We start from the raw sequence: 144,179 nt of genomic DNA, 5'->3' as shown, positions 1-144,179 counted from the left end.
TCCTGTGATCACCCTTATGGCCTCTCATTTTGTACACCCACATAACGCGTGTATTCCTATCAAAATTACATTGACCTCCCTGAGGTTTATATCACATTTAACTTCCCTCTTGTTAGTGTAAGGCAGGTTGGTGTAATTTCAAAATCCAGAGGGTGCGTATAATATAGAAAAATCTTAAGAAGGTCAGTGTAATTACTCTAAGAAATATTCGACCACCTGACAAGCCAAAGCCTTAAACTGCCACCTAAATACACAGCAATGTAATAGAAGTTCAAGCTCTTAACATGCAATTGTAAAGTTCTTCCAACCGATGGGTGAGGTAACATTAATTTTGAGAAGGAGGACATCCACCCAAAAAATAAATATTGAAATTACAAATGGACTTATATTCAATATGTTTGATATATTATTAACAGAAAACTATGGAAAACTCAACTATCATTCTATCAATTGGTTTTCTAATAAGCTCAATCAGAGATGTGCAAATTAACTGACATTCATGAATGGGAATGCATGTGTCTTCCCAGTAGCATAAAATTACAATGCAAAAACTGTTTCCTATATAATTTAAATTGCACGAGTTATGCTAGTATCAGCTCTAGAATATCACCTCAGTCATTCAGTTGCTAGATTAAATATTTCATAAAAACTAAAGAGATAATATTAATAACTGTAGGCTCTTAAGCAGATGAAAATTTTGCCCTTTGTATGGGATTCAAGTAACAGATATAAAAATATGAAGCTCATGAATCAAAATATATCAAGTGAACTCACAACGAAAATGAACTCACCTGAACATTCCTTGCTTGGAAAGGGCACCCAGCAGGAACAAATACAGCTTCCCCAAAATTCTGTTCAAATGACCATGGCTCCACTCCTATTTAGGAAGATATTAATCACATTAAAAAGGAAGAAGATAAATAAAATCAAGTATTTTCAGAAATTTCTGGGCTACCCACAATTTAGCATATTAGTACTAAGTTTTCCATTATAAACAGTACCCACGTGAACATCACTCACAGATCACTTCAATTAGGGCTCATACAAGTGCTCTCTATCGTTTTTCTTTTTTCCAGCAAATTTATTTCCATTACTCACCTCCCCTTTATAAATTCTTAAAACTCCCAAACAAGGGGAATTATTCTGTTCCCTTTCCATCTCTCTCATAACCAGTCATCAAGAAGACACTCAAAGGGAGCCACCAAAGGCAAGGCCTTATAGAGTTCCACCTTTATCAACCAAACCCACCACTTTTCTATCTAGGTCTTAACGATGCATAAAAAGAAAACATAGAATCTCACCAAATTCTTCCTTCAACTTTCTTTTATGGTGTCTGTCAAGAAAAATATCTCCATCATAAAGAGGCCATGTTACCTTGAATCCAGAGAGTACCATCAGCAACAAAAAATCAAAACAAGTCAATTAACCGAAAAAAAAAGGGGAACAAATGTAAGTTTATTTTCAGTTTTTATTTTTCTTTAAAAATAAAACTTACAAATTCATTTACTATGTCTTGCTTCCCAAATTCCTTCCGATGCATTTTCAAATATTCAGTCACCTTGGGAACATCCTGCCGACGAAAGACATCCCAAAGAACTCCAGGACGTGTTTTCTCAGAGGCATCTCCATTTTGTCTGAATGGAAGGTCGCCATCGACCCTATTCCCTTCAGCGCTAGAATAAATTTCAAATCCTTGATCCATAATTGGCTTATTCTGGTTTGAATCCAAGTTCAGTCCATTATTTTTTGTTTTAAGCAAGGAATCAGGTGAACTCCCCCTCAAACATATTTGTGGATCCCCACACGATTCTTTCGCCTCAGATTCCTTATAAGCTTTTTGTAGCATTTCAATTTTAGTTTTCTGCCAGTCCTTCAACTTCACTTCACTAGTATGGACCAAAAGGTAGACCTGTTGAAACTCAGTAAATTTATTATTTGTTACTTTATTCATAGCCCACTTTTTTTCTTTTCTTTCTTCAAATAAATCAATATTTCATTATTTCACTCTTGACAAGATGACAAGAAAAAGAGAGACACAGAAACTCAAATTATTAAACACCAATGCACAGTAGTTTGGGTATTTGAATTCAAACAGCACATTATAAATTGTCACTAAGCAATTATTATCGACAACTTGCAAATATTTAGTTACAAATATCAACAACCTCCATGTATTCATATGAGAAGTTAGACCAAGATAAATACATAAGCAAACATAAATTAACAACGAAGCATCCAATTTATATTCTTAAGACACTTGAAATTTCAACCAAAATTATAAAGAAGTTGCAGTCTGTCTAGGAATCCAGATTATCATAAAACTATTGAAAAATAATAACTTGTATCGACTCAAACTCAAAAACTATAAAAGACGAAAATGACCATTTCTCATCTATTGGGTTAAGTTAATGAGGATAAAGTAATATACCATGTCACGCATATTGAAATGGAGATTTGTCACTGAATCACCTCTACCAAGTTCATCACTAATCCCATAAGATATATAAATCTTGGGTCCTACATCATTCTGCAAGGAGTAATGAGGCAATTTAGCCGCAACATTAAGAAGGCCCCACTTGGAGTGAATATACTGAAGTAAAGGCAGTTTGCTGATAAATTCAGGTCTTTGGAACAATAGAAATTCTTCAGATGCACTAGGTGAAGGCCAGTCCTTCAACTTCAATATTTGTGGCCAACCATTTTCATGAAAACGACCCTCAGAGTATCCTTTCATGAACTGACCAAGCTCAATATCAATCTGTCAATATAAAAATAATAAATGCAGTGATAAGGTAGAGTAACTTAACAAAAATGATTAACCAAAAAACACAGTGCAATAAAAAAACCAATACAATCTCAATCACCAAAAAGAGAAGAGCTATAGATATGTGTGTACCTCAGACCAATCAAAACAATCTATGGCCTTAACTATTCTGTTTTCGTCTTTCATTTTCTCATCTGTTGTCTCTTGAATCCCTCTCCATATGACCATTGGATCCCAACATGAAATGGATGACCTATCAAATACTTGCTTGACAATAATGGGCTCACCAGTTTTCCAGTGCTTTCTAAAATTGATAATCCCATCAGTTTTGAGATCCTCAGATGCAGGACAATAAAGATAATTATCATTACTAGCGTCTCTTTGAGAATATTGGCAAAGTCTGATACCATTCAACCCAGTTTCTGGTGGACCATCTCCATTACTAATTCTGCAGCCACTAACCATTTCCTCTACATTTTTCACCAACTTTGCAACCCAATTCATCTTGAAAATCCGGCTTAGATTTAATGATGAACAACCACAGCCACCATACTCCTTTGGGGGGCATGGAATACTTCCATTGTCATTGGATCTCCAATGAGGAAACTTGCTTAATATGTTTTGATCAGAAGATTTTACTTGCTCTGTTTGGGGTTCTTTATTGTGATCTACAGTTGCTTCTCGAAGATCCCGACAACAATTAAGACACAAATCATATGAGCAACTTGGACAGCGTCGATGATAATCAGTAATAGGTATCCTACATAAATTGCTGCAAGAAAACAAATCAAAAAAGAAAATGAGCCTCACACTATCTCTGAATAATGAACACGCACATGATGCTTCTGCACCAGTTAAAACCATCAACTCTGAGAGAAGTGTTATGGATGTACCAGCACATCAAATCATCTGCATTCAATTTTGTCCTGGGAAGATCTATTTCAGCACCTGAGGGAGAAACCATTATTTCAACATTGTCAAGTACTTGTTCACCAGAAAAAGAAAATAAAATATAGTCACATATGATACTACTAGCGGTGCAAGGCTGCAAGCAAACCCAAAGAAACCTTAAAATGCATCTTACCACGCAACTTCTTTTCAAGTTCAACTTCAAAACACTGTTCACGATGGATCTGCTTTACTACAGGAAGCACTGATGACAGCAGCAAGTGGAGATACTGTAACTTATCTAGAACAGGTATCTCACGTATCCGAACCTTAATCTCAACAAAAGCAGAAATTTTACTAACTGGAAAAAGCAATCGCAGATGCTAAACTTTGAAGGCATGCTTCATCAAATGGTAAATATTAAAATACCTTTATTGAATTATCACTACGTAAGCAAATTTTGCAATTACATATGCCACGGCATGCAGGACATATCCTCTGAATTTCATCCAATGAAATGTCCGAGTACCTAGAAGTAAGTAAAGTAAACCATAACAATCAGTCACCATCCAAAAAAGAAATAATTTAACTGAAACAGGGTATCTTCACTAAAATTTCATGCTCACCATGTTGATATACAGCTATCACAGTATCCTCTTCTATCACACCGGAGGCACCAAGTAACTTGGTCTCTGTCATTCCTCTGGCATTGATGGCAAGTTTGCCCACCAGTGTCTTCAGAACAACCGGAGGTTTCATCAGAATATTCCTGTCAATGCAATGTAACCTTTCAATTCAGCATATACAAAAACCTTCCATCAAAATCAGTTTGCATATAAAACTCACATTTGTAGCATTAGCATCGAAGCTCCTCTGCGATATTTTCCTGGAGGAATCGACCCCAGAAGCCGGGGGCGAATCATAGGACACCCAATTACTCTCTTCATACATAGGGACATCCACATCCTCATCCTCATCCTCATCCTCCTCAACCTCATCCTCATCCTCATCTTCATCCTCATCTTCATCTTCATCTTCATCTTCATCCTCATCTGGCGAATCATCATTTGGCTTGGGAGCACGGCGGGCGGAGGAAGCCCTTTTAGTGTCAGGCTCGGGGGTATAACGAAACTGGTTCTTGGAAACCCTACTCAATAACTTCTTCCCAGAGTGGTTGTTGTGGCTGTTGTTGATGGTGGTGGAAAGTGGCACATCGAAATCGTCACTCTTGCTCTCCAAATAAATATCAGACTCTCCCAGTGACAGTGACTTCCTCTTTGCTTTCTTTAGGTTAGCCCTCATTGCAGAATTCGCAGCTCTCTTCTTAGCCTGAATGTAGTGCTTCTCGCACACCGTCTTGTCAGGCATCGACATCGCCGTGCATCTCCATTGTTTCCCATCGGATCTCTTGCACCGCAAATCATCTGGAATCCCTCCATTTTCCTCACCGTTATTCCCTGAGGTCGATCTTGTGTGATCCATTCTCTTTTCCTTCGACCAATCATCTATGTCTTGTGAATTGCGTCCATACCCTATGCCCTATACCCTAACCTAAATACTATCACCATTTACCAAGCACGAAGCTACGAAAAAACCCTATTATAGTACAAGAAGAACACGATGCACGAAAGGAATTTCGAGTTGTTGTGATGAGTTGAATGTACCTGTTAGAGTGTAATCTTTCAGATTTTGATTTGCAATATGCGGCGTCGTTTAGTGTTCCAATCCAGAAACTTGGGTGTGATAATAAAGCTTACAGTGAACGAAGTCCAGAGAGAGAGAGAGAGAGAGAGAGAGAGGATCTTCACTGTTCATGCGCCTGCAATATTAGTGGCTTACAGTGTGTTTGGATTTTGGAATGTTAAGAAATGATAAATGATTTTATTATTATAATATCATGATAAATTTTAAGCGATTAATGTTTCTGTTTTTTTTTTTTTTTGAAAAGCAAAAAAAAAAAAAAAAAAAAAAATGGTTAATATATTGTCTGTTTTTAACAATATAAATCTTAATCGTTAATTTTTGTGAATCAATAATAATTATTTTTATAAATTAAATTTATTAATTAATTATTAATTTACAATAAATGATAATCGTTAAGTAACAAAAATTAACGATTACGATATGATAGTAACATTAGTAATAAAGAATATTTGGTGTAAGACTTATTATTCGTACACAGGTGTGAGATTAAGATAATATTGCCCTTATATATATATATATATATATATATAGGGCTTATCGTTTCTCAAGCTGTTTGAAATAACTTTATCTGCGACTACTAAATCATAACCGTACAAAGATGGATCAATGGTGGTAAAGGAAGAGAGAAAGAAAGAGAATCATAATCATTCTAAGATGAATCAATTAATATAAGAAAATAAATAAACAAAACAACATAGTTTTAGGATGGACGGAGATAAATATATCTCAAGCTGCTTGAGAAATATTTTTCACACACACACATATATATATATATATATATATATATATATATATATTATTTCTCTCAAAATAAAAAAACATTTCAAACATAGCAACTAATTAGTGGGCGCATGCGCATCAACAATCAAAACTTGAATTCTTTTGGAACAGTGACCAAAGTGTCACTGTTTGGCAATTTTTTTTACCCAAATGCCATGCAAACAGTATTTTTTACCAGACTGTCACGCGACGTAATTCGCTATGACTGGTAGCGAACTTTGTCACCAATAATTTTGTGATACGTGGCCACATTGCGTACCAAATTCGTTACCACTAGTAGCGAACTTCGTCCAGTTAGTTTTTTTTTTTTTTTGAAAATGTGTCACGTGTCACAAAATTATTGGCGAACGTAATTCGCTACCAGTCGTATCAAATTACATCGCGTGGTAGTCTAGTAAAAAATACTATTCACGTGACATTTGGTAAAAAATTTGTCAAAGAATGACACTTTAGTCGATGTTCCAATTCTTTTGACAAATGCAAATGATGCTAACCTGAAGGCCATGGTTGGCTGTAAGTTTCACACGCGTAAAATCCTATATGGATTTTTTTTATAATTGAAATCTCATGAGTAAGTATGTGTTATATACAACTCAAAAAGAAAAAGGGGTAGTTCCAAAAAAGTTAATAGTATTTGTTGATTGATGTACACAGAACAAGAGAAAAAGATTTGCAAAAAAAGAGACTTCCGTGATGCGCCTATGGTTACTATTTTACTGAACCTCTAGTCGCGTGTTGCATGTGGTGTAGTAGTATATGTGCTTGATCTTATAGCACAAGGGTAGAAAACAGAACCTCCACTAGGGCTTTACGTCAATGGCTTGCACCATCCCTCCACAGTAAGGACATGCTTCGGGTGCTGGTTGCCTCGCAGACAACTTTTCATCCTCGTCGCACACAAACACCAAACACATCTCTTACTATAGAAAATTAAGAGGATTTGAATATGTTGTTATATTTAATGAAATGGCTGATAGCTAATATATACACAAGTCGGTTATACAGAATCAAGGAGGATCAACTAGAATAAAGTATACTGTTCAACAAACTATACATGGAATAATAACAAACTATTCTTGCTAAAAACTAGGACTTAGTTGCTAAAGGATAAGATCAAAGGTGATCTTCTCCTAACACGCCCCCTCAAGTTGGAGCATGAAGTGACGAAATGTCCAACTTGCTGTGAAGAAAACTGAATTGCTTCATGCCAAGCGGTTTGGTAAATATGTCTGCGAGTTGCTGATCTGTACGAACGTAGGTAGTAGTGATTGTATTGCTGAGAACATGATCGCGTACAAAATGACAATCAATCTCTATATGTTTGGTACGTTCGTGGAAAACTGGATTAGCAGCTATTTGCATGGCAGATTGGTTATCACAGTGCAACTGCATAGGGTGTGAATGTGGAACATCAAGCGAGTCCAGAAACGATTTGATCCATAACAACTCAGCTGTAGCTGCTGCCATTGAACGATACTCAGCTTTAGCGAAGGAGCGAGACACTGTGGGTTGCTTCTTTGTTTTCCAAGAGATAGGAGAAGTACCCAACATGATAAAATAACCAGTAACTGATCGACGGGTGAGTGGACAGCTAGCCCAATCCGAATCAGAATATCCACGAAGAAGGAGATCATTGTCGGATCGAAGGAGTAAACCTTGGCCAGGATCAGTTTTGATGTACCTTAAAACGCGGATGACAGCATCATATTGAGCAATAGTAGGATTTTGCATGAACTGGGAAAGAACATGGACGGAGTAACTTAACTCAGGTCTAGTAATTGTCAAGTAAACCAAACGTCCTATGAGTCTTCTGTAACGTGCGGGATCCGAGAATGGAGGACTTTCTGTAACTGCAAGCTTATGATTTGTTTCGAGAGGGAAGGCACATGGTTTGCACGCAAGGAGACCAGCGTCTTCCAATATGTCGAGAGCGTACTTTCGTTGGCTCAGAAAAAGACCTGATGGACCGTGAGCTATTTCGATGCCAAGAAAATATTTAAGAATCCCCAAATCCTTGATGTGAAAGCATGACTGGAGAAAGACCTTGACATCGGTGCATAAGGCATCATTGTCGCCCGTTAGAATAATGTCATCAACGTAGATGAGAAGAGCAACAAAGTGGCCATCTTTGTGTAAGGTGAATATGGTGTAATCTGCCTTGGATTGGATGAAGCCATATGATTCAATGGAAGACCGCAACTTAGCAAACCAATTGCGAGGGGACTGCCGCAAACCGTAGAGAGATTTACGTAAGCGACATACTTGATGTGGTTTGTGATGATTGAAACCTTGTGGAACGCGCATGTAAACTTCTTCGGTAAGGTCTCCGTGTAGAAAGGCATTCGTAACATCCAACTGGTATAGGTGCCATGATTTGGCAGCAGCTACCGCAAGAAGTGTTTGGACACTCACCATTTTGGCTACAGGAGCATATGTATCGAAGTATTCTTCTCCAGCTATTTGATTGTTACCGGCAATGACCAACCGTGCTTTGAATCTCTCCACTGTACCATTTGAGTTGTACTTAATGCGGTATACCCCCTTGCATGGAATGGCACGTTTTCCTGGTGGCAAAGAAGTGAGTTCCCACGTGTGATTTTGTTCAAGGGCATCTATTTCTTTTCGCATTGCTACACGCCACCTTTCATCAGTTACAGCATCCTTGAATGTTTTTGGTTCAACACCAGAAGAAATGGCAGCAAGGAATTGTTGATGTTTGGGAGAGAATCTAGAACAAGAAACAAAGTTAGCAATAGGATAAGCCATACCTGAGGAAGGACTGGAAGAAGTAGAAGAAGCTAGTGGATTATGTGCGATGACTTTGGAGCATTCGAAATCTTGGAGATATGATGGAGGACGGCGAGAACGGTGACCACGTCCCAAAGGTGCGGATGGATGTGTGACTTCTGGGGGTTGTTCTTGTCGGATAGAAAGCTCATTGGAGACAGTAGGGGCAGATTCGGGCTGAGCCTGTTCAACAGGGAGAGTGTCTTCAATTAAAGGGACAGGGTTGGTAACAACTTGGGAATCAAAGGATGGGCTTTGTGGAGCAAGGGTTGGTTCGGGTGATATGGGGTTATGGGGGTTTGGGTCGTGAGGAATATCAGTGGTAGGAATGACTGTGGTTGGTGCAAAAGGAAAGGTGTTCTCTTCAAATACCACGTCTTTGGATACAAAAACAGTACGTGTTTCAAGGTTATAAAGCCTCCAACCCTTTTTGCCAAAAGGATATCCCAGGAACAGACACCGAGTTGATCGAGCTGCAAACTTGTCCAACGGTTTGGGACGTGGATGAGCATGGCAAAGACATCCGAATATGCGAATATGATCATAGATGGGTGTGCGGTTGAAAAGACATTCATATGGTGTTTTTCCTTGGAGAAGAGGAGTGGGGGTTCTATTGATTAAATGTACCGCAGTTAGAACACATTCACCCCAAAACTCGATAGGAAGACTAGCTTGAAAGCGTAATGCTCTTGCAACATTCAAAATATGTCTATGTTTCCGTTCAACACGACCATTCTGCTGTGGTGTGTCTACACATGATGTTTGATGTATAATTCCCATATCGGAATAAACCTTGCGGAGATTATGAGCACAAAATTCTGATCCATTGTCGGAGCGTATTATTTTGACCATGGTATTAAACTGATTACGTACCATGAGAAGAAATCGAGTTAAGTATTGGAACGTTTCAGACTTGGTGGTCATTAAATAAACCCAGACGTTTCTGCTATAATCATCCACAATTGTTAAAAAATATCTTGCACCGGTTAGAGATGTAGTTTGATATGGACCCCAGATATCGCAGTGAATAAGATCAAAGCATGCAGTAGTTTTATTAATGCTAATAGGGAATACAGTACGAGTTTGTTGTGCGCGTAGGCAAATGTCACAAACTGAAGGAGAATGACCCCTATTTTTATTCACTGTAACAAAAGGAAGAAAACATAAAAACTGAAATGAAGGGTGACCCAATCGACGGTGCCAAACATCTGCATTCTGTTGAGTGTGAGCCGCACATGCAGTAGAGATGGATTTGTTGTTGGATGAGTCATGCACATAAACACCAGCTTGCAATCTACCCAGTCCAGTCTTGATCCTCGTTATGGGGTCCTGCAATTCACAGCCATTGTGAGTAAAAGAAATGATGCAATTTGTATCAGCAAGTAATTGAGCAACTGATATGAGGTTGCATTGTAATTTGGGAACATATAACACATTCTGAAGAGAAATATGAGATGTCAACTTGAGACTGCCACTGTGATTGGAAACAAGATGATCACCATCAGGTAAACCTATTGTAGTGGGTGGAATAGATGTAACATTGGAGATTAAATGGAGGTTCCCTGTCATGTGTTGAGAAGCGCCACTATCCACCAACCAGGTAGAAGGCAGAGTGTGCTTACCAGAAAGGGATGTAGTGTTAGCAGACGGTGTAGTGGAGGAAACAACCATGTTGGCAATTTGCTGTAGAAGCTCAGGACTCAGGTTGGGAATCGAGTTTTGGTTGGACACTATAGGTGTTGCAGCTGCTGTTTGTGATGCAGAAAAATTGAATGGGTTGGGACGCTTGTCATTAGCATTGATATTGACAGCGGAAGAATCTGAATCAGAATCAGCCATTGGGAAAGTGGATCGATACCTTCAAACTGATACCATATAGAAAACTAAGAGGATTTGAATATGTTGTTATATTTAATGAAATGGCTGATAGCCAATATATACACAAGTCGGTTATACAGAATCAAGGAGGATCAACTAGAATAAAGTATACTGTTCAACAAACTATACATGGAATAATAACAAACTATTCTTGCTAAAAACTAGGACTTAGTTGCTAAAGGATAAGATCAAAGGTGATCTTCTCCTAACACTTACAAACACCAGCATCTCATGCTTATTTCTTCCAAGGACTTTTCACAGCACAATATCTTATCAGTCACATTTTTTTTTTGTCCAGCAAGTTGTCTCCGACTTCAGCGTCAAAATTAATTCAAAAAGATTGTTCTTGTATCAGTATACTATATTAATAATATAGAATATAGAAATAATATAAACAATTCACCAATAAAGTACAAAACAATAAACATGGAAGATCAACAAACATGAAGTAGAAAACTATAAACGCACACATAATGAGTAAGATTATGCAGAAGAACAACTTAAGAAGATGAAGAAGATAAACAGACAAGAAAAGATAAAATATGCACACATAAGTTGATTATCAATGAAAAATATGTGCAGTAATATATATTCTATTTATACACGAACTAAGGAGGTTTTTTAAACTCATTTTTTGCATTAAAAATTATTTTTTAATTTTAAGTTTCTAACAAAATAATCTTTGGTTCGTTTGTAGACCCAAAAAATTAATTAATCCTAATAAACATAATAATAAATATTATTAATAGACTTAAAAATTCTCAAATAGTGAGAGAATGGAAGAATACATGCATAGAGCACCAAAGAATGTTGAACTCTTTTTTCACCTATCAAATTTAAAATTTGAATTTGAAAAGTTACTAAAAGAGAAAAACATTGAAAAGTGAGAACAAAAAGTGGATATTGAAAGAAAAGAGACATATCAGCAAACTTTTCAAAGAGTGATTTTACTTTTTATATATTAATGGCTTAGGTGTGTTTGGATTTTGGAATGTTAGGAAATGACAAATGAATTTATTATTATAATTTTATGATAAATTTTAAAGAATTAATGTTTGTCATTTTAAAAAATATATAATTGGGTCATTTTAGTCAAAATTATTTTATTTTACGATGAGAGATATAGTTACACAACAGAAATTTTAGTTGGAGAAAATGAGAGATTTTTTTATATTTAAATATTAAATAAATTAATAATTTTAACTAAAATAATGGTAAATACTTTTTTCAATTTTTAATGATTTTGTATTTGAAAATTTATGACAACTTTATCAGTTAAGTTGGCCAAGGTTGTGTCTTGTTCGGAGTTATTCTTGATGGATCATCTGTAAGCATTTCATAAAAGTTAGTTTAGCTTGTAGGTTTTTCGTAATACCCTAAATCTTTGTTTACTGAAAAAATTAAAATTCTTATTAAATATAGTTGGATTTATTTTATTTTATTTTAAATTGATACATTATTTTTTAAAAGTTCTTTAAAGTAAGGTTATTTTTTTAATGTCAGTAATAAACAAATGTATATTCATCATTAAATGACGATATATTTTAAACTAAATTAATAATATTTATCTTTAAATCAAAATATATTCTAAATTAAACTAATAACAAATATATTCTTACTAACTTACTTAAAAAAATAAGATTGTTTTAAAAGTGTGGCCTTTTTTTAGTAGGCAAAGAGAAGGCTTTGTAATAATGAATTGATTTTATTTTAAATAAATAGACTATTTTACAAATAAAATAAAATAATAAAGTGATTATTTTGAAAATATAGTAAGTAAGGACACACATTCAATGTAAGATTACAGTTTATTCAAATTAAATTGATAATAAATATATTATTACTTACTTTAAAGACAAACTTTATACGAGTCTTATCGGATTATTTTCTACTTTTATTAGTTTTTTTTTTATGTTACCTCTCATTATAATTAATCTAACTTAAAATAAAAGAGATAATATTGTATATTACCTTTCTTACATCATTTACTTTTTAGATAATAAAATAGGAAAAATACACTTCTTTTAAATAGCCCCAAAAAAATCCTCATTCAATTTTTGTCCGAAAGAAGTAGATGTAAGAAATCGACTGCAATAATAACTTCCGAATCATATTATAAGGATATAAATGTAAAATAATAAAAGAAAATCTATTTATCGAGTTTCAAGCCGTTGAACTGTTTATAAAAATCAATTCAAATTATGGGAAAATTGTTTGTCATTTTAAATGACAGAAAGTTATATCATTTTAAGAGAGATATAGACATAAAAAATTTAAATTTTAAATTAAAAAAAATCACCCACTTTCTCTCTCCCATGATTTTCGTTTTTCTGTGTCTATCTCTCGCTTAAAATGACAAACACAAGACCCTTCAAATTATTTACCAAAAAAAAAAAAACAATTAAAATTCTCTTTTTCAATGAGTCCTAAACATTTAAAAAAAAATCAGATTAAATATACAATTGTAAAATTGAAAATGAGTCAAGTCATCTCCAACTTACTCACAAGTCACAACCCAATTCATTAAAAATCTAAAAAGCTTTTTTTTTTCTTTTTTTTTCTTGTTTGTCTAATAACTTACTACGATTTTGAGTTTTTCCAGTATGGTTGTGAAATCCAAACAGTAGGCCTGTGTTTTTTGTTTTTTGAAATATAACGGGTAACCAACAGTCCAACACTAAATTTTTTACAAATAATTTAAAAAGAAATGCACTTTTTTGCAATAGTATAAAAGAAGGGTCTGATGTTTGTCATTTTAAATGACATAAGTTATGTTATTTTAAGAGAGATAAACACAAAGAATGAAATCATGGGAGAGAAAGTGGGTAGGTTTTTTTTAATTTAAATTTTAAATAAAAAAATATTTTTTGTGTCTATCTCTCTCTTAAAATGACATAACATCATTTAAAATGACAAACAATTTTTCCATAAAAGAAATGTACTTAAGGTTCTCCAACTAAAAACTCTAGTTCATAAATCTGGAGAAAAGTATGCAAATACATATTTTAAATAAACCAAAACATTATTTCGTTCTTAAATTTTAATTGAAGTTACAATTTAATTCAAAATAAGATCAACGTTAGTAATTTCTGTTAATAAAATGAATGTCTTAATAAAATAGATGGCATTGAAACAAAGAATTGTTTAAAATAAAATCAAAACGAAAAAATATGTTCAGAATTAAATTGAAACTTTAATCAAACTTTTTTTTGTTAAAAATAAGATTTTAGCCTATTTTTAAAAATATAAGATAACATGATATACAATAATAAGAAAAAGAAACAACATCCTTTCCACGTCTCGGAGTTAAAATAGATGTGATGACGCTGAAATTCTAGTTTCATAAGCAAAATGTAATCTTCTAATGATAAATACTAACTTGAGGTCGTATGCCACATGAAGGAAACAACAATTACAATGCTTCACTATTTTGATGTACAATATTCTGAACTAAATTACAACAAAATTGTGGAGCCTGTTATAAGGCTTTGTAGGAAAAAACAAATCAATCAAATAGCTTTTATCTTTTTGTGTTTATGTCTATCACTGCTACTGCTATTGCTATTGCTTGCACCAGTCTTCTTAACAACTTTGTGCGGTCTTTTTGATCCCTGGCAAAAATGTTATTCAAAAGTCATATATTACAGAATACAGAAATAACATACAAAAAAAGTAACAAACGGCATTATTCACCATTGAATTTAAATTTCGATCTGTGCAAGAATATATTGACATTTTTAACACAAATCCATATAAAATCTAACAGCTCTACACAGAAGGAACTTTTATTTTTTCCATAAACTTTTGTCTATTAAGCATTACCCTTGATTAAAACCGTCAATAAAATTTTAAAAGTAAACCTCCATAAGTCACTGAGAATTTGTTTTTTGAAATTAATATTTCTCGTGTTGTAGAATATAAGATAAATGTGTCATTGATGTTGACACACACAAAAGTATGTGGGACTCATATTTTCTTTTTCTCTCTCTTCTCTTTACATGACCCCACACAAGCCCCATATGGCCACATACTTTTATGTGTGTGTAGGAAATCAACATGAGAAACATTAATATCTTTTTTTTATTCCTTCCTTTCATTTCCTCTCCCCTTCTCTTATCCCCCTACCATTTACGATTCGGAATGGGCATAAATTAGGAAGCAGTTAAAATCCATGGGAAAAGTTAACCATACCGCAGCAGAGATGGCCTTCAGAGGGTCTCCACCTTTTCTAAATTTTCTCTTGGATCCCCTGCGGCGGTTATTATTTCCCATTGCATCTCTTGTAAGCTTGACCATTTCCCTAGCCTCTTTCGTTGTTTTGTCTAATAGGTAGTCAGGCACGTCACGTAGGTGGGAAGGAGGGGCATTCTTGCTCAAAACTTTGTCATGTTTCAACAGGTCTGCTCAAATACAATTTCAATCATTAAAATTAATTTCTTTAAACATAAAAAATGCAAAAATATATGTTAACTGTATACAGAAACAATACAACCAAACAAATTGCATTACCTAGGTCTTTTGGATTAGTTTCAAAGTGGGCCTTCAATCTAAAACAGAAAAACACAGGTGTTCAGGCATGGATTAAAAAGGGAATAAACTTTAAGATCGCAGTTATAATTCTCAAACGTGCCACATGCAATCCCAGACACTCACTTTTGAGAGTTCAAAATTTCATTTCTCAAATCCTGGGCTCGTGATTCTCGGACAGCAATTTTAGTTACACTTTTTGCAACATCCTGCAAGATAATGCCAATCATCATTATTATTTGCAAAAGCAGCTACTTACCCCAAAATATACTTAGGCATGCATTGCAAATCTGCCTAATATCAGAGAAAACAGAGAGGAAGTGCAAAATATCCTCTATAAAATTTTCATTTAAAAGAAAAACAACTGAGAAGACGTGCAAGATGTTTGTCAATATCTCAAGTTTAACTAAGACACAAATGATATGATAATCACAAAAAAGAATGTTATTCATGTTTTGGGTCACAAAGTTGAAAAATATTGATACATGTTAGATGAAATAATGTCATTTTTAAACTAGAGGATTATTGAGCAGAAGTTAATACTGAAGAAAAAGAATATACCAGGTCAGTAAGAAAAGCTTTCTTTGGTTGATGCATTAATGAAATACTATGATAGTTTTTCTTCAAGAGTAAAGGAAATAATAAATCACCTCAGCCCTATACCGTAAAGATTCAACTGCATTCTTGGTGAGAAAGGGAAACTCAGTAATTGTGTTTGAGCCCTTGTTTTCATCATCCCCAACGAAAGATGTTATTTCTTCTAAAGTATCCATCTCATCTGGAGAAACCTATGAAGACACAAAGGAATATCTAAATGACCCAGCGTTATGTAGCTTGGTGCCACCTTGGATCTTGATAGTAAACCCAATGGACCAAGACAAGGGCTAGAGAGCAAAATCTAATAAGTAATAATACATTTCGGCATTTACTTAGCGGAAAAGCAGGGCATTGTTTGTTTGGCAAACTCACCAGAGAGATAGAAGAACCAGAACTGTATGCTCTTCCTGTACGTCCAATTCGATGTATGTATCCTGCAACACTTCGAGGCATTTCAAAGTTTATAACCTGTTCATCAACAAGAGAAAGCATTAACTAAATGATTTCAGTGAACAACAATCTCTCCATAAAACAAGGATATGAATCAGAAGAAGACATTTATTACAGTATACAAGCAGAGCAACAATTTCAAACATTGCACATTAGACAAAAACACATTACAAAGAGATACAAGAGAAGATTTGTGTACCGTGTATACATCCTTAAAGTCAATTCCCCTTACTACTCCAAATTCAGAATCTAATTTTAGCTTAGCCTGTTTTCTAGACTTCCGTGATCCAACATTACTTTCCTTAGGTGCTTCATCTTTCTCTTTTGACTGGCTGACGTCCGATGCAATTAGATAATCAAACAGGCCAGCATTGAATTCCTGATGAAATCAGGTTTATCAAAATCATGTGAGAAAATATGGATCCTCACAAATAATAATAGTAAATTAGTAATTATAATAATAAAATCCATTTTTTGAAGAAAACATAAACTTCTTCTCATGCCTCACTAGCAGGAAAATGTCATAGCACTGGGATAAGCGGCTATTGTACCAAAAGAAAGAAGAAACAAAGAAAGATAGAAGGAATTGGATATTATTGCATACCTCGAGAATATGGAGACGAGAATTCTGTGGCAACTCAGCATTTAAAACAGCGGACTTGATACCAAACTAAAAGGACAGAGAGGAAAAGTGAGAGACGAAGAAATGATGACAACAGAATAATCCCACTGCAAGTATCAATGTTTAGACTAGAAAAAGAGTTGTAGAGGAAATCATTTCAAAATAAAGACACGATCTTCTTCCGGATACTTGCAGGATATTCCAAATTGATTGAAAACTTAATCCAAAACATTTTGAGCATACATATTGAAGGTAAAAAAATTCAGAGTAAATAGAATGGGTTTTTGATTATCCATTAAACTGATAGTGTGAAAATCAATGCAATTTTTTTTTTTAAATAAAATCAGATATGTGCTATCATTGATGTATGATATTATGATGTAAAATTGAAGATCAGGTAGATTTAATTTATTGAATGTATAAAAAGAACTGTGCATAATCTCAAGAACCAACTATCTCAAATGTTAGATGAAATTTCATAAATGGTTTTACATCAAACACCCCCTCATGCAAGAGTCTTTTGGGTTGAAACGTGAACAATGCATAGGCTCACCCTACCTTGTGCTAAAATTCAATTTTTATTTAGAAGAATGGAGGTGGCAAGGACCAAACTCTTGACCACTTGGTATAGAGGCTCTAATGCAATGTGATTGATCAACTATCCCAAAAGTTTAAGCTAGTTAGGTGAAGGTTCATGAATGATTTTATATCTATCTAACACATACCTTCTCCAAGAATAGTTTCAACCTGAAACTCATGTCTATGGTGTTAGTGAATATCAGAACTTTCTTTTGGACCAACTCCAACTTCAACACAGCAAGGATGTAGAGTAACTTATCATTGGCAGTACATGAGATCTGACACAAAATATTCAACGAAAACAGTTTAAGGCTATCAACACCACAGAAATTATGTTAAATCAGAAATCAACAGACATAGATGAAAGAAGTATATAAATTTTTTTTTGAAACAAAACAGTTCTTGTAATCTATTACGCAAAATGATTGCTTTCAAGCATCCTCTGATGGGAAACAAACTAGATCCTTAAACTTATAAAAAGCTTAACATTTTTTTAGGATCACTGAACAAAAGACATTTTTATTTCAAGTGTTAAAACTCTTCTCCCTCTAAATCAAACTTTTCCTTTAAGATATGGTTCATTTCCTCTTAGTATTAATACAAGATGGACCCAAAATATAGAAAAATAAGAAGTTGGTCCCCCTCTCCATGGAAAGAAATGATGTAATATTTTTTCAGATACTATAAAGAATGAAGTTAACCGGAATTAACTTCATAATAGCAAGAAGACAAAGATTAAAAAAAAGCCTTTAGAATGTCTTACCCAGAACTGCTGAACATTTTTAGGGATGATGTCATCCTTATGATTTCCAACTTCAGGCAAAGTCAAAATAAACGGGTTGTGTAAAATCAACTTCTTTAGTTTGTCAACATCAGCACTGCAGAAAATGACATTACATTAAAAACAAATACAATTGCAGAGTGATTAAACAAATGGAAATTAATCTTAAAATAATGTCATGGAACGCACGTGCATGCATATATATATATAAATTTTGAATAATGAGAGATGTAGCATTTCCATTATATGATAAAGCATTTGAGCATGAACATGAAATATATGGTAAGTGGCAGAAACACTATAAATAGCACACCTTGATGTTGCAGACATAAGAAGACACTGGCAACTTCTGGGTATGTGAAGTGTAAAAGCTTTAATATCATTTTCATACCCATATGATAATAGAAGATCTGCCTGAAAGCATCATTTTGAATACCAATCATGTCAACACAAAAAAAATGAAAATGAAAGTTGTTTTAGTCATATGAACAGCTAAGAACAAATATAGAAACTAAACAAACAATATGCAATATCTGATTTCACCTCATCAAGAACTAGAGTTTCAAGCGAACCACTAATCGATGCGGCCTGAAGTATGCCGCCAGACAAGCACTTTGGTATGCAAGCAGGAGTGGAGATCAAAACATCAGGGGGTCCAGCCATTGCAGCTTTCTGCAAACCCAATTTAGAGACAATCAAATCACAGCAATGCATATTCTACTCTACATACAATAATTACGTAACATAATTTCCACATGTGTATAATGTGCAGCAGATATGAAATTGCTCCCTAAAAAATAGTGATAACAACAATAACCAAAATTCTGGAAAGCATAACCAACCAAGTCATTAGCTAGCATATTGCTATTCAACTGCACAACTTTCAGTTGAACCCTGCATAACTCGAGGAGTGATAAGACCTCCGCATACACCTGAAATTATAGATAGCAAGAAAAGGAAATTATTAAACCAAGTGAAACAGGGGAAGAAAATTAAAATATAATAATAATAAATTGAAAAAATAAATAAATGCACCTGTTGACATAGTTCACGAGTTGGTACAAGAATAAAAGCGTTAGGTGCTAGCTTCTTCCTATCAACATTACCGGTAAACAATTTCTGAAGCAACGGAACAAGGTACGCGAACGTCTTCCCAGAACCCGTCTTTGCTCGAGCAACCACATCCTTGCCTTCAAGAATCAGTGGAATCGCGACGCGCTGAATTGGAGTGGGTTTCTCAATTCCCTTCTTGAGTAACGCACGAATGAGGCGAGCGTCCAATCCAAGCTCTTCGAAACTTTGATCATCCGCTTCTTCTTCGTATTCGCGCACAGTTTCTTTCGATGCGTTTTCGTGTGTTTCCGTCATCGCTGCTCGCGGCTGAGATTGATGCTGCGACGGTGGTGGTGAAATCTGAATGCGCCGTCGTTTAGTGTGCTTCGAGCTTCATGCGACTGAAATATATTACGTTAACTATGCCACTGGTAATTAGCTTTTTTTGTTTAGGTCTTCGCCCTTCAGAATAGAGAAACAATTGAATTGAAGGGATACGGGTCCATTTGTGATCCAGCCCAAGATATTGGGCCGTATTATGATTGTTGATTTTCACTATTTTTTTTTTTAAAAAAAATCTAAGATGTTATAATATTTTTCCAATTATATATAGAGTTAAGAGGGTTTGTCATTTTAAATGACACAACTTTGTATTATTTTTAATTAATTTACATCATTTTGATGTATTTTGATATTTTTTTAGGGGAAGGATATACTTACCACCAAAAAAGTTTACAACATTTACAACTAACCTAATCACCGCTGATTTCCAATAAATTATAACCGTTAAATTGACGAAAATCAACGGTGATTAGGTTGGTTGTAAAAGTTGTAAACTTTTTTAGTGATAAGTATATCTTTCTCCATTTTTTTATCAAAATAAAAAGAAAAGAAAAAGTGAAGGAGAGAGAATGCAAAAACACACCAAAATGATATAGTTTCATAAAAAATGGCACAAAATTGTGTCATTTATAATGACAAATATTTTTTTCCATATATCTACTTCAAAAATAACTTAAATTCAATGATTCTTATAGTAATATAAGATTTTGTAATTATTATTTTTTTTGGTAAAAAGATTTTGTAATCTTATCAGCATCTAAATTGAAATAAGATACAAGCAAGAAAAAGATTGCGCATGTTGCTCGAATTAAATCTCTAATCGACTTTTGTTGTGTTGCTTCTTCTTAGAAAGTCTATGGTATTGAGGAAGCATTAGATAAATAATGGACAAAGAAGAGTAGCATTGAACTTTGAAATCTAGTGCTAACAAGATAGTGAAGCATTTTCCGTTGTTACAAAGGAGTGAGCGGGGATTGATTTGTTCATTGTTGCTGTGTTTCTCTTATGTTTCTTTCTTTTTCTCTTTTATAGAAACTTCTAAATATAGGAATATAGATACCTCACAAATTACAATGCTGAAAAGGGATTCAATAGGTAAGAGAAAAAGATAAAAAGAGTTGTTTTCTTTTTGTTTTCTTCTCTGCCTATCCCATCCAAAAGTGGCATAGTATTTCAAGCAAGTTTAAGGGGGGCGTTTAGGGACCAAAGCACGTGGTAATGTATGGTTTAATGTGGCAAGAAAAGTAAGATTTCCAGTTTTCTGCCCAGAGGTGGAATTGCATGGGATACATATAATATCCATCTTTGTATATTAAAACAATTATATACTGTTTGGCATAAATTATTTATATTTTTTAAGCTTAATATCTTTTAAGACAAAACCAATAATACATTCAGACACATAAAAAACATTTATGTCCTCGTTTAAAATAAAAAAAAGAGTTAACTCAAAGATAATTATCAATAAAATTGAATATGGTGATAAATGGCTCACTTTTTCAAAAAATACTAATCTTAAAAAAGTTATTATTAAATAAGTTTTATAGTCATGATGATACTTGATAGCATAATTATCATTGTTAGTATCGCACGATACACGATACGTATTGTACGATATGATACAATTCAAAAGTTATACAATACGTATCGATTTGTTGTATATTGTATCAAACTATATATCGTTGTATCGTACGATACAATATCGAATCATATATTGTACGCTATGAATATCAAACTAAAATTAGCAATTCTCATTTAAAAAATTGAAAAGTATCTATTGATTAGGAAAAGTAAATAAAGATATAATTTGTGGTTCAAATAAAAAAAAACTGAAAAATCATTATTAATAAGGGAAAGAAAACAAATATTTGATATGTGATTAAAATTCAGAAATCAATCGGTAAAATCATAATTAATTATGTCAATGATAGATGTTGATAATGATAGTGATAATATTAGTCTTGGTGATTGATGAGTAAAAGAATATTTGGTTTGAACTTTAGTTATTTATGTATTTTGTTGATTGAATTTTTTTGGAATTTGGATTTATATGATATCATGTGTTTTTATATTATTTTTTATTATGTTTTTATATCTTACTATTCAATGCAATTCACGATATATAATACAAAAAACAGATTAAACAATACATGATACATATTACAATTTAACAACCTTACTTGATAGATTTATAATAAGTTAATAAAAATGTATACATAGTAACAATAAAAAAATAATGTAACTCTCATGTTATATGAAGGGAGAATAATCTCTTGCACACCTATCGATTTTTAAGTTGTCCTTTTTTAAAAAATAAAATAAAAAAGTAGGCCATACAAAAATATATGTGCGCAATAACAACAGAAAAGTAAGCCCTAGTAATAAAAGGGGAGGGGGAAAAATATTTTACTAGCCTTCGAGCTTTGAAAGTGTCGCTATACATTTTTTTAAATCTAAGGATATTCTAATTACCAAAAAAAATTAATAGTAACTTACTACCCATCATATCATCATGGAATTAAATAAAGAGAATCTTAAAAAGTTTTTGAAAAGAGATAAAATGTTAATCTAATGGTGATTAGATAGATAATAAGTTAGTAGTGAAAAATTTTGGTAGTAAGAATTGTTAGAATTTTTAATTCTTCTAAACCTTTTGGTGATAACTATCACCTACAAGCCAAGTTCCATCATACTAAATCATAAAGAAATAAGAGCATAAAGGTGGAGGCATACCTGTCTCCATTGCAGCGGAATAACTTTGATCTTGTCTCTTGGGGTTTGTAGTCTTCCTCAGTCAAATCACCCTAAAACTGAATTTTTTAGTGTGTCGTCTCTCTCTTGATGGGAAAGAGAAACTAGTGTTGTTAATTTGACGTCTTGGGGACCATGACCCTTATAGTATTTTTATCTTTATTGTTGGGCCAATAAGCTCCCATTGTACCTAGTTGGCCCAACACCGGTATCCACTCATTCAGCCCATACTCACTTATGAATCTATTTGGAAATATTTAACTGATCACTTTAATTTACCCAAATAGTACAATATAATTATTAATATAATATGTGACCCACAATAATTATTAGAAAAAATAATTTCCTAACAATCTTCCACTTGGGCCACATATTAACTTGAGATAATTATATCGTATATCTTTAGTGCGCAACTGTATGCTGTTTTTCTTTAGATTCCTCCTTAGATACAATCTGGTCCACCTCCTATATCAATATGAGATCATGGCGGCTTTTGTCACTTTCAAGCGTAACTAAACCTTACATGGTCATCGCACCAATATATTCAATGACATAGATCAGGTATGGATGAGTGGCATGGAAATTACATGCAATGTGATCTTACCATGCCTATTTCCAACTGGTCCTACTTTAATCTTTATGAGATCAATCCTAAATTTTCTGCATACACAAAGCAAAAACACAAGCACAAAATATAATAAATTCAGAGGAAAAATATCATTGATTTCTTTATTCTGCAGAAAACAAACATAAGAACATTTCATTTATTTATTCACATAGAACACCAACATAAAGAACTCCCACTAAACCGTAGTGTCATCAAACAAAACAACACCCATATGAGTAGTATGCTCGTGAAAGACCTTAGGCACTAAGCCTTTAGTAAGCGGATCCGCAAGCATGGAGTTCGTCCCTATGTGTTCTATGGAAATATGACCACTCTGAACTCTTTCTTTAAGAACCAGAAACTTTATATCGATGTGCTTCGATTTTGAAGATCTTCTGTTTTTGTTGGAGTACAACACTGCTGACCTGTTGTCACAATAAATCTTCAGTGGCCTTTCAACACCACTCACTATATGCAGCCCTGTGACAAAGTTTCGCAGCCATACCCCATGGTTGGATGCCTCAAAACAAGCTACAAATTCAGTGGCCATAGTAGAGGAAGCTACGAGTGTCTGTTTAACACTCTTCCAAGAAATAGCTTCTCCAGCCAACATGTAGACATAACCTGACGTGGATCTTTTACTATCTTGGCATCCAGCAAAATCAGAGTCAGTACATCCGACGATCTCTAATTCATCTGACCTCTGATATGTAAGCATATAATCTTTTGTTCTCTTTAAATACCGCATAACCCTCTTGGCTGCTTTCCAATGATCCATTCCTGGATTGCTCAAGTATCTTCCTAACACTCCCACTATAAATGCTATATCAGGGCGAGTACAAACCTGGACATACATAAGACTTCCTACTGCCGAAGCATAAGGTACCTTTGTCATTTCTATCATCTCAAGCTTACCTTTAGGGCATTGGGCAAAACTAAACTTGTCTCCCCTAGATATGGGCGTATCTCCTGACGTACAATCCTTTATGCCAAATCTATCCAAAATCTTTTTAATGTAGGCCTTTTGTGATAACCGTAGGATACCTCGAGCGCGATCTCGAAGTATCTGTTTTCCTAAGACAAAATATGCATCACCAAGGTCCTTTATCTCAAAAATTTTAGTGAGAAGTTTCTTGGTTTCATGCAATAAGCCTATATCTACTGGCAAATAAGATATCATCAACATATAGTATCAGGTATATGAATTTATGTTGAAGAACTCGACAAGTGCACCGATCGTACAAGTAATAAAGTGATAAAGTAGAGTTGTCGATCCCACGAGGACTGATGACCAAGCAATAATTTATTTATTTAATCAAAGTTGGATCGATCATTCAAGGTTTTCTTGAGGATATTGTGATTATATTAAAAGCAGAATTTATAAACTTATTTTTGGTTTTTAATATTTTAGAAATTTAATTCAGAATTAATTAAAGCTAAAAGAAATTGATTTAAGTTTTCAATAAAAAGGCGTAGTTAGGATTCAACTTCCCCAATGGTTTCTTAATGAGTTTTCATATTCTTACGATCACATTCAAGTTTAAATTATTAACAGCTCTTTCTATAATTGACTAAATCTCAATCCCTTGGTAATTTAATTCTTTATTCTAATCCAAAGCCTAATCCCCTAGTACTTTTTCATAAAATAAGCATTAACGCAAGAACTCACAGTTATAAAATTCACAAGTCTATCCCTAGATCGTGTAAATTCCAGCAATCAACCAATCAGAATCACATACCAACATCCCTATTGTCATACATGACTCATAAGTTTATCTACGAGTGATCAAGTCATAAATAAAACTAAGCATAAATATCATATTGATTGCGTAATTTAGAAACAAGAGTGTAATTCATAAGAATAAACAAACATCAACTAAGAACCCATTGGTTTTGTATCTTCCTAACTACTAAAAGTAAATTAGCTACGCATAGTGATAAAAATAGAATTTAAAGCTACTAAGAAACTATAAAGATTCATAACAGAAACATAAAACCCGGTCTCCACGGTGAAGCTTTGACCATTTCTCCGCTCCTCAGGTCCGGAACGTAGCTTTTCCCTTTCCTAAGCCGCAGCCATCATGAGCTCTGATGTCCTCCGTCTTCCAAATTCAAGAATAAATGGAATGAGCCCTAACGTGCATTTTTATAGAAATAAAAATTGGCTTTTTAATTTGGACCAGGCTCGCTGAGGATTAATTTTGATTAATTCTTTATTTTTCTTGATCCTTATCCTTTGCAACTGTCTTTATCCTTCTTGATTGCAATTTGTTATTCTAGTGTGAAACAACCTGAAACAACAACAAAGATTATGATCTTATTCATTTGTTTGAAATTTATTATCTTTTAATATTTTATTAATTAACATTATATTTTTAGTTATTTTAATTATTATTTGAACTCTTTTTAACCATAAAAACATAGTGTCTTGGACACTTATCAAATCATTCCCAGATTTACTCATTGATGTCCTCAGCAATGAATTGAATTAAAAACATGGAATAATGTAAGCATGCTTAATATAAGACTAGACAGTATATCAATTTAAAAATGATCAGACTTAGGTTCAAAAATAATAGAATTTTTAAGAACAAACAATTAACTAAGCAGCCTTGAAAGTGAGCAAGTTATAAAATCAAAGTATGAGTTCAATCAATCAAGCATAAAACTGAGTTTTAACATATCCCTCACTAGATATATCAAGTCACTCATCACTCATCTGTCTAAGGGTAAGTGTTTCACTCAAATTTTCACTGTATCAATATTTTCATAAGCTTGATAATATTCTCACTTTCCACAGTTAATTCAAATGCACAAAAGAACAAAATGTCTTTATTCAGGTTGTAATGGGGCTGGGTTAAAGATAGGAAAATTAAGAGAAAATTAGCTATAACATTGGAACATAGAAAGATCATAGTAAAGTGTAAACACTCAAACAAATAATCATTTTTCTCCTTTCTTTCCTCATTTTTCTTTTTCAGCACTTTTATTTCTTTTTCTGTATTTTTCTTTTTCAACCTCCAATACTTTTCTCTTTTTTCATTTTCATTTTTTTTAACACTTTTATTTGCATAGAAACAATAAATATTTTTATTTTTCACCATTTTCAGCCTTTGCTTTTGCTCCATTCACCTAACCTTCTTTTTCACCACTTTTGAATTACATGATAAAGTACTCATGTTTACACCCTACCATGAAATTTCTATAATCCAATCTTACTTAAGGTAGATGTGTATGTGGAGTGGCTAATTAAGACAACAGGTATTAAGAACAAAAAAGGCTTAGGCTCAAGGGGCTAAACAAAGAATATAATAATGGTTAGCTTTTTGGTTAAGTAGCTAAAACAATTAAATGCCTCAATCATTTCAAACATGCATGTAAACAACTATTTCAAGGAGAAACATAGCAAGTTCTGGTAATATTTTCAACAGTGAAATGCACACTGAAAAGAAATTTTTTATTTAGGCTCAAACCTCACGGTTATATATGTGCAATTCAGTAATTTATGCTCTTTCTCAATCACTTATACTGTAATTTATTATTCTTAATGACTCTTAGACTAACTCAATCAATTCTTATTCCTAAAATAAAACATTTTCTAAGTCATCACATCATAAATTAATTTTTACTGACTAATTCTTACTTGACATGATTCAATAATTCAGACAGAGAAAAGAAATAAAATAAAATAAAGAGGAATAAGGAAAATAATTTTCCCTGTTTTTCTGAAAAATTTTGCAGCTCTTCACATCTTCACAGGGAAGTCTGACTGCTACTGTATATGGTGGTGCTCCACATTCCTAGACTTAGAATTTTGTTGTCCTCAGCAATGGACTACACATAAGAAACAAGGAGCACGTAATAACAACAAAAATAATTAGTAGCATCAGAAAATTGTCAAAATACATCACCGTGGAGCTCAGAAATTAAAACTAAAGAAATAAAATAAAATAAAAAGAACAAAGAGGAAACTAAAAAATTAAAATTAAAAAAATTGAAAACAAGAAAATATGTTGGGTTGCCGCCCAACAAGCGCTTATTTAACGTCATTAGCTTGACGTTGACAGATGATCAAGGTGGCTTGTAGCAAAGAACCAAAGCTGGCTTTGTTCCCTTGGTCATAGTCGTCTTTTTTGTTTTCTTTATCTTAACTTTGGGTTTGCTTTTAGTTCTTAATAGATGAGTATTTTTGAGTCTTGTTTTTCCTTCTCCTTTGTCTTCACCAAATTGTGCATGTAAATCTGAGGAGAAGGATGTAAGTGATGGAGAATTAATTATAAAAGCAGCAATATTTATCTGGTCTCCATCCTCCTCGTGAATCACTTCATCTTTCAGCTCAACTACCACTGCATTTGTAATGACCGTGAACGGTCCTTCTAGAAAGTGAGAAATAGCGGGGTCTGTAACATCCCCGTCTCGAGCCAGTTCAATTAACATACACATGATATAAACAGAAACAGCGGAAGACTTAACTTACGAAAATATGAGCTAACTTTTTCTTTTTCTAACTTAATTCTTACTCGGCGTAAACGAAAATCGGGCAGAGTTTCCTCTATAAATCGGACAACTGGGGATTTTCCAATCCCACTCAGAAGCGTTTCCTGATAAACAATTTATACAGCATATTAATCCAGAAGTACCAATCATGCAAATATAATCAGATACCCATCTATGGGCGCATGCAAAATATGGCTCCGTGCCACTATCCTAATCAGCATGCAATCCAATAAGAAATCATAAACTGAATAATACATCATCATATAACGTGCCTGAATACCCAAATGTACATGCATCAAAGTGACAGACATGTACAAAACATATACAGGCCACATACAAAATAAAGGATCAATATCATGATCCATCAAATGCGGAAATACTAAAAGACATCAAACACTCCAAAAAGGTAGTAGCCTACAGCCACTCAAAATCCGATCTGTCAACTGCCTCATCCACGTGTCGTGTCCCTGCCTAGTGAGGACTCACCGGGAATCTGGGCACTTGAAAATATGTCCCCAACGAGGGGTGAGATTACAAATCTCCATAAGCTCCAGGTTTATAGAGAATTATCCATACCCCTGGCTCACTCCTGCACGAAAGTCAGATACAGAGTATACAAATACAACATATAGCAGATATCATAACAGAACAGAGCATGTATCCATATCATATCAGAGGCGTGCGCCGTCATTCCCAAGGGAGGACCCCAAGCGGAAATCAACGCACGTGTTCCCGAGGGAGGACAAAACACACTGAAAAGTCTCGTGTTAGTGTGTGGGGACAGTCATTGATTCTAGCAAGTGGCCGGGCGTTACAAGTCGTATCAGAGCAGGGCCTCTCTTCCAATACGGTGTGGTTCGAGGAAGAACCAGGCGGAAGCTGGTGGGCATGTAACATCCCAAGAGCTGGCAAGGGCAGGGAGTGATCGCCGGTGCGAAAGGGCACAGACAATGAGCGACTCATGCCAAATCTTGCAGCTTGGGGGTTCATGAATGAATCGAATCAACACCCGAAAGAGAGGGATTCCATAGACTGTGCTGGTATGGGACGGTACAGTTAGGAATGACTTATAAGAAGTAATTGGTACTACCTATACTAACAAGATGCATCTACTTTTCGGTAGCCCGGATCGGAAGAACTCCACAATTAAGCGTGCTTGACTTGGAGCAATTCTGGGATGGGTGACCTCCTGGGAAGTTTTCTCGGGAAGTGTGCGAGTGAGGACAAAGCACACTGAAAAGTCTCGTGTTAGTGTGTGGGGACAGTCATTGATTCTTGCAAGTGGCCGGGCGTTACAGGGTCCTCATCCATATCAATGACTGCAAACAAATTTTGTGTATTCAAAATTTCCCGCTTTGACTAGCACATTTTCAGCAATACAAACAAACGCTTGAATGGTGCGATCAGGAAATTGCAGAGTCATCTTCGCGGACCTTATATGCTTTATTCCCATTTTCTCCAATAAGGTCATTGGCCTTTGATTCACAGTGGTCTCAACATCATATAAAGTTTGCTCAACGTGAGAATGTCAGTGCTTCTTTCATTGGATGCCTCAGTTGAAATCAAAAGATTAGTTTCCTCGCAATCTTGCTCATTTGAAAATTTCATCTCTAGCATCTCATAGTTTGCATCCTCTTCAATTCCATATTTCTCCATTTCTAGTGCTTTATCATGATATTGCAGGAGGGTAATCTTCATTGGAGAGAGGGTTTCTTTCCCATAAATTTCATCCACTCGCTCTTCCCCCACTTCAGAATATTCCTCAACTTTGGATTCTCCTTCTGTAGCAGATTCCTCCTCGATTTCCGATTCTTTAGTAGCTTTCTCCAAATATTGATCCTTCAAGTGCGAATTTCTTTCAGCATATTCAGTGAGTTGCTCAGGATCTCTGAAAGATGCCTTTTGGTTTTTAAACAAGGTTCTCATTTCTAGTTTAAACAATGTCTCCGCTTCAATCACCCGTAAGAGTGACTTTTCCCAATTGGAGAGGGTATTTTGTTGTTTTATACACTGCTCTTGAGTTAGAATGTATGACTCCTCATTGACTCCTTGCTCAACTACTGGCTGGGCATTGAGTGCCTGATATTCGTCGTAAACCGCTTTCTCGATCAGCGCCAGAGCTTCTTCAGGTTTCTTCAGATAAAGTGGCCATCCAGCTGCTAGATCTAACTTTATTCTTGAAAGTGGGCATAGACGATTGTAGAAAGTGCGAGCCACTTGCCAATCTTCAGGAAGGTGATCTGGGTATTTTCTACATATTCCTTTAAGTCTAGCCCAAGCTTGATGTAAATATTCTCCTTCCTTTTGTGCAAAGGAATCAATCTGCTCTTTACCTTTTTTGGCTTTAGATGATAGGGAGTATTTGTTCAAAAACTTGAATTTTAGGTCCTCCCATGTAGAGATGCTTCGTCGAGGTTGAGTCTCCAACCACGTCTTAGCTCTATCTTTCAGAAAGAAGGGGAACAAATGGACCTTAATGGAGTCTTCAGTGGCTCCTTCTATCCTTATGCCATTGCAAAATTTCAGAAATTGATCTATTAGATCATGAGGATCCTCTGCATGTTTACCCCCAAAAAGTTTTTCATATTTTATGTTGAGCAATTCTTCCTCTAATTCTAGTGGAATTTCAAACTGATCAACCATGATGTTGACAGTATCTCTTAAAGAACCAAATCTTTTTAATTTTTTATTTAATTAATTTTTGTTCTTCCTAACTCTAGTTTGTATTGTAAGGACCGGTGTCAACAGTGTCTCGCAGATGCCTAAACCGGAAAAACTAAGGCTCAATGGGTCACTAACGGAAACCACTAACTAACAGAAAATTTAAAATTTAAAGTAAACAAATTAAACTAGTAAACAAAATAAAATAACAAAACTAAATAGATAACAATAAAAATATTAACGAAGAATTAAAATAACAATAAAACAAAATAAACAAAACAAAATAAAAGAAACAAAACTAAAATAAAAATAAACTAAACTAAACTAAACTAATATAATAAAATTAAAAAGAAAAAAAATCAAAAAACAAAATCAAAAAACAAAATTTAAAGTAAACAAGCTAAAAAACAAAATAATAATAAAAGGACAATTAAACAGAATCAGCAAAATAAAAAAAATAAAAACAAATAAAGACAACAATAAACTAAAATAATAAAACTAACTAACAAACAAACAAACAAAAAAATGATCCAATCTATAATTTTATAAATAAAATTAATGTTGATTAAATCAGTCCCCGGCAACGGCGCCAAAAACTTGTTGAAGAACTCGACAAGTGCACCGATCGTACAAGTAATAAAGTGATAAAGTAGAGTTGTCGATCCCACGAGGACTGATGACCAAGCAATAATTTATTTATTTAATCAAAGTTGGATCGATCATTAAAGATTTTCTTAAGTATATTGTGATTATATTGTCGATTCCCGCTGAATGCATTCTTGGGGAGGGGGTTGAACCTTTAGCCATCACTGTTCCGCCGCACTCCGGATTAGTCCCATAGCCGGCTCAAAGAGTCGAAGCTCGTGGGGATACCGGAGGGAGCCAACTCGTCTCAAAGAGATAATTAGGGTTGGGTAACTCAAAAAAAAAAAAAAAAATTTATAAACTTATTTTTGGTTTTTAATATTTTAGAAATTTAATTCAGAATTAATTAAAGCTAAAAGAAATTGATTTAAGTTTTCAATAAAAAGGCGTAGTTAGGATTCAACTTCCCCAATGGTTTCTTAACGAGTTTTCCTATTCTTACGATCACATTCAAGATTAAATTATTAACAGCTCTTTCTATAATTGACTAAATCCCAATCCCTTGGTAATTTAATTCTTTATTCTAATCCAAAGCCTAATCCCTTAGTACTTTTTCATAAAATAAGCATTAACGCAAGAACTCACAGTTATAAAATTCACAAGTCTATCCCTAGATCGTACAAATTCCAGCAATCAACCAATCAGAATCACATACCAACATCCCTATTGTCATACATGACTCATAAGTTTATCTACGAGTGATCAAGTCATAAATAAAACTAAGCATAAATATCAGATTGATTGCGTAATTTAGAAACAAGAGTGTAATTCATAAGAATAAACAAACATCAACGAAGAACCCATTGGTTCTGTATCTTCCTAACTACTAAAAGTAAATTAGCTACGCATAGTGATAAAAATAGAATTTAAAGCTACTAAGAAACTATAAAGATTCATAACAGAAACATAAAACCCGGTCTCCACGGTGAAGCTTTGACCGTTTCTCCGCTCCTCAGGTCCGGAACGGAGCTTTTCCCTTTCCTAAGCCGCAGCCATCATGAGCTCTGATGTCCTTCGTCTTCCAAATTCAAGAATAAATGGAATGAGCCCTAACGTGCATTTTTATAGAAATAAAAATTGGCTTTTTAATTTGGACCAGGCTCGCTGAGGATTAATTTTGATTAATTCTTTATTTTTCTTGATCTTTATCCTTTGCAACTGCCTTTATCCTTCTTGATTGCAATTTGTTATTCTAGTGTGAAACAACCTGAAACAACAACAAAGATTATGATCTTATTCATTTGTTTGCAATTTATTATCTTTTAATATTTTATTAATTAACATTATATTTTTAGTTATTTTAATTATTATTTGAACTCTTTTTAACCATAAAAACATAGTGTCTTGGACACTTATCAATTTACTCCCACTGAACTTGTGATACACACAATCTTCCACTAAATTCACCTCAAAGCCATAGGAGTAATAACCTGATGGAATTTGTGGTACCATTGACGAGAAGCTTGCTTAAGGCCATAGATGGACATTTTCAATTTGCAAACCATAGACTTTGAATCTCCCAATACAAAGTTTTCTGGTTGCACCATATAAATTGTCTCATCAATGTTACCATTGAGAAACGTTGTCTTTATGTCCATCTAAAGTAGCTCCAAATCCAAATGAGCCACAAGCGCCATTATTGTCCTAAAAGAGAGTCCTTCGTAGAAATCGGAGAGAAAGTCTCTTTATAGTCTATGCCTTCTTTCTGAGTGAAACCTCTAGCAACTAGACGTGCCTTATATCTTTCGATGTTGCCATTTGAATCCCTTTTGGTTTTAAATATCCATTTACAACCAATGGGTTTCGCACCTTTAGGCAACTCAATAAGATCCCAAACGTCGTTGTCTTTCATAGATTGCATCTCATCTTTCATGGCATCAATCCATTTATGAGCATTAGAGCTTTCTAAGACTTGTTGGAAGTTGATTGGATCATCTTCCTTCAAGCTTAAAATATTTTCATGCTCTTGAAGAAACACAATATAATCATCCAGAATTCAATTTCTCCTTTCTCTAGTGGATCTCCTTAATGGCACTTCTTGAGTTTGTTCTATAGGTGGCATAGGGGGTGGTTCATTATTGTCTTGACCCAAAGCAATGTCAGGGACCAAAGCCTGTTCCATAACAATGTCATGAACAAGGACCTGATCATTAATTGATTGTTCCGTGATTGCATCTTGAATGATGACAATATTAGGAAGAGAACTATAATTTTCTTTCTCATCAAAGACAACATTCCTTATTTTATCTCCCCCCCAAACTCAACATCCTCAAGGAATCTGGCATTTCCCGTCTCAAAAAAGGATCTTGTAGTGGGATTATAAAACGTACAGCCCCGAGAGCGTTCAGCATATCCAACAAAATAGCGGCTGATTGTTCTTGAGTCAAACTTTCTTTCATTTGGCCTATAAGGACTTACTACTGCTGGTAACCCCAAATGTGTAAATGCCTTATGCTAGGTTTCTTTCCATTCCATTGCTCATAAGGGGTTTTTGTCACTGCTTTGCTGGGAACCCTATTAAGGATATAAACTGCAGTCTTTAGTGCTTCTCCCCAAAGTGATTATGGCAATGAAGAATGACTAAGCATACTCCTCACCATGTCTTTAAGAGTCTGGTTTCGCCTTTTCGCAACACCATTCATGTTAGGTTTACCTGGCATTGTGTATTGCGGGACGATTCCACACTTCTTTAGGAAGATCGCAAAGGGCCCTGGACGTTGTTCACCTGATCCATCATATCTACCATAGTATTCACCACCACGATCAGATCTAATAGCCTTAATTTTCTTGCCTAACTGAAGTTCAACTTCAGCTTTAAATTCTTTGAACACATCCAATGATTGTGACTTCTCTCTAATCAAATATAGGTATCCAAATCTTGAATAGTCGTCTATGAATGTGATAAAGTATTGTTGACCATTCCAAGAGGCTATAGGAAATAGTCCACAAATATCCGTATGAATCAATTCTAAGACGTCTGAAGCTCTGTTGGAACCCATTTTCCTTATGTTTGTATGTTTCCCCTTTATGCATTCAATGCACACCTCAAAATCATCCAGATCAAGGGGTTCAAGAATTCCATGTCACAAGCCTCTGAATTCTCTGTTTAGAGATATGACCTAAACGCTTGTGCCACAGAACCAGTACCAACAAACTAAAGTGAGAGTCATACCCTTCTTTTCGCGCCATGCCTTGTATTTGAAACACTCTTTCTTCATGTGTCCAGATTTCTTACAAAAGAAGCAGGTGAATTCATGGTCCTGCTTCTTTTGCTTCTTTGCCAAAGCATCCGCATTATCCTAAGCTCTCTTTCTTTTCATGTCTTGAGAGGTTGATGCCAAGTGAGTACTATCACTTCTCTGGCTGTAACTTCTCTTCCTCTTGCACGCAGTGAGAAACGAGCTCATTAAGAGTCCATTTCTCCTTTTGAGTGTTATAACTCACCACAAATTGATTGTATTGTGCAGGAAGAGAGATAATAACTAAGTACATGAGCAACTCATAGGGCAGCTCTAACTTTAATGTCTTTAGTTTTCCAGCAATATTAGACATTTCCATAATGTACTCCCTTATGTTTCCCTTTCCTTTATACCGCATGTTTATGAGTTTGGACAAGGTTTGACCAATTTCAGCCTTTTCATTTCGAGCAAAGTATTGCTCGAGTTCCTTCAGAAATAACTTGTCATCAGTAGTTTCAACAATCGAGCCCCTAAACGTCTCCGGAACGCAACGTTTCATGATCATCAGACACATGCGATTTGAGCGTTCCCACTTCTCAATTTTATCTGTGTTTGGATTTTCCTGAGTGGAAGTGAGTTTCTCAGTCCTTAGCACATTGTCGATATCCATGCAGCCAAGAACAATTTTCACATTCTCTTTTCACAGCTTGAAATTTTCCCCATTAAGCATTGGAAGCATATTCATTTGAGCAATATAATTGGCAGCGGTAGCAGAAACTATACAGAGAACCAATAAAGATAACATACTAATAACATGTCATATCCTATATATTCATACACGATATAGACAAATAATCCGAAGTAAAATGAGTTTATTATAAGATACCTAGCACAACATTAATATTTAGTCTGTGGACAAAAATATCAACTTGTAAGTGGTACTCTTAATGTAGTAATCAAACATTGACAATAAGTCCTGTCAAATCACAGCCTTCCTGTGGGCCGACTATGAATTACATGGAGAATTCTTGATAATTGTCACATATTTATTACCACAGGTATGTTTGTTACTTGGCCAAATAATAATCTTCCTGTGGGCCGATCACTATCCACATAAGCAATAAACACACACATGATCACACAACATATGTTATTTGGCCAAACAATAACCTTCCTGTGGGCCATTTAATATTTGCATAAATAAAATATATTTATACGACCAACCTATTTGAAATCAAATTAACCTTTATAAATTTGGCCACTGTGGCGGCTAACAAATCTATCATATTTAATTTCAAATAGAAACCTTTAGGGATAATAAACCCATTTAAAAACAAAATAACAACAATAAAGAAAATTATTCTTTATCAATCCTCAATGTATATACATACATACTATATCATTATATCATTATACCATTAACAATAAATACCTTTTCATTATAAGGCTTAAAAATTAATGCACAAACAACGCACATGTAAGCCTTTTCAAATGAAAGCTTGAAAATGATGCATACAATAAATACCTTTTCATTATAAGGCTTAAAAATTAATGTACAATCGACGCTCATGTAAGCCTTTTCAAATGAAAGTTTGAAAATGATGCATAATACCAAAAAAATAAATAAATTATATTTAGCTTTTAACAAAGAATATCAAATATAAGGAAAACCCCAAAACCAAATACCTTAAACATTTGATTTCTTTCAAACCGTAAGTCCAAAATTTTCTAAGAGAATTCATTGTTTATTCAAAAAATTCAAGCAACAAAATCTCATCGATTATAAAGCCAAAATTCTTTCAAACATTCCATCTATTCACAGATTCAAAATTTAAATAATAAACCCTTATTAAACTGTGAATCCTAGTTTTTTTTTTTAAATGTAGCTTTTGTTCCAAAACCAAAAAATCACCGTCAGGGAACAAAAATAACACTACATAGCTAATACAAAATACATAAGATGGAACCCACGCTCAAAAAATAATAAACTTTATGCCAAAAGATAATAAAGCAAAACTTTTCATGATTCATCATATATAAAAATCACAAAACTTAATTCCCTCATAATTCAATATGACGATGGCTCTGATACCAATTGTTGGAATTTTTAATTCCTCTAAACCTTTTGGTGATAACTATCACCTACAAGCCAATCTTCATTATACTAAATCATAAAGAAATAAGAGCACAAAGGTGGAGGCATACCTGTCTCCATTGCAGCGGAATAACTTTGACCTTGTCTCTTGGGGTTTATAGTCTTCCTCAGTCAAATCACCCTAAAACTGAATTTTTTAGTGCGCCGTCTCTCTCTTGATGGGGAAGAGAAACTAGGGTTGTTAATTTGACGTCTTGGGGACCATAACCCTTATAGTGTTTTTATCTTTATTGTTGGGTCAATAAGCTTCCATTATACCTAGTTGCTCCAACACCGGTATCCACTCATTCAGCCCATACTCACTTAGGAATCTATTTGAAAATATTTAACTGATCACTTTAATTTACCCAATATATATAAATAGCATAATATTATTATTAATATAATATGTGACCCACAATAATTATTAGAAAATATAATTTCCTAAGCCATACAAAAATATATGTGCGCAATAACAACAGAAAAGCAAGCCCCAGTAATAAAAGGGGAGGGGAAAAAATATTTTACTAGCCTTCGAGCTTTAAAAGTGTAGCTATACATTTTTTTAAGTGTAAGGATATTCTAATTATCAAATTTTTTTTCTACTAACTTACTACCCATCACATCATCGTTGAATTAAATAGAGAGAATCCTAAAAAGTTTTTAAAAAGAGAGAAAATGTTAATCTAATGGTGATTAGATAGATAATAAGTTAGTAGTGAAAAATTTTGGTAGTAAGAATATCCCTCCTTTTTTTATTATCATATTTTTGTTACAGTCAATTTTTTCTCATTGGTAAAGACTTTGGTGCAGCAAGCTTTATTATCATAAGTCAAAAATAAATAAAATAAAATAAAGGAAGAACAAAGTATAGTGCAAAAAGACAAATAAATAAGCATAGACACTGACACTGCGTAATTATGAAAAACTTGGGGGATATATGCTAAATTTTGGTCAACTATAGTGGATATGTGAAGTTTGCAATTGCAGACAAATTAACATTAACATGTAATAAAACATTGTTTGTGTTGTAATCCCAATTTTGTTGTAAATTATAAAACCTCAACCTCAACTCCTCAAGAACCATTATCGTATATGTTGGTGTAACTGTACGAGAGTTTGATTAAATTGAATTGGTGTGATCTGAAGTGAAGAGTGAAGTCCAAGCAAGAGAGAGAGAGAGAGAGAGAGAGAGAGATAGCGATGGCGATGGCGAGATTAAGCTCTGGTCTGCAATACCCAGAGCGCTTCTACGCCGCAGCCTCATACGTTGGATTCGACGGATCCACTTCTCCGACCAAATCCCTCACCTCAAAGTTTCCGAAATCCACCGCTCTTCTTCTCTATAGCTTGTATCAACAGGTACCATTTCTCATCATCTTTTTCATTTCTGCATTTTGGATCCCTTGGATTTGGCGCGCATTGCCTGCTCCCACCTATCTCCATTTGCTATAATTCCAATGCATATGAATGTGGAATTGCGGTTTTTAATTTTTGTTATTTCAAGCTTGTTTTGTTTTGTGATCAATTAAGTGGGCTTGCAATTGCTATGGGGATGTAATTGTTTGGTAGATCTGGTTTTTGGATTGCGTGATGGGAACAAGAGTTTTAAATAATTTATAGGACTTAATGGTCTTCTAAGCAATAGTTGTAAAATTAGATGAGCCTAGATTCTGATGAAATGCTCACAAATCAACTTTAGTCCCATTTTAAATACTAAGGAGTTAAATGTTGATTTGCTAATGATCCTACCTACCGATCTAGCTTCCTCCTATCAAATGGGGTTTTGTTATTTTGTCTGATATGCTGATATATGTTTGGAGTTGAATTAGGGATTTATCCTAGAGGATTGTATACAAATTTAATGCTTAATTTGTTATGTCAGGCTAGCATAGGACGTTGTAACATCCCAGAACCCAGTTCATGGAAGATTGTGGAGCATAGCAAATGGGCCAGGTTTGTGTGCTTTAAACATTCTTCCTGCCTCTGCTTTCTCTATGCTATTTTTTATACGGTCTCCCTGATCCCTTTACTCTGTTTTTGTATGTAATTTTGATTTTACCATGCTTCTCCATGCCATTTATATTATGCAAATATTTTGTTTATTTTACTGCACTGATTTTTATCTGGTTTATTTAATATTATTCTTGCAACTTGCATTCTTGCATCACTGCTTTCATTTTGTTGAGAATATCATTACAAAGAAGTAGTTGTTGATGCAGCTGGAACCAGCTTGGAAACATGTCTTCCACCGAAGCCATGCGTCTGTTTGTGAAAATATTGGAGGTCAGGCTAATAATTTTATTTCACCATTCTTCATTGGTATAATGCAGAATGTTAGCTGATTACTTTAGTTCTTATTTTCCTTTGTTGTGTAGGAAGAAGATCCTGGTTGGTATTCTAGAGCATCTAACTCCATTGTAGACCCTGTTATTGATGTGCAAATGAATGTGAGTATTATTAAGGTTATGTATAATGCTGAGTCCTTTTCTCTCTATGGCATTTTGTCCGGATGGTATACATAGGTTTCATCTTTACTTTTGCTGATGACTTGCTATGGCCTATACTTGTTATATCCATCTATCGTTTTCATTCAGAATACCTTTAGAATAGAATTACTAAAAGATCAGAATATGGTCTTATTCTTGATTAAATAAGCAAGAAATCTGTTTTTTCAAAGATAAGAATTTGACATCTTGTATATGTATGTCCCACTGTGTTCTTACAACCTTTCACCCACTAGGAATGCAACCAATTCTTGTGCAACTGAGATTCAGTTTACTGATTTTGTTGTAAATCATTTCCTGATTTATTGATATGGCATTTAGGATTTGATCTTTTAGATTTAAATTAATGTAAGAGACATGTCACTATAAAGTTACATGAAGAGAAGTACAATGAGGAAATCATGTTTTTCTCCACTTTACTTTCAGCATTGTAATTTCTCCTCCTTCCATTCTGTCTTGCTGGTTTTACAGCACAATTCCAAAGTTGAACCAGCAATCGAGAATGGGAACTCTTATCCAGAGATAAAGACTATTTCAACTGAAAACGGAAGTCAAGTTGGAACCCAGGATAAAGATGTTGTCACTGAAGGCTTTGGTTCTATTGGGGTTTATGATCAATGGATTGCACCTCCAGTATCTGGTCCATCTCCAAAAGCCAGATATGAGGTATTGGCTCATGCAAAATATAAAAATGAAAAATTCATTCTTCTTCTCTAGTTTTTCACTTTTGGTCTATTAATTTACTCTTTTTCTGAGTTAATGTGTCTTTGTACCTTCAGCATGGAGCTGCGGTCGTGCTAGATAAAATGTACATATATGGTGGAAACCACAATGGTCGATACCTTAATGATCTTCATGTAAGCATATTGTTCTATATCTTTGTTGTGTGAAGCTATTCATTTTGGCTAAGTAGTAATATATCTTGTGAGGTTGATAGAAACCACAAATCTTGGTTTAAGTGATGACTTATCTTGTGCTTTTACAGCTAAACTTTTCTTCATCTCCCTTTTGAGTTGACTATTCACTTTGAATTACATTGAAACAAATACAGGTTCTAGATTTGAGAACTTGGACTTGGTTGAAGATTGATGCTAAGGTTGTAGTTGAGCCTACTGACTCGTCATCCTCAGTAACGTTATCCCCTTGTGCTGGCCATTCTCTGGTTTGTATTGAAAAAATTTCTTTCTCATTTGAAAAACCCCATATAATCTTATCTGCTATATTCAATGTGTTTTTTTGTTATTTGCCAGTTCTAATTCTAGATTATTTGGGATTTGATGATTGAAACTTTGTCACTAGATTCCATGGGAAAATAAACTCCTGTCAATTGCTGGGCATACAAAAGATCCTGGCGAAAGTATCCAAGGTATACAACAATAATGTTATTATGTCTTATCATTCTATCGGGGGTTTGCATGCAAAACTTAAAACATCTATAAATGGGAAACTGTGCCATTTAGATGAATTTCAGCGGATAAGTTTTAAGAAATTTGATGTTTTACTCGTTACTCCAGTATAAAACTAAAAAGCAAGATTCTATTACTCTCTTCACCTTGAAGAAGAAAAGCAATCAAGATTGTTGGGAGTGATAAAGTTTTTGTGTACATACTTAAGTAGAGCATTTATGTGACAAATTTTGTTAGTAATTGTTTTTTTTTTGTCCTTCACATGATTTTTTAATTGAACAATAAAAACTTGTAGCAGTTTGTTACATCGATTCAATCTATGTCCATTACCATGGTGTTTTCCCCTCGTTTAGTGGCTTTTTCCCTACTTCTGTATTGCTTTTTGTTGTTTATCTTCTTTTCTATTGTAATTACAATTAAGCTTCCATTTTAATGTTATTAAATATTAATTAATATTATGACAGTGAAAGTGTTTGACCTGCAAAAGGAAACTTGGTCAACTCTAAAGACTTATGGGAAACCCCCGGTACGTATCTATTATTCTTCCTTTTATGCTTATTAACCAAAATTCTTAGAATCTTATCATCCTAACAACTGTTGACAAATTTAATGACTTTTGAAAATATGATACAATATTGCATTTTTTTTTAAGGAAAAACAGTAATGTACTAATAAGTTCCACTTTTTCATGTGTTCTTTTTAGGTATCACGTGGAGGCCAATCAGTTACCTTAGTTGGGACAAGCTTAGTAATTTTTGGAGGACAAGATGCTAAGAGAACTCTGTTGAATGATCTGCATATTCTAGACTTGGAAACCATGACATGGGATGAAATTGATGCTGTGTAAGAAGTTTCATGAAGCAACCTTACTATCTCGCTGGTTTCTTATTTTACACTTTTTTTTTGGGGTGGGGTGAGGGAGAGGGGTATATGGACGTTTTGATTAATATGCTGGGGGAATGTTAATGATTTAAGAGAAAAAGAAACAAGAACAAATTGAAGTTTGACTATGTTTTGCAGCCATTTTCTTTGCTTTTGCCAAAATCTGGTTTTGATTCATGGTATATTATATTACTCATTTTCATTAGTGGTGAATATGCTATATCCTGATTTTCTTATTCCTATAAAGAGAGAAAAGAATGAAAAAGAAAACTTGTTAAGGTTTGATACTAAAGAAGTCTCAACTGCAGTGGGGTACCTCCTTCTCCAAGGTCTGATCATGCTGCTGCTGTGCATGTGGAGCGATACTTACTTATCTTTGGTGGGGGTTCTCATGCAATTTGTTATAATGATTTACACGTTCTCGATTTGCAAACTGTAAGACCATTGCCTCTTCTATTAGGCTGTGGACCAGAAAAATCATCTTCATCTAATCATCTATGTGACCAATACAGATGGAATGGTCTCGCCCAACACAACTGGGTGAAATACCAACCCCACGTGCTGGACATGCTGGTATGACAGTAGGGGAGAATTGGTTCATTGTCGGTGGGGGTGACAATAAGAGTGGTATGCTTTTCGCCACCTGGTCACTTTAATTCAATATATTTAATTTTGGGGAATGAATTTTTCCTGTACAAAATATTAATATTGCTTGATTCATGGAGAAATATTTATTTATTTATTTGAATTCTTGGAGCAGACACATCTATTCTCTTTGAGGTAAAACTAAATCTAAGAAACTAATTTTCAGCTGGTGGAGCTGCAAAATTAATTGGCTTGGCGTATGGAACGCACGCACACACATGATTGGTTTAATTCTCTGCTGTAAAAAGCATGTATTTTTTGCATATTCTTGCTGTGAGGCATGGTCCAAGCTTCTTATTGGTTCAGTATAGAGCAATAATGAAGTTGATACTTGGCATTCCATTGATTGCCCGAAGTTAATTGGTTTGGCATATGTTGGAAGATACACACATACATGCACAACACACCAATGTGTGTTAAAGAAGTTCATTAAAAAAAAATCGGCTGTAAACTTAAAGCTTGGGAGAACCAAATACAATCAAAATAAATCAAAGCACATAGAAATCATTGAAGCCAACAATGAAATGCACTAGAATAGTCCTTCATTATTTAGGTAATTGGCATAGCATTACTTTTGAGGAGAATGTAGTTTGCTTTTATTTTATGTTTGAGAATGTTCACTAAAATGTAATTTTGTAGATGTGAGTTTCATTTGGTTAGATTAAATGAAGTTACTCGGAAAATTATTAAGATAATGTATAATGAAAATTTATGAGTAAATTTAAAGGATAAGATCAACTTACATCAGTGTAGGAATAACAACTCTTACACTCGTTATTGTTGTAATTTAGTAATTGATTAATGGATGTAACTCAATAAATTACAACTGTTGGATGCAAGTAGATCAGCAACTGGGATTACGTGTAAGACTTATTATTCTTACACTAATGTAAGTTGAATTACACCAAAAATGCAATATGGTAAATATTAGCCTTTTATCCAAACTTCCCTTCCAACTTGCTCCCCAAAAGGCATTCTGAAGGCTCAATCAGAATGCATTATAGAGACTAGAGAGTAATTCTACACAGATTACTTACTTTTGGTTGCCTGATGCGTATAATCGGCAAGTGCACCGATCGTACCAAGTAATAAAGAGTGAGTAGAGTATCGTCTCCACGAGGATTGAGGCACCTAAGTTGTTATAACTATTCCTCTCTTGTTGGATTAATCAAAATAGGTTGAGAATGATTGTAGTTCATGAAACAAACTAAAATAATTAAAGTAAAAATGTAAATGATTCCAAAAGTGTTTTCAGAATGCAAGAACAAAAGATTAAGGATTGGGAAAATATTTGAGAAAATATTGCGGTAAGAGAAACAAACACCTTTCCGATCCCCACCTTGCAACTTGGATTACGTTTACATTTACCTATTCAATTGATCGAACAATTCATCATCTTTTATATGATTAGTTAAGCCCTAATCCCTTAGTGATCTTAACCTTGTCAACTCTATTAGAATCCTAATCCCCTAGAAATCCCTTTTCGAGTTAACCTTAAAATCAATGAATCTTTAACGTTCGCGGTTCATATAGCCTATCCCTAGTGCGTACATGAACAGTTATCTTATTCTTTGTCAGGAATTAGAATTCCAACATCCCTATTGTAAACCCTAACCCTCGCAATCCTACTAGATTGATCAGTGCCAATAGAATTATAGAATGAAGAACAAGAAAAGATAAATGCAATTAAAATAGATAAACATAAAATTCAACCAAGGTACAAGGGGTTCACATCAAGGGTTGTGACCCTTACCACAATGATAGAACTAGCCAGACATGTTCACGTCTGACAAAATAACAATAAAATAAAGTAGCATTTAAAACCTAGAAGAGAAAGGGAAGATGAAGATCTTCCTTCTTGATCGATCGAATCCTTGAATCTCCGAGAAGCTCCAAGGAATTCCCACTCTCCTTGTTGTCTTTCTCTTCTTCGTTGTCAAAAAGTGCTTCTCCCTTTGTTTCTGATCCTTTTATTAGGTTTTGGGAAAACCTCTTTTCACTTGCACTCCCATTGGGCCTTATTTTAGCTGATTCGCACTTAAAAATATATCGCCCACGCACGGGGCGCCAAGCCTGGCGCCCCAAACTTGGGAGAAACAGAAGCTGAATCTGTCAACGGCACCCCGGGCGCCAACTCTGGAGTGCCGTGCGCCAGTCCCGCGCGCCGTGCGCCAACTCCCGCGCGCTGGGCGCCAGTTTGGAGCGTCGTGCGCCACCTCCCGCGCTCCGTGCGCGGCCGAAACAGAAGCAAATCGTCGCTAAGGCGCCCCGTGCGCCAGGTACCGAGCCCCGTGCGCCAGTTTGAAGCTCCGTGCGCCAACCTCCGAGCGTCGTGCGCCAGCGGGAAATTTGGTTTCTCCGTTTTTGCTCCTTTTTGCGGTGTTTCCTGCTATTTAAACATATAACTTGAGTGAGAACATGATTGAGAAGGAATAATCAATATTTCTTGCATTTAATGACTATTTTCACTCATTTATGATTAATTCCTTGCTTCTTTCAAGTTAGAAAACATCATATGCTAGACGCACATCAAACAATTCCCAGATTTAGATGTTGCTGTCCTCAGCAATAAACAGAATTTAAGCATGGGAAGCAAGGTTCAATCAATCAAGCACAACATTGCACAGACAATCATAAAGATCACTATACTAAGCATGAATGATTCCCACGTCAAACTTAAGATGATGCTCATCAACTACATTCAAACATCAGAGTCTAACTTGATTACCCCTCACAAGACATAATATTCACTCATCACTCAGTGTTTGGGGATATTTGTCATCACTCATTCCATCAAAGCTGTTGCACTGCCATAAGCTTGATCTTATTCTCAAGTTCCTGAAGATGAGGAACACCAACACATGCATGACTGATCAAAAGGGCTTCTCAAGGTCATAACTTGGCTTGGCTTTAAAGGTAGAATCATTTGGGAAGTAGCTGAATAATCATTGAGATTGAAACACCATTGTCATTAAGACTCAATCATATCTCAACTTATGTTTCAGCTCCACTATTTACTTGAATTCATGATTCATCCTCTTTCTCACATTTCTCTTCATCATTGCTTTTCAATTTTTGCAATTTATTTTTCTTTCCTCTTCAATCTTACATGAGAACTATTCTTCTCTTTTCCTTTTCAACTGCTTAACTTCTAGTGGAGCTTACCTCAATCACTTCTAACTTTTTGATTATTGACATTTCAATCTCAATTAAGGTAAGTTTTGATGGAAGTGGTTTAAACAGTTTAATAAGGTAATTAAAAAAAAATTGGTCTCAGGCTCAACATGGCTAACAATGGATGATTTCTCAGGTAGCTATTTGGCCATAAGCTTAATAGAATAAAATGCCTCTATCACTTCAACCAACACATGCATTGGAGAGAATTAGATCAAGTTCTAGAGTACTACTGCAGTGAGGACACTCTAAAAAAAAATTCAACTGTATAGGCACAAACCTCACAAGCTGTGGTATCAAACTAGACTCCTCTTAATTTCATTCTAAGCATCATTATCATAGAAATCAAACAAACGAGCAATCATAATCTCTATTCATGCTCTATGCAATGTTATGACAATCCTGTATATCATGCAATGCTTCCTCATATTCAACCAAGGAATTGACTGAGTAGCACATCTAAATCAGGACTGTGCTTTCACATAGCAGGAAATGAAACTAAAAAAAAAAATTTCTATCAAAATGAAAATAACTAGAAAAGGTTAAAATGACTCCCCTGAAGTAGCTATGAATTTGCTGAACCTTTTTCTGTGTGTGATATCTCGATTGCCGTGTATGCGGCCCCAATTCCCAGATTTAGAATATTGCTGTCCTCAGCAATAACTAAAATAGTCAGAGAAAATATTGCTGCGCAAGTATAAACAACACACATGTGAAATGTCAAACAGAAATAACATGACCAATGTACCGGAGAATTACAACCCAAAATACCAAAGAGGTTCGAATGACCCGAACCAAAACCTAGATGGTCAAACAAAAACAACGAAAAATGAAAATAGAAATAAAATAACAAAAACAGCAAAGCAGGAAAGTAGGTGATGTCCTCCATAGTCACTCCTCATCCATGGTGTCGTGTTGGTCCGCTGGTGGTGGAGGTGATGCAGGGGGATGATATGACGGTGGGACTGGTGGATACTGTGGCTGATAGGCAGTGTAGTCAATGGACATGCGCCTGCAAATGTCCTCAAACATATGAGTATGGTAATCTCCCTGCATAGTTTGTCTGTCGCTCTGAATGACCAAACGGTCCAACTGAGACTGCATCTGTAAATAACTGGGAGAATCCTCGTAGACGAGGTCATGCCGTGGAATTCAGAATGTGGAAGAAGAGGATGCCCGTGCACGGATGGGTGTCTCTGGACGTGGCTCCTCTGATGAAGCACGTGGTGCTCTGCGGGGGCTTCGAGCAGCTAATTCTTCAGAAGTTAACTTAGAAGCTCGGACAATCTGCTCAATCTCAGCTTCCTTGACTAGATCTGCGTAGTTCTTAAGTGTCATAGTCTTTTCTACTAGGACATCTAGGGGTTCCTCAGGCAGAATGACAACTCCAGCCTTAACACACAGATGCATAATCAGTGATGAGTGTGCAATCCGATTCTTGCTGTTGCCATCTTGAATGACTTTGAGGATCCGATCAGATAGCACTCTACCAATGTCAAAGGGGTCCTCCCTCATCAGCACATAAAGCAAAATAACTCTTTCCACATTTACATCACTCACGTTTGTAGAAGGGATCACTTTAGCATTATTAAAATTGTGCCAAAAAGCTGCCTCACCTGTCAGCTCGTTTGTTTTTAGTTTCTCTGGAACAAGAGCTAGGCAACCTTTCGGCTTCCATGTAGCATACAAACATGTAATCCCACGCCTTATAGTGTCAGCCAACTCAGGCATTTCCTCCAGATAAACATTTTTAACGTCAGTGGGCTGCATCCTGTCAAAGAGATCTATAAACCTACAGTCATCGGTAGGTTGAAAAGATGTTTCCAGGAACTCTTCGATTTCTTCAGGCTCAAAAGATATTTCCTTTCCCCTCACCCAGCTGATCCTATTCTTGTCCACGTCTGCCCGATTAATATTGGCTAAGAATTCTTTCAGAATGGCACTCGAACTGGGCTCAGCAAAAGTAACAAGTTTTTTCCAATGACGCCTCCCAATGACCTGTATTATAGGAGAATCCTCAGGAAAGCTGTCTAGATCAATTGTCCTTTCTGGAATGATCTTCTTAGGCCCGTACCAGTTCTCAAATCGCTACTGGCATTCCAGTGAAAGAAACCTAGTAGCATCAAAGCCATCCTGCCTAGACCGCTTGCTACCAGATGTAGCTGTGTTCTTCCGTTGGCCACTCTGAGTGTTCTTTGTGGCAACCTTCTTTCCCTGAAACTCAGAAAAGTACACCCAATATATTGCAAAACAAAGGTTAGGACAGTTCATAATGGCAACAACCTCAGAAACTTCCTTAACCACAATTCTCAGATTTAAGTTCAAAGCAAAGAGCAGTTCAATAATATGGAATCATGTAAGACTATTTCAGTGTATTTAATCAATAATCACAGAAACAGAACAGAGCTCATCCAAATTACTTCAAATAGGTCTACATGCAATGGACTCAACAATATCAGATAAGAAACACCGGATAATACAGCTCAACAGGTCTAAAGAACACCAAAGCAACCACCTGGAGGGCGCGAGGTGCGCCACATGTTACGCACGAGGCGCCGAAAACATCGCCCAGAAACCCAGCAGGCGCTCGGGGCGCCTAAGTCCGCGCTGTCCGCGCCGGCTGCCATTCCGGGAACACCAGCAGGCGCGCCGAGCGCCAATGGCAGCGCTGGAGGCGCCGGCTGGAGATCTGCGATATCCTCTCGAGCGCGATGTGCGCCTCCGTATGCGCCGGTCGCGCCGCCTGCAGATCCGGAAACGTCAGGCGCGATGTGCGCCTCCATGCGTGCAGATCGCGCGAGCTAGTGTTCTTTTGAACCTCCTCATCCCCTCTTTTGTTCAATCCTTACCCCTCCACCCACAAACATCTCAAACATGTACATATAAAACAAAGAAAGATGGAACCTTTACCTTGTCTCCAGCCATTGAGGAAAGAAAGAGAGATTCTGAAAGAGAGAAGAGTATGAGAGTGGTTCCCTTCTTTGAAACTTAGTGTGTGGACTCCTCAAGAGATAATGTAATGTGTGTAAAGCAAAAGTAAAAGAGATATAGAATGAGAGATGAAGTGGAATGAAAAGGTGAGAGAATGTGGGAGATGAAGAGTGGGCAACGGTTAAGGGGAAGTGGGGGGGTTTATTTTTTTGTATTTTAAAATTTTCTATTTTTTTTTTTTTTTTCAAAAATTCAACGCCTCAGTGCCCTCAGCGCCAGGTGTGGCGCACGGGGCGCCGTCGAAACAGAACCGACGGGTTGTTAAAGCGCCTTGGGCGCCTGATATAGCGCACTAGGTGCCAAACGGGCGCTACCGGCGCCGTACTGGGCGTGCGGAGCGCCGGAGATTTGGCCCGGTGTGGCGCACAGGGCCGTCGAAACAGAACCGCGCGCCTTGGGCGCCAGATAGCGCACTAGGCGCCAACTTGAGGCGCCGTAAACTTGGCGCCGGAGGGCCGGACGCCGTACTAGGCGCTAGGAGGCGCGCCGGTTATTTGCCAACTGGGCGCTACTGACGCCGTACTCGGCGCTCGGAGCGCCGGCGATTTGGTACACCTGTTACTGATTTTTCACCAATTTTTGCATAAATCCTTATGCCTAAATGGATCAAAACTGAACTAAATTAAAAAAAAGCTTAACAGAATGAAATAATAAAATGACTCAAAACTATTGGGTTGCCTCCCAACTAGCGCTTGTTTAACGTCACGAGCCTGACACAGACTCTTTAAGTCTCTGGAGAAAGTAAAGGAACAGAAATTGTGTCCCTATATATGTCTCCGCCATGATAGATCTTCAATCGACACCCATTGACCTTAAAAGGTCTTTCAATGTTGAGAGGGGAAATCTCAACTGTACCATAGGGAAATACCTTTTTAACAACAAAAGGACCGGACCAACGAGACATAAGTTTACCTGGAAACAACCGCAGTCGAGAGTTGTATAACAATACCTGCTGTCCCTGCTCAAATTCTTTTGGCTGAATTTTCTTGTCATGCCATTTCTTTGTCTTTTCTTTGTAGATCCTGGCATTCTCATAATCTGCTAACCTGAACTCATCTAACTCATTTAATTGTAGCAGTCTCTTATTATTAGCTTTTGATGGTTCAAAATTTAAAAATTTAATAGCCCACAAAGCTCTATGCTCTAATTCTACAGGAAGATGACAAGACTTACCATACACCAGTTGGAATGGTGACATACCTATTGGTGTTTTGAATGCTGTCCTGTATGCCCAGAGTGCATCATCCAGTTTCTTAGCCCAGTCCTTTCTTGAGTTGCCCACTGTTTTCTCTAGAATCCTCTTCAACTCTCTATTGGAGATTTCAACTTGTCCGCTGGTCTGAGGATGGTATGGTGTAGCTACTTTGTGAGTGACACCATACTTTGTAAGCAAGCTCTCAAACTGTCTATTGCAGAAGTGTGTACCACCATCACTGATGATCGCACGAGGAACTCCAAAGCGGGTGAAAATGTTCTTCCGCAGGAAATTGACCACGACTTTGGCATCATTTGTGGGCAAAGCAACCGCTTCTACCCACTTGGACACATAGTCCACAGCCACCAGGATGTATTGGTTGGAATATGATGTAGGGAATGGTCCCATAAAATCAATCCCCCAAACATCAAATAATTCTACCTCCAGTATGCAGTTGAGGGGCATCTCATCTTTGCGGGATATGTTTCCCGTCCTCTGGCACTTATCACATCGCTCTACAAAGTCTCGTGCATCCTTGAAAATTGTGGGCCAATAATACCCACTTTGCAACACCTTCTGTGCAGTTCTGTTGCCTCCAAAGTGTCCTCCATAGTCAGATGCATGACAATGCCACAAAATATCCGACATCTCGAATTCAGCTACACACCTGCGAATAACACCATCAGCACATTGAAAATAGAGAAAAGGGTTATCCCAGTGGTACCTCCTTGTATCATGAAGGAATTTCTTCTTCTGCTGCCACGTTAGACCTTCAGGCATTGAACCAGCAGCTTTGTAATTTGCAAAGTTTGCAAACCATGGATGCATAAGTACTGCCATCACTTGCTCATCAGGAAAAGATTCATTGACCTCAATTTCAGGTCCTTCTTGTAAGTTCTTATCTTGAATCCTAGACAAGTGATCTGCCACTTTATTCTCCACTCCCGCTTTGTCTTTGATTTCCAAATCAAACTCTTGAAACAAGAGCATCCATCGTAGCAACCGCGGCTTTGCATCCTGCTTGGTCATCAAATACTTAAGAGCAGCATGGTCAGTAAATACAATAACTTTAGAACCTATCAAATAAGATCTAAATTTATCTAAAGCATAAACTACTGCTAGCATCTCTTTTTCAGTAGTGGCATAGTTGTACTGTGCCTCATTAAAGACCTTGCTAGCATAGTAAATAACATGCAACAACTTGTTCTTACGCTGACCCAATACTGCACCCATTGCGTATGCGCTCGCATCACACATAAGTTCAAAAGGAAGACTCCAATCTGGTGCCGTCAAAACAGGCGCCGTGGTAAGCTTTTCCTTCAACACATTGAATGCATTGAGGCAAGCTTCGTCAAAAAGGAACTCATTTTCCTTCATCAGCAACTGGCTAAGAGGCTTGGCAATCTTTGAAAAATCCTTGATGAATCTCCGATAAAAACCTGCATGGCCTAAGAAACTTCGCACACCATTAGCATTAACGGGAGGGGGAAGTTTTTCAATCAACATCAACTTAGCCTTATCAACCTCAATGCCTCTTGAAGAAATTTTATGGCCTAACACTATACCATCGCGCACCATAAAGTGACACTTTTCCCAATTTAAAACCAAACTAGTTTCTTGACATCTTTTCAGAACCTTAGCTAAGTTAACTAAGCATGAATCAAAGCAAGAACCAAAAACAGAGAAATCATCCATAAATACCTCTAAACATTTTTCTACCATATCAGAGAAGATAGAAAGCATACACCTTTGAAATGTTGCAGGTGCATTGCAGAGGCCGAATGGCATTCTTCTGTAAGCAAAAACTCCGAACGGGCATGTGAAAGCAGTTTTCTCTTGATCCTCTGGTGCCACTGGAATTTGATTGTAGCCGGAATAACCATCTAAGAAGCAATAAAAATCATGCCCGGCTAACCTCTCTAGCATTTGGTCAATGAAAGGAAGAGGAAAATGATCCTTCCTTGTAGCATCGTTCAGTCTCCTGTAGTCTACACACATCCTCCACCCAGTAATGGTTCTGGTGGGGATTAACTCATTCTGCTCATTTTTCACAACAGTTACTCCTCCTTTCTTTGGAACCGTCTGTACTGGACTCACCCATGCAGTGTCAGAAATTGGGTAAATCATCCCAGCATCCATGAGCTTCATCACTTCCTTGCGGACTACTTCCTTCATGGTGGGGTTTAGTCTCCTCTGAGGCTGTCTCACTGGTTTGACATTATCTTCCATGAGAATCTTGTGAGTACAAAAAGAAGGGTTGATGCCCTTCAAGTCAGACAAAGACCACCCAATGGCTTTCTTGTGCCTTTTGAGCACCTCTAGCAACTTATCCTCTTTATCTGTAGACAAAGCTTTATTTATGATGACAGGGTACTGCTCTTCATCTCCCAAGAAAGCGTATTTCAAAGTCTCCGGTAACTCCTTCAATTCTGTTTTAGGTGCCAAATGAACTGAGTCATTTTCGTTCTTTTCTAGCACTTCAAACACAACATCTCGCTCTTCTGTTGGAGTGGCTTCATCCTGAGATTGTAACTCTTCTCTAAGCTCTTGATCATCAAGATCTTCTTCTTCAAGCTCTTCTTCACACACTTCAAGTCTGAAGCAATCATTCTGATCAATTGAGTTTTTCATAGCATCAAAAACATTGATGGTGATTTTCTCATCGTTCATCCTCAGCTCGAGCTTCCCTTGCTCGACATCAATCATGGCCCGAGCTGTGGCTAAGAATGGTCTGCCTAATAGAAGGGGTATTTCACTTTCTTCCTCCATGTCTAGCACAATAAAATCAGCAGGGAAGATGAACTTGTCAACTTTAACAAGAACATCTTCTATGATTCCATTAGGTCTCCTCAAAGAACGGTCAGCAAGCTGTAGAGAGACCATAGTGGGCTTCAATTCAGAAATTCCCAATGATTTGCAAATTGACAATGGCATCAGATTGATGCTTGCTCCAAGATCGCATAGTGCTCGGCCAACATTGGTGTTGCCTATCGCAATCGGGATATTGAAACTCCCAGGATCGCGAAGCTTTGGTGGAAACTTCTTCTGTATAATGGCACTGCACTCCTCAGTGAGTGCTACTGTCTCACATTCCTGCAACTTATGCTTTCTAGACAATAAATCTTTCATAAATTTAGCATAATTAGGCATGTTAGCTAAAGCTTCAGCAAAAGGAATATTTACTTGCAACTTTTTAAACATATTTAAAAACCTGGCATATTGTTGCTTCTGTGCTTGTTGCTTCAGCTTCATAGGATAAGGAGGTTTCTCAAAACGAGAGAAATCCATTGGTTGCTTCAGAGCTTCAACAACTTTCTCTTTTTCCCCCCCTTTGTCCTGCCTTGCAGGTTCTTCTTTCTCAGTTGCAAGCGTGTCTACCTCCTTTTCTTGTTCTGGCTCGATCACTGGTTCATCAACCTTCGCTTTCTGAACCCCTTTTTGCTTGTCTTGAGGAGTGATCACAATTCCACTCCTGGTTACAATAGATTTGCAGTCTTCCTTAGGATTCACAATAGTATCTCCAGGAAACTGCCCTTGAGTTCTTTCAGCCAACTGCCTAGACAACTGGCCTATCTGACTCTCCAAGTTCCGGATGGAAGCATCCTGGTTCTTGAGGTAGGCTCTTGTCTCATTAATGTGATCATTAGTTGTCTTGGACAGTTGTATCATTGCTTTCTCTAACTCAGATGGCTCTTTTTGTGGCAGAGGAGGAGGTTGCAGATAGTTGTTGGATTTATAATCCAAGCCACTCCCTTGGTTCCTCCTTCGAAAGTTATTCCCTTGACCGCCATTCTGATTTCTTGGGTAACCTTGAGTATTCTGGGGAGGCCGTGGATCATACCAAATTCCATTGACCTGGAATAGTTCAGCTTTATTAAGTGTAGGGCACTCATTAGTGTCATGCGGCTCCTTGCAATACTCACAGTTAAATATATCAACCTTGGATGTTGAGAGCTGCATCTTGTCCAGCTTGGCATTCAAATTGGCCAATTGCTGGGAAATCACTTTGTGCTCAGCTAGTGATGCATCATTATTCCCCAATTGTAAAATTCCTTTCTTGGGCTGAACAGATGGGAATGCTGCTGCCATAGACGCATTCTCATTCCTTGCCATTAAATCCAGCAGCTCTAAGGTCTCATCTGCTGTCTTCTTTCCTATGGTGCCACCAGCTGCACCATTGACAATCATTCTGCATTCTGGCGTCATCCCATTATAGAAGACTCTGACCTTCTTTGTATCTGGCAAGTCATATTGTGGACACTTTCTGATCAACTCCTGGTATCGAGTCCAGGCTGCACATAAAGTCTCTCCTGGTTGTTGGGTAAAATTGGTGATTTCATTCACCAACTTATTGTACTTTTCCATGGAAAAGTGTTCAGCAAAAAATTTAGCCGCCAAATCCTCCCATGTTCTGATGCTGTTGGGAGCTTGTCGATCCAACCATTTGAGAGCTCTCCCGGTCAATGCAAACGGGAACAATCGGAGTCTGATCGCATCGTCTGACACTCCGTTGTGTTTAGTTGTATCACAGATCCTTAAAAATCTGTCTATGAAGTCATGAGGATCTTCATAGTCCTCTCCACCAAACTGAGTTTTCTCCACCAAGGTGATGAGTGCTGGCTGGATGTCATAATTATTAGCAGCAATCGGTGGTTTGACAATACTCGAGTTTGGCCTTGTGAATTGAAGAGCCAAAACTGATTCCATCAGCTCAGCTGCTGGTGGATTTTCTTCTGCCATCTCCGTTTCTACTTCAAAGTGTGGAGTAGAATTTTCTGCTTCAGAATGTGAAGTAGAAGCCTCTGCTTGCCTCTTCTGCTTGGTATGTTGTCTTATCCTCTTTGCAGTCCTTTCTATCTCTGGATCGTAAATCAAAGTTGCAAGATCAACTGTACCACGCATAAACTAAAGCAAACAGATTAGTAACACAAAGATCCAAGCAAGAAAATCAAAAGTTATAAATAACTTGGCGTAGTCAATCTCCGGCATCGGCGCCAAAAACTTGATGCGTATAATCGGCAAGTGCACCGATCGTACCAAGTAATAAAGAGTGAGTAGAGTATCGTCTCCACGAGGATTGAGGCACCTAAGTTGTTATAACTATTCCTCTCTTGTTGGATTAATCAAAATAGGTTGAGAATGATTGTAGTTCATGAAACAAACTAAAATAATTAAAGTAAAAATGTAAATGATTCCAAAAGTGTTTTCAGAATGCAAGAACAAAAGATTAAGGATTGGGAAAATATTTGAGAAAATATTGCGGTAAGAGAAACAAACACCTTTCCGATCCCCACCTTGCAACTTGGATTACGTTTACATTTACCTATTCAATTGATCGAACAATTCATCATCTTTTATATGATTAGTTAAGCCCTAATCCCTTAGTGATCTTAACCTTGTCAACTCTATTAGAATCCTAATCCCCTAGAAATCCCTTTTCGAGTTAACCCTTAAAATCAATGAATCTTTAACGTTCGCGGTTCATATAGCCTATCCCTAGTGCGTACATGAACAGTTATCTTATTCTTTGTCAGGAATTAGAATTCCAACATCCCTATTGTAAACCCTAACCCTCGCAATCCTACTAGATTGATCAGTTCCAATAGAATTATAGAATGAAGAACAAGAAAAGATAAATGCAATTAAAATAGATAAACATAAAATTCAACCAAGGTACAAGGTGTTCACATCAAGGGTTGTGACCCTTACCACAATGATAGAACTAGCCAGACATGTTCATGTCTGACAAAATAACAATAAAATAAAGTAGCATTTAAAACCTAGAAGAGAAAGGGAAGATGAAGATCTTCCGTCTTGATCGATCGAATCCTTGAATCTCCGAGAAGCTCTAAGGAATTCCCACTCTCCTTGTTGTCTTTCTCTTCTTCGTTGTCAAAAAGTGCTTCTCCCTTTGTTTCTGATCCTTTTATTAGGTTTTGGGAAAACCTCTTTTCACTTGCACTCCCATTGGGCCTTATTTTAGCTGATTCGCACTTAAAAATATATCGCCCACGCACGGGGCGCCGAGCCTGGCGCCCCAAACTTGGGAGAAACAGAAGCTGAATCTGTCAACCGCGCCCCGGGCGCCAACTCTGGAGTGCCGTGCACCAGTCCCGCGCGCCGTGCGCCAACTCCCGCGCGCTGGGCGCCAGTTTGGAGCGTCGTGCGCCACCTCCCGCGCTCCATGCGCGGCCGAAACAGAAGCAAATCGTCGCTAAGGCGCCCCGTGCGCCAGGTACCGAGCCTCGTGCGCCAGTTTGAAGCTCCGTGCGCCAACCTCCGAGCGTCGTGCGCCAGCGGGAAATTTGGTTTCTCCGTTTTTGCTCCTTTTTGCGGTGTTTCCTGCTATTTAAACATATAACTTGAGTGAGAACATGATTGAGAAGGAATAATCAATATTTCTTGCATTTAATGACTATTTTCACTCATTTATGATTAATTCCTTGCTTCTTTCAAGTTAGAAAACATCATATGCTAGACGCACATCATTGCCTCCCCCCCCCCAATTCTTTGGTCTCCCTGCGTCTCAGAAGTTACATTCCATGCTATTCTGCAGGGGTCTCGGAGACTGTTGTGTTGAATATGTCTACACTGACTTGGTCGCGGGTAACTTCTGTTCAAGGGCGTGTTCCTGTTGCTAGTGAGGTAATTGTAATTTTTTATGGAACTTTTGTCATGGGGAAATTTCAAATAACAAACTCTTATTAAAAATATTAACAATGATGGAAAAATAACCACTTGATGTGGCTATTATGTATAATATATTGGCTTAAATAACCACTTGAGTGGTTATTGTCCCTTGGTGGTTAATAATTTTTATATAGAGTTACTGTTTTTGGAGTTCTCCCTTTTATTAAATGTAAATTTTACTGGTTGCATGTGCTCTAAAGTCTAACTGGAGTTCTGACCGTTGTTAACTCCATGCTGTTATCAGATAAGATACCCAGACCTTTCACATAATTTTCTAGTGCCATCTGCTCAAGTTATTAAAATGTTTCCCATTGCAGGGCTTGAGTTTGGTTGTAAGCTCATATGATGGTGAAGACGTACTTGTATCATTTGGAGGATACAATGGACGTTACAACAATGAGGTGATTGCGCCTTTTCTGTTTTCTTTTGCTTTTGTTTTATTGTTCCCCTCGCCTGATATAGTTTCCTGCATTCAGGTCTATGTCCTTAAACCAAGCCACAAATCAACCTTGCAATCAAAAATAATTGAAAATCCCATACCAGACAGTGTTGCTGCTGTGCACAATACCACAAATGCTACCCGAGATGTGGAGTCTGAATTTGAAGCAGGCCATCAAGGGAAAATTAGGGAACTTGGTGTGGACAATGTTGGTTCAACAGTATGTATTATTGCAAAGCATGTCCTTTTTTAACTTTGACAAACATAGAGTAGCACGTCTGACTTATGTTATTGGGCCAGTTAGTGATATTTTACTTATTGCTGTTCTTAAGACAAAGCAAAAATAATAATGAAAAATCGTTTGGAAGCTCATAAGAAACTCCAAACCAAACGGATACACTATACATTAATTTGTAGATAGTGGATACTTATTTCACTCCTCAAAAATGCAAATTCTGTCTGAAAATTATAGGCATAGATCACATTCTGCATTTGGTGCATTTCATTATAATTCTTGTGCCACTTTCACATTTTGATTTTCGGCTATCTTACAGAAATTGAAAGGTGATCTTTTAACAGTCCTGAAAGCTGAGAAAGATGAATTGGAATTATCACTCAGCAAGGAGAAGTTGCGTACTCTTCAACTAAAGCAAGAGCTGGGAGAAGCTGAAAATCGTAACTCTGACCTTTGCAAGGTAACTACTTTAATATTGGAAGTTCCTATTTCATTTTGGAAACAGTTGAAACGGGCTATTATGTTATGGGCACATATTGAACATAGTGCATGGGTAGGTAGTATTGGTAACTGATGCTGTTAAAATCAAATAATTTCACCATGACATGGCCACTTCCTTTTTTAAATTTAGTGCCAACAAGGACTAGTTACTTGTGAAAAATTCCCATACATTCATTTCTTTTCATTTTTTTTTGGGGGGAGAGAAAAAAGGGGGGGGGGGGGTTATATGATAAAAATAAAGTGTTTCTATTAATATATTAGTAATAAATAGAAGCAGAATGAGATCTGTAAACAAAATTTGAATATTATTCATTGTTCTAAATGGTATCAAGATGTCCTCATTTTTATCGCACTGATAATGCAGGAGCTCCAATCAGTACGTGGTCAGCTTGCTGCTGAGCAGTCGAGGTGTTTCAAACTTGAGGTAAGCATTTTTGCTTCTGACAGCCTTCCTCTCTGGGTCATCATGAGAAATTGTTTTTGAACATTTATTATTATGACATTGACAAGTGAAAGCGCACAATGTCTAAAATGCATGCCCTGATCTCACCGGTGGGTCCAACTCTGAATATGATGTATTGTTAGAGAAAAAGCCATGATGAAATCACAAAACTTAGTCACCTAAATTAAAAATGGAATGCTCCCCCTCTTGCCTTTTCAGGCCAGGGTTGAGGGTGAGGAATGGTTTTGAAATTATAGTTGGTTGCTTGGAGTGAATTGAGTCCCCACTCACCTGCAGGCTGCAGGTAACTACTTGCCTAGTTGGATAATTATCTGGTATAGTCATTGGAATGAAGTGATCCATGTTCCATCACCGATGTAGTTTTTATTTCCTAAATGTAGCTGAGTGAAGAAAAGTTATTGTGGAAACACGGTGCGCCATGTCATCCATGTACTAAACTATCCATGGAGTAACAAGTCGTCCATGTGATCAAGAATTTAAATTTCAAAATTTTCCATTCTTTGCATAAAGTGCTTGATTTTTTAACTCCCAATCACACAAAAATAGTGTTACTCTATGATCAGTTTGGTGTCGGGATGACCTAGTGAAGCATGTTTACCTGAGAGAATCTCATAGAAATCATTCTAGGAAGTTCCCTCTTTAGTCTAGTTTGTCTGTGGAGGCCGCCTAAAAGTTTGGCGTTTGTCTCCTTTTTCTTATGGACTAAATTTTTTGAATTTTCTTACTGAAGAGAGTATTTGGGATCACAGGTGGAGGTTGCTGAATTAGGACAGAAGCTCCAAACAATTGGGACACTACAGAAGGAACTTGAACTCCTCCAGCGGCAAAAAGCTGCATCTGAGCAGGCTGTCTTAAATGCAAAACATAGGCAAGGTTCAGGTGTATGGGGTTGGCTTGCTGGTAGTCCCCCTAGCCAGAATGCAGATGATGGGTGAAACTTTAACTAAAAAGGATAACAGTGCTTAGTTTGGTTTTCATTGTTAGCCAATTTTATATCCAATACATTTTTTGTTTTTTTTGTATTGTTTTGATTCAGTTCTTTTTATAGTGAAGGAAATAAGATTTAGCAGCATTTTGACCAATGGAAAACCCCGGGCCTCTTGCAGTAATGCATATTGCATATATACTGTAATTTTAGTTGCATAGCCTTCATATGGATGTTAGTCCGGGACACTGCATGTTATCCTTCCCACCATTTTTGCTGATTTGTATTCATTTTAAAGTGAATCCGTGATTGAATGAAAGCATAGATATTCTTTTGTTTCCAAGAGCTACTTACTGTTAAGAGAACGCTTTTCCGTGATATTGATTGATTAAAGGGTTTAACTTTTCTTATGTTGTAGGATTGTAGGAGAGAAAAAAAGTAAAGAGAAGTTAAATGTGGGTCTCATATTTTATATTAAAAAAGAAAAGAAAAATTAATTGGCACGGAAAACGAATTTGTGTAGGAAAATAGGAGTATCTCATGTGGCATGAGAGTATTATTTCTCTTGATTAAATGGGAAAATTATGGTTCAGTGTCTAACCTAAAGCAGTATTTGTTTTTTAAAACTTTCATTGAATAACATTTTCAGAATGAAATAACTTATTTTTGAATAAAGAGCATAATTATTTTATTAAAAGAACTTGAAAATGTTGATAATGGGATGTTAATTTAAAAATTGCTCTTTTATATATATATATATATATATATATATATATATATATATATATATATATAGGTAGGATCCTTTGACACCGGTGTCAAATTTTAATTTTGACACCTCATCTGAGAGCCGTTAGATCGAAAAAGATCAACGACTCTGATTTGCAAGCATGTGACACCATTGATCTTTTTTGATCTAACGGTTCTCAGATGAGGTGTCAAACTTCAAATTTGACACCGGTGTCAAATGATCCTACCTCATATATATATATATAAAGGCAAAATGGTTTCTGCAGCTGCTGTACCTACAACAAGCAAGGATCCGCGTCTGGATCCTAGGATACGGCAACGGATCTTGAGTTTTTTTTTTTTTCAAAAGTCGTGGGGCCCATTTTTCTGTGTCAGCTGTAGATAACATTATCTACGGCTGCTGCAGAAATGTTAAGCCTATATATAAATATATATATATATATATATATATATATATATATATATATATATATATATGCGTGTGTACGCGCACACATATATATGAGCAAGGAGAGTAAAACTAGTTTACGTGTTTATTAAAGGAGTATTGCACTTCTTTTAGGCTCAATTTAATTTTTATGTGTGAAAGAAATATAAAAATCAGTAATGTAGTCTGATCCAATTACTTAAATTTTTGGGTTAAATTGATTTTATATGGTATTAGAGCTTTTGTGTCAAGTGGTCACGAGTTCGATCCTCACCGTCTTTTATTTAATTAATAATTAATTAAATCTTTTAGAGGTTTTTAGCACAAGTAAATATACTTGTGAATTTTCTATCCTTCAAGCTCAGTATGCTTTGGTACGAGGAACGTGTTAGAGAAATATAAAAATTATTAATATAACCTTACCCAATAGCTTAAGCTTTTGGGTTAAATTGATGCTTTACAATATACACCAAAAACAAATTTATTTTTTTTATTTTAGATGAGTTAAGCTGAATTGGAATATTTCGCTATTTTTTTTTTTAAGTGTAGAAAATGATTTTCTCTCTTATTGATGGATTTCCGCTCTCAGAACAATATAAAAATTAGTTTCATTTTTTACTATTATAATTGCTATATGTGATAGATAAAAATAAAAAATTGTTGTGGCCCTTCTTTCGCTTAAGAGGACGCTTGGTAGAGAAGAAATTTTTTTTTTTACCAAGAAAATACAATTATTAATAATATGGTGCAAAAGTAAGTTTGGTAGAAAAGTTAAAAAAAAAGTTATTTGGTAGGCCGAAATATTACAAGGAAAATTGGGTTAAAAATTTTGAGTCTATGTTTGGTTGAAGATAAAATATTGATAGAAAAATGGGATAAAATTACCAAATTAACCCTTGACTAAATACAAAGAAAACTCAAATTCTCGAGAAGAGAGGAGCCGCGGTGGTCCCTCCCGGACCGCCCAGATCCCACGAGTGAATAGAAAGTTGGATTTAAATTGGATCTCACCTGAATCGCCCCATCTATCTTCCTGAGGAGAAGTTTGGTTTCAAACTCCGATTCGAACAGGAGAAGTACGCTGCAGCTTTCTTTTGACATATTTTTTGAGAAGGAATATTTGTGTCCATTATTTTATTTTTACTTTTTGGTTTTATGGGTAACGAGGTATTCTGAAATGACAAATTTTTTCAATTTTACACACATAAATTGAGATTGCTATGCAAATCTGAAATAATGAGCAAATTTTTAAAACCTCCAACCAAACATGGTCAATTAAAAAACCTATCTCAACTTTTCTAAACACCCAAAAAAAAAACTCTCTTACCAAACACTCCCTAAATGTCGCCATGGAGTAACATTTATAAGTCTTGGGTTTGTTAAATTGAAACATGTAGTACAAATGTACTATTGTCATCGGGAGTGAATCCTCTCATGTGCTAATTAACATGACCATGTCATGTGGGGCAATCATAACCATACATGGGTGAATTAATGGTGATAAGGGAGGAGATAAAAAAATATAAAGATAGAGAATTACACAATCATCACTGTTGATTTAATTATTAATGGTTAAGATCCTCTCACATGACATAATCATGTTAAATTACATATGAAAGGATCCATTTCTATTGTCATCATAGAGAATGTGTAACACCCTCGACCAATAAATCACAGTAGGCTAACTCGATATGAATAAATTTTTTTATGAGATTAACAAATACTCAAATAGTGCTGACCATCCCAAAACATTTAGCCATTTAGTAATCCAAGATAAATCACATATTTATTGTAGGATACCGGTGCATGGGAAGAAGCATTACAACTTAATTAAAACAAGATAGAACATAGAATTAAATCCGGTATTACCCTAAATTTAACTATGCACGATCCATTTATCAATAACTCAATTATAATGAAATAAGTCAACCCAGAAGAATAATAAATATTCATGTACCTCCATTGTAATTTGTACTTACAAATTCATATCATGCAAGCGACAGACTTATATATGTGTTGATGTCTGCAATTGCAAACATTAATTTTATTTTTTTCTTTCGATGGATGAAAATGATGATTTATAGTGCGGACAGAGTCTTGTTTGCCATCAGCAACACTGGAAGGATTGAAGAGGAACCAGAACATTTGTGTGGCAATGAACAAGGTGAACGTAAGAGCTTTGAGAGGATATACAATTAAGATGGGTATAATGATCTCGGAGAGTCTGACAAATACGTCGATCTTAAGAGACCTGTTCTTGGTGGCGACCAACATTCATATCCTAATTGTTGCAGAACCGGAAGACTTTGTTGCAAAACAGGTATATCTCTCACATGGATTCACAATTCATTTAGTAATATATAAATTAATTTTTTTAAAATAAAATAATAATATATTATTAAATAATAACTTAAGCTTTTCTAGGCTTAAAAAATTAAACTTACATTGAATATAATCATTTTATTGTAATAACTTATTTGACTCTTGATTATTATTATTTTTTATGTTAAGTTGAATATTTTTTTATTTATTTTTTTTTGTTTTTTTAATATATTTTAAATTTTTATTAAAAAAAAATTTGGGGCACCACTAAATATACACACACAAATACAATTTTCTGGCTCTGCCACTGCATGCAGGCATTGGGACCAAGAGAGGTGTTGTTTCTACACCCAATATTATCTTAAATTTGGAAATATAATCAATAGTGTCTTAATTTTCTCCCTTTGTTCACTCTATTTGCAGAGAATGTGTCTAGTGAGAAGGCATCATTACCATCCAATTACTTAAGTAGTGTTTGCTTGGGGAGTTTTCAAAATTTTCCCAGCAAAGTGTACGGGGGTTTGCCATTTGTCCATGTTTGGTTGAAGGATTCATGAGATTTACCCACCAAATACCATTGTCTAGCAATTGAGAAATGAATGTATAAAAGGTAATAATGCACTCTTCATGAAGTCGTCTTCCAATGTGGTATTTTGTGTGAAAATTGGATAAATGAAAAAAGGGGATGGAAACAGTGACAAGTTTACCCCTCTTCTTAACCACATGTGAGCAAAGTATCTACCCCTTTTCGTAATTTTCATTCTTTTTCCCATCAAAATTTTATTTTCAACCAAACATACATCAGGATATTTAACCTAATTTTTCCAGTAATATTTTGCGATACCAAATAACTTTTTTTCAACTTTCCTACCAAACTTATTTTCCAACCTTTTTCCTTGTAATTACATTTCCCTTGTAAAAAAATTTTTCTCGCGAGCCAAACACTACCTTAGAGACATAAATTTTATCCTAAAGCATGTTTTTAAGGTATTGAATTCTTATTCTTAACATAATTAATTATTTTATAAATAAAGAGGTGTTCTTGATAAATAAGATTGCCATTCTTATTCTATAAAATGAAGATATTTTTAATTATCTTCAATCGAATGCTTCACTAAAATGAAACAGGAGAGTTGTGTTTTTTTGGGAAATTCGAGTCTCCTGTAACAGGAGATTATAGACACAACATGTGATGGGTCCAAAAAGAAGAAGAGAAAAAATTCATAAATTTTAATGTGATTACTCTTTTATCACTTATACACTTATTTATTTATTTTATCAATTACCTCCTGTGATTTTTCCCATCAAAATCCAGGTTTAACACAATTAATAATTAAATTAACTTGTCAATTTTATCCTTATTTTACTTGCATACAAATTGCTAATTAATTATATATATATATCTTTGTCACAAGCAACAAATTGACTTTGATGATAATGTCCTTCCTTTTTTTATATAATTCACTAGATAAAACGGCTATTGTGGATTACTAGGATATTCATAAATACTCGTATGCTTATCAATTTTTATGGGTGTTATATTGAAATTTAAATGGTTGATATATGGAGACTTGCAGCAAAAATGATTTTGACGGCACATTAATTTTTTAAGAGTAATCACCTTTTTTAGTCCCTGGCAATATCTACGAAGTTCTTTTTAGTCCCTTGCAATAAAAAAGGACCAAATTGGTCCCTGAAATTACAAAAAAGGACCATGTTAGTCCTTATGTGAACTCCATTGTCACGGTCAAACTGACGGTGCCCATGTGCCACGTTAGTGTGATGGCGGGGCTTGCACGAGGACCATTTTGGTCCCTGACAAAATGCACGGGGCCCATTTTGGTCCCTGACCACATAAAAATAGGACAAGACTTCGTTGAAATGTCTACATCTTGTGCTATGAATGCAAGAAAAGATTATCTTTTGGAATGGACCTGATATTGATCAATAACAGTGAATAGCTGGACATATTAAATCTAGAAGGACCCGATTCAAATTCTGTAGAACACTACCTCTCTTAATGGTATCAAAAAGTTTAATTATATATTTCAAACTTATGTCCACAATTTGTGAAATCTCATGCTCCAAAAGGTTTTTCATTGTTTCTAGGATTTTTCTTTTTCACAAGTCTTACTTCCAGCTCATTGTATCATGTGGCAGCTTGAACTATCTTTCTCCTCCAGCTTGAACCAGGGACTACCTTGTAATACATGAAGAGCACGTCATTGACTGTGACAACCCGACCTTGACCTCCACAAGTGCTACATCTGGATGATGTAGTCCCTGGTTTAGCACCTGAACCATTGCAAGATAAGGCACGTCATTGACTGTGACAACCCGACCTTGACCTCCACAAGTGCTACATCTGGATGATGTAGTCCCTGGTTTAGCACCTGAACCATTGCAAGATAAGACTTGTGAAAAAGATAGTTCAAGCTGCCACATGATACAATGAGCTGGAAGTAAGACTTGTGAAAAAGAAAAATCCTAGAAACAATGAAAAACCTTTTGGAGCATGAGATTTCACAAATTGTGAACATAAGTTTGAAATATATAATTAAACTTTTTGATACCATTAAGAGGTAGTGTTCTACAGAATTTGAATCGGGTCCTTCTAGATTTAATATATCCAGCTATTCACTGTTATTGATCAATATGAGGTCCATTCCAAAAGATAATCTTTTCTTGCATTCATAGCACAAGATGTAGACATTTCAACGAAGTCTTGTCCTATTTTTATGTGGTCAGGGACCAAAATGGACCCAGTGCATTTTGTCAGGGACCAAAATGGTCCTCGTGCAAGCCCCGCCATCACACTAACGTGGCACATGGGCACCGTCAGTTTGACCGTGACAGTGGAGTTCACATAAGGACTAACATGGTCCTTTTTTGTAATTTCAGGGACCAATTTGGTCCTTTTTATTGCAAGGGACTAAAAAGGACTTTGTAGATATTGCCAGAGACTAAAAAGGGTGTTTACTCATTTTTTTAAATCTTAATTTGAATCCCTTCTGCCATGTTACTTTTTATTGGTTAATTTTCTGCTTAATTTTTTTACTTTGATGAGCTTCGACTACCGTCAAGTGATAAGGTAAATTTTTATTGGGTTTGATGTTCTCGTATTATAAGAGATAAATTATATCTTATATACATATAAAAAATTAAAAATAGAGCACATATGGGATCATATGAAAAGAAAAGGAAAAAAAAATGGTTTCTATATACTTTTATGAAAAAAATGTTTGTCATTTTAAATGACATAAAGTTATGTCATTTTAAGAGAGAGATAGACACAAAATAATTTTTTTATTTAAAATTTAAATTTAAAAAACCACCCACTTTTTCTATCCCATGATTTTTATTTTTTGTGTCTATCTCTCTCCTAAAATGTCATAACTTATATCATTTAAAATGAAAAAAACTAAATCTTACTTTTTTTTTTTTTTTTGGAATCAAACTAAATCTTACTTTTATATGTATATAAAAAATAATTTTATTTCCTATAATATAAGATATTAAACATATTTTTATTCTATAAATATTTCTTAATTCATGACTTATATAAAATTAGATAACTTTTACGACAGACATTAAAGGTAAAATTACGAGAAGAACTATTTTAAAAATGAATTTTTTAGTTTTACATTAAAAAAAAAATCAAAATCTTTATATCAGATTAGTTAGCAACTTTATATACAAATAAAATAGAGATAAAATAGATAAATTTGTTAAATCACTAACAATGATAAAGGTAAACTTAGACTAAAAAATCATAAAAAAAAATAATTGATAAGAAAAAAGTATAAGGGTGTAACCAGATAAATAAAGTAAATCACGTGAAATTTATGAATTTGTTTTTTAATAAAAAAAAGCAGCTGCACGGAATCACGATTCCTGTACCTTGGTGCCTTACAATTACAGACTCCAAATTCATCTCTTATCCTCTCTCTCTCTCTCTCTCTCTTTTCTCTGTACGTGTGTATGTTGTAATTTTTTTAGGGTTTTAATTCATTTCAGAAGCTCACACCTTATTGTCTTGCTGCGATTCTCCATCTCGCACGATACACATAGATGTTATGGTTCCTATTGTTTCGCAATTTCTCCATTTTCCATTTCCTTCTTTAAGCATCACTCATGAGCCACCATCACAAAGACCACTCTTCGGCCGTCACCGAAACAACTGGTGATTCAAATCCCAATGACCGACATAGGGATTCTTCGTCCGTTGATTCTCGCCTTTCAGAGGAGCCACTGGTCACTTCGACGGAACAGCTTAGGGTTAGGGTTTGTTCGGAGGGTGACTCTGGACCCGCATTATCGACCATTGATCGCTTTGATCAAATAAACAATCATGCTGAAGAGCATGATTTTTGTGGTTCTGATGGTAAGTCTATGTTATATGATGAAGGGTATGGTTTTGAAGTGGGTGAAATGGTGTGGGGAAAGGTGAAATCTCACCCATGGTGGCCTGGGCATATATACAATGAAGCTTTTGCATCTTCTGCAGTGCGTCGTACAAAGAGGGAAGGTCATGTCTTGGTGGCTTTCTTTGGTGACAGCAGTTATGGGTGGTTTGAACCGGCTGAACTCATCCCCTTCGATGCGAATTTCGCCGAGAAATCGAAGCAGTTAAGTTCCAGACCTTTCTTGAAGGCTGTAGAAGAGGCAGTTGATGAAGCTAGCAGAAGATGTGGTCTTGCTTTGGTTTGTAGATGTAGGAACCCTCCTAATTTTCGCCCCACCAATGTTGAAGGTTACTTTTCTGTTCATGTGCCGGATTATGAGCCCGGAGTTTATTCTAATGCTCAGATCAAGATTGCAAGAAACAGTTTTAGGCCCATTGAAACGCTTGGCTTTTTAAAGCAATTGGCCTTCGCACCCCATGGCGGCGATCACAGGAGCATTAGTTTCAGCAAGAATAAGGCCACTGTTTCTGCTCTTCGACGTGCATTGTTTGAGCAATATGATGAGACTTATGCCCAGGCTTTTGGAGTGCAGACTTTGCGCCCTTCTGATCTTCAGACTAATCCTCTTGATCAACCTGTGAGGCAGCCTGCTAAAGGTATATGCTCTTCCAAATCGTCCATTTTGGATGTCTTTATATGCTTTTTATTTGAAATTTGAAAGAGAATCAGCCTGCTAGAGGTATATGCTTTTTATTAGCTTGTTGATTTGACTGTGGATGTGTGATTACATTGTAAGCTGATGTAATTTATCCCTTCACTTATCCTAGGATGTTCATTAGTGTGGAATGGATATATAGCTGATGGCTGTCTGTCTAGCTATTCAAGTATGTTTTATTATCTGAATGCTACCTTTTTTATGATTTTTTTTTTCTTGTGTTCTCCAGCTCCTTTGAGTGGTCCAATGGTGATAGCAGAAACTTTGGGCGCTGAGAAGAAGAGCAGTACAAAATCTGTTAAAGTTAAGGACAATTTCAAGAAGGATAAGTATCTTTTTAAGCGGCGAGATGAACCCACCAACTCTTTCCAGTTAGCTTCCAGTGAGGAGACACCAGATGCAGTTGGGCATTATGCATTTCAGAAGAGGCCTATAGCTTTGTCTGTGGCACCTCAGATTTTAGAGAAGCATGAAGACCCAGGGTTTATAAGCCAGGATGGTGCAGCTTTAGCTATAAATGCCAAAGAAGCTGTCGCAGACCAGGTTCAACCAGACAGCAGTGGTACTGCACCTCAAGAAATTACCTTAGATACAAAGCCTTATCTACTTGACAAGGCCAAAGAATCTTCTGAAGAAATGACCAAGAGCTCTGAAGTAGTTGATGTTGCTAGTAAAAGCATGGGTAGGCCTGATTTCTCTGGGGAGATGGCACTGCCAAGCATAGTTGATGAGAAATCTCTGTCTACCTATCTGGAGAGTAAAACTAATATTGATGTTAAACAAGATGGAACTGTAATAGTGTCAGGACCACATGAAGATTTTCAGCAAACAGGGCATGGATTTCTGACTTTAGCTGATGGAGGAAATGACATGCATCAAATTAAGAGCGCTTCAAATGTTGTAGATACTTCACCAGTTGATATAAAGCATCACAAACTTAGTGTTGATGGGGTGCTGAAGAAGGTAAAAGCTCATAAGCAGCGTGCAAATGACTTGAACTCTGAGACTTCTGCTATTGGGGAAAAAAAGAAGAAGAAAAAGAAAACGAGTTTAAATTTACATCCTACCTCTGGCCATCTGGAGATGCAATCTACTACTGAAAAATCTGTACATCTATCAGAAAAATTGATTGGAAAACCTGTCTCAATTGGATTGGCTCCTAGAGAGGATTCACATGGAGAACCAGTGCAGGTGGATGTTTCTGCCAGTAATTTGCTGCCCATGGATACAGTAGCAAAAGTTGATTTTGAGTTGCCTCAACTTTTGGGTGATTTGCAAGCTCTTGCTTTGGATCCTTTTTATGGTGTTAAAAGAGGGATCCCTGCTGCAGTTAGGCAGTTCTTTTTGCGGTTCAGATCTCTTGTTTACCAGAAAAGCTTATTTTTATCCCCAGCAACAGAGAATGAAGCACCTGAAGTTCATGTTATTAAATCTCCTTCCAGTGTGGGGGCATCTGACAGTCCTGATGATCATGCCAGAGCTTCACCTCATGTAAAGCCTGTAAAACACGTTCGGCCTGATGATCCAACCAAAGCTGGGCGGAAAAGGGCCCTCTCTGATCGTCAAGAAGAAATTAATGCAAAGAGGCTGAAGAAAACCAAGGATTTAAAGACACTGGCTGCAGAGAAGAAGGCAGCCAGCCACAAAACTTTTGAAGCCCGGCGAGTAGAGGGAAAAGAATTAATGGTCCAGGCTCCACCCAAGATGGTGAGATCAGATTCGACCAGGAAAGTGGAGCGTCCCGCTAAGCCAGTTGAACCAACCATACTGGTGATCAAGTTTCCTCCCAAAACTTCACTTCCATCTGTTGCAGAGCTGAAGGCAAGGTTTGCTCGTTTTGGGCCAATAGATCAATCAGGTCTCCGTGTCTTTTGGAAGACCTCAACATGTCGAGTTGTTTTCTTGCACAAGATTGATGCACAATCTGCATATAAATATGCTGTAGCAAACCCATCCTTGTTTGGCAATGTGGGTATGAGATGCTACCTCCGGGAATTTGGGGATTCTTCGTCTGAAGTTGCCAAGGCTAAGGGAGAGGATGCAGCCAATGAAACACCTCGGATGAAGGATCCTGCAATGGTTCAACGCCAGACATCAGTTTCAGCACAGCAACCTCTTCTACAGCCAATGATCCAGCTCAAATCCATCCTGAAGAAATCTACTGGGGATGAGTTAGGCCAGGGAACCGGTAATGGAGGTAGTAGTAAAGGGACCCCACGGGTAAAATTCATGTTAGGTGGGGAAGAAAGTAGTAGGGGAGAGCAATTAATGGTGGGTAATAGAAACAACTTCAACAATGCTAGTTTTGCTGATGTGGGTGCATTTTCTCCTGTTGCTATGGATTTTAATAGTAAGAATGTTCAAAAGGTCATTTCTCAACCATCGTTGCCTAATCTTCCCCCTCCTACTCAGTTTACGAAAATCCCTCAACACAATTTGCATAATTCTGAAATGGCACCCAGAAATATTCCCGATTTTATAAACACGACCGCATCAGCTTCTACAACCTCAGTTGATATATCACAGCAGATGATAAGCCTTTTGACAAGATGCAACGATGTCGTGACTAACTTGACGGATTTATTAGGCTATGTGCCATACCATCCACTTTGACAAAAATGTCACGTACTCAACAGTACACCAAATCCAATACAAGAAAAATGCGGGCGAGTTGGATTGTGAATGACTTACCCGAGGAAATGCAAGAACCAAGAAATATAACCGTTCAAGAATCAAGAGTGATTTATTGAGGTTTTTGGGCTTCACAATGTAAAATGCATTTTAGTTGATAGGGGTAGCTGCTTTTCCATTTCTGTTTTTCTGATTTATCTACATACTGGGAGGTAGGTTTGGTTTGTTGTTTTATCAAAGCCTAGAGCACATAGATGCTCACATGTAATTTTGTACCCAAAATGGTCGTGGATAGTGTACGAGTACCTCTAGTTAGTGTTTTCTTTTTTACGCCATTCACTAGAGCAACGGATAGCTACTATTTGGAGCGCTTTTGGGTCTCACTGCGTTGGAAAGAATGACACATTGCAATCCAAAAAAGAGCCTCAAGGTTTATATGTGAATTGTAGTTTTTTCTGTATTCTAATTAACTTAAAATGTTTCAACTGCTCTTTTTTGTATTATGTCTATTATGATATTTTCATGGTTTTGTTATTCCATTTCCAGGACGATTTATTTATTAATTAGTAACTTTATAATAAATATTTAAAAGTTCATTAAATTTAAATAACTATTAATGATTAATGAAATATTTGATAACTCGGATTGCGAATCAAACACGAGAAAAAAAAAAGTATAGATGTTGGAATAATGTTACAAATATAACTCTAAATGAATAATTTAAAAAGATAAATAAAAAATTATTTTAAGTGAAGTCGATTTGAATGAATTTTATTTGTGCATGCATATATTGCCAACAAAAATTTCTATAAATATTACTAAAATTGAAAAATAACGAATCAACGCTTATGAAGTCTGAAGTTTAGATCTTATAAATGAATAACTCAGATAAGTTAAGACCTTACATGATTTACGGATATCAATTATAAAAAAGAAAGAAAGAAATATATGATCTCAATTTAATCATACTTCAAGAAGATATAATTTAGGCATGCAAATTTTATTTTGCATATCCATAATATTTTTCAACCGTTCATGATTGATCATGTATACTTGAACCAATCTTATTAGCTGTCTACTAAATCGTAACTGTTGATTTCCATCAATCTAACGGTTATAATTTATTGGGTCATACTTATTAATTAATTATTAATTTTCAATAAATTATAAATTGACGAAAATCAACCGTTACGATTTAGTAGTAACAAATAGTAACAAAAAGAGATAGTAACTATAACCTCTCCCTAAACAAACACAATTAATGTAACAGAATGTTGAATTAAAATTCATCCAGTTGTGTTTTTCTTATCCATCTATAATTCTTTTCAGTTGCATTTCAAAAATTTGAAATCAAGCAACCAAAAAAATTGAGGTGATAATATCTATTCAAAAGCGATTTTATCACAACACAAGAACTTCTGTAACCGTCTATATAAATTTGTTATAGATAAGAGATTTATCCTCCAAATAATTGGATAATCAAAACGCGAAAAAACAGTAATCCTATCATACAGAGGATTTTTGAACTTAAATATCATATAAAGCTTATATCTACGCTTCATTATATTCTGTACCAATTCCAAAGTGTTGATTGCAGACTAATTGTTCTTCAGGAGGCATGGATTACCGAAGGTTCAACATCTACCTGAAGGAAGCTGGAGGCCTCAACTGCTCAAAACTATTCTTCAAGAGATCCGTATATGCTGTGGTCTCTATCATTGGTAGTAGTAGTTCACCTTCAAAGCAACAAACTTGTGTAGGAAAATACAATGGCACTAACCCCACATGGGGACTTCGTTCTTCATTGAGGTTTTACTTGGAAGACTCGGAGTTGCAACAGGACCATTTGGTGCTCATGATTCAACTCATGTGTAAACGAATCCTAGGCAGTGACAAGGTCATTGGAGAAGTTTATGTCCCTCTCAAAGAACTCTACGACAATTCTGGTAGCACCAACCATGGCTTTCATCAAGTTGTTAAGCCCTCTGGCTCAGGCAAGGATCATGGTTTTCTATATTTTAACTATGATTTTGGAGAAATAATTAGAGGGGCAGTGAAGAAGGACAATGGTGCTGTAGCTTATCCTCTAATAAGGACACATAGCCGTGTAAACCCATCCGCACCATGTTTAGAATATCTTAGTTTAGGTCTATAGTTCTGCTTCTTCTTTTTTTATTTGGAGATATTCCAACCAGTTCATTATTTTTCGACTACTCCAATTTGAGAGATCCGAGATTAAGATTTTAAATCCCTTCCAAAAATGGTACTAAGAGAATCGAATAGATATTCTCACCCCAAAGTTATGCTACCATCATTTAGTCTATAGTTCCGTTTTATATGAAGTGTTTCCTCCTCAAAAGCATGACTAATAGAATATCAGTATCATTCTTGTGTTCTTTTTGTTTAATATCATTTATGTGTTTGTGCAGTGGTACAGGGGTTGAAATTACTAGTTCATTTTTGGGCATTAACTGATGGTTTATATTGGATGATATTGGGCATAAGCACAACGTTATTGGTTCATTACTCCTTGCATAAATGACCATTATACAATCAATTAATACCGGTTACAACATCACTTTGGTACATTCAACTATTCATTTTTCTAAGATGAGTTTAAACCTAACTTTGTGGAATATGCATGCTATTTGGGCCTATATCTCGCGTGTTCTAATTCATGTAACTAGAATTCTAGAATATTAATTTTGAATTTTTTTAATTAATTTGTATTAAAACTTACGTTAATTTGTATTGACACCCACGCGCGACTAGTAAGGATTCGAGGGACAAGAGGACGTATAAAAACAAAAAAATGATAAGAATTTGATGAGTTGATAATATCCTATATCTTGTTCGATGAACACTAAGTAAAAAGTCTTATATGATTATGTTATCTTATTTTGTATTTAAAAAAAAATATAAATTACATAGTATCAAGATATAATATAAGAGGAAGGATATTTTGACTACCAAAAATTTCTACTACCACCTTACTACCTATCTAATCACCATTGGATTAACATTTTCTCTCTCTTCAAATTTTTTTTAACATTCTCTCTCTTTAATCCAATGGTGATTTGATAGGTAGTAAAGTGGTAGTGGACATTTTTGGTAGTCAAAATATCCCCCCTCATAATATAAATAGACGAAGATATCCTTTATAAAATATTTATGTATTATTTTTTTAAATTGTTTTTTCTTTTTACTTATTTATATATTATTTCCTATTTTATTTTAAAAAGTACATAAAAGTCATAATTTTAAATTAAATATATGAAATACCTCACTATAATTTTCAAAATAACAAAAAAAATTGAAAAATTAAATTTTAAATTGATTGTTAATTATCATGTATGTATCTAATAATATTTAGATAGAATTAGAGATTTATTGTTTCATGGAAGTTAATAAAAATAAAAATAAAAAGTCAAGCATGCACATTATGGCGATGGACTGATGGTGGATGATCAGTGGCTTGTGGCGATAGTAATTAGGGATGTGCAAAAAAATCAAAAAATTGAACTTAACTGTGAACTAAACCGAACCGTACTAAACATAACTGATTTTTGAAAACAAGTTAATTAACTAAATTGGTTTTTAAGAAGTCAGTTCAAAAATCAAACTAGTTTTCAGAAATCAATTCAAAAATCGAACTGAACCTCATTTTATTACTTTATTTTTATTTTTATTTTTTTTTTATTTTCAGAATAAGTTCGCCCCAAAACGATTTCAAATCGAACCGAACCGTTTTTAAACTGAACAAAACCAGTTTCCAATCGAAACAAATCATTTCTAAACCGAACCGTTCAAAACAATTCAGTTCAATTCGATCCATGCATATTTTTAATAGTGATAAGCCTCACTTTTATGTTCTTAAGGAAGCTTAAGAAGTAGAAAAATTATGGGCCTGTTTGATTGTATTTTATTTTTTTGTTCTTAAATTATTTTGTAACATAGTTAAGGAAACAATTGTTTTTTGTGTTTTTTTGTTTTAAAAGTTAAAAATAAAAACAGAAAATAAAAACAACTCGGACATATTTTTTAAATTTGATTCTAAAAAAAAAATTATAATTTTTGAAACCTTTTTACAAAATAAATGAATTTTTTTTTTTTTCGAAAACTAAAAAACTGCTTTTAAAAACAGTAATCAAACAGAGCCATAATTTACCAAAACAATTTACTATTCTATTTAATCCTAACTCAAGTCTCTTGATGATAACTTATCATGTGGCAACACAAGATAAAATGAGTCAATAATATAAGTTTTTTATTGGCTCACCAAGTAATAGATAAACATAAGATACAATAAATTATCTTAATCTTTATTTGCATCGTATCCGCGACATCTTTAATTTTTATCAGACATTATTTTCACGCCCATAATGGGCTTTGTGCCATTTCATAGGAGATTTCACGATATGAGCACTTCAATTTACCTAAATTTTCTTAGATTTATGAACACGCTATAATCTTCTGATGAATAATTAACAATAATAACTTTAAAAAATAAAAATGGAGAACAAAGGGAAAAATCCCTTAATTCCAATTTTCATCAATTATTCAGAATTACAATTTACATAATCAATTATCACAACATATGTAACTATTTAATATTTAAATAATTTTAGGATTTACTTGTAATACATTGTCAATATAAAATTATTCATTTAAATTATATCTTATCAAATCATTAAAAAAGAAACTGAGTAGAGTATTACAACGAACATTTAAAAAGGAAGAGAAAAAGGGAATAAAGTTAAATAGTTGTTAACTCATTCTTAACTATACATGTATCCCTTGTAAAACAAGTAAAAGCACAAACCAACCCAACCCACCCCACCTAGGACGTAGCTGGTTCTCCTTCCAAATCCAATACCCTTCTCAAACTAAACTACAAACCCTAATCGCTCAATCTCAATTCCAAAACTAAACCCTTCCTTCCTTCAAATCTCTCTGATTCTAATTTTCTGTTTCACCTTAACAAACACACAACTACCTTATTCTTCAACAAATGTCTCATACACATACCTCACAAACCCTTATCCCTGTTGATTCAGACGAAACACCCCCGACCCAAATACCCACTTCCCCCAACCCGCCTTCAAATTCGGATCCCAACCCGACCCTACTCCATCTCTCCTTCAACCAGGACTCCGGCTGCTTCGCCGCCGGCACTGATGGCGGCTTCCGCATCTACAACTGCGATCCCTTTCGCGAGATTTTCCGGCGGGATTTCGGTCCCGGCGGCGGAGTCGGATTGGTCCACATGCTCTTCCGGTGCAATATACTGGCCTTCGTTGGCGGCGGATCCGACCCGAGGTACCCGGTTAACAAGGTCATGATTTGGGACGACCACCAGTCACGGTGTATCGGAGAGCTGTCGTTTCGATCGGAGGTGAAAGGGGTTCGTCTCCGAAGGGACCGAATCGTGGTTGTTCTGGCGCACAAGATATTCGTGTACAATTTCGCGGATCTTAAGGTCTTGCACCAAATCGAGACGATCGCGAACCCTAAGGGGCTCTGTGATGTGTCTCATGTTTCGGGGAATATGGTTTTGGTGTGTCCTGGGTTGCAGAAGGGTCAGGTTAGGGTTGAGCATTACGCGTCCAAGAGGACCAAGTTCATTACGGCACACGATTCCAGAATCGCATGCTTCGCGCTCTCCCAGGATGGTCGTTTGCTTGCCACCGCAAGCAGCAAGGGAACCCTAATTAGGGTTTTCAATACCTTGGATGGTTCGTTGCTCCAAGAGGTGGATTTTTTATGTTATATATATATATATATATATATGTAGAAATGTGATTGTTTGTTTGTTTGTTTTGTTATATAGGTATTTATTTATAAGAATAGGCTTGTTAGTTCTGATATAATGCTAAAGAATTAGGTTGATATTCATTTGATGCTAATTGTTTCGAAATGTTAGGGGTTTTATTGTATTGTGTTGAAGAGGCTTATGCTGAGTTCAACTATTTTGGAGGTTTGAATGGAAATTAGTGTGATGATGATTTCAGGTACGGAGAGGTGCAGACCGAGCAGAAATATACAGCCTTGCCTTCTCTCATCCTGCACAGTGGCTAGCTGTCTCAAGTGACAAGGGAACCGTTCATGTCTTCAACCTCAAGGTTGATTCAGGACTGTTGGGGCATGAAAGATCACATAGTACATCTGATTCTAATCCTGCTAGCCCTACAGCGGTTTCATCTCTTTCATTTATTAAAGGTTTGTGCTATTGTCCACTGTGAGTTATGGATTGTGTATGGAAATTAGGTGCGTTGTTCAGTGGCTACCAAAGAACTAGAACGGGATTTGTTGATGTCACATTGCAGAGTTTCATTTAGTCTGGAAATTCAGAATTTTGTGATTACAAGTTGTTGCTCACGATCATCTTGATTCTGTTTGTTTTATAGGTGTGTTGCCTAAGTATTTTAGCTCAGAGTGGTCCGTGGCTCAATTTCGATTGAATGAAGGTTTGCAATATGTTGTTGCCTTTGGCCATCAAAAGAATACAATCGTAATACTTGGCATGGATGGCAGGTATTTCAGTAATGGATCATTTCTGTGCCCTCCTTAGTTTGTCATTGGTGTCTCTTATTTTTTCTTTTCTTTTTTTTTTTCGTTTTCTTTTTTTGTTTTGGGGGTTGGGGTGGGGTTGCTTAGAGATATTAGACTTATTCAGACAGGACTAGTATGGTGGAAGTATGATTTGAGGCTATAATTATAGCTCGCTTCCTTCCACACTAAACTTCTAAAGTTTACTTCTATACCCGTGCATTGCTTTCTAAAATTGACCGAGGCTAATGGGCTGATGGCTTCCTTCAGGTTTTGTGCCAATGGTAGTCTTGAATACATAAAAATCAGATTGATTTTTAGAATCAAAAAGTGGATGATGAGTAATACATTTTATTTTTTTGGGATTTGAGGTTCAGGGTCCAAATGCTTCTTGGACATTGGCACCAGACGACTAGTTGCATGATTATATATTAGTATTGTTTTATGTCTATAATTTTTTGTATGCTTGTAATTTATGATATAACTGATAAATGATGCCAGGTTTGGAACATTATATTGTTAAAGCAGATAGACAAAATGAGGGTCATTTACATTTTCAAATGATAAACTTTTATCATTGCATTTTGTTATCGTAAAATAAAATGCTTTCTAGTATTTTTGTGTCTGACTTGCTCTTCTTTCTCGTGAAATAAATTTTGATGAACTTGTTTATTGAATTGTAAATACAGCTTCTATCGATGTCAGTTTGATTCTGCAACCGGCGGAGAGATGACCCAACTTGAATATTACAATTTCCTAAAGCCAGAAGAGACATTCTAGTATGGATGCGTCATCATGTAAATATCTTCAGTGTACTTGCTGTGAATACTTTCTGAATTTTCCAGTTACCCCCTTATTTATAACGTTTAAGTTGTAAATACGAGTATATGCTAAAGCCACTAATGTTATCCAATCCACTCTGTTGGCGTGTATATATATTGCTCTTTTATCATGAATTAATTTGAACTATCAGCTGCATTCGCTCCAGATTCTTTAGTCTTGAAAAGGTAATTATTATATCAAGAATGGTCAAATTGCTTTGCTAAATATTTCTGCCGATTTCGTTCAGAAATTTTCTTGTGCTAATTTTTTTCATATCAATTAAATTGAACCAATCATGGAAACATTGATTGGTGTTGTAAGAGCTTGTATTAAATTTCGATATGAGCAGGGTAACGTGTCATAAAGAGCCCTCTAAATATAAACCCCATTACGGACCCACTTGGAATTGAGGGCCGGCTTTGGTGGACTTGAAGACACGATAGGTTTTTTAGTAGAAGATATTTTTGTTATTTTTTTTTTAAAGTTAATAAAATTATTATAAAACTTTTTGACATGTTTTTTAATTAAAAGTGCTTTTCTTAAAAAAAAAAAAAAAAAAAAACCACATGAGCCCATTTATGAGACAATTTTTTTTTTTGTTGGAAGCTCTAAAAAGTTTAGTATATTGTTTTAAATACAAATTAAACTGATAAAACTAACTAACAATTACTAAAAAAGAAAAAGAAAATAGACTTTGGAACTATGGCTGCCACAAGGGCCTAATGAACGGAAAAATTTAATATACTACTGTAAAAATAAAATAAAATAAAAATTATAATTATGTATGTTTTGGAATATATAATTTATAATTTTATTTTAAATTATCGTCGTAACCAGTATTCAGTTCACTATTACAATATGACTGAAAATGCTCTCCAAATTCACTATTACAATAGTACTGAGAATGCTCTCCAAATGAACATCCTTTAATCAAGTATATAGACTTTGATGAAAAGACTTGCAACTACTTCATGAAAACGGTAATATGTAAGATATATGTAGAAAGTCTAGTGCATCTTAGAGCCAAATCTTAAGCAAGCATTGAAAATTAAAAGCAAGTCAAGCAGCACCTCTAGGGGGGCGAAAGCCAAAGCTCCATCTATTAGTTGGTGTCTGTTTTGACGTATCCAAGAGAACATCGATTGAATCGGGGAAAGAGCTAATGATTTTAAACTGAATTCTCCTCAAATCAACGGCAAAGTCCAATGCCTGATTCATGGCTGCTCGAGCTCCCGTTAACGCATCAACAAGCTCTGTATTGGTCAAGTAAGACGCGCATATTTGACTCAAAATTCTATCATGTCTTTCTTGGAATCTCACTACTCTTTCTTCTGCCTCTTCCAATGCCTCGCTTATTATTTTTAGTTTTTGTGCAGCCACTTGTTTCATATGCCATCTCTTGAGGTTCGGCACGCAAAATAAGAACGACGCAGAGAAGCCTATTATGGCGAAAACGATATTGCCGAACTCCATGACAGATGATGTTGTTGGTTCATGGTTCAACACATCCTAGAGGACACATGAGTAAAACAATGTATACCCTTTTACTTTGCTTCGGTTTTGGGCTATCACATTACTTGAACTCGAATTTATTGTCTATTCTTTTTTTCTTTTTCTTCACTTTTCTTCGTGGGAAAATACATATCCAAGTGGCCCTCACATTCTGCCAACCTCGAATCCGTAATCGCCTATTTTACGTGGTAGGTGTTGAACAAACAAGTATCCTTTAAGTTTATTTTCAATAAAAATGCGTAACAACGAAATTATAGTCATGAAATGTACACTATTTTTATATTTCTATTTTCTTATTCATTTTATTTTAGTATCTGGTATTTCGATAAATGATTCGTGGTGAATTCATGAGAAATTATGCTTCTACAAAACTACAACCTCCAAACAAATTGAAACTCAAAAGTCAAAACAAGGAAGGGAGAAGCTAACCAATGGGGTCAAGATATACAAAAATAACTCATTAATGATACAACCTCCAAAATTATTTTTATTATCACTAAAAAACAACTCATTCCTCATTACTGAATCGATAACAAAAATCAATATCATTTTCCTGATTCAGATATGGAGTATCAGTACGATCAGTGGCTAACTAGTTATAGACAGATTTGAATCAGCACATCAAAATCTCAGTTCACCACCATGTGGCTTTCTTCCGGAGAAAAACAAAAACAAAAACAAAAACCACACTGATGTCCAATAATGACTATACAATTAATCTTGGCAAAATTGAGTTGATGATGGATGAATTCACTTCTAGGTGCCAATGAGTAAATAATCCATTATTTTTTATTAACTAGATAAGATGACCTTTACATATCACTTATATTTTGAGAGTTTTGCTGCCAATCTACCTCGAGAAGTCCTCAAATCAGGTTGCACTTTCTTAGCTTTTCTCTTTCGTTGCTTTTTGGGACTTTGCAGCATCCTTGGCTTTCTATTGACTTGCATTCTTTCCAGGCGCTGGCGACGAATCTCAGGATCAGCCCAACCTTTTCCCCATTCTGAGAATGACGAATATGATTTGCGAGTTTTACTTGCAAGCAACATATCTGCCTCAGGGTAAACATAGAAAGCTTGCTCACTCATGGACTTCACAAATTTCAATCCCAATTCTGTTGGCTCCGGGTATTTTATCTGAACATGGGTCTGCATTTGTATAGTAAAGCTTGAGATCAAATTGCAGTCAAATTACCAAAGCACACTCACGGCATTAGACTGCATACATGCAGATAAGATAGCACATGCACGGTAAGACAGGCACACCATACTTTTGCTTGGAGCTTAGGAATTAGGAGAATGTTTTAAGAACATACAAGTGCCACAGTTCCACTTGAATACTGAATGCATAAATATCTTTCTGATTAGCCCATCAACTCAAAACACCTTACAAAGAGTTTTCAATGCGGTGTGGTTTAGATCAATGTGTTAAATTACCTCCTTGTAGGATCACGCTACGCAAGTGTATACATATCGTTTCTTAATTTTCAGAGGCAACAAATCCAACACTTTCACCATCAAATTTATGAACAGGCTTTTGTAATATAAATATAGAACCATAGGTTATTTCTAGTTAAAGCAAGTAATTATATACCTTGTCATCTCCCTCCCTGATGTATCCTTTAACTTCCAAAATTCGAGCAAGACCTCTCCACCATAATATATCAGTGGTTAAAAACTTTTGAAACTGCATATGGCCATCATATGAAAACAATTAAAACTTTTGTTACATGAATTAGCAAAACAGAACATCCAACATAACACACAGTTAGAGATGACAATTATGTGTAGGTTCACCTGTTCCCTTATCTTTCCAACTAACATCTTAAGACTTGGCCTCTCTCCTAGTCTTCTATCTTTGGAGTCGACACGTATATCATCATCATATGAACAATCCATGGAAAACCTACATGCCTGAAAAATTAGCATTCATGTTGCGTTAGCTTCTTTCCTCTAATGGAATATAAAAACTACAATCTGTGGACCATGACAATTTCATATTCATCAAGCTTTGGAGCCAAAGGTCAAGTTTCCACAGAACCTGATCTCTTACAGCTGAAGTAGATCCAGAAACTCCAAAAATAAAGCATTCTTTTAACCAATTTATCCTATTGAAACTTAACCCAGACAAATAGACACGCGGGATACCCATGCAGGAGGATGAGGTACATATGTTTGAAAAACATGCTGCGAAAATCCAAGAGCCAATATTTTGATATAAATTCACATGTAAGACACAATTATTTGCAAGTGCATTTAGTATAAATTGAAACTATTCGACGTACATTATGGGCACCTATAGTTTGCAGTAAAATACAAGCCTCCTCTTTTAGATTCTGCCTTTCAGGTGGTCCTTCAATGCAGACATCACATCTGCATGAAAGGAGGTTCATCAAAAAGTGACAATATGAAGGCTAACATGCATTAATTAATTACTCAAAAAAATTAACATATTACCAGAAAATACAGCCACAGGATAATCTCTTGATTACAAAAGGAAGCGAATATGCTCATGCCATAAACAAGGTAACTCAATACCAGCTATTGGTTGAAAGAGAAATACATACAGGATCTCAAGCTTATCCTAATTTAGATTAATTTTTCACTTCAATTGATGCTAAAATATAATAAAACAGCAAGTAATTGAAACCAAACTTAACATACAAGCGACATTTCTGATGACTGAAATCCTCTCCAAAGTACTCCACAAGTGTCTTTGCTCGACAACATGAAGTATTCATTCCATATCTGCAAATATGTATTAGGATTCTGTACTAAAAAGGACAAATAAAGGTTTAGTCACCAAAGCAAACCTGAAACAATCAGACAACATGATATATGCTTGTTTTGTCTGATCTTCACTTCTACGACTTGGCAAAAGAGATGGTATTCTCGCTAGGTTTGCATACAGAACTGATTATGAAAAGGAGGCAAATATAAGATATAAGTGGAGCAAAAGAATTAAACAAGAAACCTACTAATTGTGTGTGTCAACGGAGTAGCATGAGTTTAAAATCCAACAGAAAACTGAAAGAAGAACAAAGGAAAAATGCATCACAAGGTAAAAAATAAAAATTATATTGTGGTTTGGGTGTAATTAAACTTACTGCAATCTGCTAGTTTCCCATCTCGACCAGCCCGACCAGCTTCTTGGTAGTAGGCTTCCAAACTCTGATAAAATTACGTATTTGATTATTTGAGATATCTCCAAAAGCATTGACAATTCAGGGAGTGAAAGAATCAAATATGGAATGCACAAGAAAATACCGATACTTCAATTCTAATTAATTGTCAGGAAAAATGTATTTGAAAAACAGACCTGTGGCCAACCATAGTGGATGATTCTTCTGACATTCGATTTGTCAATTCCCATTCCAAATGCTATTGTTGCAACAACAACCTGAAAAATGATAAAACACAAATGTATACAAGTTATGTGACAAACCTTTTTGTAAATAGTTGAAATTATGTACTAAACTCACTGGTAACATAGGAATAAAACAAGGATAAAAAACAATTCAGAGCTGTGTTAATATCACCAACCTTTTAAAGAAATTTGACTTGGTTCTTTTTTCGGGGTACATAATATAAGAAATTAAGCAGTAATGACAATACAAAGACAAAGCCATGATTAGATGTATAGCAGGCTAGACAGGGTTTCAAACACCCAAAGTTGTAAAAAGGACTAAACAAACATGGTGGTGGGGACCAGGGGTAATTCTGTACGAAAACAAGCCCAAAACTGAGAAAGGCATGAAAATCAGATAAAAAGAGTAAATGACAATTAGTCAGTTCTCTTTTAATGATCAGAGTTCCATGCAGGTGATCCTGGATGTTCATAATAATAGTTATGTGAATAGCACACCACAGATATAAGAAGTTGCAATGAATAATACATATAACTTAAATGTCTGAATCTACCACATAAAATTTCACTATTAAATGACCACATACCATAAATGATAACTGGCCAACTCAATTCAAATATAAAATATTTGTTCCCCCATTTAAACCAAAAAAAAGACTGGTCAGGTTGGAAAATATCAAACTGAGACATCTATAATATTCTGCTTAGGCTCCAGATCCGTACCTCTAAAGTATTTTCATGAAACTCTTTATGAATCCTTCTCAGATGCAATTTGGGCAGCTGGAGAAAGAAATTGAGCTCATAAATAAGTTTAAAACCCAACAATCAGCATAATTCAAATGGTGAAAGGGGAATGTGCAGCAAACATTTCTTAGATAACAATGCAAAAGTAACTATCGAGCTTGGTTCAATGAAATCCACAGTAGTAAAACAGAAAGAAAATAACAAGTAAAATTTAGATTCTTCTGCTAGCTAGTACTTCATGGGGTCTTAGAATTGATAATTCTCTTGTCAATTTACATGATCAACCCTATAAATTTTCATCCATTACAAATTTAAATGTCCATCTAATTTAACAAGATTGAGTATTATTTATAACTCATACCCCTGCATTATAAGCAGCAGCCTTCACACCAAACTTGCATAGATACTTTGCAATTCTCAGCGTTTCTTTTCTGGTGGGTACATATATAATTGTTGGTCCTTGTTCCAAAGGATCTTTAAGCATTTTCAGTCTCCCTTCTGGTTTCTTAGGTGGATCAATTGTCTCGGATAACACCCAATCCTTGGCAGGAGGTTGTACACAAAATTCACCACAGGTAACTGCATTTATAAAAAGTGATTCATACAAAAATTAGAATCATAAATGTTCAACTAGATTGATTTTCTTTACTATTAGCACCAAAATTGCTTTTAGTTTCTAAATTAAACATAACCAATTATATTTAATAAAGTCAGAAATAGCAGAAAGATTAGTACCATCCCAGTCATCCACACTTGGAAAGACATCAACGTCATTTTCCAGGAACTCAACTGACAATTCTTTTCCTTTTATAATATTGTCTGTGTTTCCTGAATGTATTACATTAGTATCTCTATCAGCATAATCATCTTCATTGTCATCCACATCATAAGGAGAAACACTGTCTGTATCAAAGATTCTACTAGCATCAGGGCTATTGGAAATATGATCTGAATCATTTCCATCAATATTTTGCTTTCTACTATATACTTTAATCAATTCATGGAAATCTTTCTCATAAGAAGCCGGTGATGTTCCACTATGCTTTACCTGTATGAAGCCACAATGAATCTTGAGTAACAAGAAGAATGAATGGTCAGAGATAAGTATGAGTTATAATCAACAAACTAACCATGAAGCGTAAATTAGAACGAAAAAATGATGTAAGAACAATTTTTGTTTCTTTTGACATGCATAGTGATTTTAAAATGTCTTCTCGAACTCTGTTTGTAGCTGTAGCTGTCAAGGCCATCAGTGGTATATCAAATTTCAGGGATTTTAGCTTGCTAGTACTGAAATTTTCCCTCAGCACAGACAGTCGGCTGAAACAAGAGAAGAAATTTAAAAACAGGTCATACTTATAATAGTAGAATAAAGACATTTTATGCACAAAACAAAGACCAAAAGAAATATGTGTGATAATCAATCAAATCAATCAACAATTGATCTTCATTTCTTTGATATACAAACCAAAAGTCATGATCATACACTAACTGATCCAGTTCATTTCCAATAGCCATAAACAATGAGGAAAAAGAAGGGATAAAACAGACCTGTAGTCTGGACGGAAATCATGACCCCATTTGGAAACACAATGCACCTCATCAATTGCGAATAAAGCAATGCCACGACTTTCTGCAAGCTTCTGCAGTGGTTCAATCAATCTACATAGGATCATATTAAGGTTACCAAACATGACTACATGAGAAGAACAAAAATGATGAAGACTTCTAAGAAACACAATGAGCTTCAAGGCCCCTAAACATACCTTAGGACTGTCTCTGGACAAACATAAATTACACTATACATGCCTCTCATTGCTTTCTGTTCAACAGTATTGTCAGGTTGCCCAGACCCAAGAAAGCAAGCACTGATTCCATGTCTTGCTAGATTTAAGCATTGGTCATGCATCAGGCTTATTAAGGGAGAAATCACAACCACCACTTTCCCAGTTAATAAAGCAGGAATTTGAAAGCACAGAGATTTCCCTGCCAAAACGTAATTATGAATAAAAACACAATAGCTACACACAGCAGGCACAAACAGTTAGAAGATAAAGAACAAAACCAGATCCTGTTGCAGCCAGGACAAGACAGTCTCTATGAGCAACCCAAGTAGCAAGAGCTTCCTTCTGAAAAAATTTCAAGGATGAAAAACCAAAATGCTTTTGCAAGAGGTTACTAGCTCTTTGCTCCCAATCAGATTCAATATCCAAATACTCAGCTACAAGTACATCATTGTGCTCCTTGAAGTCCTTGTGCTCTTCCACATCAACAACTAGATCATTGTTCTTGTTCTTACTCTCTGTGACTTTATCAGTGGATTGGAAATGCTCGAGTATCCTCGATTGTCGAACCTGACGGGACAAGGGCAAAGCTCGTTTTTTGAGAGGCTTCCCATGATGTGTGTGAATTTTGGAATTGTGGGTAGTGGATGTTTCAGCTTCAGAGCTAGTTCTATTCAAGATATGCTCCACAGCGCTGGTAATAGATGGACCCACTACTTTTATGGCTTCTAGAATATTGGAATACTCGAAACCCATTTCGACCATTTCTGCAATGACTTGGTCGGAAGATGTTTTGTTGTTGTTGTTGCCATCATCCATTGCATTCCTAGGTCAAACAAAAAAATCTCACAGACTTAGAACAATGCCGATATCGTGAATTGGAAATAAGAAAGATACCCTTTTGTTTTGGGGAATGAGGGGGAAAAAAATCAAAACTGGAATAGAATTATGAGAGAGAGAGAGAGAGAGAGAGAGAGAGAGAGGTTCAGATTCCGAAGTCAGAATCAATCCCGCCAAATCTTCTCGAGGAGACACAACAATACAACAGGATTTTTGTCAATTTTACAGTTCAGGGGAAACCCACTTCGAAACGACGCCGTCTGACCTCTCTATACTATAACGAGATTATTCATGAATTACTACTATACAGAATTTTTATTTTTATTTTGGTAAACCTACTATACCGAATGAATCCAGAAAAACAAAAAAAAAATAGCGATAAACGTCTCTTGTAATTGTAACACCCCGTATATATCCAGTTTGTTATCATATCATCGTATTAAATCACGTTTAATTTAAAAATACGGAATATCTTTTTCGGTTCAATTATAACGTCATTATCATTAGCCAAGTTGAATTACTTAATTCATTTCATAAAACATCGCTGGTATGAAAGTTGCAAAAGTCAGCTAACTGAAATACCTCATAACATAAATAACATAATGTGTCTCTAGTCACAAAACTACTACACGTAGACCGGACAACCCTGATAGTTTATACAACTCAAGCTAAGGGCTTGTTTGGTGTGACGTATAAGGCCTGATAGTATAAGCTTGTACTATACGTTATGACATTTTCAGTTGTTTGGTGTGACCATCGTATAGTATAAGCTTATACAGCAGAATCCCTTTATACATCAAAATGATGTATAACGTAATCAAGCCTAAGGGGGTAGGATTAGGCCTGATAAATGGGTTAATATATTAATGTTGCTTAAAAGTACAATTTTCAAGAACTAATATAACATTTCAATATTAATATATTAAAATAATTTTTTTAATAATATTAATTTTTAAAATATTGGAGGATATTATCTTATACAATACCATACCAAACGCAGGATAGTATTAAAATTTAATCAGGTCTTATACAATCAGGTCTTATACTATCAGGTCTTATACTATCAGACATTATCCTATACTATGTACCAAACATGCCCTAAAAGTACTAACATCAATGTGGCATGGACAAACTCCATGCTCACCCAATTAGGCAACAAAGCCCACAAAAGAGTTTCAACTCAAATATCAATATAAAGACAGAAAACATAAACAGCATCCAATATCCAGTCATGTCAGCATACAACATATATAATCAGCTAAGTTCCGGTCTCCTACTGCTAGAGGTCTCAACCCCCGCATTACCTGAACCTGAAATATGTGCCCCAAACGTGGGGTGAGATCTCTAAAAAGAAATCTCAGTAAGACAAGGGGTCCTCAAGGATCTTTCACCCCAAGCTCACTTACACGAGCAATATAAGTTTAAAAGCATTTAACAGTATAAGTTCCAAAATTCCAAAACTCAATGCAGTGCAACAGATATTCATGTCATGTGTGTTATCACTATTCTACTGGTCAGAGAAGTGCAGAAATACGTTTATTACCCACACAGTACCAGCTCATGTTGTACCCGCCCCCAGGACCACCCCATGGCTTCCTGGCTAGGCAGAACACCACATACATATCATAAGCATTTTTCACTTAACAGCTCCATAGCATTTCAATAAAACAGTACATGAAAACACATCATGCATATAACCATCCCCCATGGGACATGGTGGAACAAACAATGGCTAAATCGATGACACAAAAACTTACCTTGCAAGCTAACAATCCAAGCCAAGAGTCCAACCAATCTCAAAGCCCAAACACAGCAGAATCACAATCTGTTTTGGACCAACAATTATATCAAAATCATACTCAACAAGTATAAGACACAAGGATAACGTCTTTCCTTTACATTTCATGTCTTAAGGCTTCTCACAAAGTCACAAGCCCTTAATCACTTAGATTATGACTTAACTAATCAATACAGAAGCTCAACTTAACCAGTCTAGGGTCCACAAACCCCAAACATCATTCTGTATGAACAGTGCAGCTACTGTTCTTTGAAACCCATAATATCTGGATATTTGTCGGGGACATATCCGGATATCTCTCTGCCAATATTCGGATATTATATCAATATCCAGATATTCATATCCCCATATCCAGATATCAATATCCGGATATGCATATCCGGATATTTCGCGACAGAATGCAGTTCTGCATTTCGCGAGATATCCTTCCAAAGGTTGGGCTTTTAACCCATTCCAACGTCCAAGCATGCATTTTTAACCTCTTTTAAGTTTATATAACAGTTGGTTACTTGTTTAACTCATTAAACATGCCAAGAAACCTCTTTTAACCATTAAAACTCATGATCAAAGGTTGAATAACTTACCCAAGGCTCAAAACAGAGAAGGGAGTGCTCTTGGAGCTCACCAAACAGCTCCAAATACTCAGACTAAGATGGTGCACGAAAATGCACTACAAGGTGGGTCTTTTCTGCACAAAGATGACCACTTGGAGCTCCCACAACCAAAACAAAGCTCCAACCACTCAAGCAAGGAACTCAGCCCCAAAACTCATCCCCAAACAATACCCTCAACTCAGCAAAACTGAACCTCACCCTCACAAGACACCCACTCAAGTGTTTACAAGGTGAAAAAGGAGGAAAAACAAGTAAAAGGTGACAACTTGGTCACAAAATGGTGAAGAGGAGCAAGGAGTAGAGCACAAACTGACCAGCCACCAAAACTCACGTAGGATAGTGTTATGGCATAGGGTTTAGTGCCTTAAATAAGTATATATAATGGTTTAAGTCATAAACACACAGTATTATCATAATTAGCTACGCTTAGCATTTTAATCCCAAACTCAAGATTCTAAACCTACTCAATTTTACAATATTTACCATATTTTTATTAGATTTTTCGCAGCATCTTTTCGGTACGCGCTTTTCCATAGCCACTATCAGTTCTGGCACCAGTTCTCATTATTTTGACTTGAAACTTGTTTTACAAGTCCTATATATTATTCTAGTAATATTTACACACTTATTATAATTTTTCGGGATACTTCATCGATACGCATTTGTACTGAGTAGCAGAACCGGTATCTGCATTTTTTGTCCGAAAAGCGACTTTCAACATTCTTACTCACTCACTATAATTATCTAAGCCTCATAATAATTATTAGGGTCAATTATGAAATTATTCCCTAATTTCTCATAATTAATTAATTAACTTCTTTAATTAACGGTGCAGGTTCTTACAGTAATCACCAGGGGTTTGCATTTTTCATTTAACATGACACAATAAAGTTTCCTACACATACAACATTTTGTGGGGCACACACTTTTTGAAGAAAAAAAAACTATGGCACGCAAAATAAATCTTTATAACATTACACGATCATTTTTCCTACAACATAACTCTTATAAAACTCAATCATAAAAAAAGGAAAAAGTATCTCATCCAAGTATCTCTTTCCGATTTAAAATCTCTATTTTAACTACTTTGGATCCACCGGTACACAAAAAGGTCTTAATCACTCCTTGAGAACAAGGAGAAAATTCGCGATCAAAGTTTCCATGTGATTAGGGAACAATAAAAATGGAAATAAACATATAGAAAAATTATATTTACACATTCTCTTCATTTATAACTTCTTATAATTAAATTTTAACCGTTAATTTTTATCAATTTGACATATATAATTTTTAAAAAATTAATAATTAATTAAAAATATGACGCAATAAATTATAACTGTTAGATTTACGTAAATCAACAATTAAAATTTAGTTGTAAGAGATTGTAAGTGTTAGAGAATATTATAAATCATTAAATAGGTCTTCATCCAACACCTTAAAGTTTCGGATTGAAATAATTCTTTATATGGTATCAAAGCTTCAGTGACCATAAGGTCACGAGTTCAATCTCACCCCCGAGCACTTATAGAATTAAATAAACATAAGCTAAAAAAAAAAATGGGTCTATACAATATCTACGTTTCAAGCTCAAAGAGCTCTTACGTGAAGAAAAATATTAGAAAATAATATAAATTATTAAAAAAGGTCTTCACTCAATGCCTTAAACTTAAGTGACCATAAGATCATAAGTTCAATCTTTTGCCCCCAACTTGTGGATTTAAAATAAGCACAAAGAAAACAAAAAAAAATTAAACATGTACAATAATCATATTTCAAGCCTAAAGAACTTTTGTCTAAGATATGTTAAAAAATAATATAAACTATTAAAAAAAATTTCATCCAATACCTTAAAATTTTGCATTAAAATTATTCTTTAAGAAGTTGTAATCGTAAAGTTACACTCAAACTGTTTGAAAATTTTAATTTCTACAAACACACGAGATAGTTTTAGGGCCTGTTTGGTGTGACATATAAGGCATAATAGTATAAGCTTATACTATACGTTATGACATTTTTAGTTGTTTGGTGTGACCATCGTATAGTATAAACTTATACAGCATAATCTCTTAATACATCAAAACGATGTATAACTTAATGCAGCTAAAGGTGAAGGATAAAGCCTGATAAGAGATTAATGTATTAACATCGTTGACCAATGTAATTCTCAAAAATTAATATTATTTTAATATTAATCTATTAAAATAAAAATTAATTTTTATAATATTGAATATTTTTATATTTATAAAAATTAGTTTATATTTTAGACATATTGATCAATAAATTTTTATAAAAATTAATATCATATGATATTTTTTGAAGAATTATATAAATTCTTTATTAAAGGATATTTTTATTAAAAATATTTATTTTTATCATATCTAGTATTATAAAGTGCATTATCAAATAATAAATGATATTATCTTATACAATATATTATTTTATACAATACCGTGCCAAACTCTAGATAGTATTACAATTCAATCAGATCTTCTACAATCAAACCTTATACTATCAGATCTTACACTATCAAACCTTATACTATACTATGCACCAAACATGCCTTATTCTTAATACACATTTTAAGCTCTTTATCGGAAAGGAGCAAGAGGGTTTCGGTTACCTTAGCTCTTTATACACATTTTCTAACATGCCCATAAAATCTCTCACTAAAACAAATATTCTAAGCTCTTTACACCTCATATACAATGTAATTATTACCACCGAACAATAAATAATAACAAAATATATAATCTAGAATTTATAACCTAACGAATTCTAAAAAATGTAGCTAATAGATTCCTAATAGCTGCAGAATGCTCGGAGTTCCAAAATAGACAAAGCAAAGACATCCAATCCAAAAACGAGGGATATAAAAATATGCTATGAAAAGATCTACAACTTCTAGCAGCTTGCTACTCAGCTACCTGGTGATCTGCATGAAAAATAAAAATAAGAGTCACACAAACTCAATGAGGGCACAATAATTACAATGAATAGAAAGGAAAAACAAAATATGCACGATTGTTTTATCCTTTTTAACAGCTTAGCCATAAACATATTCAAACAATGAAAGAAAATAATATAAACAAAATCAACAACGTAGATATGTGAATAAAAAATCAAGAAAATTTAGAACGATGTAATAAATCATAAGTTCAATATAATGAGAATCACACATGACAGAATCAAGCAATGGCAGCTCCACCTCGTTGATAGTCCTCTCCTTTTAAGGGTGACCTTTTCCTTAGGCTGACTCCGTATAACAAGCAGCTATTTCCTTTATCAAATCATACCATCAGGGCGGCTTCATCTCGTTGATAGCCCTCTCCTCTAAAAGACGGCCTCTCTCGAGGCAGCTTTATCTAATGGATAGCTCTCTTCTCTCGGAATAAATATCTATATACAATTAGGTGCACCTAGATTGTTACCCTTGCTAATGACTATGGGATTCTAACATGGATCCCAAAAAAAAATATTTAAAAAATATTTTAACAAAGCACCCTTCACCTCAGATAAATTCATTTCCAATGATAAATACAAATTCTGAAATCTCAACATTTTGAATTAAATACTTCCTAATAAAATTCATATCCAAAATTTATAAAATAATTACAAATGTCAAAAATCAAAAATATAATGCCATTGTATAAAAATCCATATTTGGTATTTCAAAATGCACAATTCAGATTTTAAAATATTTGTTTCCCCACACATTTAATCAACATTAACAACACTTTTATCTCTATGCATTTGATATTAAACAATAATAATACAATAAAACTTGAAAGATACTCATGGCTCTAAGGAACCAACTAAAGTACTTTTATATTCTGGGTAAGTAACTATGTTTTAGCCAAATATGAGCATCACAAATATTTTAACAATGTCTTACAAATTATTTAAGAGTAAAATAACAATAGATAATAAAGAGATAGATAAAAACCCTAAATTTAGTCTCAAAGCTCAAGAATACAACTACATTAAGCAAACTCATACAAATTTATAGATTTTTTCAAAGCTTTAGATAATGGATTTATCTGAAAGAGTCAGAAAAATCAAATCTTGAGATATGGGTTGCTCCCTTTCTCCTTCAAGCACCTTTCTCAACTCTAAAGGTCACTCTCAAGTGGGTTCAGGGGAAGCCCGTGGCGGGAGGCCACCACCAATGAGCTAAGTGGATCAAATACACCAAGTGGGTCCGACACCACATCTCAACCCAAAACCTTAAGGGATAAGGTTTTGGGTTGAGATGTGGTGTGGGACTCACTTGATATAGCTAGTTTAGCTTAGCCCATTGGTGGTAGTCTCCCGCCACAGGCTTTCCCTGGACCCTCCTGACAGTGGTATCAGAGTCGGGTTGTGCTCAAGCTAGCCAGGTGTTTGGCTAGGAGGTGGATGGAGTACTTTGGGCCTAGGTACTCGGTTGAGAGGGAGCATATCAATGTTGGGTTTCACACTTGAGAGGGAGATTGTTGAGATATTCAAGTATGATGAGTCCCACATTGGTTGGTAATGGGTTAAGTGAAAAGTATATAAGTGGAAGGACCCATAAACCCAATGTCTTAAGGTTTTGGATTGAGATGTGGTGTCGGACTCACTTGATATGACTGGTTTAGCTTAGCCCATTGGTGGTGGTCTCCCGCCACAGGCTTTCCCTGGACCCGCCTGACACTGGTATCAGAGCCGAGTTGTGCTCGAGTTAGTCAGGTGTTTGGCTAGGAGGCAGATGGAGTACCTTGGGCCTAGGTACTCGGTTGAGGAGGAGCATATCAATGTTGGGTTTCACACTTGAGGGAGAGATTGTTGAGATATTGAAGTTGATGAGTCCCACATTGGTTGATAATGGGTTAAGTGAAAAGTATATAAGTGGAAGGGCTCATAAACACAATGCCTTGAGATTTTAGGTTGAGACGTGATGTCGGATCCACTTGATATGATGTATTTGTCTAGCTTAGCCCATTGACGGTGATTTCCCGCCACGAACTTACCCCTGAACCCGCCTGACAATCGCCCCAAAGAATCTACCTCCAAGAGAAAGGAATAGGTAGGAGTTTAAAGATCTATCAAATTCTCAAAAGGATGCTCGAAATTTTTCTTTGTGTGTGGGAGAAGAAGCAAGTATGGAGAAGAAGAAAGAATGTTGAATAGGGTAAGAGGAGAAGAAAAATGGGGTTCTTCCATGACCCCTTTTAATTTTTAATACATAGGTTATTTTTTTAATGACCAATTTGTCCCCATTTTAAAAATAAACGGTGCGTTTCATTGTCACCGCCTTAAATAAATATTTGTCCTCGAATATAGTCTTTTACTAACCTTGTGTATGAAACAAGTCAGGGTACTTCTCACGCATTGTATCTTCAGGCTCCCAAGTTGTCTCTGACGGTCCTCGCCAAACAACCTTCACTGAAACCATATCCTTAGAACGCAATCGCTTTACTTGTCTATCTACTATGTCAACTGGTTGCCCTGCAAAAGATAAATGCTCATCTAACTGCACATCTTCATGGATGATGATGGATGAATTCACTTCTAGGTGCCAATGAGTAAATCGCATCTTTTAATAACTAGATAAGATGACCTTTACATATCACTTATATTTTGAGAGTTTTGCAGCCAATCTACCTCGAGGAGTCGTCAAATCAGGTTGCACTTTCTTAGCTTTTCTCTTTTGTTGCTTTTTGGGGCTTTGCAGCATCCTTGGCTTTCTATTGACTTGCATTCTTTCCGGGCGCTGGCGACGGATCTCAGGATCAGCCAAACCATCTCCCCATTCTGAGAACATAGATTTGCTAGTTTTACTTGCAAGCAACATATCTGCCTCAGGGTAAACATAGAAAGCTTGCTCCCTCATGGACTTCACAAATTTCAATCCCAATTCTGTTGGCTCCGGGTATTTTATCTGAACATGGGTCTGCAATTGTATAGTAAAGCTTGAGATCAAATTGCAGTCAAATTACCAAAGCACACTCACGGCATTAGACTGCATACATGCAGATAAGATAGCACATGCACGGTAAGACAGGCACACCATACTTTTGCTTGGAGCTTAGGACTTTGGAGAATGTTTTAGAAACATACAAGTGGCACACTTCCACTTGAATACTGAAATATCTTTCTGATCAGTCCATAAATTCAAAACACCTTAAAAAGAGTTTTCAATGCGGTGTGGTTTAGATCAATATGTTAAATTACCTCCTTGTAGGATCACACTGCTCAAGTGTATGCATATCGTTTCTTAATTTTCAGAGGCAACAAATCCAACACTTTCAACCGTAAAATTTATGAACAGGCTTTTGTAATATAAATATAGAACCATAGGTTATTTCTCGTTTAAGCAAGTAGTTATTATACCTTGTCATCTCCCTCCCTGATGTATCCTTTAACTTCCAAAATTCGAGCAAGACCTCTCCACCATAATATATCAGTGGTTAAAAACTTTTCAAACTGCATATGCCCATCATATGAAAACAATTAAAACTTTTGTTACATGAATTAACAAAACAGAACATCCAACATAAAACACAGTGCGAGATGACAATTATGTTCACCTGATCCCGTATCTTTCCAACTAACATCTTAAGACCTGGCCTTTCTCTTAGTCTTCCATCTTTGGAGTTGAAATGTATATCATCAACAGATGAGCAATCCATGGAAAACCTACATGCCTGAAAAATTAGCATCCACGTTGCATTAGCTTTTTTCCTCTTATGGAATATAAAAACTACACCAATCTGTAGACCATGACAATTTCATATTATCAAGCTTTGGAGCCAAAGGTCAAGGTTCCACAGAACCTGAGCTCTACAGCTGAAGTAGATCCAGAAACTCCAAAAATAAAGCATTCTTTTAACCAATTTATCCTATTGAATCTTAACCCAGACAAATAGACGCACAAAATACCCATGGTGGAGGATGAGGTACATATGTTTGAAAAACATGCTGCAAACATCCAAGAGTCAATATTGAGAGAGGTTATACTTACAATATTTTTTTCCCTTACAACCACTTTTATGGTTGTTGGATAAAAACAAATCGACAATTACAATATGACATTAAATGAAAGCCGTTCATTTGATTTTAATCCAACAATCATAAAAGTGGTTATAAGAGATTGTAAAAGAAAAGAAGCTGTGATTTGTAAGTATAACCTCTCTCACCAATATTTTGATATAAAATCGCATGTAAGACAGAATTATTTGCAAGTGAATTTGGTATATATTGAAACTATTCGACGTACATTATGGGCACCTATAGTTTGCAGTAAATTACAGGCCTCCTCTTTCAGATTCTGCCTTTCAGGTGGTCCATTAATGCACACATCACATCTGCATGAAAGGAGGTTCATCAAAAAGTGACAAAATGATGGCTAACATGCATTAATTAATTACTCAAAAAAATTAACATACCACCAGAAATTACAGCCACAGGATAATCCCTTGATTACAAAAGGAAGCGAATATGCTCATGCAATAAACAAGGTAACTCAATACCAGCTATTGGTTGAAATAGAAAGACATACAAGATCTCAAGCTTATCCTAATTTAGTAAAAAAAATTCACTTCAATTGATGCTAAAATATAATAAAACAGCAAAGGAATTGAAACCAAACTTTACATACAAGAGACATTTCTGATTACTGAAATCCTCTCCAAAGTACTCCACAAGGGTCTTTGCTCGACAACATGAAGTATTCATTCCATATCTGCAAATATGCATTAGAATTCTGTACTAAAAAAAGACAAATAAAGATTTATTCACCGAAGCAAACCTGAAACAATCAGACAACATGATATATGCTTGTTTTGTCTGATCTTCACTTCTACGACTTGGCAAAAGAAATGGTATGCTCGCTAGGTTTGCATACAGAACTGATTATGAAAAGGAGGCAAATATAACATATAAACGGTGCAAAAGAATTAAACAAGAAACCTACTAATGTGCATCAACGGGGTAACATGAGTTTAAAATCCAACAGAAAACTGAAAGAAGAACAAAGGAAAAATGCATCACAAGGTAAAAAATAAAAATTATATTGTGGTTTGGGTGTAATTAAACTTACTGCAATCTGCTAGTTTCCCATCTCGACCAGCCCGACCAGCTTCTTGGTAGTAGGCTTCCAAACTCTGATCAAATTACATATTTGATTATTTGAGATATCTCCAAAAGAATTGACAATTCAGGGAGTGAAAGAATCGAATATGGAATGCACAAGAAAATACTGATGCTTCAATTCTAATTAACTATGTCAGGAAAAATGTGTTTGAAAAACAGACCTGTGGCCAACCATAGTGAATGATTCTTCTGACATTCGATTTGTCAATTCCCATTCCAAATGCTATTGTTGCAACAACTACCTGAAAAATGATAAAACACGAATATACAAGTTATCAGACAAACTTTTTTATAGCTCTCGAACGAAGGAAATAGTTGAAACTATGTACTAAACTCATAGGTAACATAGGAATAAACAAGGATAAAAAACAATTCAGAGCCATGTGTTAAAATCACCAACCTTTAAGAAATTTGACTCAATTTTTTATTTCGGGGTAGATAATATAAGAAATTAAGCAGTAATGACAACAATTACAAAGATAAAGCCATGATTAGATGTATAACAGGTTGGGTAAGGTTTCAAACACCCAAAGTTGGAAAAATAACTAAACAAACATGTTTTTTTTTTTGTTGGGGCGCGCCCGCTCAGAAATGAGAATTACTCAGTTCTTTTTTAATGATTAGAGTTCCATGCAGGTTATCCTGGATATTCATAATAACAGTTATGCGAAAAGCACACCACAGATATAAAAAGGTGCAATGTGATGGTACCAGTATTATATAGATATGAAAGATTGGAGATAAACTCCTACGAGATTGTTCCAAGACAAGGAAAAGATGCAAACTACAGGAATACTCACCAACAGGAGTGATATCCTGTGAACAACAGTAGAAATAACAGAGAAAAATACAAGTAAAAGGACTTCCCAGTCTCACCCTTAGTACCAACAAACCTAGGCTCTAAGAGATCCCAAATTCCCCACTAAACCAATATTGAATTCCTTCGTAACCCCTCTTCACAAATTCCCCCTCCTTTTATCCCCTCCCCTAATAATATTCTGGAACAATTTCCTAACTAACTTACTCACCACTTTCAAGCCCATCACAATGAATAATACGTATAACTTTATGGCTGAATCTATCTAGCACATAAAATTTCATTATTAAATGATGACATACCATAAATGATAACTGGCCACCTCAATTCAAATATAAAATATCAGTCCCTCATTGAAACGAAAAAAAAAAAAAAATAGTCGCGTTGGAAAATATCGAACTGAGACGTCTATGATATTCTGCTTGGGCTCCAGATCCGTACCTCTAAAGTATTTTCATGAAACTCTTTATGAATTCTTCTTAGATCCAATTGGGGCAGCTGGAGAAAGAAATTGAGCTCATAAATTAGTTTAAAACCCAACAATCAGCATAATTCAAATGGTGAAAGGGGAATGTGCAGCAAACATTTCTTAGATAATAATGCAAAAGTAACTATCGAGCTTGGTTCAATGAAATCCACAGTAGAGCATGCCCGAATATAAAGTAAAACAGAAAGAAAAATAACAAGTAAAATTTAGATTCTTCTGCTAGCTAGTACTTCATGGGGTCTTAGAATTGATAAATTCTCTTGTCAATTGACATGATCAACCTGATAAAATTTAATCCATTTCAAATTTAAATGTCCATCTAATTTAAGAAGATTGAGTATTATTTATAACCCTTACCCCTGCATTATAAGCAGCAGCCTTTACACCAAACTTGCTTAGATACTTTGCAATTATCAGCGTTTCGTTTCTGGTGGGTACATATATAATTGTTGGTCCTTGTTCCAAAGGCTCTTTAAGCATTTTGAGTGTCCCTTCTGGTTTCTTAGGTAGATCAATTGTCTCGGATAATACCCATTCCTGGGCAGGAGGTTGTACACAAAATTCATCACAGGCAACTGCATTTATAAAATCATTTCCATCAATATTTTTCTTTCTACCGTATACTTTAATCAATTCATGAAAATCTTTCTCATAAGAAGCCGGTGATGTTCCACTATGCTTTACCTGTACGAAGCCAAAATGAATCTTGAGTAACAAGAAGAAGGAATGGTCAGAGATAAGTATGAGTTATAATCAACAAACTAACCATGAAGCGTAAATTAGATCGAAAAAATGATGTAAGAACAACATTTGTTTCTTTTGACATGCATAGTGATTTTAAAATGTCTTCTCGAACTGTGTTTGTAGCTGTAGCTGTCAAGGCCATCAGAGGTATATCAAATTTCAGGGATTTTAGCTTGCTAGTACTGAAATTTTCCCTCAGGACAGACAGTCGGCTGAAACAAGAGAAGAAATTTAAAAGCAGGTCATACTTATAATAGTAGAATAAAGTCATTTGAGAAATTGTGGTACGCACAAAACAAAGTCTAAAAGAAATATGAGCGATAATCAATCAAATCAACCAACAATGATCTTCATTTCTTAAATAAACAAACCAAAAGTCAAGATCATACACTAACTGATCCAGTTCATTTCCAATAGCCATAAACAATGAGTAAATAAAAGGAATAAAACAGACCTGTAGTTTGGACGGAAATCATGACCCCATTTGGAAACACAATGTGCCTCATCAATTGCGAATAAAGCAATGCCACGACTTTCTGCAAGCTTCTGCAGTGGTTCAATCAATCTACATAGGATCATATTAAGGTTACAAAAACATGACTACATGAGAAGAACAAAAATGATGAAAACTTCTAAGAAACACAATGAGCTTCAAGGCCCCCTAACCAAACCTTAGGACTGTCTCTGGGCAAACATATATTACACTATACATGCCTCTCATTGCTTTCAGTTCAACAGTATCGTCAAGTTGCCCAGACCCAAGAAAGCAAGCACTGACTCCATGTCTTGCTAGCTTTAAGCATTGGTCATTCATCAGGCTTATTAAGGGAGAAATCACTACCACCACTTTCCCAGTTAATAAAGCAGGAATCTGAAAGCACAGAGATTTCCCTGCCAAAACGTAATTATGAATAAAAACACAATAGCTACACACGGAAGGCACAAACAGTTAGAAGATAAAGAACAAAACCAGATCCTGTTGCAGCCAGAACAAGACAGTCTCTATGAGCAACCCAAGCAGCAAGAGCTTCCTTCTGGAAATTTTTCAAGGATGAAAAACCAAAATGCTTTTGCAAGAGGTTGCTAGCTCTTTGCTCCCAATCAGATTCAATATCCAAATCTTTGTTCATTGTGATTTTATCAGTGGATTGGAAATGCTTGAGTCTCTTCGATTTTCGAACTTGACGGGACAAGGGCAAAGCTCGTTTTTTGAGAGGCTTCCCATTATGTGCAAGAATTTTGGAAATGTGGGTAGTGGATGTTTCTGCTTCAGAGCTAGTTCTATTCAAGATATGCTCCTCAGCGCTGGTAATAGATGGACCCTTTACTTTTATGGCTTCCAGAATATTGGAATACTCGAAACCCCTTTCGACCATTTCTGCAATGACTTGGTCGGAAGATATGTTGTTGTTGCTGTTGGCATCATCCATTGCGCTCCTAGGTCAAACAAAAAATCCCAGAGACTTAGTACAATGCCGATATCATGAATTGGAAATAAGAAAGATACCCTTTTGTTTTGGGGAATGAGGGGGAAAAAAATCAAAACTGGAATAGAATTATGAGAGAGAGGGTCAGAATCAATCCCGCCAAATTTTCTTGAGGAGGGAAAACAATATAAGTTTTTTGTCAATTTAACAGTTCAGGAAAAAGCCACCTATAAACGACGCCGTCTGACCTATTAGAAGTGTAAATGGACCCGCTTGGGGCTTAAGGCCCGACTAATATCACGTCAGATTCGACTTGTCTATTACATATAATTAAATAGAATAAATTCAGCCTTAAAAAAAAATTATTTAGAAAACAGGTGGCTCTCTTTTTCATACCGGACCTATAAGCTAGTGGTCGGCCTATATTATATTATTTTAATGATTTTGAATAATAATAAAATATTAATATAATTACTTTTTTTAATTATTGAATATTTAATAAGCTTAAACAGGCTAAGTCAAAGATTTTGTTTTGAAATATAAGTCAGAACAGACTTATAATTTGGACCTACGCAAGACTAACAAATCAGGTCAAACCTAAATTATTTTACACTGACCTGACCTATTTAAGTTGAAGTCTTACCTAGCATAACCTAGATAATGCATGAATTATAAAAATTATACAATTGAAGGTGTGAACCCATAAAATGGAGAAGAAAAATAGATATTAACTTTTCTCCTGTACATAAAATTAACGGCCTATAAGTTAAAAATGACATTATTTTGGGATTTGAGAAAAAAATATAAAATATTTTTATAAAATTTATAATATGAAAAATAAGTAAAATTTTCAAATTATCCTATCTTTCTTTTTCTAAATCTTAAAATGATATTATTTTGAGTTGCTGAAAATAATTTTATCTCTTGATACAAGAGAAATAATTTTGTCAAAAAAAAATACAATAATAGTGAAAGATTGGTTCCTGTAATAGGTTGTGCAGAACTTGAAACGGATTAATGGAATAATATGAATCGGTGTATAAATAAAAAAATTCTTACATCTAACATGATAACTCGAAGAAAAAAGTTTCGGGAAAAAGAGATATTATCCAATTTTAACGTCACAAAAAGGATAACAATACTTACAAATCACACAACCCTTGTTATATTATATTGATTGATTCAAATAACTTAATTGTAAACAAATCCATTGTTATTTACATAACCAAGTGAAATAAAGAAAAAGAAAAGGTTAGTGTTCCAGTTATTTGTATTCTTACTACAGAATATTTTTATATTTTCACAAATGACAAAAAAAAAAGAGTAAACACCCTTTTTAGTCTCTGACAATATCTACGAAGTCCTTTTCAGTCCCTGGCAATAAAAAAAGGACCGAATTGGTCCCTGAAAGTACAAGAAAAGGGCCACTCTACATATTTGGGAGTTGACATAAGGACTAACATGGCCCTTTTTTGTAATTTCAGGAACCAATTTGATCCTTTTTTATTGTCAGGGACTAAAAAGGACTTCATAGATATTGACAGAGGACTAAAAAGGGTGTTTACTCAAAAAAAAAAATATGATCGAAATTTTTTATTTATTCATAAAAGAAATGTGTACAACATATTTTGTAGCAAAAAAAAAAAATAGGATAACAATTTTTCAAAGCTTTAAAGAGTGGTCCACTTGTTATCAAAAAAAAAAAAAAAAAAAAGAGTGGTCCACTAACACTCAAAAAGGTCTTAATCACTCCTTGAGAACAAGGAGAAAAGTCCTAATCAAAATTCCATGTGATTAGGGAAGAAAGTTCAAAAGATTCCAAAACTCAATAAAAATCGAAATAAAGTTACACTCAAAGCTGTTTGAAAAATTCAATTTCTATGAACACACAAGATAGTCTTAGTCTTAAGTCTAATCTATCTGAAAGGAGCAAGAGGGTTTGGGCTGCGGGTAGCTTTAGACCTTCTAAGCTCTTTACACACATTATCTAACATGCCCAGAAAATCTCTCACTATAACAAATATTCTAAGTGGGTTAGCATCTTCTTTGCTCACATCCCCATGAAAATATTCTGTAATCTCTTTCACACGTGCTAGAACACTATCTTCATCCCCTTGCAACTCCTTCAGGTTTCTATCTGCATAGTTTAGGAAGCACTTGATCGAGTTTACAAAGTTCATGCATCTTTCATCCTTATGCAACTCCTTGTCTACTAGATGTTGTAGCTTAGCCATTCCATCTGAAAGGTTTGACACAGAGTTTGCAAGAACATCCAAGTCAATTGTAGCTGTCTTCTTTACATTGTATAATTCAGTGCTAAGACCAGAAACTAGTTCTAGTCCCATCCTTCTATAATCTTCTTCCTTCTCTTCCTCCGTTCTGTTCTTACTTTTCTGGCTTATTTTCCCCATAATGCTATCTGAAACTTTGATCCCTTCTGAACGAACAATCTCTTGAACAACAAAATGTAGTAAGGTAGTTTTCCCATCAGTTCCCTTGACATCTGCAAGTTTGAGAAGGGCATCGAGTTTGAATGCTCTAGCACCTCCTCTGATTGTTCCAACATTCATACGGTTTCCTGTTTTTAACACTGTTTCTAGTAATTTCGAGAAGAGCCTGCTTGATCTTAGTTCCTTGCATGCTTCCTGGTGGGGCCATAAGACAATGTGAGAGAATTCAACAAAAAAAAAAATCAATTATTATCATTATTTTCAAAGGTTTAAAAAGGTTTTGGTTTGGTGGCAACCTCAAGCATTGAAAATGAGTTCCTGAGGTGAACAACTTCATCATCAAAAGTCTCTCTATAAAGCATGCCTTCTACTCGTTCAAAGGCAAATGGCACGCCAAGCATTGCCCTCACAAACTTTTCTGCGGACCCCAATTCATTAATGTTGCCTTTATAATTGAAAAGCTTAGCTTCTTCTTCCTTGGTGGGTATCATCTTCGCTAATGCCTCTAGTTGTTGCAAAGACAAGCCCTTCCCTGGTTTTCAAAACTATTTAATAAGACCCTTGACAACATTAATTTGATCATTCAATTGTCTTCAGCATATGGTATAAATGCACATGCATCCTCTCACGCTATAAGTAAAAGTCGGTGTGCAATTTTACTTAGTCAAAAGTCAAAGCAGAAATGATTGTTACATTATTACTTTTGAGTGATTAGATACTTTGTCTCATGAGTATAGGACAGTTATCATTTTGTATTATTTCCACCTTGTATATATGATAAAGTTTGGAAGAGAGGACTTTTTTTTTTCTCAACAAATGTTCACAATTGAAGAGCTTTTACCTTGTATTAGGGCTTCGCATACATGCTCAGCTGTCGCATTCAGAGCTTTTGAGAGTATTGTAATGTTCTGCAACCGTTTTGGGTCAAGTACATGCTTGCTTGGAGACGGGGTTTTGTTCTTTGTCTCGTCATTCTTAATTGAATTTTGTAAATTGTAGCCAAAAAGTGACTCGATCATTTCCTCATCCAACCTGATCAAAATTCATAATGTGCTTAAACTGGGATAGAAAAAAATATAAAAAAGAAAGTGAAAAAAATATTGCTAATACTAATGAGGTTTGAACTTACTCGAATGAGCTTGATCGTAGCTTATCCCAAACCATTGTGCGATTTGGTGCAGCTCTTACTTTGTCCCAGTGAAGTGGTTTAAGTTTTGGCAGAGGTGCACCATCTTTACCTAGTGTGGTAAATTGAGGGATTAGAGATGGTGGAGGAGGTGGGGTTTTGGCATTGTTGATATTGGCTTTTAGAAATGGAGGTGGGCATGGTGGTGGGGGAATGCTTGGAGGAGATTTTGTAGGGTTAGATGGTGGAGGTGGAGAAAGCGATTCTTTTTCTGGGCTTTGATTTGATCCTGAGAAAGTGTCTGAATTTCTAGGAGATGATAAATTATGAGATGTCAATGAAAGTGGAGAGTGAGAGGAAACTCTAGATGAAGAAGTAAGAGAATGCAAAGAAAACAATGGCATTGGCAGGGGAGGAGGTGGTGGAGGAGGTGGAGGGGAAGTGGAGATAGATGTCTCAATCTCTTGCTCTTCATGTTTTGGACTATATGGTGATTTTTGAGATTGTATTTTTGAGATTTGAGGAGAACTAGGAATTTTGTTAGCTAATAAACTTGAATTTTGAGTGGACAAAGAAATTGTGTCACTCAGGCTTTCAGCTGAAGCATTTGAAAGTCTGGTATTTGATTGTGAATCAATGATGGAATGAAAGCTTTCATTATCTGATGAATGGCAATCTTCAGGGATAATTTTATCCCTAGAAGAAGAGTTACCTCCATCAGATTCAGGTTCACTTTTTACTGATTCCACATCTTCATGAACAGATACAATTTCCTTAGTGGAAGAACTGCTAACATTCTCATATTCTGAACCATTCTTACTAGTCTTTTTCAAGGTGCAAGGGTGTTGCTCTATATCATCGCCTAAAGCATTAAGATAAAACAGATCTAACCCCCCTGAGTTTAAACTCACCTTGTTTGATGAACTTTGATAAGTACCTCTAGTTCCTTCGTCCTTGCTACAGAGTGGCATTGTCTTTTTGGGTTTCTTTTTGTGGTTTGTGAATTTCCTCCAGACCAAGATTAACACACAAGCACCAAATAATGTAGCAATTCCTACAGATACAAGAACAGCTACTAGTATTCTTTTAGATTTGCCTTCATCTTCACGGTGTGTTTTGTTAAGTGGAGGGTTCAAATGAGAGTGATGTCGTGGATGATGGGAATGAGGATGCACGTGCAGTACTGGAGAAGGAGCTGGAGAATCAGCTTCAATGTTGGGTGATGGAGAAGGTGATGGGGAGAGAAACTCAGAATCTCCATTGGATGGTGGAACTTTGGTGTGGAAACTCTTGAGTCCAAGCAAAGATCTAAACTTTTCCACTATCAAAGCTTGCTTCTCTTCATTCTCATCAAGTCCTGAGATTTTCTTAATCTGGTTTTCATTTTCTTGTTCATTCCCCTCCATGAAATGAATCTCCTTAAGGCCAGGAACGTGGAAGCTCAGAATGTGAGTTCCTTGTGATGATAAGAACATCAAGAGGGTAATGATGATGATCATGGGAAGAAGCTCAGAACAACCACCCATGTTTTTCCAACTAAAAAGTCATCAAGACATCAATGCAGCTTTCCTCTTATAAACGCTTCTTTCCATTTTGTTGCATTGATTTTTAAGGGAAAAAAAGAAAAGAAAAGAAAAAAAGAATTGTCATTTGGGTGGTGCTGGTGATGTGTGTGGAAGATCTGGAACAGTGTCTTTAATGCTACTCCAAGGAACCCCTGAGCCTTGCAGATGCAGTTGTACTGGACCTTCTTTACTTCCCTGTTCATACACTCTTATCTCTTCTCACCATAATCAATTCTACCCTACAATATACACTGTTAATGCTTAACACTGTTTTGGAAAATCTTTCCCTCCTTACACTTTGACTTAACCTTTTTGTCTTATATGCTTTTCTAAGCTGTTTTGTCAGAAAAGTGAAGTTAGTGGGTTATTCTCCCGCTCCTTGTTATCAAAAGTAAAACACTCGAACAAGATCCTCTTCCTTTTTAGCGTTAAGTTAAGGATTCAAAAGGCTCGGTATTTGAGAATTGAGACATGATCTTTGAAGTTGGATAAAACTTTTTAGTAGCTAAAAGTTATTTAATCAAAACAATGTAAAAGTAGATCGTGGGTCCCGTTTTGTTGGACTTGCCTAACGCTATACGGGTGATTCTATAAGATTTCTCCAACCCCAGTTGTTGTAAATAAAGAAAAGGAGAGATCCGTGAGGTGGGCGCAAATGGCCCCTCACCTTAGAAAACTTTAGGTAAATCACGATGAGGTAGGATATTTTTATAATTAAAGAATAAATATTTTTACTACCAATTTATTATTATTATGATATAATTATGTATTTTGAGAGTATATTAAAAAAAAAATTCTTTTTTTTTAGAAATTTTTCAAAAAGTGTGGCTAAAAAATAGGATTTAAAGGTGATTATAATAATAGTATATTGGTAGTAAGAATATCTTACTTCAATAATGTATATAGTAAATTTATGAATTTAATGAGTAAGATTTATAGTGTCCACCGAATTTTAAAAACTTTATGTGAGGTTTATTAGACTGATAAATATAATATTTTTCTTCAATATTATTTTTAAGAAGAGTTTAAAATCTTAATTTCAAAATTCGTCCCAAATCAGATTAGTCGCGAAGCGATGAATAGATTGGAATATTTAAAATATATATATATAAAATATTTTTGATTCACCTAATTAAATATGCTGATTCTGCACATAAACTTTTCCCCAACATCTCACGTGTAGACATGTATGCAAGGCTAAAGGCAAGAAGATGATTGTGTAATAATGAGAGGTTAGAAAGACCATTAGTCTTCTTTCCTTATGTTTTTTAATAGGTTCGGTCAGATGTTTTATTAAAAAAAAAAAATAATTATATACTTCTCATAATATATAATTAAAAACGGGATCGCATAATAAAAATTTCATTCTTACCACACAATATTTATATTTTTCTTTTTATTATTATTATTGACTACACACTCTCACGTCTGTTTTTGTCATTCTTTTAAGGTTATCCACGATTTGGTTGGAAGGATGTTGATAAAAAAAAATATCAAATGGATTAGACTCCGGTGTCCTTACATTAACCACTTGAGAGGCTCATAACGCACTAACTGCAGAGAGAGAAAGGGTTTTTTTTTTGTGTGTGGGGTGGGGGGGGGGGGGGGGGGGGGGGGGGGGGGGGGGGGGGGGGGGGGAGGGACAACTTGGTATGGTCAAATTAACAACAGCATACATCCAACCATGAAGAATGCTCTGGTCTTGACAGCTGCTTGCAAAAACTGCTATGTGTCTCATTCCCATTATTTTTGTTGCTATGGCATTCAAGAACCTAATTCATCTGTGTTTGGGTCTTAAATGACATAATTTATATTTTTAAGAGAGTTTTTTTTTTTATAAAAATAAAAAAAAAAACTTATTCTTCTTGTTAAACCTAAGCACGCGTATTTTTAATTTATTTTTTTATTTTTGTTACAAATTTATAATTCAATCCAGAGATGGGGATTAAGATTTTTATTTTTTTTTTAAAAGGGTAAGGGGTTTGTAATATGCAGGGATATAAATGGGTTAGGCCGGCCTACGGCCTAGCCTATAATAGGTCAGGCTTAGCTTGTTACAAATAGTAAAATAGAACATACCTAGACTTTAAAAAAAAACCTATTTAGAAAATAGGTCATAGACTTTTTTGTACATATCGGACCTATAAGCCTACAGGCCGACCTATATCATATTATGTATTTTAAATAAAATACATAAAATTATTATTTTAATAAATTTGAATTATAAAATAATATTTTTTTTAATTATTCTTTTAATTGTTAAATGTTTAATAGGCTTAAACAGGTTATTAAGGCTAGGCTCAAGGTTTTTATTTTTTAAATATAGGTCAGGTCAGACTTGTAATTTGGAGCCTACACAGGCCAGACCCGATCCAATTTTTTTTGCATAGACTTAACCTATTTATGTTAAAGCCTAGCCTAACCTATTTACACCGCTAATAATATGTCTCTATTTTTACTCTTTGTGTACTGCTCAAAGTCTAGAACCAAGGCATCATTAATCATACTAGTGTGGATGATACTCGTGGCGTTGAGAACCCTTAGATAAAAGTTTAAAACAAAGGAGTATGTTTTTCTGATATTACATGAAATAACATATCGCTTCTACTTATATATCAATATTTATGTCAATATTTATTTATTTATTTATTTTTAAAATGGGGTCCATATATTTTGTGTATGTGACATTTCTTACAACATGAGACTTGTGTTCTCCTAAAACAAACTCAAACTATAAAACAGAATAGAAGATGGGAAGTTAAAATAATAAATGCTTTGATCATAATTTACAAAAAAAAAAAAAAAAAAAAAAATGCTTTGATCATAACTCCAATTTTCAACTTGTGACAATTCTTAAGTCGAACAGAAACAACTATCAGATTATTTATACACTTCTTTTCACAAATAGAACAATATTTTTTTTCCCTCGGTTATTAATGTCAAGCTTCAAATGATATATAATTGAAGGCCAACAATAAAGAATATCGCATGTGTAGACAGGGTATCTAGGACAAGAAACATGAGACAGAGCAAGAGGAGGGAAAAAAACGAAAAAAAAGAAAGAATCCAATGCAATTTTTTGTCCGAAATGAATTTATACAAGAGGAGGTAGTAAATTACTTTTACTTTGACACGCACTACACTTCATGATCCTTGTGTCCGGAAACTCTGGCTCTTTTTGCTTCTTCATCTTCTCTTATGTTCTTTACTTCTCTTTAATAAATTATTCATCCTCTACTACTTTTTTTTATTGATATACTAAATAATATTATGCTGCGAACACGGTCTAAGATTTGAGCGAGGTTACAGTTGAAAGATACAATTCATCAAAAATCAAAAGGGATGTAAAAACAAAAAACCAAAAAAAAAAAGGTGAAAGGAACTTAATGCCGTTTAATGATCCATAAAGATGGGTTGGACCTGGTTTTTCATTACTTGTTCGATTGGGCTTTGATAGCCCCTCTAAAGACTCAACAAAATATATATATATATATATATATATATATATATATATATATATAAACGGGCCTTAAAAAAGGCAATAGTGCAATATAAAATGGGATAATTTAGTATGATAACAGTAAGAAATAAAAGTATATACAATTTTATCACCAAAAAATAAAATATATAAAACATATATACAGTTCGGGAAATTAGTGGGGGCACGGTCTGCCCAAGAATGGACGTATAGTTCAATAGGAAATAATGTCGCGCATACATCGTTTACAATTTCTGTAAGGTGACATAATTGAAATATGAAGGTATTAAAAAATAAAAGTAACGTTAAAAATTTTTTTGGTAAAAAAATTAACTGTAATTAAATAGTAAACATTATACAAATGTGATATGATATGTGTATAATGCATTTGTGAGTATTACTCCTTAAGCTGTGTACCTTAGATCATACAGGGTAAAAATAGGTTATTTCTAAAAACTTTAATAGTGAAAATTTAGATTTAGAAAAAAAAAAAAAAAACACACACACACGCACATACATTGGCTTTTGACCTATGTTATTAAAACCGGAGAGAGGCCAATCTGACCGATTCTTTAAAATTGTGATATGCTAACCACTAAATCGTAATACTTTAGTTGATATTTTATTTCTATTTATATGTTTATTAAATATTTTTACATAAATTTAATTTAATTGATTGAATTATTGACCTATTGATCTAATATGAATATCCCTACCAGAGCTTAATAACACTGCTTTTGATTACCTCATTCCCCAATACTTAGGGTTAGCACCAAAAAGTCAAACAACAACCAAATATGGCGCAGGAAGTAGTAAATTGTAAAAATAATGATCGTATCAATAACAGCCACTCAACCCCGCCTCTTTTTTATTATAAAAGTCTTTTTAAACTTATAAATATATATATATATGTATATATATATATATATATATAAAGTGGCGCAACCATCATCATTGAAAACACAGGGTGACTTAGAATTTAAGTAGTGGGGAAGATTTAGTGGATGCCGATGTAGTGCATTAGTACTGAAAGAGGAAAGCAATACGAATTTGAAAAGTTTTGTAATGATAAACTCGAGCACGACTAAGGGAGTGTCATGTATTGAGTAATGGCTTTTTCTCCTAATTGCATGTTGCAATTTTTTTTATTAAGTTCGAAGATATATTAATTAAGATATCAACTTTGATTATTAATCAATGTATGTTATCTTATAAAATTGAAAAATATTATGTTTACAAAATTTTTGTTTACAAACTACACTAAGTATGACCGGTCATATTTTAATTAAGAGTGTATGACCAGTCATATTTAGTGTAATTTGTAAAAAAAAAATTATAAACGGATTATTCTCCTATAAAATTAATGAAATGGATAATTCCATTCTAAATTTACACACAGAGATATTAAATCCAGTTGATATATGTGTTGAACTTGAACTATCGTACAAGGTGAAGTAACTCATGATTCATAATAAATGAAAATTAAGGTTATTATATATTGTAAGATCATCATCCGTTCTCCGCTTCTTGATAATTTTGATTAACCATTCTTCCCAATATTTCAATTATAGAGATGAATTGTTAGAAGAAAATCTTAGTTCTGCAATTCAACTGCAAGACAACTTTTTGGAAGTGATTTGTTAATTTCTAAGATTTATTCAAGAGATACCAAATTATTTTTTTATAATTTTTAATAAATTTTGAAGGCATGATAAGTTTAAATAGATTGATAGATATAACGTGAGTTTCTTTTTCTTTTTTTTATAACTTAACCAACATTAAGTTTACAGGCCAAATCAGATTCAAAGTAGTTTTTATAAACCCGGTCTCTAGACCAAAGTTTAACTTATCCCATTTACACCCTATTTAACATACTTATTAGAAAACAAACATTCAGTAACATTTGTGAATAAAACTCAAATAAAAGCTATATAAAGATAATTAATTTTTTTAATAAGAAAATTAAAACTGAACAATTACTAATATATATATATATATATATATATACATATATATAAGACGATTAATTGTTACAAATATCATTTTGTTGTAAGAATAAAGTATATGTAGAAGAAATATAGTAGATATAAGATAAAAAAAATAGGACAAGAGGAGAGTAATATTTCAATTGTATTACATATGTTGTATGTCCCAGTTATAAGGTAGTAACAACTGATGATTATAATGAAATAAATAATAAAATTTAATTCTCTTAAGTATGCAAAATTAACCCATAAAAATTATAAGATTAATTCTCATGGATCCTTAAAAATTATGCAAATTAATATTAATTTTTTGAGATTATAAACCTCAACATCAATATTATTTATAACACATTTATAATTTTTGTATATTTATGTTTCATTTAGAAAGAAATATACAAATGCATGCGTGATGGCACATGTCATTAAGATATGGGAAATAAATTACACGCTGTCAAATATCTTTTGGTAAAGATGTCGCACCATCTTACGTCTAAAGATGCATATTGTTTTGTTCAGCATTTGATTCAAAAGGTAAGGTAAAACTGCTACAGAGTAGAAGAAACTCCCAATGTTGATAACAGCTGTTCTCCTTTTTTGTATTTATTTGGTGACTACTAATAAAGGAGTGTATAATCCAATTCTCGTGTCGTGTAATGTTTGATGCACACCGTCGTTTTGCTTTTGACCTTTCTTACGCGGTTTTACGCCGCCTCTTTGAAAGTATGATCTATATTTCATAGTGCCTGTCGTTTTCAGAATTGCCTAATCCTGATAAATAAACTCTTCAAATTCCAAGAGAGTCAGTGAAAGATGGAAACTTACGCATTGCCACTTGGCTGTTGAGATGCAATATTGAGGATCATAATCACCTGTGCAAATTTTGTTTCACTACGGCACACATTACCTGTGCCTTCTATTTTCTTTCATCTAATATATCTTTTGGGAGAAAATGGACTCGCAAAAAGGTTTTTTATTTTATGAAAAATTCTTAATTTCAGCAAATTGATTAAGAGGCTGCAAATGTTGAATTTCGAAATGTATACGCGGAAAGTATAAGCTCTTGATTTTTCATTGAGCTTTTTCTTGCTGTTTGTAAATGAATTTTTAAGGGTATTTGGTTTATATTTTTATTCTCAACTAATATATTTATTTATAGTAAAATAAGTGTCATCTTATTTTTATTTTTATTTCACAAGAATTATAACATTAATTTTACCATTTTATTCACAAGAGTTTACATGCAAACAACAATCGAATTAAAGGATATCATCTAAGAAAATCAAAGAAATCTCTGACATTTTATTCAGCGACAACACGTTGGTGCAATTCCGTCGCTCGTGAACCAAAGTAAAACATAAATAGTATTTTTATTCAACAATTATTCGGAGGTAAAGCCACTTGGTGGACTTTATCAAACAAACTTTTCCTCTTAGGCATGTATTTCTCTAGTCTAATGTAATCTATTGTTGGGCGTCATTATTATCTAGTTTTAGTTCTAGTTTATATTCCACTTGCAATGGCTTAATACTTTAATCTGACTTCAAATCATTACCCATAGACCACACACGTTTTATTTGTACGAACTGATTAAAAAGTTAAGGGGTGTGTGAGTGACGAAACCATATTTATATGAAGCTGTCTTTCCAACACATTTTCACATGTTTAAGGTTAAGTGTTATATATTTGTGTATTTGTGTCTCACTTTTCAATGTAATTGAATGGAGCACTTGAGGAAGCAATCTCTTTTTCGTTGTTTAATCTTTTATTTATTTTATTTTTCTTGTTCACCGAAAACATTTAAGCCTTTGAATTAAGTTTCTCTTTTTGTTATCAAAAAAAAAAAAAAATTTCTCTTTTTATATTATTCTTATTTTTTCTACTCTACTCTAGGAGCAAAGAGAAAAATATTTGTCCTTTTAAATGACATAATTTATATCATTTCACTCTCACAAAGAAGTGAGATCCACACCTTTATATTTTTTTGTCCACTCTCTCTCATCCTTTATATATTTCTTTCTCTCACTTAAAATAACACAACTTTACATCCTTTAAAATGATACACATTTTTCCCTTAGTATAATGGGAATAAATATTCCTATACGTTTTTATTTATTTATTTATTTGTCTAAGGCAACTCTTATTGTTTCGATCTTTATATTTGATCGATACAAGGCGATCGAGTTGTTTAACCATTGGTTGCTAATAATATTTAAAATTTGTACTCTCACGAGGTCTATAGAAGAGACGCCGCAAAGGGTAATAGGTCGTTGTGCATAATGATAATGATGTATATGTGAAGGTGTGAGATATAAGTACATTGACAGCTAAGAGAATATGAAATCCAAAGTGTGTACCTAGTTAGTTTAACCACATATTTACATATGGATTACCTAGTAGGAATATAAATGGATCTGCTTGGTATCCCAAAAAAAATAAAATAAAAATGGATCTGCTTATCATAGACCTACAGCTTAGCTTGTCTTTGGGCTAACTTGACTTTCCCCGTTTTAAAAATAGTATAAGTTTGAGCTCATTAAATGACTTACAAACATATTTTAGCAAGTTTGGTTTCTAAGCCTTCATGCACAACTGGTATTTTTTAATAAATAATATTTTCTTTTATTTTTAATAAAATAAATTTATTATTTTTTAATAAAAGAATACTTATTGTTTTAATAAAATAACATCTTGTTATTTATCATGTTATTTTTTTAATGAAATAAAATCTTATGCTTTTTAATTTTTCTAACATTTTGCAATCTTTTATCTTCTCGCAAATACATTTTTTTGTAACCCTAAACTCCTTGTTGCCACCACTCTTCTCACTTGTGGGTGTTGTATGCATTTACATGTATTGTTTTTGTTTGTTTGACATATATTTATGTTTGTTTTTTATTATTTTGTTTGTTTCTCATTATTTATTTAATTATTTTGTATTAGAAATTTCTTATATAAGTTGGTTGGTTTTTAATTTGACATCTTCAGCTCTTAGTAGCATTACTCTTGTTCTCCTTGCATGATTTGTCTACATAAATTTTCAATTGTAACATAATTATCATTTTAAAAATTAACTTCCAAATATATTTACATTTTATTAGTCTAATTATGAAATTAAATTTTAATTTAATTTAAAATAAATCAAAAGTTTATAAATTCATGTGTACACATATATACATAGGTAGGTGTATGTGTGTGTTTTGATTTATTTTAAATTTAATTAAAATTTATTTTCATAATTGGAAATCAACGCAATCTGACTTGATTATTTTTTATTTTCAACAATGTAGTTAAATTGTCAATATTTTGAGAGTTGTATTCAGTTATTGAACAAAGTAGCTATAATCTATAATTCACAAAGTGCAATATATTATTTTTGAAGCCTTGGTAGGCCAGGTCAAGTCTTGTATTTTAAAAAATAAGTCAAATCAAACCTATAATTTGGCTCATATCAGGCTAACAAGTCAAGTCAGACTTGAAATAATTTACATAGGCTTAGCCCATTTAGATTAAATCCTAACTTGGATTGGCTCATTTACACCCCTACCTGGTATGAGTAGTATTATGGGTCACTTTGGAATATTAGGGGTCCAGTATTTGATTCACTAGTAATATGATAAGATTGATATCTCATCAGTCAAGATTATTTCCTTATCTCTCTTAGCTGGTCGTATATTATAGGCTATTAAGATATGGGCCATAAGTTTAATCCATAACAGTTGCCCCCCAGTCCAGTAATCTAAGCGTTAGAGTTGCCGGTATGTGACGTTTCTTCTAGCAACTTAGCCATGTCTGGGTCAATTATAGGAGAATTCCATTTAGTTGGTGTATGCTTGGTGTTCTTGGGCCGCCCTGTATTCCTTTTTTCGTCGAATGGCTCCTCATCAGTATGAAAGAGTTTGAGCTTCGCGTTAAGCTATGACCCCCCGGCTAGGTTGCTTACAGCCCTGTTAGGGCTTCAGCCGTTATGGGGGGTCTAGATGTGATCCGATCCCACATAATTCCACAAGTCGACCGAACATGGTTTGGACTGGATTGCCTGGCCCTCATGGGATACATATTTTGTTAAGTTATTCTGGCTCGGCTCATGACCTTATGCCTCTTATAGCATTTTGTTATGTTGACTATTTGAACCTGGCTTGCTTTGCCTTGACGTATAGTATATGCGGGGGTGGAAATTTTGCCTTGGCCCCAATCCGTACCTCTCTAGGGGCACTTGTGGGGTCCCGACTCATGGCCCATACCTTGGATTGAGTTATTTGGCCAACACGTATTGTCATGGCTTTTGTTGACTGGACCCGGCTTCTTTTCCGTGGTTTTGGAAATTTATTTTCCAATTTATTGCTCTATCGTATTTAACATCTCAGCTTAACTTGCCATAGTGCTTTTGGGATTTTAAGGGTGCTCGTTCGTTTGCCTTCATTCTCATTTGTACCCTTATAAAAGTACTTTCGTGCTTAGACTCATAGTCCGGGACCTAGGTTACACTGCTTGGTCAGCACGTGCTATCGTGGGCGTTCCGCATATGGACCTGGCTAATTGGTCGAGGTATTTGATTGCGATCTAGCTTATAATGCCAAAATCTAACCTCATCTCTCTAGCTTGCCACTTATCTTTAGTGTTGCTTATAGAAGTTATGGGGCCATTGGATAGGTCTAGAATAGTTGTCCCACAGTGTGGCAGTTTAAGTGCTCAGGCTACAGTGTTATTGCTTTGTTGGACCTTAGGATGTAAACCAACCATGGCAAGTCTCGTAGATTTGTAAACCCTTTTAAGGTAGGAAATATGACCATGTGGTGTTCTTCTTTCGTTGGCTGAAGTATGATCGGTGTATCTTCATTGTGCTTGTGGCCCTTTGTGTCACCTTTTGATGCTTCAAGGCTTGAGTCTTGTTGATCGATTTTCGTTCGATGTATCTCTCTAGTCAGGCTTGAGAATCTGCAAGGATCGCATCCAAATGTTTCGGCTCTTTCGAGTTACTGACAGAAGTCCATCTGGTGTTTCCGTTTAATCGATTGTGGGAGCCTGTTGGGATTATAATCAAATGCTTCAGGTCTTTCGTGAGACTTAGGTCTGAGGTAGGTGGCACACTAGGTAGGGGAAGGATTCCGGGCCTTTTGGGAATATTGGGAGCCCAATATTCGATCTTTTAGTGATTTGGTAAGATTGATATCTTATCAACCAAGATTTTTTTCCTTATATCTCTTAATTGCCTGCCCATTGCAGGCTATTAAGATATGGACTGATAAGTTTGATCCATTACAGTTGACCTCCACTCCGGTAATATGAGCGTTCGGTCTGCCAAGTTGTGATGCTTTTTTCAGCGCCTCTACCATGTCAGGACCCATTTTGTCTGAGAATTCCATTTGGAGTTCTTGATCCATCTTACGCCCCCTCTTTATATGGTTGAGCTCTTATTTGGTGTGACGAGGTCCAGATCATGAGTCCAACTATGGGATCGCGGGCTAAGACCATGGTAAGTTGCACTGGTCGGGACCATGTTTGCTTTCCTTGTTGGGACCATGTTTGCTCCTCTTATTGGGACCGTGGTAGTTTGCTCTAACCGGGACCGTGGTTGATCTCTCATGTCGGGATCATAGCTAGTCACTCTAGCTGAGACTGTTATTGTAGATGCCTTTGTGGAGTCAGCATTGGAAGGTGTCGCTCTAGATGTTCTCTTTAGTCTGGTGGTGGCCCTTTGCTCGACCCTCTCTTTATCACAGCTTACCTATCATCGTGGGCCTTATCCCCCTTACGACCCCTTTGTTTTAGTTGGGTCTGCCCTCTAGCTCGACCTTGACTCTTTTCCTCATATTGTCCACTTCCATGATCCTCTTATTGCTAACGACCCCCCCCCCGGTTCTGGTTGAGGAGTCAATTTTCTAGCACGTCAATCCTTTGAGCATTAATCCAGCTCTATGCTAAGATCCTGTTATTCATCTCCTCCATTCGTCGTAGAATCACGTGGAATGTTGTCTGCGTTATGTGATCGTCTGTGTCAGGTGTGAGCTTGAATTATTGGTTGGACGGGTCAGGCTAGTCTAGGTGGAGGCAGAAACCACTACGGTGTAGCTGGCGTGAACATTGTTTGTCTCGACCATGTGGATGTGCTTATGTTTTACGAGGGGGGCATTTCGCATCTGCTTTGGGCGGAAATCTTAAGGAGGTAGCGGTGGCTAGTGGCCATTAGTGGTGTTGAGTTTGTTCACCATCGCTGAATGAGGGTCGAAGTTTATCATTCCACTAGACAACACCAGTGTTTGATCCGAGAGGATCAAGATATCCGATCGGTGGTTGGTAATTGTATATAGGATTTGAACTCTCGCAGGGTCTGTGGAAGATATGCTAAAGGATAGCATATCACTGTGCACAAAAGTAATGGTGTATAGCAAAAAACTTGGGGTGTATGTGTAACATCCTCTACAACTTACTAAAATAGAGGATATCACATTAATTCTTAAATCTTTTTTTAAATAAGAGAACGAGAATTATAATGAAATTCTAATGCAACAGATATGAAATAAGGCATATGACAAAATACCCTTAAAATATAATTATACAGAAGTCAAGTTCACAATTACATCATAAATACATCATAATCTAAAGTGAAAAGAAATATTTTTCTTTCTATTAATTTGCTCCACTAAGCTCCATATAGTCTTCAAAGTCTTTAACCATAGTGTTTTACCCTACTCCAAAGCTACACATACTGGCCTGTTTACTATGGAAAGGTTAGCATAAAAACAAACACACGTGAGATAAGTCTCAGTAATATTGGGGTTTTCGAACTATAACCAATCCAGCCACTTTAGTGGAAAATATCATTCTCACAGAATAAAATTTAAAATAAAAAAATAATATCATAAACAATAAATATAAGTCCAGACCTTTGTGGGTTCTTCATTCAGTCATACCCAAACCTTTGTGGGTTCTACCCAAACTTTATGGGTTCTAGATACAAACATATATAGGAACGTGTAATCTTTAACTGAAATGACTAATGCTCAATTATGAAACGTCCAAATTCTGTGAGCTCTGTATGTGAAAGGTTCTGTATGGCGGAGCTCGTCCCTTACCCTATAACCATTCTGATCCCCTTGTGGGTCAGTCACATCAGAATCATTTAGTAAAAGATTACATGTTCCATTAGTATTCATTTGGTACCAAAGAAATTCTTTAATTTCTATAATATTGATTCAAGATTATTCTCATATCTAATATAAGTAAATTCATCAAATTAACAAAGTCAAATATAGAAAATAAAGTAAAAGGGTAGAAATAATTCATAAAATAATTTTGACAGAGTAACGACATCTTCACAACTTTTAAAGAAATAACTTTAAAATAACTTTCAATATGGCATAGATAAAAGCAGAACCAACATAGCTTTCTAAAATAAAAATCAACTTTTTAAAAATAAAGAGAGAATGAGTTGCTTACTCACAATATATTACCTTTCCTTTTCTTTTACTTCTTTCTTTCTTTTTCTTTTCCTCTTCCTCTTATTCTTCTTCCTCTCTCTTTCTTTCTCTCTTTCCTTCCTTCTCTCTCTTATTCTTCTTAAGTTTCTAAATTCGGGGGGAGAGAGAAATGTAATCATTATTTTTTATAAAAATCTAAGGAATCTAATTATTACCTTTATAAATATCTAAGGAATCTTAATCATTACGTTTATAAATATCTAAGGTATCTTAATCATTACGTTTATAAATATCTAAAGAATCTTAATCATTACTTTTATAAATATCTAAGGAATCTTAATCATTATTTTTATAAATATCCAAGATATTTTATCTAAATATCTAAGATATTTTATATTTTATTATTATTATAATATATATATATTTTTAAAATATTACAGTATGCATAATAACAACTAAGAAAGTATGAAGTTCAGAGTGTGTACCTAGTTAATTTAACCTTTTATTTATAAATAAGTTACTTCGTAGGAATAGAGTTTTGTGCCACTTGGGAATATTAGAAGCCCAATATTTGATCCACTAATAATATGATTATATTGATATCTTATCACGCAAGATTATTTCCTTTTCTCTCTTAATTGATTGCCCATTATGGGCTCTCTTAATTGATTGCCCATTATGGGCTATTAAGACATGAGCTGAGAAGCTGGGTTCATAACAATATTTTTGTTCATTCCTCTTCAATAATAAAATCGAGTTATTTTTTAGTCTCGTCCTTTCTCCGGTTGCGAAGTTTAGTGCACCTACTGTTACAATGAGGGGCTAGCCCAAACGGGCCGTACCCCGAGGGCATGGTGCCCAGAGAAGGTTGAATGGGGATACCTCCTGGCAATGTACCAAAAAAAAAAATTGAGTTATTTTAATTCATATTTGTATTTTTAAGACATATCTTGTCTTTTTATGTATTCCTTCTATTTTTTTAGATGGATTGTTTTTTTCGGGTACAAAATTTTTAGATGGTTTCTAGCATTGTTGTTAAAATCTCGATTTATCACTACGATTTTTCGTTTTTACGATTTTTTTTCATCAAAATGATTTTACTAATATTCTAAACGTTTTTACTATTTTTTACGATTTTTTTACATTACAATTTTGTATTTTACGATTTTTTAATTCCCTTCCAATTTTACTTAAGATCTCGATTTTAACAATATTGGTTTCTAAGAATCCTATTGTTAACAAATAATATTAAAATTTATACTAGTCTAAACTGAGTTTTTGACCCTTTTGCCCCTAATTAAATAATTAATAACCAATTTTCCCCTCCCCCAGAACTATCCACCATCCTGCCCTCATTTAGTCGATTATGTTGCACTTTTAATCGACTAAATGGGCTAAACTCAGAAATTATGAAACGCGAATTTTAGTCGACTAAAAACTCATCTTAATCGACTAAATTGTTTGCACTTTTAGTCGACTAAGCACATTATTTAGTCGACTAAATGTCGCAGATCAGGTTTTTTAAAAAAAAACCCCATTTCGCAAAGGGGGTTATTTTCAAACCCTAATCGACTAAAAGGCTGCATTTCGTCCCCTCTCTCCAACCAAGTCCGAATCTCAACCCTTGAAGGTGCGATTGAAGCTTCCTTGGTTCACACTTGCGAAATCGACATTTAGGTAACGTATTCTGACTTGCATTTGGTTTTAAGTTTAGTTTTTATTTTGGTTTTCTTCATGCATTTGATTTATGTTTGCGGTTTTGTGGATTTAGGTTAGGGGTAGGGTGCTAAGTGTGTTGTGATGGTGAGGGTTAGGGTTGATGTGGTGCCTTAGGCGTAGGGTTAGGGTTATGTTAGGGTTAGGGTTAGGGTTTACGTTGCTGTTTTGGTTGGGTTGTAGTGTTTAGGGTTAGGAATGGGTTTTTGTGTTTTGTTTTAGGGTGTAGGGTTAGGGTTTCTGTTTCTGTTTTAGGGTTAGGGATTGGGTTTCTGATTTCTGTTTTATTTTAGGATTAGGTTTTGTTTTTTATATTGAATTTTAAATTTTTTGATATTGTTATTGTTCATTGATTTTTGTTTCCACTTGCATTGTAGGTACAGTTGTTCCCATGGCTGGCCGTAGAAGATCGTCTAGCACTGGAAATGAGAGACGACAAAAGCTACGACAAGACCATCCGTCTTCGTCAAGGCCACAAGAGGAAGACCCCGCTGCTGTGGACCTCCCATTCGGATACTTGTTCGAGAATGACCCGGTGGTTCATGAATCTTTTGTCCGTGACTTTGTTAACCGACCGATTTGTGGGGCAAAATCACTTGATACAGCCTTTTTTGAACAAGAAGGTTTTAACATTGTGAGGTGGTTGGAGGAATCACATCTTAGGACCTTGGCTGAACTGTCGTGTTCATATTCTGAGCTGCATGTACGGGCCTTCTACCATAATCTCAGCTACCATCACGGTGAGCTGAGGTCTAGGGTCTGCGGGGTGGACATCATCATGACGGCTCCGGTATGGTTGGAGTTACTGGGGTATAGGGGTGTTCATCAACCGATCCAAACCGATTCAAACCGCGAAAACCGAACCGAAAAACCGATAACCGAATAAACCGAAAAATCGGAAACCGAAAGAAAACCGCAAATTTTAATTGGATTGGATCGGTTTTCGGATGGGTTGATGAAAACCGATCCAATATATTAATTATTCTCTACCTACTTGTCCTTTCTCCAATCATAGCCCAAAAATTTCTAAACTCAAGACCCATTAACTCATCAACTAAATCCAAAAAAAAAACTTAGTCACGTCTCATCAACTATAGTATTGTTTACTGATATTTTTGTATTTCAATTTTTTTTTTTACAAAGCCAATATATACAAAAGATGTTATTTGCACAATAATCATAAAACTAATTTTAGGATATTCAAAAAACCGAAAACCGATCCAATCCAAACCGAAAAAAATTGGATTGGATCAGATCGGATTTGAAAAAAAATCTAAACCGAATGGATGATTACATGATCAAACCGAAGGGATTGGATCAGATGAGTTTTGCTTCCAAAACCGATCCAATCCAGACCGCGAACACCCCTACTGGGGTATGACTTTGATTCTGCGCAGACTGTGGAATATGACGCAGACAGCGGGACCATACTTCCAGGATATACACGCGGTGATGCCGTGCAGGAGCAGAGGAGAGTCCGTGGGCAACACATTGCCTATACGGTGGGGTTGCTTACTGTGGAGTCCCGCATACTACACTATGTCATCACCCACATTTTGTTTCCGCGAGCGTTCAATCATTCCAGGGTGTTGGAGCATGACATTCCCATCATGTGGGCTATCCGACATGGTACTTCGGTGAACTGGAGGCACTACGTGTGTTGGATGATGTATAAGGCCAAACACAAGGGTGCACTTCCATTTGCTTGTCTTGTTCAGAAGATATTGGAGCATTTTGATGTTCCTATGGGTAATGTGACCTTAAAGAAGACCACAGGGTATAATCATAAGTTTGGAAAACGTCTACTGGAGCAGTGCAAGATGACCTTGAAGATGACCTTAAATAATGTGCTTAGTCGACTAAAAGTGCAAACAATTTAGTCGATTAAGATGAGTTTTTAGTCGACTAAAATTCGCGTTTCATAATTTCTGAGTTTAGCCCATTTAGTCGATTAAAAGTGCAACATAATCGACTAAATGGGGGCAGGATGGTGGATAGTTCTGGGAGAGAGGCAAATTAGTTATTAATTATTTAATTAGGGGCAAAATAGTCAAAAACCCAGTCTAAACTAGTCTCTTTCCGGAAAAGGTGTCTTGCCATATTGATAAGGAATCCAGAGCTTCCTTTTATATTTCGTTTGAAAGCGTGGATTGAATTTGTATTTTTTATTTACTATGTACATATTTGATCAAAACGCAACCTTTTCCATGTTTTGACTGTTACCATAAACATGTTGATTTTGTACGCTTCTTAAAATTTATGAGATTTATCTCATCGATTTGCACATTGATTTTAGAGAATAATATCTATCATTTTAAAGGATATAATCTTATATCATTTTAGATCTTAACAGTTGATTTTGTCCATCAACGATTGTAATTTATTGGATTAAAATTATTAATTAATTAATAATAAATTTGGCCCATTAAGTTTGACCTAATTGATTATAACCGTTGATGGACGAAAATCAACGGTTAAGATCTAAAATGATATAAGGTTATATCCTTTAAAATGATATATGTTTTTCCCTTTATTTTATTATTGAATTTTTCCCTTTTTTATTTTCAGAATAAATTTACTCTAATCCCTTATATTTATATGGTGTATCATTTAATCCCATATTTTCAAACTTACACCTGAATCCATTGTAGCTACATAAATATATTATTTAACTCTATGATTGCAAACTATCATTTAAACCTATTGCGGTCATAAAAATATACCAATCAAACCCCTTGTGCTCTTATATATACAAAATTTTAAATTTTTCCTAATTTTTATGATATTATCAATTAATATTATATAATAATTAATTATTAAAGTAAATTAAAAATTACCTAAAAATATTTATTAAAAAAAATCATTAAAATTGAAAATTTTACTCGAGACAAATTGACAGCACATTAGTACATTTTCTTAAAAATATATTTAACTCAAAATAGAATAATAATTTTTTTATACAGATACATTTATTTATATAAATAATGAATTTAATCTAAATTTATTATTTATTCTCAATTTTATTTTAATTGATATAATATCACTCAAACCCCTGTGATTCTATATATATATATATATATATATATATATATATTATTTTCTTATTAGTATAATATTATTAATTAAAATTATAATATAATTAAATGTTAAAAATTATATAAAACTATTTATATATAATTTATCTAGAAAATTTGAAATATTATGTAATATAATTTGAAATTTTAGCCTCTTAAAAATATATTCCGGCAAAATACATTTTTAAAAATTGTCTCTCTTATTTTTATCTTACAAAAAATTAAGCCAAAAATTAATTTTATTTTATTTTATTTCTATTTTATTATAATAAAAATATGAAATAAAATATATTAAAAAACATTTAAATAAAAATAGAAATACTATATTTTAAATTTATCTTTGGATAATATTTAAAATAATACCTAGATAAGTAATTTTAGAAAAAAATTTGATTTAGTCTTTAGTAATTAATTATATTATAATTTTAATTGAAAATATCATAATAATATTTTGTAAAAATTTGGAAAACTAAAATTTTACATATATAAAAACATAAGGTGGTAGTTTTCCATAATCACAATAAACCCAAGTCATAATTTAAAATTACAGGGGTCAAGGGATACATCTCAATGATTGACCAATGGATGTATGTGAATAATAATAAATTTTTTTGGGGTAGGTATGTGAATAATAATTTCGAAACCATATATTGAATCGAGTGACACATCGTATAATCACGTGTGATGAAATTGAAGTGTGCTCTTATTTGACAAACTTATTTTAATGAAGTTTTGTTTTATAATAAAAAAAGGAAATGTGTAACTTTACATGGTACAATTTTCATGAGAAGCTATTTTTTTAACTAATTTCTTTTTTGGTCATTTCAAAGGCTATATGAAAATTTGTGAAGAATAATATTGTAATTTTTTTTTTGATAGAACTTAACTATAATTTGTCAAGATTCAAGATTAATCCTATATGGTTAAAGTGGCAAGAACTATTCATTATTAAGAAATTAAAAATAATGTTAATTCATTCTCTAAAAAATTCAGACAATAAAATCCTCGTCGTTTAATATTTTTCTTTAATGAACAACATGAACTATTCTAATTATTTCGCATGTATGTATCGTTTTATTATTATATAAACAGCATAGTAATAATCAATATTGGTCAATAATAGCTAGTAAACATATATAGTACGCTATGACTAATATTGTCTCTGGTGCCAGCAGCACGAGCATGGAAATAAGACATCGAATCTTTGAAATATTAGAAATACATGCATAAATTAAACAGATGTAAGCTTCAGTCCACAGAGTAACAGTTTCTCAGTCAAAGTCCGAAAATTTCATTACCTGCAGGTCAAACGTATAAACGATTAACGCAATCTCATGCCATTTAAAATTGTATTAACCTTATTTACCAAAATAAAAAATTATATTAACCTTTGATTATTATTAATGTGTTAATTTGAAGCTACCTCAATGTATTTTCTCTCATTGATACAGCTGTATAACACGGATGCAAATAGAAACTTTACCGCTTGTGTTACTACGACGAATATAATTACAATACGGGTACTAAAAATTTGCAAAAAAAGAAAAAAAGAAAAGAAAAATATAACAAATTATAAAATATTCCGCCACTCACACGCAGATTTTCAAATTTAATAAATGTTAAAAATGATAAATAAAAAATTAAAATGAATTTTAAAATAAAAAGGAAATTTTTTAATTAACTTCAATATACAAATTAAAATAATAATATTTAAATTTAAGAAAAATATAAAATTAAATTCTTTAAAAATATCAAGAGATTAAACTATTTCTTAAAATTTATTTTAATTTAATATAAAGCTTCATTTCCATACCTCCTAGTTCCTTATATAGGCCATGTACTTTGCGTCTTTCTCAAAAAAAATTGTTTTCCAGCTACGGATGTTATTATTACAGATAAAAAGAAAAAATATAATCAACTTAGTAACCCCAAAAATATATAAATATATAGTGCGTTGGAGAGATGTTAGGTAAACATAATTTTATTTTATATGACTTACGCAGATATTGTTGTTTAAATAGACAGTGGTAATATTAAAAATTATTAAGATGTTTGAATCCGTGTATAAAGCATATAAGATTATTAATCAGGAACACAGTGCTATATTAATTAGTAAGAATAAAGAACAAACTCACAGTATGTCAAAAATACAAAAGAGGAATAAATTGCAGAATGATGAAAGAATTCTGAGCTCACAAAAAGTGTCTCCTTAAGACAATTTGCTCCTTACCGATGTCGAAGGTGATGGACACTTGTCTCCCAGGATAAAACATAAAACATATTGAGTCTAAAGATTAATGGCATTATCAATCAACAGCTCGAACGAACACAACTGAATGTCAGAGGATTTACACCGAAAAATAATGGAAGGATGCAAGCAAAATCGAATGAAGGAAAAATAAGGCAGAGTAACACTGCCGAAAATTGAATAAAACTTCTGAAGGGTCAGAGCCTGTATATAGATACTTACCGGTCATGATGAATCGCCGTGACTGACGGTTGCGAGTGGGTACAACCAGTGACCGGTTCATCGGTTCGGTTCAATATTGGCTGAACGCGTCAATTCAGCTTAAAATAAAATCGAAAAGTAAGAACCAGTTCGATTCAAAAAACTGGCGAGAAGAAACGTTGGTTTGAAGAATCTAGAAGGAAGCAATGGATAGAAGATAGAGGTATTTTTGGACAGAAAATTGATAAAATAATTTTTTTTCACACACGCGGGTGACTGTACCAAGCCGAGTCGGCTAGAAGGACGACGACAACGCGTGTGGTGGACCAAAACCCATGTGCATCCTCTCTCCTCCACAAAAGTGGAGTGCCCATAGATGAAAAACCTATAAGTAAGGTGGGGGGTATATAAACCTCTTCACCTTTCACTGTTTGTCAAATGTGAGACTTTTTAAAATCCACACACTCTTTCGACTTTTCTCTTCCTCAACCCACTTCTTATTCTTAATCCATTGAGTTTTATACTCAAATTCTAGCAGATATCACTTCTCACCGTTAGATTTTTTCTTCTTCATATTTTCTCTTTATATATATATATATATATATTTATTGGAAGAATCTGTTTACGATTTTTTTATATAAATTTTTGCAATTTACACTATGTTCTTCTCGAAGTATATGATATAACCTAGTGTAATCGCATATGATTTTATGAGAAAAGTATTTCTCCAGTCACTGGAGATAAAATTATCTCCAGTGAGCTCAAAATGACGTTGTTTTTGGGTTATAAAATTAAAAAATTATAATGATAAAGACTAATATAATCCTGCAATATATTACAATTACAAAAACACCTAGATTTTCGCTCCAAAACGACGTCGTTTTAAACTCACCTGATATAACTTATCTCCATTGACTGGAGAGATCCTTTATCCTGATTTTATATGTCATTATTTTATGGGAAAAATATTTTTCCAGTCACTGGAGATAAAATTATCTCTAGTGAGCTCAAAACGACATCGTTTTGGATTATAAATTTAAAAATTATAATAATAAATACTAATATAACTCTCCAATATATTATAATTACAAAAACACCTTAATTTTTGTCATAAAACAATGTCCTCTTGAACTCATGGTAGATAACTTATCTCCACCCTTATTTTATATGTAATTATCCTAAAATCGTATATCCATCGCATATGATTTTGTATGTCATTATCCATTGCGTTATCAGCAATGACTATGTTTCGTCAGAAGTCAGTTATCCATTACCCACCCCCAAAAGAAAACAATAAGTTTTGACCCCACATTAGGATGTACTTAATGTTAATTTCATTGACATTGTTTTACTGTTTAGTTTTGAAAATTGAATTATGTGTAACATTTTTCATATTACTACGTAATTAAATATTATTAATTTGTTAAAAATATTTTACAGTCGCCATTATAATATAAGAATACTAACTAATTTAATAATATACAACACATCATAAAATAAAAAAATATATATAATCGTGCATTGCGTCCAATTTTAAATAGATGTGGTCTGTATATTATAAACCAGGGGAACAAAAATACAGATTCATATGTATGTCAACAGAAAGAAGGAAATATATATTTTTTAAATCTTGAAAAGGTTATAAAGAGATAAAATTTTAGAGAAAATAGAAAATATTCATAAATGAAGTAGAAAGAGACTGTTTGCCCACCAAAAAAGAAAGAGACTGTTTTTATTTTTTACCGAAAAAAAATGAAAAAAACAGATAAAAGCAAAGTAAAAAAATAATGTTTTAAAATTTCCAAGCTATTTAACAATCATTGAAATGATATGTTTTTCTTAAATTAAACTTTAAATAAAAAATTTATTAAAGTTTTTGTAAATATTTTTTTTGTAAATATTTTGTTAAAGTAATAATATCTTGTTATCAAAAAAAAAAAAGTAATAATATCTAAAATCTTATGCCAAACAATTTCGGATTTGAAAGAGATCCTCACATGTGGAAAAAAAATATGACATGATCACGTGAGAAGATCACAATCATAAAAAAGTAAATCATCAGTTATGATTTTATAACTATCTATTATAATATTTCTCTCTCTCTTCTTTTTTTATTATATTTTCAGATTCTTTGCGATAACTGATAAAAATCTTCACTTCTACGTTATGAAGGGGATAAATTTCATCGGGAAACCAAGGAAACAAGTTCGTCTCCAAGTGAAATAAATATTTGTCTTTCCTTTGCTGAACAAAATACATTGTCTTATTCCATAATATATATATACGAGGAAATATTTCTCAAACTGCTTGAGATATATTTATTTTCGGTTACCTTAAAACTACGTCGTTTTATTTATTTATTTATTTATATTAATTGATTCACCTCTGAATGGTTATGATTTCTTTTTTCTGTCTCTTCCTTTATCACCATTGATCCATCTTTGTACCGTTATGATTTAGTAGCCGGAGATAAAATTATCTCCGGCAACTTGAGAAATGATAAGTCCTATATACACACACACATATATATATATATATATATATATATATATATGGAAAAATATTTCTTAAGCAGTTTGAGATAAATTTATCTTCGGCTACCCTAAAACTACGTCATTTTATTTATTTCCTTATATCAATTGATTCACCTTTGAATGGTTATGATTTCTTTTTTTTTCTCTCTTCCTTTATCACCATTGATCCATCTTTGTACAGTTATGATTTAATAGCCGGAGATAAGATTATCTCAAGCAACTTCAGAAACGATAAGACCATATATATATATATATATATATATATATATAGAGGTAGGATCCTTTGACACCGGTGTCAAATTTGAAGTTTGACACCTTATCTGAGAGTCCTTAGATAAAAAAAGATCAATGGTATCACATGCTTACAAATCAGAGTCGTTGATCTTTTTCGATCTAACGGCTCTTAGATGTGGTGTCAAACTTCAAATTTGACACCGGTGTCAAACTTCAAATTTGACACCGGTGTCAAAGGATCCTACCTCATATATATATATATATACATATATATATATATATACATACATATATATAGGGTTTAGTGTGTGTCGTTTAAAAGGACATAAGTTGTGTCCTTTTAGTGACTTACACAGAATATGACCGGTCATACTCTGTGTAATTATGAAAAGTTACCTTTTTTTTCACTTTATACTTCAGCGATGTGACTGAAAAGAGAAAAAAAAAATAACTTTTTAGATTTACACAAAGTATGTCCGGTCATACTTTGTGTAAATCATCTAAAAGGACATAACTTGTGTCCTTTTAAATGATACTTCTTTTTTCCATATATATATATATATATATATATATGGGAAAAACAGTATTTTTTAAAACTTTTATCAAATAAGAGAATTCAATACTTTTAAGTTCGTTGTACTAAAAATAACTTAAACAGCATTAAAAAGAGATGCAACATTTTTTCCTAAACTTCATCGATCGATTCAATTTGTGCATAAGGTTATATTTTTAAATAGTAATTAATCATTATAAATAATTATTAAAATCAATAATATCAACAATTTATTCAACTAGTATTTTCAAATTACATGACAAAGTACACATCATAATTTTTTATTGAATTTTTTTACAAAATTATAGTTTTAAAACTTCGTTATACATGTCCATATATTTTGTCGCAATTTTATACGTTGATTTTAATCAAACGATTAATGTTTTAAAATATAGTTCTTACTTTTAAAGGCTAGATTTTATAAATTAAACAAGGGAAAAATATGTATCATTTTAAAAGATGTAAAGTTGTGTCATTTTAAGCGAAAAAAAAAATAAATTATAGGGGAGAGTGAGGGGAGAAGAAAAAATAAAAGTGTAAATGCTATCTCTTTATAAAAATAAAATGACATAAATTATGTCATTTAAAATGACAAACACTTTTTTCATTAAACAAAGCCAATGTAAGAATTTCCGAAGATTTCATTACACTATTGCATATAATTGTTGGGATAGGATATTCATACTCCTAAATTTTTTTACTACCCTCTTACTATCACTCTAATTACCATTGGATTAAAGGAAAAGTTGAATGAAGAGAGAGAAAAAAAAAACAACTTTTGAATCCAATAGTGATTAGAGTGGCAGTGGAGTGGTAGTAGAAAAATTTAGTAATACGAATATCCTACCTTTGTTAATTAATTATCACGCCCAGAAACTGAAAATGACATTTACTGAATTACTGTTCATGATAACTGAATTGGAGACGTCATACGACACGCCTTCTAGTATTATTTTTATTGCGCGTCTTTCTCTTCTGGTTAACAAGATGGGTATTCCAAAAGATTCTAAAACCAATAATTGATGAATGTACTGACGTTAAATAACCTAAGTTTATAAATGTACATGAAAGGGTATACAGGGGGAAAAAAAAGAGTTATAATACCATATAAAAAAATTCTTTATATTATATAAAATAATTTCTTTATATTCTATAAAAATTTATATTTCCCCTTTTTTTTTGGTGAACTATATTTCCCTTAATAGCTGACGAATTCGAATCTTAATAATGAAAAAAAAGAAATGGTGTTATAACAATCACTCTCAATATAGGTTTGATTGGATTAAATCAGTTTAGATAATATATATATATATATATATATATATATATATATATATATATATATATATATATATATATATTACTCTAATCCTATTTCATGACAGGAATCATTAAAATATAATTTGTTGTTTTTATTGAATTTACCGTTAATTGTTAAAATCATTCAGGTTAACAGCTATCTTATACAAATTTACTTATTATTTTCAATAACTCTAAATACTTGTCATATAATTTATCTTTAGAATTAAACGTCAACTAGTTTCCTTACTAATCTTGTCCAGACATGTATATCCTAGCGGCCTAGCCTATTTATTTATGCCTCCTCCAGTACTACACGAAATTCCTCGGTGTTTTTTGTAGCATAAAGTTCCTCAGTATTACAATTAGAACGTTAGGGCCTATTCGGTGGTCAGATAAAAAGGAAAGAAATATGTAAGTTATCATATTATTCTCTTATTCATTATTTGGTAAACTAACAACATGTAATAGCTTATTATGTTGACTCATTTTATCTTATCCACAGTGTTCCGGATAACTCAATAAGACTCTGGCCCAAAGGTCAGGGTTCAACCTTCACCTAGCATCCACGTCAGCCCTACCAGCTGAGATGATACCCAGCTCCCAACATGGTGACTCCCCCAGGGAGAAACACCGAAATGTCCTATCTTGGGACCATAACCTCCAAAGGCAGTCGCCTCAAATGCCGTAAGGGAAAATTGCCTCCTTTGCCCCACGCTGACACCACCAGGTATAGAGGACGCAGCGCTGCTACAATAGCAGCGCCTGCCACGCCCAACGCTGCCACCAGGAGTGAATCCCAAGGAGGGTTAACCCCCTCCTCACCAACCTGTGTTGGGTGCAGACCACCCTCCTTTATAAATAGCCTCTTGGACACATCTTGAAGACATCTTATGTATCGTTACTCTGCCCATTTACCTCGAGTCATATTATCAGTTACTTATCCATTGTTGATTGCCTGCTTATACTTGACACAGTACTTCTTAGCCTGGTATGTACCTGTGCTAAGGATATTATCCATACAGTGACTCATCTCTGAAGGGAACATAGTGGGCTTATAGATCCCAACGGTACACACAGCAAGATATATTATCCTAAAATGGGATTCAGGTTAGGAATGTATAAGAGGATAACAAATACACATCTCTCTCTCATCCCAAATGTACTCTCATGCTCTTTTCCTATAAACTTTGCTTGACGTATTAAGATTAGTTTTTGCCATCGACCAGCCACCACCGTCGTCACTATTGCCGACTATCAAATACCTCTATCACTCCTACCACCACCATCACATCACTATATCGACCTTCACCATGAGCAATTAGCCACCACCTTTGTCATCCACCACACCACTATTGCCACCACCCGATACCAACCATCACCGCCATCACCGCCACCACCACAATTTTCATTGGTCATCACTGCACTTCCACCAGCCACCATCGCACCAACCACCACCGTCATTGTTGTTGTCACCATTGGCAACCGCTACTACCCCCAAACACCAACCATCACCGCCACCATTAGTCACATTCACCGTCAATCAACTGCCACAATGTCACTAGTTATTGTTGGTGCCGTCATCATCACCTATTGCCATCTGCCCCCAGAATCACCATCACTATTACTTCAACCGGCCACCCTTACTTGCCACCCACCGCACTGGCTAGTGTCGTTAACCATCGACTAATATTAACAATTAATTTAAAATTTATTTTTTTAAAGAAATTCGTGAGGATTTTTTATAAATTTTGAAAAAAATTGTAAGTTTTTTTTATATATATCAATATATTTTATTTAAAACTATGATTTTTAAATTTTTTTAATAATTTAAAATGAGAATTAATATGTAAATAAGTAAAAGAAAAACTATTTTAAAAAATCATCTGAAATTCAATTAAAAAAATATATTTGTATATTTATATTATATCATGATTCATCTCAAATACTGAATATAATCTGCATCAAACCTATGAGCTTATTAGACACATATATTTTCCCACTCCTATCCGATCCTATGATTTTATCCAATCTCCAACGGATGGGCTCTTAGAAATCTTAAACAATAAGTGGAAGATGGTACAGTGAAAAAAAAAAAAAAAACACATATCTTTGACTTTGAAGTTTGAATGTAACCATGTAATGCTCTAGAAGACCAAGAGATAATCATTATGTCAGTTTCCTCACTCTGGCCTACCCCAATATTTTGTTGCGAGAGTTTGACTTGACACTTTAACGGTGAGAGAACTTTGTGTGTTTTCTGCTTGCAGAGAAAATGAGATCAGGCAAATGCAAGTGCAACTTCTTAGTTGCTTCTCCGTGTCGTTTGAAAGTTTGAACACAAGAAGAAGGCTTTGAATCCCAACCACTCCTCGTCTCCGTCAACTAACGCCTCCAAAACCACATCAATATCCACATGCGCCCCTTGATTCATCTCCCCCATTATTTGACTTTTTTATCCCCACCACTCTTTATTTATTTACTCTCGGACCGTTTGGTACACAGATTTTTTTCGGATTTTCGAAAAATTAAAATTTTTAAAATTTTAAATTTTTAAATATTATCGTAAACTGGATGTAAAAATTTTATTTTTGAAAATTGAGATTACCCGACAAATAAAAATTTCTCCTGTACCAAACGCGCAATTCATTTCAACTTTCACACTTTCCTACCCACGCAATTCCTTCCCTACCTCTCTCTGTCTATATATACACATATAAACACACTCCAATTTCTAAGTACAACCTTATCCTTCAAGATAATTTTTGTGAAAAATAAAAACAAAAGAAAACAGAAACACCCATGTATGTTATATATAAATATAATCATTGTGTTATAACTGCCAATCTCCCCATCCAAGACCATAGAATTTTTTCATTTTATTGTTCATAGACACAAACATATATAGGGGTATATATATATATATATTACATATATATAAAACTATATCAAGTTTGGTAGCAATAACTAGCTGGTAGCAATGGAGATTCAAGAAAATCAACAAGAGTCATGGTCGGAGACAGAGAGCACGGAAAGTCGAAGCTCGCGAGTGGGCTTCAGCGGGCCTCTGAGTGGACCCTTAGTTTCCACAAAAAGGAACAGCAGCAAGAACAGAAGCGCAAGGTTGAAGGACAACAACGAAGACGACATGGTGGAGATAACGTTGGACGTTCGCGACGACTCTGTGTCCGTCCAAAACATCCGCGGCGGCGACTCCGAGACAGCTTTCCTGGCCAGCCGCCTTGAGATGAGGCCGTCGTCGCTGTCGGCTCGGCTGAGACAGGTGTCGCAGGAACTGAAGCGCATGACATCTTTCAAGGCTTTCGACAAGTTAGATAGAAGCAAGTCCGGTGCTTCTCGTGCCTTAAAAGGTCTCAAGTTTATGACCAAAAACGTTGGAACTGAAGGTTGGTCCCATGTTGAGAAGCGCTTTGATGAATTTGCCGTTGATGGAAAACTGCCCAAGACTCGCTTTGGCCAGTGCATAGGTATGTTATTGTTGTTGTTCATTAATTCATAGTTACTACGAAACTGTGGTTGTTCATGTCAGTTCGATCTTCACATGTTATTTTTGTGTGAGGTTGATCTCTAATTCGCCTTACATTTCGGATCAGTCGAATAACCGATTCAAAAAACTGAAGTTTATGGATATATGAGGAGCTAACTCTTCTCAAAGAATTAGTTAGAATTGAGTTAATACAAAAATAAATAAATTATAAAATTCATCATTACTTTGCATTGTTCTTGTTTGAATTTGTTGGCAAATGTTTCTTTAGTGGGTTTGGCCAGCATTTCATAATAAGAAATGATGTTTCTGAATTTTGGATGGAAATGATAATTAGGAATGAACGAGTCGAAGGAATTTGCCGGTGAGTTATTTGATGCATTAACTCGTCGTCGAGGCATAACATCCGCTTCCGTAACCAAGGATGAGTTGCGTGAATTTTGGGACCAAATTACAGATCAGAGCTTCGATTCAAGGCTTCAGATCTTTTTTGACATGTAAGTCTTCATTATTATTGATTTCATGTTCACTTGGAATATTAATGTTTTGTCATGTACCCAGAAAAATTAGGATATGGTAGAAGAAATATAACTTATTTTAAAGCATGAAAGAGACGGGGTTTAATTGGCTTCTACATATGGCCCTACAAAAACAAAGGCTTCAACATAAAATATTTTAATATTTGAACTAACGTCAAAATAGGGTGCTCAGTTTTCTTATGATGCTATAAGATCGTTACACATTGTGTGGACTTGGAGTATAAATTTTTTCGCCATAAACCAAATGATGATGTTCAGTGAGAGTTGAGATGTTCGGTGAGAGTTGAGTAGATGGGGTGAGAATATGTGTTTGATCATTTTTAATAATATTTTTCAAAAAAATTTAAAGTCTTAATTTTGAACCCAACTTAAATAGGATTGACTCCGTGGTTTATCCATTTTTTTCTCTCCATAAGACTTAGAAACAGCTATATTGCATTTGGCGGAATGGACACGTGAAACCATGCATAGTACTGTACATGTTAATTATTTGATTAAAAATTGTTGTCTTACTTACAAGTAGCGACGAAAAGGTACCAGGACATAGAAACGAGAGAATCATATAGGAAATAAGAGTGGATTGCAATATACGAATGTTGATGTATACGATGGATTTATTTTAAAGCAGATTTAGATGGACATAAATAAAAAAATTGATTTTGTATTTGAATATAATTAAGTTGTCTTAAGTATCTTTCCAGAAAATTTAAAAAAATACTATTTGTATGTTTCCAAAAAAAATATTTGAAGTGACATTATTTTATTTGTTCAGTTAGCTTTGATGAATAGTTTTATATACACTTATTCTCTATAGAGTTAGTGTTCATAATTTTTTTTTTTTGCTTATTCTTTATGGTTCGAAGTATTTGATTCACTATTAAACGTACCCTTGAACAAATCTTATTATATGAGTGAATAGTAATAAATGAGCAACTAAAAATGAGAAACAGTAATATATGCATGGATTGACTAATCAATGGTTAGGTTGGTTGACTATATATATATATATATATATATATATATACATGGAATTAGCAGCCATGAACATCAAGCATGTTTATCTTAGTCAATTTTGGGCCAATTAAGCGTAAACGATATTGCATCTCGATTAGGTCTACAAGCACTTTTTGGTTACTTATTCCCTAACCTCTTAACCAAACTCATGCCAGGGTGGACAAGAATGCTGATGGACGAATTACCGAAGAAGAAGTAAAAGAGGTAAGAGTTTATTATCAGATAAAAAGAAAAGGAAAGTCCCAAACTAAAACTTTGTTATATTATTATTTTATGGAGAAAATGTGTGTCATTTTAAATGACACAAGTTGTATAATTTCATAGACACAAAAAATTATAAGTCCTACTGAAAAAATAAAATAAAGGTGTGAGTCCTATTTTGTTGTGTATATGAAATAATACAACTTGTATCATTTTAAAATGACACACAATTTTGACTTATTTTATATAGGAGGATATCCGAATCTTGATTATTGAACTTAGAAGAGGGGAAGCACACACTTTTTACTAAGCGAGTGATCATTAGGCCAAAGGCCCATAGTGCCTTCAAATTAAAATTCTAATTTCTAATAAGTTAGATTTCTTATCTTACTAGAGAATGTGGTGGTGTGAATATTGTTGCATTGTATGATTCATTTTGCAGATTATCACATTAAGCGCTTCAGCTAATAAGCTGTCAAAAATACAAGAGCGTGCAGAGGAATATGCTGCCCTAATCATGGAGGAGCTGGACCCGGCCAACCTTGGATACATTGAGGTTTATATTCTGTACATTGATAAAATCCAAACAAATTAAGTTGATCAGTTAGAAAATGGAGGTCATAAGTGGTTTGATGGTGGGGTTTATATTTTTATATTCCTTTGCTTGGTAGGTGCGGTGCATTCTTGGCCATTGACATTGGGTGCTTTTTCTTTGGATAACATATTTTCCATATCCAATCAGGGTCTGATCTTTTCGGCCAGCCATTGTACCATCTCTAACAGGCTAAAACAATTAGCCCTTTAGCAATAATAAAAAACAAGAAACTAAGAACTAGCCGTCAACGTCAATGAGAAAAGGGCCCAAAGCCTCATTAAAACTTGTTTAGTCTTAGAAAACAGTCTGAAATTGTTATTTTTAATATTTTAAGATGTACGAATGAATTATTACTAAAACTTGAACCTATAATTCTTCTCTAATTTAATTTTTGTTCACACGACGAAATATTTTATATGGTCCAGGATCATTATATTTTTTTATGCTCTCTCTCTTACAACATTAATTTTTTCTTTTCTTTTTTATCTCTGTTATTTTTTTCTTTTTCAATTTTACTCTCCTATTTACACTAAGGGACCATCTAAAAAATGGTGTTGCTGGTTCAAAATAAATAATCTCTCATGATAATATATATGAGAAGAATTAAATAAATTGAAAATAACCAATAACTTTATCATCTAACTTAATAAGGTTCTTGTTTTGTTCTTCAACGTAAATTTATGAAATGAAATAAATAAATGAAGTTTATGTCTTTTTATTGAAAGCCCAATTATTACATGAATTGTGAAATGATCCTCAACGTAAATTTATGGCCTCTCATGCAGCTGTACAACTTGGAAATGCTTCTTCTGCAAGCCCCAGCACAATCAACCCACATAACCACGGATAGTAGGGTTCTGAGCCAAATGCTGAGCCAGAAGCTAGTCCCTACCAAAGAGCACAACCCCATCAAGAGGGGCTTTCGAGCACTGGCATACTTCGTGGAGGACAATTGGAAACGTATTTGGGTCATAGCCCTTTGGCTTTCAATTTGCGCAGCACTTTTCACTTGGAAGTTCATCCAATACAAGCGCCGTGCCGTGTTCCATATCATGGGCTATTGTGTCACAACAGCTAAGGGCGGCGCTGAGACCCTCAAGTTCAACATGGCCTTAATCTTGTTACCTGTCTGCAGAAACACCATCACTTGGCTCAGAAGCAGGACCAAGCTAGGATTGGCTGTTCCCTTTGATGACAACATCAACTTTCACAAGGTACTTATGGGATTAATGTTGATGTCTTAGCTCATAAAATTACTTAGTGAAAAGAAGAGTGATAAAAAATATGGGCTCCACACACTTTATATATGTGTAAGAGATAAAATTATTTCATAATAAATATTAATCCCTTAAATTATAAGGGTTTTAAGGGCAGGATATACTTACCACTAATTAAGTTTATCACTTCTTATCAACAAATCTTGACTGTTGATTTTCGTCAATTTGACTGTTATAATTTATTGAGAATTAATAATTAATTAATAAATGTCATCCAATAAATTATAAATGTCAGATTGACGAAAATTAACGGATTAAGATTCGATGGTAAGAAATAATAAACGTAATTGGTGGTAAGTAGATCCCTTCCCTAATTTATATACTATTATATTTGTTCAAATTTATTTATTTTTGATTAATTTGCTTTACTAATAAAAAAAAAAACATGTTGGGTGTTTATTTAGGTGATAGCTTTCGGCATTGCGATTGGGGTTGGGTTGCATGCGATTTCACATTTGACATGTGACTTCCCAAGGTTATTACACGCTACGGATGCAGAATATGAGCCCATGAAACCATTTTTTGGGGATAAGAGGCCCAACAATTATTGGTGGTTCGTGAAAGGGACCGAGGGTTGGACCGGGGTGGTCATGGTGGTGCTTATGGCTATAGCATTCACTTTGGCACAACCTTGGTTCCGTCGGAACAGGCTAAAACTCCCCAAACTCCTCAAGAAGCTCACCGGTTTCAACGCGTTTTGGTACTCACACCACCTTTTCGTCATCGTCTATGTACTTTTTATCATTCACGGATACTTCCTTTACCTCAGCAAAGAATGGTACAAGAAATCGGTTAGCACTCTCACTCGTTTGGAAATTTTCTTCATCATGTTGTTATATATATAGATAGCTGAATTCGGTTATACAAAATTTAATGGCATAGACGTGGATGTATCTCGCTGTTCCCATGATACTATACGCATGTGAAAGGCTACTTCGTGCTTTTAGGGCTGGCAACAAATCCGTGAGGATTCTCAAGGTACATTTTCAAGAATCTCACTCCCTCTCTCTGTTTTAACGTAACTAACGGAGTTACGGATCAATTTTTAACGTTATTCTTCGGAAAAATCCAGGTTGCAGTGTACCCAGGAAATGTACTTGCATTGCATATGTCTAAACCACAAGGATTTAAGTACGCTAGTGGCCAGTATATTTACGTTAACTGTTCAGATGTCTCCCCTTTTGAATGGTACGTATGCACCTAATTTAAGTTAAAAAAAATTCCTGTTCTTATTGCTCTTATTATGCTATTCATACGAAGAGTTAATTTAATTGTGTTGTACTTGTATATATCTATAGGCATCCCTTTTCTATTACATCAGCTCCGGGAGATGACTATTTAAGCGTTCACATTCGAACTTTGGGTGATTGGACATCACAGCTGAAGGCTGTTTTCGCCAAGGTGAATTTTTGCACTATAGAACAATTGTGTACTTTTTATTTGAAGAATCCGTTTATGTTATAAGCTGCAAATTTTCTCAAATGTTGTTCATGTTGACATAAAAGCTTATTACTCCATAAACATGATTGATGTAGGCATGTCAACCAGCAAATGATGACCAAAGTGGTCTTTTACGAGCTGATATGTTACAAGGCAACTACAAACCAAGGTATGCTAATATGTCTTTATTGTAGTTTTAACTAAGTGTATAATTAAAAAGAGCTAAGAGATACAGAACAATAGCCCAAGATACTAATATTGAGTTTGCAAAAAAAGTTTATTTCTGATCCTAGTGAAGCTCAAATTAATAATTTGCAGGATGCCAAGGCTCTTGGTTGATGGACCTTATGGAGCTCCGGCACAGGACTACAAAAACTATGATGTCCTCCTTCTCGTGGGGCTAGGAATTGGCGCCACCCCATTGATTAGCATACTCAAAGACGTGCTAAACAACATTAAGCAACAAGAAGACTCAGAAGAAGGACTGGTGGAAAACGGAGTTAAGAACAACAAGAGAAAACCTTTTGCCACCAAGCGAGCCTATTTCTACTGGGTTACTCGTGAACAAGGTTCCTTTGAATGGTTTAAAGGGGTGATGAATGAGGTAGCAGAGAATGACAAGGAAGGAGTAATTGAGCTTCACAACTATTGCACAAGTGTGTATGAAGAAGGAGATGCTCGCTCGGCTTTGATCACAATGCTTCAGTCCATCCACCATGCCAAAAATGGTGTGGACATAGTTTCAGGGACAAGGGTCAAGTCACATTTTGCTAGACCCAATTGGCGTAATGTCTTCAAACATACAGCTCTCAAACACCCTGACAAAAGAGTTGGTAAGAATTGAATTAGCTCTTAATTTTATTGCTGAAGTTTACACTTATACATATTGCTTAGCTAATTTTCAATGTACTGTATTAATTTCAGGTGTTTTTTACTGTGGTGCGCCCGGATTGGTTGGGGAACTAAGAAAGCTTTCTCTGGACTTTTCCAGGAAAACCAGCACCAAGTTTGATTTTCACAAAGAAAACTTCTAGATTCTTTTCTTATAGTTCCTTTTTTTTTTTTTTTTTTAAACTGTAACGTCTATAGTTATCTATAGTTGGATCATTTTTTGTTGTAGGGGTATATATATATATAGCTAGCTGCATTTGATATATGGAATTGTATAAATGTATCAAAAAATTGTGTTCCACTTTCAAGTAATATAAATTCGTGATGTTGTATGCTATCACACAATCAAATCAAATGATTATTGTAATATATAACATTAAACTTCTTAGTTTCTGTTATCACCAAGCATATATATATATATATATATATATATATATATATATGGTAAAATTATTTCTGCAGCCGTTTTACGCACAGCAACGACAGGTGTATGGTTATGATTCTCCGCATTTAATGCTTTCATCCTTTGTATGGTTATGATTCTCGCATTTAATGCTTTCAAGTATATATATGGCAAGTATTTGATTGCTGCACGTACAGCAGCCGCAGAAATGTAAACCCCATATATAACTAGGGCGATTATATATGTACCATGATTTCAAAACACGGGGAGTATTGATATCATTAGGAATAACATAAAATTAGCATGATTTTTTTAATGCAATTCTCGTATCTCCTCATGTTTCGGTTATGTTACTAAATGTTACACTTTTACAGTTATACATTCACATCAGTAGAAGTTTTTTTTTTTAAACCAATGGAAATAAGTTACAAAACAGGGCAAACCCTCGGGCTAGAAATGCCCCTCATGTCCCTACCTAACAAAGCAACACAAGCCTTAAGAGGATCCACAAATACATGCATGTCAAAATAAATAAAAAAGTATTGCCCAAGTTTGCTAGTCTATTAGCAACCTTGTTGCCCTCTCTACGAGCATGGCTAAGTCCAACAGTCCATGGGCTCCTTAACAACTCTCCAATCTAGTTGACTAGAGGAGCAATGGGATGAGATGTCTCGCACACTTTGGAGATTAGGTGTAAAGCCACTTGGGAATCACCTGCAGTCCACAATTTGCGAATGCCCATATCCCAATTAACCTCCAACCAATGCAAAAAACCCCAGAGTTCTAATCTTGAGGATGACCCAACACCAAGATTCTTGTAAAAACTATTCAACCAACTACCTGAAGCATCCTTGAATACTCCACCACAACTGGTTTTCATTCCACTCTCAAGGTAAGACCCATCAATATTAACCTTACACCACCCTTCCTCAGGGAACCCCCGACATATGAGGTGCTCCTCCTTAAGACGAGCTTACAACCCTTGCGGGCATAACTCTCTACGACCCTCATCCAGATGAGAGATAAACACCTTCACTTTCCTAAGATAGAGTCTTTTGATGCTGTTTTGTTATCAAAAACTAAGTTGTTCCAGTGCTTCCACATAAGCCAACAAAGCACGCCAAATAATCCCCCCCCCCAAACATTGTTATGCACACTCTTGGTACACTCAATATTCCGCAGAAGCCACACCTGACTTGGTAATGTAAAGAAGCCAGGCCATCTCCAATATAGGCCAAAGAAACTCTATAGAACCTTTCTCCAAATACAATCTCGATATACATGAATGGTGCTTTCAACCCCTTCATTGCACCTAGGCAGACATTGTCCACTGCCAAATGTCTGTGACATCTTCTTTCATTGGTTAGAAGATTGTTGCCTATGGCCAACCAATTAAAGGTTTGGATCCGCTTTGGTCTTTCCAACAACAAGATCTCTCCAAAGGATCATTTCCAGTGTCATCTGTCCTGCCCGTTAACATGTCACAAGTGGACTTGACAGAGAATAGACAACCATCATAAAGACCTTAGACCACAAAGTCATCCCCTTTATCATGTTGAAGAGGCATGACATAAGCAATACTATTGATTGTCGCAGGGATCACAAACTGAGACAACAGACTCCAATTATAGTTCCCCTGAGTATTAACAAAATTATCCTTAGTCCAATCACGCACCTCCATAAGCACATGCACATCATCCTTTATAGTGACCTTCACATTCGTGGGAAGCTAGTTGTCCTTTCAAAAGTTTGTTCGAGATCCATTGCCAATCTGAATCCTTGAACCTTCAACCACTTTGGGCCAAACACGCATGACACCCATCTAAAGATTCGACGATTGGCAGCTAGATTTAATCATAGGAATGAGTCCACCCCCCACTCCATATTTTCTCCTGAGAACGCGCGACCAAAGACTGTTTTTTTCATAAGGAGGCCATGACCAACCTACGTAAGAAATACTTGATTATTCTCCTTCATTCTCCTAAGGCAAATATTTCCATACTTCTTGGGCTAACAAACTTTTTCCCGCGCCACTGCATGTATATTCCTTTTCTCAATGGTAGAACCCCACAAATGTTCTAGATCTTTTCTCGATGCTATAACAAGTAGCCATAGGGAGATGGCAAGTCTGCAGTGAGTAACGCAGTATAGAGGAGAGGACAAGGGTAGACTTGCTCGCCAACGACAAAGAAGACCTACACCAATTACTAAGACGCATATCCATCATCTCAAGAATGTAGCTGGAAGACGAAGGCCTAACCTTATCACTCAGAAGAGGTATACTAAGATAATGTCATAGATCAGCAGCAAACGAGAATCCCATTTCATGAGTGATCTCTTCCTCTATGGTGTGGATGACATTTCTAGTGAAAAATGCCCTTGTTTTATCCGTGCTAACTTTTTGGCCAGAACAGTCACCAAAGTATTTTAGAATATCACTAATCAACCTGGCTTGATCGACTGATACCTCAGTAAAAAATAAGAGGTCATCTACGAAGAACAAATGTGATATTGTTGGGCCATTCCTCCTAAGCACAACAGGTTTCTATAGCTTTCTCGATGTAGCCTTCTGAATCAAGTGTGCTAGACTTTCAATGCATAACACAAAAGATAGGGGTTAAAGGACCCCCTGCCTAGAGAAGACATAAGTTGGACAAAGTGGATCATCGTCCTCCCTACTTCCGACCTCATCTGGTACGTCCCCCTCTTCCTCTTCTCTTATTTGAGAAGCTACCCAGTCCTCCTCCTCACTGTCATCTCCATTATTGTCTCAATTCAAGCATACGACTTTGTCCAGGTAAGATACCAGCCTTTTGCCCTTCCTTGCACACTTTCCTTTGGCACTTAAATGCTCAGCGTGCGCCTCTACATTAGCTTCCCTGACCACAACGGACCCTTGTCCTTAATTTTATCATCCATTTTGGCATCCACAAGGTCATAAGTGCCCTTAGGTTTCTTCAAACTTCTGGCCCTAGCATCTTCCTCTTCTCCTCGAGCGCTTTTCTCTAGAGCTCTCCCTAATTTTTCTCTCTCCATTATTTTTCTCTTTTGAACAGCCTCGATATTTGGCTTCCATCAGCAGAAGCTTTTAATCAAATAGGAAAAAGTAAAAGGAAAAAAAATATAGAACTTTAAAAAGCACTGAACAAAAAATGATTAACAATCAAAGTCATTCTATCCTATTTATTTTAATTTGTTTACATTCAAGGGTCCAAAGTTGACCACTCAGGATTGCTGACACATGTTTTACTTCTTTTTAACAAATATTTCCACGATATATTTGATTTTTTTCAAACGACAAGTCCAAAATTTCCTAAAAGAATTCAGTGTTCATTCAAATTCTCAATTCAAACAACGAACTCTCATCAATTATGAAGCCATATTCTTTCAAAGATTCAATATTTATGCAGATTCAAAAGTTTAAATAACATACCTTGTTAAAGTGTGAATCATAGATTTCTAAAAGATTCATTCTTTATGTAATTTCCAAAAGTTTAAACAATAAATCCTAATGATTCAATACGATCGAGGCTCTTATACCAATTGTTGGGATTCTCCAAATATCCTATGTTGAAAACCATCACAGCAAACCCCTCGGATATATCATATTGGATCGACGAGGAATCCAAAAGGAATTAAAGAACACCTGATTCCATCGCAATGATTGCGGCTTTTGGATATCTTTTAATTTTGAGATTGATAGTCTTTCTCAGTCAAATCACCAAAGTGCCAAATCCTTGTGCCGAAGTAATCTCTTGATGAAAAGAAGAAAACTCTTTGATTGATTTGACATATTGGAACCATAACCCTTTTCTTGATTCCTTATTATTGGACCTACCAGCTCCCATTATACGATATTGGGCCAATGTGGGTGGACATTTAACTCATACTTATTTTGAAACCTAATTGGATTCTTGAATATATCACTTAATTTATCCAATAATTAAATAGTATGATAGAATTGATAATTAAATATTTAACTCATAATAATATAGAAAATAAAATTTTTTAGCAACATATAATTGATAATTCAATTATGTAACTTCAACCAGTTTCTAGAGTTTTCGAAATAGGCAAGGCTAGTCCGAATAACTTCGAAGAAATGTGTGAATTAGATTATCAAATGTAAACTTAAATATTTATTCGACCTGGCATAATATGGTTGGATTTAGTCCATATAGAGGTGAGTCGGCTTATTAGTTTAAAATGTAATATCTATATATATAGGGTTTGTTTTTTCTAATGTTACTTTAGATAACTTTATCTAATGTTCATCAAAACGACGTCGTTTTGGGACGGATATCATGGTATTTTTGTAATTTTAATTTATTTCAGGGTTATAATAGTCTTTATCACTCTAATTTTTTAATTTTTCAACTCCAAAACGACGTCGTTTCGATGAACATTTGATAAAGTTATCTAAAGTAACATCGGAAACTTTTTTCCCATATATATATTACAAGGTATCAGTATATCACCTAACAACATATTATTTATTTATTTTTTAAAATTGAGGGTTAATTAACAAATAGACTAAATCTTTAATTAATTTCTCATTGATCTAAAGATAATTTGCCAAAAATTTCTAATTATCATCAATTTAAATATTATAAAGATTACTTTTATTGTATTTTTTTAAAAAAATTGTGGTTCAATAGACTAGCTTTCGTAACCTATAAGAAAAGTGTTATTTATATGATATATTTTTAAAAAAAATAGTCATAAAATGAAATTCATTTTAGATGGTTTTTTGCTGCTTATATTTAGTAACAAAATAAGATTTATTCAGCACAAACAAATCGGCCTTGCAATTGAATCGCCCCCATGTAAAGGAAAATTTTGAAAATGAAATGTAGCATAAAAGTCATTGGCAACTATTATTATTTATAGATTTAATATTTCTTATATTTTAATAGATAAAATTATTTTAATAGATAAAATTATTTTAATACATAAAATTGTGTGAGGTTGATATTTTATTTTTCTCTTTCTTTTACTCACATGGCCCCACATGGACTTAACACATTATAATATGAGAAACATTATATCCATTATTTATAACATATTATTCAATGCAAATATAAAATTAGTCGCCAGGGCAAAACAGAAAATGACAAAATTTATAAAAATTAATAGATAAAATAAGAGAAAAAATATTTCTACAGTTATTTAAAAGTTTGTATCTATCACAGGCAATGTACTCTCTGAAGTAAATAGACAAATGTTTTAAACGAATTCTATTGCAGACTTATTTCTTTTTTTGTGGAACCCATTGTTTTATTTGTG

General features: G+C 34.8%; 11 protein-coding genes and 1 pseudogene across 18 annotated transcripts in view; 5 read left to right on the top strand and 7 right to left on the bottom strand.

Annotated features, from left to right (window-relative positions):
* LOC133284883 (E3 ubiquitin-protein ligase JMJ24) overlaps positions 1 to 5,459 on the bottom strand; it is a 7,166-nt gene extending 1,707 nt beyond the window's left edge. The window contains exons 1-11 of one of the 3 annotated variants that reach the window (XM_061482005.1): positions 5,317 to 5,416; positions 4,499 to 5,235; positions 4,279 to 4,421; positions 4,082 to 4,181; positions 3,849 to 3,987; positions 3,658 to 3,712; positions 2,897 to 3,536; positions 2,429 to 2,758; positions 1,496 to 1,909; positions 1,302 to 1,374; positions 792 to 877 (exon numbers count right to left, since the gene is read on the bottom strand). In XM_061482005.1, coding sequence (XP_061337989.1) covers positions 792 to 877; positions 1,302 to 1,374; positions 1,496 to 1,909; positions 2,429 to 2,758; positions 2,897 to 3,536; positions 3,658 to 3,712; positions 3,849 to 3,987; positions 4,082 to 4,181; positions 4,279 to 4,421; positions 4,499 to 5,134 — 2,616 coding nt within the window. In that variant the 5' untranslated portion in view covers positions 5,135 to 5,235; positions 5,317 to 5,416. Of the gene's footprint in view, positions 1 to 791; positions 878 to 1,301; positions 1,375 to 1,495; positions 1,910 to 2,428; positions 2,759 to 2,896; positions 3,537 to 3,657; positions 3,713 to 3,848; positions 3,988 to 4,081; positions 4,182 to 4,278; positions 4,422 to 4,498 lie in introns of all 3 variants that reach the window. The other 2 variants (XM_061482006.1, XM_061482007.1) reach the window with 2 other exon arrangements.
* A 1,390-nt stretch (positions 5,460 to 6,849) lies between these two features.
* LOC133284911 (uncharacterized) lies at positions 6,850 to 7,050 on the bottom strand (annotated as a pseudogene).
* Positions 7,051 to 14,190: 7,140 nt separating this feature from the next.
* On the bottom strand, positions 14,191 to 19,799 carry LOC133284929 (DEAD-box ATP-dependent RNA helicase 16). Its single transcript, XM_061482066.1, has 14 exons — positions 19,393 to 19,799; positions 19,200 to 19,289; positions 18,901 to 19,029; positions 18,671 to 18,771; positions 18,340 to 18,454; positions 17,723 to 17,854; positions 16,980 to 17,045; positions 16,575 to 16,754; positions 16,298 to 16,393; positions 15,979 to 16,116; positions 15,455 to 15,537; positions 15,311 to 15,348; positions 14,993 to 15,201; positions 14,191 to 14,412 (listed from the first exon to the last, which is right to left on the bottom strand). The coding sequence occupies exons 1-14, from the start codon at positions 19,723 to 19,725 to the stop codon at positions 14,311 to 14,313; spliced, it is 1,812 nt and encodes a 603-aa protein (XP_061338050.1). The 5' UTR covers positions 19,726 to 19,799; the 3' UTR covers positions 14,191 to 14,310.
* A 14,465-nt stretch (positions 19,800 to 34,264) lies between these two features.
* On the bottom strand, positions 34,265 to 34,762 carry LOC133284910 (uncharacterized). Its single transcript, XM_061482046.1, has one exon. It carries the CDS (start codon positions 34,760 to 34,762, stop codon positions 34,265 to 34,267), a length of 498 nt encoding a protein of 165 aa, XP_061338030.1.
* A 2,469-nt stretch (positions 34,763 to 37,231) lies between these two features.
* LOC133284889 (acyl-CoA-binding domain-containing protein 4) lies at positions 37,232 to 58,593 on the top strand. Of its 4 annotated transcripts, XM_061482019.1 has the most exons (19): positions 37,232 to 37,588; positions 38,112 to 38,182; positions 38,449 to 38,512; positions 38,605 to 38,676; positions 39,205 to 39,399; positions 39,513 to 39,590; positions 39,785 to 39,895; positions 40,033 to 40,099; positions 40,604 to 40,665; positions 40,843 to 40,982; positions 41,330 to 41,456; positions 41,534 to 41,648; positions 55,583 to 55,671; positions 56,034 to 56,117; positions 56,193 to 56,375; positions 56,456 to 56,458; positions 56,710 to 56,850; positions 57,256 to 57,315; positions 58,104 to 58,593. In XM_061482019.1, the coding sequence occupies exons 1-19, from the start codon at positions 37,430 to 37,432 to the stop codon at positions 58,287 to 58,289; spliced, it is 2,007 nt and encodes a 668-aa protein (XP_061338003.1). In that variant the 5' UTR covers positions 37,232 to 37,429; the 3' UTR covers positions 58,290 to 58,593. The 4 variants fall into 4 exon arrangements, 3 of the variants coding, with proteins under 3 accessions (XP_061338003.1, XP_061338004.1, XP_061338002.1); XM_061482020.1 differs by lacking the exon at positions 56,456 to 56,458 and having other exon boundaries at positions 56,193 to 56,352; positions 56,720 to 56,850; XM_061482018.1 differs by lacking the exon at positions 56,456 to 56,458.
* Positions 58,594 to 65,692: 7,099 nt separating this feature from the next.
* Positions 65,693 to 70,009, top strand: LOC133284920 (PWWP domain-containing protein 1). Its single transcript, XM_061482054.1, has 2 exons — positions 65,693 to 66,840; positions 67,129 to 70,009. The coding sequence occupies exons 1-2, from the start codon at positions 65,913 to 65,915 to the stop codon at positions 69,510 to 69,512; spliced, it is 3,312 nt and encodes a 1,103-aa protein (XP_061338038.1). The 5' UTR covers positions 65,693 to 65,912; the 3' UTR covers positions 69,513 to 70,009.
* Positions 70,010 to 71,148: 1,139 nt separating this feature from the next.
* Positions 71,149 to 71,685, top strand: LOC133284909 (protein SRC2). Its single transcript, XM_061482045.1, has one exon. It carries the CDS (start codon positions 71,149 to 71,151, stop codon positions 71,683 to 71,685), a length of 537 nt encoding a protein of 178 aa, XP_061338029.1.
* Positions 71,686 to 74,334: 2,649 nt separating this feature from the next.
* LOC133284903 (autophagy-related protein 18a-like) lies at positions 74,335 to 77,040 on the top strand. The gene is made up of 4 exons (XM_061482039.1): positions 74,335 to 75,282; positions 75,542 to 75,749; positions 75,938 to 76,064; positions 76,769 to 77,040. Exons 1-4 carry the CDS (start codon positions 74,542 to 74,544, stop codon positions 76,857 to 76,859), a joined length of 1,167 nt encoding a protein of 388 aa, XP_061338023.1. The 5' UTR covers positions 74,335 to 74,541; the 3' UTR covers positions 76,860 to 77,040.
* Positions 77,041 to 79,182: 2,142 nt separating this feature from the next.
* Positions 79,183 to 85,127, bottom strand: LOC133284908 (ATP-dependent DNA helicase Q-like SIM). Its single transcript, XM_061482044.1, has 15 exons — positions 84,590 to 85,127; positions 84,291 to 84,510; positions 84,076 to 84,186; positions 83,655 to 83,844; positions 83,260 to 83,572; positions 82,886 to 83,103; positions 82,504 to 82,560; positions 81,733 to 81,813; positions 81,521 to 81,584; positions 81,227 to 81,326; positions 81,078 to 81,161; positions 80,699 to 80,786; positions 80,211 to 80,327; positions 80,008 to 80,100; positions 79,183 to 79,562 (listed from the first exon to the last, which is right to left on the bottom strand). The coding sequence occupies exons 1-15, from the start codon at positions 85,125 to 85,127 to the stop codon at positions 79,233 to 79,235; spliced, it is 2,604 nt and encodes an 867-aa protein (XP_061338028.1). The 3' UTR covers positions 79,183 to 79,232.
* Positions 85,128 to 92,989: 7,862 nt separating this feature from the next.
* LOC133284907 (ATP-dependent DNA helicase Q-like SIM) lies at positions 92,990 to 99,150 on the bottom strand. The gene is made up of 14 exons (XM_061482043.1): positions 98,691 to 99,150; positions 98,392 to 98,611; positions 98,175 to 98,285; positions 97,743 to 97,932; positions 97,334 to 97,660; positions 96,931 to 96,987; positions 95,834 to 95,914; positions 95,620 to 95,683; positions 95,329 to 95,428; positions 95,179 to 95,262; positions 94,798 to 94,885; positions 94,109 to 94,225; positions 93,912 to 94,004; positions 92,990 to 93,471 (listed from the first exon to the last, which is right to left on the bottom strand). Exons 1-14 carry the CDS (start codon positions 99,148 to 99,150, stop codon positions 93,148 to 93,150), a joined length of 2,316 nt encoding a protein of 771 aa, XP_061338027.1. The 3' UTR covers positions 92,990 to 93,147.
* A 1,913-nt stretch (positions 99,151 to 101,063) lies between these two features.
* On the bottom strand, positions 101,064 to 104,249 carry LOC133284936 (formin-like protein 11). Its single transcript, XM_061482073.1, has 4 exons — positions 102,727 to 104,249; positions 102,439 to 102,629; positions 101,894 to 102,129; positions 101,064 to 101,792 (listed from the first exon to the last, which is right to left on the bottom strand). The coding sequence occupies exons 1-4, from the start codon at positions 104,247 to 104,249 to the stop codon at positions 101,064 to 101,066; spliced, it is 2,679 nt and encodes an 892-aa protein (XP_061338057.1).
* Positions 104,250 to 131,923: 27,674 nt separating this feature from the next.
* On the top strand, positions 131,924 to 138,822 carry LOC133284924 (respiratory burst oxidase homolog protein B-like). 3 transcript variants are annotated; one of them, XM_061482060.1, is made up of 12 exons: positions 131,924 to 132,516; positions 132,871 to 133,030; positions 134,242 to 134,290; positions 134,730 to 134,843; positions 135,668 to 136,096; positions 136,564 to 136,950; positions 137,042 to 137,137; positions 137,232 to 137,347; positions 137,458 to 137,560; positions 137,695 to 137,768; positions 137,927 to 138,432; positions 138,524 to 138,822. In XM_061482060.1, exons 1-12 carry the CDS (start codon positions 132,009 to 132,011, stop codon positions 138,631 to 138,633), a joined length of 2,652 nt encoding a protein of 883 aa, XP_061338044.1. In that variant the 5' UTR covers positions 131,924 to 132,008; the 3' UTR covers positions 138,634 to 138,822. The 3 variants fall into 3 exon arrangements, with proteins under 3 accessions (XP_061338044.1, XP_061338043.1, XP_061338042.1); XM_061482059.1 differs by having other exon boundaries at positions 137,918 to 138,432; XM_061482058.1 differs by having other exon boundaries at positions 137,695 to 137,789; positions 137,918 to 138,432.
* Positions 138,823 to 144,179: the final 5,357 nt, after the last annotated feature.

This window comes from Gastrolobium bilobum, unplaced genomic scaffold (assembly GCF_033153095.1).
Source record: "Gastrolobium bilobum isolate Gb01-03AN ecotype WA unplaced genomic scaffold, APGP_CSIRO_Gbil_v1 utg15403, whole genome shotgun sequence".
In the NCBI taxonomy this organism is placed as follows: Eukaryota; Viridiplantae; Streptophyta; class Magnoliopsida; order Fabales; family Fabaceae; genus Gastrolobium; species Gastrolobium bilobum.
This window is presented reverse-complemented; position numbering and strand designations above follow the sequence as displayed.

Coding starts and splice junctions, on each gene's coding strand:
- LOC133284929 (XM_061482066.1), bottom strand. CDS start 19,725: ATGACGGAAACACACGAAAACGCATCGAAAGAAACTGTGCGCGAATAC. Junction 17,855..18,339: donor AAAATGTTCAGCAGTTCTGG/GTAAGACATTCT, acceptor ATTTTGTGTCAG/ATCTCATGTACTGCCAATGA. Junction 15,538..15,978: donor CTTTACGGTATAGGGCTGAG/GTGATTTATTAT, acceptor ATTATCTTGCAG/GATGTTGCAAAAAGTGTAAC.
- LOC133284910 (XM_061482046.1), bottom strand. CDS start 34,762: ATGGATATCGACAATGTGCTAAGGACTGAGAAACTCACTTCCACTCAG.
- LOC133284889 (XM_061482019.1), top strand. CDS start 37,430: ATGGCGATGGCGAGATTAAGCTCTGGTCTGCAATACCCAGAGCGCTTC. Junction 39,591..39,784: donor GATACCTTAATGATCTTCAT/GTAAGCATATTG, acceptor AAACAAATACAG/GTTCTAGATTTGAGAACTTG. Junction 41,457..41,533: donor ACGTTCTCGATTTGCAAACT/GTAAGACCATTG, acceptor TGACCAATACAG/ATGGAATGGTCTCGCCCAAC.
- LOC133284920 (XM_061482054.1), top strand. CDS start 65,913: ATGAGCCACCATCACAAAGACCACTCTTCGGCCGTCACCGAAACAACT. Junction 66,841..67,128: donor TGTGAGGCAGCCTGCTAAAG/GTATATGCTCTT, acceptor TGTGTTCTCCAG/CTCCTTTGAGTGGTCCAATG.
- LOC133284909 (XM_061482045.1), top strand. CDS start 71,149: ATGGATTACCGAAGGTTCAACATCTACCTGAAGGAAGCTGGAGGCCTC.
- LOC133284903 (XM_061482039.1), top strand. CDS start 74,542: ATGTCTCATACACATACCTCACAAACCCTTATCCCTGTTGATTCAGAC. Junction 75,283..75,541: donor ATGGTTCGTTGCTCCAAGAG/GTGGATTTTTTA, acceptor TGATGATTTCAG/GTACGGAGAGGTGCAGACCG. Junction 75,750..75,937: donor ATCTCTTTCATTTATTAAAG/GTTTGTGCTATT, acceptor TTTGTTTTATAG/GTGTGTTGCCTAAGTATTTT.
- LOC133284908 (XM_061482044.1), bottom strand. CDS start 85,127: ATGGATGATGGCAACAACAACAACAAAACATCTTCCGACCAAGTCATT. Junction 83,573..83,654: donor GTTCTAATTTACGCTTCATG/GTTAGTTTGTTG, acceptor GGCTTCATACAG/GTAAAGCATAGTGGAACATC. Junction 79,563..80,007: donor TCAGGGAGGGAGATGACAAG/GTATATAATTAC, acceptor ATACAAATGCAG/ACCCATGTTCAGATAAAATA.
- LOC133284907 (XM_061482043.1), bottom strand. CDS start 99,150: ATGGATGATGCCAACAGCAACAACAACATATCTTCCGACCAAGTCATT. Junction 95,263..95,328: donor ATGTTGTCTGATTGTTTCAG/GTTTGCTTCGGT, acceptor GCATATTTGCAG/ATATGGAATGAATACTTCAT. Junction 93,472..93,911: donor TCAGGGAGGGAGATGACAAG/GTATAATAACTA, acceptor ATACAATTGCAG/ACCCATGTTCAGATAAAATA.
- LOC133284936 (XM_061482073.1), bottom strand. CDS start 104,249: ATGGGTGGTTGTTCTGAGCTTCTTCCCATGATCATCATCATTACCCTC. Junction 102,630..102,726: donor CTACGATCAAGCTCATTCGA/GTAAGTTCAAAC, acceptor AATTTTGATCAG/GTTGGATGAGGAAATGATCG. Junction 101,793..101,893: donor ACTCATTTTCAATGCTTGAG/GTTGCCACCAAA, acceptor TGGCCCCACCAG/GAAGCATGCAAGGAACTAAG.
- LOC133284924 (XM_061482058.1), top strand. CDS start 132,009: ATGGAGATTCAAGAAAATCAACAAGAGTCATGGTCGGAGACAGAGAGC. Junction 132,517..132,870: donor TCGCTTTGGCCAGTGCATAG/GTATGTTATTGT, acceptor AATGATAATTAG/GAATGAACGAGTCGAAGGAA. Junction 136,097..136,563: donor ACAACATCAACTTTCACAAG/GTACTTATGGGA, acceptor GTGTTTATTTAG/GTGATAGCTTTCGGCATTGC.